Here is a 111,773-nt window from a genome sequence, read left to right as displayed (position 1 = left end):
CAGGGCCACATGTGCTCTTGCAGAATAGTAGGCATCCCACATTTTCTGGGTGGGTAATGTCTCATGGTTACAGAGAAACTTTGTTTTGAACATTACAGCATGTCAATTGCTGTGGGAGTGTATTCTTTTGCAGAAAATCTGTGTTTAGATCTTATCTCAGTTTTTCCTCTGAATTTCACACATACAATGCAGTGTATGCCTGCTTAGATATCCAGTTCAAATTAAACAGTCACAAAGAAACTAAAGTCTTCTTTAACTGGTCTTCATGTCATTGCGGTTGCTAAATAAAAAATAACAGCAGATAATACTCAAACAGAAAGCATGTTTCAGTGTGACTCACTTCACCTGCGGCCCAAGCAACATCTTGTCACCATCTCTCTGAGATGGCGAAGAGATGTGGAAGAAAAGTAACCAGTCCAGACAAAACCAAAAATTCTGAATATCCTGTAGTATAGATCAAAGAAAAGAGTGCAGAAGGTTGATTAAGGGTATATAACTAATCACTATTCTAACTGGATATGTATGACATTACTAATACTTGCAATACTCATTTACAACAATGGAAAACCCCTTAAAATAATAAAGAAAGGGAACCAGATTTTTGTCTTGACCTCATATTGAAAACATTATTGTGCCCCACAGAAAGTCAGCGCAACAGCCAGCCCATCTCTAGTAAACTTGTGTTAAGACATCATTCTGTAACATTGCGTGGAAGCCTGGAACAGTGCCTCTGGACTGGCAAACTCAGATAGTGGTTCCTTTTTGAAGCAGAGGGCGTGTTCCAACTTCAGAGAACACAGACCCCTCTGGGGAGGTCATTGCCAAGGTCCTCGAGAGGACAATCTGTTCATTAGTTGAAACTCCAACTCAGGAGGCGCATTGAGGTTTCTGTCCTGGTTGTGGAAACCGTAACCAGGCCCTTATCCTCTCCAGTATATTCAAGGATGTGTGGGCGTTTACTCACCTATTCTATGTTTTGTGGACCTGGAGAAGGCATTCATTGGCATCCCTTAGGGCACAGGTGTCGAACTCCAGGCCTCGAGGGCCGGTGTCCTGCATGTTTTAGACGCGTCCTTGATCCAACACAGCTGATTTAAATGGCTAAATTATCACCTCAACATGTCTTGCTTGTTTTAATCAATTTTAAATCATGCTTTTTATTTGTTCTTGTTTCTAATGTCTCTGTAAAGCACTTTGAATCACCCTGTTGTTGAATTGTGCTATACAAATAAACTTGCCTTGCCTTGCCTTGAAGTTCTCCAGAAGCCTGGTAATGAACTAATAATTTGATTCAGGTGTGTTGAAACGGGGTGATATCTAAAACCTGCGGGACACCAGCCCTCGAGGCCTGGAGTTCGACACCCCTGCCTTAGGGTGTCCTGTTGGGGTTGCCTCAGGAGTATGGGGTATTGGGCCTGTTGTTCCGGGCCATTCAGTCCCTGTACAACAGCAATGAGAGCTTGGCTCACAATGCCAGTTTCCAGTGGCTGTTGCCCTTTGTCACTAATTCTTTTGTGGAAAGAATTACTATGCACAGCTGAGGGGCCTGCAGTGGCAGATTTGATGGTCTTGGGATCTCATCTGCTGGCAGATGACGTGGTTTTGCTGGCTAAATCAAGTCATGACCTCCAGCTTGCACTAGAGTGGTTTGCAACCTACTTTGAAGTGGCAGGAATGAAAATGAGCAACTTTTAAGTCTGAGGCCATGGTTCTTAGCCAGAAAAAAAATGTCTTGTTCATATGTGAAGTAAAGCGGGACTGGGAGACTGACCTATTGACTGATGTGGCGTCTTCATTGTTGTGCATGTTGGGTGTGGTAAAGAGACAGCTAAGCTTGAAAGTGATCTGGTCAAGAGCTTTTTCCAAAGGGTAGCCAAATTCACACGAAGAGAGAGGGTGGGGAGATGCTTGGAATAGAGCTGCTATTCTTCCACATTGAAAGGAGCCAGTTGTGGTTGTTCACCACACATCTGACTGGGATGCCTTCTGGCATGCCTCCTGAGTGAGGTGTTTTGTGCATGTCCAATTTGGAGGAGGGCCTGGGGCAGACTAAAGACTTGCTGAATAGATAATATTTCTCAGCTTGCTTGGGGAACTCTTTGGTACCAGGGAGAAGATGATCCTGGCATCTCTTCTTAGACTGGTGCCCCTATGATCCGTACCTGAATAAAGGGCTTAGGATGGAGGATCATAATGATGAATGAATGGATAATGTTAAGGTAGTAGCGTAGGATTTTTTTTAAACTGAAAAGATAAAACGCAAACAGATCAAAAGAAATATGCATTTACAATCTTGGGAAACGGGGATGCTTGACTGAGTGCAGTGTTTGTAATACCAGTTCATTGAGCCTGTGGGAAAAGATCTGCCTCCAGAAGGCAAGGGGGAAAAAATTCAGTTGTGTTTGTTTCCACAATAAGCCAATTTAAGTGTGTCATGGGTGAACACGCCCTCACACTCTGGCTTTTCTCATGTTTTAACTTTACACAGAAGCGCACATAGACTTGTATTTTGTTTTAACCCTCATACAAAACAACTTGATTATAGACCACCAAGAAGGCAAACCAAGAATAATATTGAAATGATTAAAAGGGAATTCTGATGTTATGTTTTGACATTAGTAGATATATTTATTGTAAAATCAAGGCCAAATATTTAAAACCTTAAAAATGATCACTTACTGTAAAATTTTCTGAATAGGATCAAGAAGCTTTGATACGGATAGGTAATTTTTAGAACAGAATACAATGATATTATACTTTGCAGCTTTTCTGGCCAGTCCATGACATGGCAGTCCAACAGCTGCTACAACCAACGATAGACTGCAAAGGAAGGATGCACGTTATAAATTTGAAAAGTGACGCCTTTGTGGAAGTTGCTTAAACCTGCATTCTTTTCTGTGAACATCCAATGGTAACTCCCCCTTTTGGAAAAGCCCAGGTCTATAGAAGTCAATGGACGCTCAGACGTCTGTTTGGGGGATTTCTATTTTCTTTTAAAACAATATTATGTGCTATTCATGGTCCTCATTAAAGGGTGGCTACCTGACAGAGCAGGTAGCTTACCAATAGAGACGACTGATTCCTGTCTCCAGCTAAAGTATCCTTTGGGACGATACATAATTCAGAGTTCTCCCAGATGCATCCATGTAAGTGAGAGGCATAGATAAAGGTGATGTATGAATCTGTGTGAGATTGGGTGAATGAACCTTATAGAGTGCTCAGCTGAGCTACTGGTAAATGGGCTGGTACTTATAAAGACAGGCCCTGTCTTAGAGTGGGCCTATCTATTGACAAATCACTATTGTATAAATGTGCTGTGTCATTCAATTTATTAGATTCCCACCATTCTTGTGACATCTGGTTTAAGCCAGTTAGCTCTACATCTTTAACTGGTTGTATCCTAATCAGAAGAAACTATAGGAAACCTTCCAGATAGGCCAAAATTATATGTACAAGAGAAAGCAAAGTACATAGTCGTAAAAACTAAGTCTATGTACATACACTCCATGATTCAGCAGCTTGTAAAACCACGTTTAGCAGCAATAACTTGAATTGTTTTCTGTATGACTTTATTAGTTTCTCATATCCCCATAAGGAACTTCTTTTTTTTTTTTTTTTAACGGCATCAGTGCAAATGGTCACCCCTCCACCACTGCACTTGACAGTTGGTGTGAGGTGTTTGTGGTGACACATTCTTTCTGCTTTTCAGACATGCCACTCTGCATTCTGGCCAGACATCTCCATTTTAGACTCGTTTGTCCCAGAAGTCTTGTGGTTGGTTCGTATGAAACTTTGCAAACCTAAGCCATGCTGCTATATTCTTCTGCTATATTCTTCTTTTAGAGAGAACCGCTTTCTTTCTGGCTACACTTCCTTGGGGTGAATTTATTGGGACATTCACTCCTAGGAAGATTGTGGTATTGTGTAAATATACAATGCTTCTGACCAGCTAACTGATCAAACTGCTTTTACAGAGGTGGTCACAATATACTCTACAACTTTGGAAATTTAATTTGTTGCCCAGGATTAGGTGAAAAAAACAACAACAGTCGTTTAAAATGGCAACGCACATATTTGGTGTGACAGGAACTGTGGCGGTGTTTCAAAAGTGGCTAAAAGTACCAAACCTTGAATATTTGTGCCCCTGGAACAATAAAGCAAGATGGTCATCTTTTCTAGCTTAATAAACTGCCGTTTTATGACAGAATGTCAACCACTGGAACAGACACAGCTCAGTTTTAATATTAACTTCTTTATGACTGTGTTTTGAGGAAGTTATGTTTAAAAGTTAAAGTCCTCTTTATCTTTATCTTTGACTGAGTGCTATCAGACCCTGTCAGCTCAGAAAGAAGCAACCATCCTTCCTTTTTCCAATTCAAGGTCTCCAGCACCCACAAGTTCCATGGATTTCAGTGCCCTCACCAGTCACCATATATGCAGAACGTCGTTGAGATAAATGCGCATCGACCTTTTGCACCCTGTTATCACATTTCTGCTGAGTTAAGCTAATTGTGTGCTAGCCCTTCCTCCAAATTTAACAGTCACATATGACAGTTTTCAAGTTGAAGAACTGAAACCTCTTTAGAAAATGTAAGGTCACAGGGAAATACATTTAGTTTTGAGTAAAGAAAAACGGACTAATTTAGGGCTGTCCTTACTTAATGGAAGTCTTTCTGTTTGTTTCTCTGAATTATGAACAGAAATTAATTCATTGGAACTTTGGTTAGTTTTCTGACACACTGGGCGAACGCTTCTTCCATAGCAGGAGATCCTGACATGACAAAACTGCACTTCCCCATCCTATAACGTCTATTTACTTCTACACTTGATGTAACTAGTAGTTACATCAGTTCCTCTGCTTAAACAGAGTTTGCACGGACATAGAAATTATGTAAGTCTAAACAGGAAATTTCTCACTCAGCACACTAAAGATGGGCAGAGTTCATCTTGGTTCATCTTGTTAAATAGAGAACTGTTTCCACAAGAGGAAGTGATCATATTCATCCCACTGAGGCTTAAGCATTTTCACTGACATAGGCTACCACTTCCAAACATGCAGAGCAGTGAAAAGGATACCCTTTACCATCTATTAATAGAACATGGGTACTTCTGAGCAAAGCACCAAAAACCAAACGAAACATGCAACAGAGAAGTCACCCCAGCTTTCGCCCAAACTTCTGCTTTTGCTTCCTGTGTGTGTTCATGAAAATGCGCTTTATTTCCCTGTCTTTTAATGCTTGATTGCTTTTAATATATCTGCATAATGTCCCACACTGTGAAGCGTGGCAGATGAACAGCGTATATTATGGGTTTCCTTATCACATTGCAACTTTAATTTTATGTGTACTTCTTACAGGTTAGTTCCCATGGCTCGGTTATAGTGAATTTTGGTCACACCATAGATTGTAAATAAAAGATGGACCTAGTCAACATAATGTTAGCCTGTTGGCCTCTGTTTTTGCTGTTGTCATCTTGACATTTTCTAATTGGACTTTGACTAAGAAACTGTGGGACAGTAACTAGTAACATCACAATTTAGGCCTGCTATAAAGCATACTCTGCTATATCATCCTTTTTTAATCTAGTAACAACCCTAATCTAAAACATTTACACAGTTGTATTCAGTACAACTATAAGCTAGCAGCTGAGATCATGAAAGTGTTTCCTGAGGTCACAGAGGGTCCTCAGAAAGAATGCAGCAGTTTCACTTGGAAGCCACGCCCATCAACTATATTTTGTATAGTTTATGATTTTTTGTTAATAAGCGAATGTGCATTTGATGAGCGTTTACAGGTACCTGCAAGCATTTTTGTGGCTCACTAAGCTAATTACAGCCTCAGAGAGTTGCTATGGGGGTTGACGCTTTGGATGAATAAAGTAAACTTTGAAATGTGTGAAATGCCTGCATTAATCTCAAAGATGGTTTGCTGTAACAATCTCTTCTTATGCACATAAGAGCTGTGAAACTGGACTTTGTACTAAATTACTTTGTTTCTACTCCTACTTATTAGGTGTTATATAAGTGCAATCATACTGCACACATCCAACATGTTTTAATGCGTTTTTATGCACTTCCTAATCTCTGGTTCCAGGGATTCTGCTTCAACGCTTGTATTCTGCATTAAGACTCATGCACTGGGTTAACTTGAACCCATTGTTCATAACGCTAAGTGGAATTTTGTACCGTGAACCACTGTTAAGAGTGTTCAGGTAAATTTCGTCTCCATGTGATTAAATCCAGCGTTGATGACCAGAGGACTCCATTCATGAGGCTTCCCCTGGCGCGACATAGAGGGCTGGGCGAACTGAAAACAGTGGGTGTGACCAAAAATACGAAAATGTATTACACTGCAAGTCTGGCAGACACTTCAGTATGAATGGTGGAGCTAGAGCGGACAAGTTTGTTTCAGCAATTAAGAAAGTTAGTGAGAGGTGAGAGAAAGATGGAAAGCGCTGAAGTGCGTTGCTGTGTGTTAGAGGATGACTTTTACACCGTACTGCAAAAGTCTGAAAGTGAAAGAAAATGTGTCAGGTCATATTGGTGCAAAAGCGCGCCTCGCAAATGTTGGCTGAATTTAAAAAAGAAACAGAAGTGCAACGTTTGCGCCTGACCGCCAGTGATGTGGGGGTAAGTCTGTCAGTTCATATTATTTTATGAATTACACGCATATAAATCAAATAAATTCACCACTTCACAGCTGTGCTCCCTTCAAAGCCCAAACGAGGAAGCAGATTATGACTTTGATGGAACTTTGCATTCACTAAAGCTGATTTTCTTTTTGCAGATTCACTGCAGTATTTCAGTACTTTTTGCACAGACCTAGACACATTAGAGATGCTATCCGTTTTAAGAGGTTCAGGGAGGTTTGAGGGCCGTGCAACGCTCACTCATGCGTAATGGGCGGTTTGCACAAAGATAAAAGGAAGTATGCGGTGTCAGACAGAGATAGTAACCCGGCCTTCCTCTTCCTTTTTGTATTTTTTAAAAACGTTATTGAATGACTGGACCTGAAACGGTTTTCTTGCCAGGGCTGCACCCTGTCCGCATTTTTTGTGTGTTCCGTATCCAAGCGCGTCACGCGAGCTGCGCCCGGTTATTATTATCGTGCGAAACCTGCAAAGAAAAAAAAAAATCCATGTGACTTATGTGAACTCCGCCGATCCTTTTTATAGCTCGGTCTTATCAGTGTGTGGTTGGCGAGCGTCACCTCCTGGAAAAAAGCAAACCAGAGCGCAGTGAGCGTCTCTTCATTATGAAGCCAAAACTGCCGTAGCGAAGGAAGCAACTGGGAGAGGTGCGTTCAGGTGCTGTCGGAAACGAGTAAAGCTATTCGGATTTGAAAACCTGAGAACACCTACTTTACCCCTACCAGAATGAATAAATAAATACACAGAATATAAGAAGTAATTTTGCAGTTCTAAATGATTAAAAAGACAGCTCTGACATACAAGTATTTTGTGCTTCACCATCAAAATAATTATAATAATCCGACCAATGTAGGATTTTTTTTTTTTTTTAAACAAAACGACACTTTTATTATATGCAGTTATTTATTTTACTTGTATATGCTCTCCGTGACTCTGATGGATCTTGTGTTTAGGTCATCCCAAAAATAAAAATCAAGTGGGAAAACGACCCTACTTCTCCATTTACGACCTCTGTAAACATTTTCCAATTGATTTAATGCTCTTGATTGCTGGTTCCTCATTTATTTCCTAATACAGCATGATGTTAATTTTATGGTCTACCTTAAAACAATCTTGACCACAAGAGGTACACTAACACTAAATGGTGGCTCTTTCCATTTTTTCTTTTTTTATTATAGGGTTATTGAGGTTGTTTGAAATCAAATACTTACTTTATGTCATTTTTCATGTGGTCTGAACACACTTATTTCCAAAAACCTCTGGCCAGGGACCTCATAATTAATAGCTGAGCAGAAGTTATTGTATAAAAAAACAAGATCAGTCTCATATTTGTGGTTATTTTGATGCTCTTTTTTGCATCTTTGCTTTCAAATTAGGTAGGGTTAATTTGTGTTTTGCTCTTAAAGGGGGCGCTCCAGTGACAGCTTAAACAAATTTAACATAAGCAATTTGTTGGCTGAAATTTCACCACATGTTCTGCATTGATGTGAAATTGGAACAAATATTTTCCAAGCTTTGTTTTTTCCCTTCTCTCGCTTTTCTCATATTTCCACTTGATTTTCCTTCATATTCAGCTTACAGAGCTAAAGAAACAGCACTCAAGCTTTCTACTAACTTTCTTTTTCAGATTTTCTTTTGGCAGTTATCCTAGCACCCCCTCGTTTCTCTGCTTTTTGGACTCATTAAGAGTAAAGATGTAGACTACCTCTGGTGTAAAGCGTGTGTGAGTTTCATAATGAGTGACATGGGGTTTCCCTGTCCCTATTTTCTTCATTCATGTGGCTGGAGTCAGAGAAGTATAGAGTTGCCATCCCGGATATGAGCTGAATATTGAGTGAGTGCGTTTGAAGGAGAGAGAGGAAGGGAAACTGCACATTTGTGAGAGTGAGCATGAAAACGTATGTGTGTATGTGTGTGAGAGGCAGACAATAGGAGGAAGCCTATTTGAATATTTTATTTATACCTTTATTTAAAGACCCTTGTTCTTTGACATTATGTATTATGATCGGTGTGTTTGTTCAGCACTCTTTGTAACAAACACAATCATGAATTTCTTTTTTGTGTTGCCTAGTGACCTGCTGTATTGTAGAAACTTCCTCTTGTCACTTGCACCATTTTGCATCCACAGTACCTAAATTGGAAGCTTAGCAGGAGGAAGTAGCAGAGCTCAAACTTGTGCACTTCATATATTCAAGTCAAAAACTGAGACAAATTTGAAAGATTATATTTAAAACACACACACAAAAAATGTGTTCCTGTAATAGCGATAATTTAAAGTCATGTCATTATTTATCTGCTGATGTTGTAATACTGAATGCTGAGCAAGTCAAAGGGCTGTAGGGGAAGCAGGTTTCTCAAGATGTGAAGAATAGAGCTTGTGCACCTCTCTCACCTCTGTGCGAGAAATTCTGCAACTCAGCAAGTGGTCACGTACTTTTAATTACAATTCTCACAACAGCAGCCACAGTGGTTTTCAATGAAGTAAAGAGTCTCTACAGTATATTTTACTGTGAATCTGTTCACAATGTGACAAAGAAAAGTGTGACTTGATGCGATAAACTTTCTTTTGCCCTCTAGGAATTACTGAATCACAGAGAAGTCACATTGTTGTGTTCATAATGACAAGAAAGGCCTCTCTTGTGTATAGCTGTGTTGTGAGTAGGTAAGCATGGAAATGAAGTCAAAGCAGGAACTGACTGATTACAGGTTGCTATGTGTGTGCTCTGCCTTCATCTAGACAAATTAGGGGAAATATAAATGCAAAGTTGCTATAGAAACACAGGCAAAAGTAGAGAAAGGCAAGAGTTGAAGTTGTGAGGGTCATTTAAGTTCAACTACATTCTTAAAGGCAGGTGAGATTCAGCTGAATTTAAAATCTGTTTGTGTGTTGAAGGAAAATACAGAACCAAGAAAGAGACGGGATCCAAATGACTGATGCAAAGTGAAACCCTACTGAAAGCCACAGGCGGGCAAATCAGTCTAACCCATGTTCATGCTGAGACTTCTTTTCAACAGCATCATAATTCATTGAGGTCAAAACCAGAAGAATTCAAAGAATCCACCACACAGTAGGTTCTAAAAAAAAGAATGTTAAAAATAAGATTGTGTAGTGAACTGCGTGTCATTCAGCCATCCATCCTGGACATGTTGCCAGTTTATTGTTCAGTCAACACACCAAGAAAGACACTCATTCACATTCACATTCATAACTGCGGCCAATTTAGAATCACCAACTAACCTAGCATACATGCTTTGGAGCATGAGATGAAACTGGAGTGCCCTGAGGCACAGGGAGAACAATCAGCTGCACAGAAAGGCCTCAACTGGTGGATTCATACCCAGGACGGCAAGAAGGAAAAAACAAACAAACACAGACACTAAGTCTCGATCTGTTTTTTTTTTGTTTTGTTTTCATTTTAATCCATGAATTCATTTTTGGTCACTTTAGGGCCGCGGAAAGAAGCTTAAATAGCAACTTTGAAACTGTTGCAAGAATTCAGTAGACAAATTTACATTTCTAGCAGATACAGAATAAATTAATAAGATAAGATTTATGCTTCTGTGTCCAACTCTAAGAAGAATGTATTCACACTTGGGAAAATCGAAACAGTGAGCTGGAGCACTCTGACATACTCTGTAGAGATGAGGAGAACTGAAGAATCTGGTAAAAATTTTCCTTAGATTTGGTACTAGCACCTTTATGCATTGACCAGCTTACTGAGATTAGAGCATCGTAGCATACGAGCAAAACATCCACATGTACGACTCGGTTCACTTCAGGAGCTGTTACCCTCGCCTGTACTGGGTTGCGGCTAGGTTGCTTCACTTCTTTGAGCATGCAGTCAGCAGAGGACTGTAAAGGCTACTTCTGCTCTTCATGTTGCATTGAGAGATGCAAACCACAGATGGCTCATTCAAATGAAAGTAAACCATGTGTCTATTTGTGCACCGACCAAAAGCAAATGAGTAGGCAGCTTTTACATCACACACCGCAGACATACTGAAATTTCACTCGAGTCATCTTGCTGTCACATGTGTAATTTTTACTGGCTCCTAAGTGAGCCTGAATAATTGTGTCTCATTACTCGGGTTAGAAATGAAAGGACTTTAAATTTCACATAGATTAATATTACAAAAAACAAACACTTGTTAACCTGTATTTATTAGGTATTATTTATATTAGGAGGGAAAGATTAGATTCCACACAAGTCTGTATTCTGTAATTGTCCGTGTCATTCAAAAATCTTGTACTTATACTTATTATTTTAAAGCTCTCACTTCAGCTGTAGTAGTATCTTGTTCCTCTTCTTTTACCACCTTCGGTCTTGATGAAACCTTCTCACAACCGCAGTGGATCGATTCACAGATGTAAAGCGGCTTTTCTTGACACTTTAACAGTGGATTTTCCCTCAGCAGCCACTTTCATTTCCAGCTGTAGCAGTTTCAGTGAAGAGTTTTAGGGTCTCAAAATGGTCTAAAAGGCGCCGTATGACATTTTGGATTTTTTTTTTTTAAACTTCCTAAAAATTACAGTGGAATATACCAGCCTCATGTCTGTACATATCATAATGACTAAGTGGCGTGGAACGGCTAGGTTCCTGCTGCCCAAATTTAGTTACAGTCAAGCAGTAGAGAATCTCCAGGGTGTATTTGTCAGAAATTTAAAACCACAAAAATTACAAAGATGCAGCGTTTTGATATTAACCACCAAGATTTAGAGAGGCCTGTTACTGCGACGACCATGGTAGGTGATTATCAACCATTGCACAACTGCCTGTGCGGTCACAAAATTTGTATCTGCGATGGAATTTTGTTGGATTCATTACTAAATACGGAGTGAGGAAGTGCTGCAGGCTTGGAAAAACCACCCGTACTGTAGGTTTTTACTCATGTTTATTCAGAAACATGAACATTTATAAAAATCACATTTCTGTAAATACAAGCAGGGACAGTGTGGAACAAAAATGTTAACGTGACACAAGCTGAGATGTTAGGGTGGTGGCTGAGTAGCTAATGTTACTACCATATGCAGTATAAAACATGGACGTAGCTTCTGGGTCGGAAAAATAAAGCCGATACGGCAGTTTATCTGGAGGCCACTAGTTGGCGATAGCTGTAGATCTTCTTGGCCTATAGAAGTCTACAAGAAAACAACTTTCTGATTTGACCTCTGTAAAGGCGTTCCTGTTGATGGTTATGTTTATGGGCTCATTTTGTGTCATACTGAATAACAAACAAACAAACAAACCAAAGAAGAAACAAAAGTTAAAGTCTGTTTTGTTTCGAAATACTACATATCAATGTGAAGGATCAACTTGTGATTGACAACTCGTTAGCCAAAGAGCGTGAGTTTTTTCATAGACACAGTAGCCTCTCTGCGACACAATTAATTTTCAGCTTTATTTATATGGCACCAATTCACAACAACAGTCAACTCAAGGTGCTTTATATTGTACGGTAAAGACGTGATAATATTAGAAAGCCCAACAGTCACACATCCCCCTATGAGCAAATACTTTGGGACAGTGGGAAGGAAAAACTCCCTTTAAACAGGAACTAACTCCATTTCAGGGTAGCCACCTATCATGACTGGTGATATTTTTTTTCTTTTTTCATCCAAGATGGTGAGGGTGGACATTCTCATCTTGCTAGCTTATGCTAGTTTAATCAGAATCAGGATACTTTATTGATCCCTAGGGGAAATTATTTTTGTTACAGTGCTCCAGTATAAAAACTAACAAAGACAGACAATACACTAAGTAAGAAATAGATACAATATATACATGACTTATATACATATAAGTCACTATTGATAAATAGCTGAGTAAGAAGAAGGGCGTGTGCAAAAAGGGTGTAGCTATTACAGTATACAGTGTGTTAAGCCAAATCTTTAAGGGCCTTCTCTAAATCGGAAGTCTTTTCTCTCTTCATCTGAAAAAGGCGATTACATTATTTCCATATTGCGTTGTCATTCTATTGTAATCTCTTTGAATGCAAACAGGTACTTCCATACCTGCGGCTCACTGCCTTATCAATGAATTGGAGCTGCACCAATTGCAATCTTCCATGTGTAGTTTTTGCTGTGCTTGTGAGTGTCCTTCTTTGGCATGTGAAGATTGAAGATAGGACACCTGTAGGTGTGCTAGCTGCACCTGTTAGTCCTGGAAGAACAGCAGGCCTGGCACATATGGAGTCTACCTGTAAACCCAACCACAAAAATCCCAAATATCATTGGATTTTCACAATCAAAAGATATCAAAAGCATTAGCTCTGGTGACAAACATAGGACTGAATCCCGCCCACCACCCCCTAACTCCCTTGTTGCAGGTACCAGGTTTATCAACTTCTTCTTCTTTAATGCTGGATGTTCTTTTTGAAATAGTAGCAAGAAAGTTAATAAAGTTAAACAAAAAAAGTTATGTCTTTACTTTTCTGTACAATAAGAAAGCTATGCAAATGTGTTTGAGCACTGATGAAGTAGATGAATTTAAAGATACAGAATAACAAACATTTTTTTTCTTTCAAATGAAATGAAATGTGCTAAAAGCTCTCAGAGCTGTTTGGCACCAGATTTTCAAGTCTGCAGCATCAGTGATTCTTGCTATGCTGTGAAGAGGCTGGCTGAGACGATACTTGAGTCTTCTGTGTCATTGGAGTCTCTTTTTACTTTAAGCCTTTGTACCTGGTAATTGTGTGAATTTTGTTCTTCACCACAGCCTGGTAATGCAAACACATTCGCAGTCACTCACGTAAGTCACAGCCATGGGACAGCAGCACTTCCTCTTCTGTCACCATCAAGCCTCGATTTTGACATAAGGCCTCAGGCGGCCTAAAACACTCTTATCTCTCTCATCTCAGCTTTTCAGGAACTAAAAAAGAAGCCTTGTTTGCAGCTTGATGGGAGTTGTTTTGCACATTTCTGATTAACCAATGGGCTTTGACCATGTGAGATGTTGAAAAAGAACACCTTTTTAAACAAGGATATCCACAAATTTTGTTTCATGGAAAATTCTCATGATGCGAACGAGATATCCTGCCTTGGAGAGCTTAAAATAAAGCTTTTCTTTATCCACTGATTCACGTGTAAAAGTGTTAAGACTTTTGTGAAGGTGTTTGTGCACACTGTGAGTGAGTGGGTGCACTGTATGTGCATACCTGTTGCTCCTGTGGCCAGATTTAACCTTTTATCCTTTCTTAGCTAAAAGTGAAAGTACAGTTGCTTTGGAGACAGCCTAACATGTGAGCAGCAGTTCTGTCTTATTCTGTCCAATCTTACAAACTCAGAACCTGAAATATATTCTTTGATAGTTGCCTTACTTTACCTCTAAGCAGGGTGGGTAGGCTGTTTTCATTCCTTTCTGTTTCTCAGAAAGTTTCAGATATGGCTGCACAGAGCTTCCCCCGTGCAGAAATCACACTGTGATTTTGTCACTGAGTGGCAGCTAGAATTTCAACCAGTAGTTTATGTTTTTTATGGCTTTTTTGGGGGGGATTAGTGTCAAGCATTTCAAGATATTATATTGTATTGTATTGATTACACAGAAGAAATCTCTCGCAGAGCATTCAAAGGGCCAGGGTTGTGTTAAGTTGATGTTTCTGGAAGTATGCACAGTAGTTATAAAAGAAGGACTTTGCAGGTTTTAGTGGAAGCAGGGAAAAGAAAAAAAGAGCAGAAGGAAGCAGAATGCAACGTATGCAGTTTTTTAACATTTATTAATAGTTTGATATTGACACTGAAATGTTGAGTCTGATTGTTTAACTAATTTTAGGGAAGACCGAGCAATGCGTGTGAAGGGTGCATGCTTCTAGACCTGCAGTTCTGTATAATAGCTGGACCACCTGTAACTTTTAAACTTAATGTTTTCATCCTGCCTGAGAATCTGCAGTAACTTTAGCCCTAGCAACAGAATTCATTTGCATATCTTAACAGGAAACACTCCCATGTCTGATATCAGCACTTGTACTTAGAAGCAAATTCTCTTCCTCAACTAAGAATTGTTCTTGTAAGAGTGGTCTCTCAAACCCATAGTAGGCAGGTATTTTTGGTTGGCCACGCTAGTTTACAGTTACAGGGTTTCCAGTAAGCTGCTGCTCTATGAAGCTGAGAAGATGGAGAATGTGTGACAGTTCTTGGGTAGTCGGCACTGAGGGTTTAACTGTCTCACACTGTGCAACTTATTGATAACTAACCGTTGCCACAAGTGCACTGTTCACTACTACTGTGGTGTTTTTAGTCAGAGCTACTGGTTTCCAGTAAAGAACTGCACCTAGTGGCTTTACAGGAGAGGAAGTGGTAGTGGCAGAGCCTGAACGTGCATTCAGAAAAAGGATGAAAACAGTCTTCACTTGTCGGTTACTTATCTTTTCATGCAAAATTTTTGCAGAATGTGCATTTACATATTTGTCTTTTATTTCATTGAGCTGATGATACTGCAGATTCCTGAAATGTGAACGGAGTGAAAAAGGGTCAAAGGTCAAAGCCATAGCACTGCAATGAAGAGGACACGTGCATGTGCACTTGCTGACTTACTTCTCGTGCGTCATGCTTAAAAACTGAGGTGGTATACTGTATTTATACTGTATTTGTTTGTTGGTGGTTTGTGTTGAAGTGCTTGAAGATTGTTTTTAACAGTAAACCTGATAGTTTTACGATTTAGACACTAGGAAGTGTCTACAGCACACGACGTTTTACTTTTTGAATGGAGGTGGAGCGTTGAATCAAGAGTTATACACAGAGTTATATCGCCACCTAGTGGAAAAGCACTGACATGACACCCAACATATAAATCAGCTTACTGTCTGTACACTGTAGTTCTCGGGGTTTTCGGGATGTTAATATGCGAATATTTATATAGTTTATATAGAAATATTAAGAAAGACACATTTCCAGCATTCTGTTTAATGCCGGGAAGTGGCTAATGAAAATTAAAAATGTACACACCATCAAATTGTGAACATAATAAGTTTGCTAAAACAGAAGTGATTTTATTGTTGTACACTAGCTCATTTTTCACACCAAAATTTAAAAAAAAAGAAAAAAAAACATTAAAAATAATCATCATCTTTTCTGAGCCTTCAGGGTCTGTCAAACCTTCATCTTTAGGCATACAACTACACCACCACTCTGTCTCCACCTGCTGGTAGAGTTGGAGGCAAACAGCATTCTTTAATTTATGTGTTTTACTGCTGTTTACTAACTTGCAGTCTTTTAAGGAAATATGTATTCAGCACTTCTACCTCAATATTTCACTGATTTCAACTTAATACTTAGGAATTGCCGACCTGTCCAGGGTGTACCCCGCCTCTCGCCCTGTGGTAGCTGGAATAGCCTCCAGTCCCTCTGTGACAAACAGAAGAGAATGGATGGACAGGTAGTAAGAAGACACTCAGTCTAACTGACAACAACCCTGAGACATGGCAGAATTGACCGAATTTTGGATAAGATAAGATAACCTTTATTAGTCCCACGCGTAGGAAATTTGTTGGGTTAAGGCTGCCGACCTTTGCCAATGCCATCTTACCCTTCCGACCATACATACATTACAACATCATATGGGGAAGACTGGTCAGAGAGGTATAACAATGGAAAATGCACAACATGAGGAAAGACGAGGAGAAAAAATAACTCCCCCCAGACTGAGCTCCAACAGGGAGATCAGTTTGAGAACAGAAAAAAAACACACCTCAGCACATGAATCCGCACATCTCACTACATAGAAGACATAAGCTTCGAAGGCGTTTGGAGGGGGTGGGTGAGTGTAGGTCTGTGTCAGTGCACATGCATATGTGTGTGCGTGAGTGTGTGTGTGTTCCGTGTTCAGCCGAGAGAAAGTGTCCCTTCACCCGGTTAGGCAAAAGTCAACATTCTTCGGTCGACGCGGGTAACCTTGAAGGAGGAGGGACAAAGTCACAACACAGTCTTGTTATCTAATGTAGAATTGTTATTCCCGTCAGCTTTTGCCTTGAGCATCCAGCTGGCGCCAGGGAGGCCGCATGAGATGAACATAGTAGCTGTTTTGGTTAGTGCGAACAAACTGCATCCAGTTTTACAGTTGGTCTAATGTCTGTCACTGGTCACCAGGTTCTTATCTGATGTTGCAGGTTATTTACGAGCCGTGCAGCAAGAACAGAGAAAGCCTGGTGACCTTTAATTTTTTTTTACACCAGAGGGGGCACTGTGGGCTCCAACGACAGCAAGAGTATGAAACCGTGACTAACATAGAAATCTTGGTTTATGACACATCTAACAACACATTGCACAACACCTTATTTCTTTGCCTTTATCACACAGTTTCATGTTTACTCCAGAACCCGCTTGTAAAGGCCCACTTCATTAGTTACACCTTCCTAATGCTACGTTGGAAACCATTTACCTGAAATCTTCGTGGCATGGATTCATCAAAATGCTGGAAATATTCCTCTGAGATTTTGGTTTATATTAACATGATGAAATTACACACTTGCTGCAGATTTGTCATCTGTACATCCATAATGCAGATCTCTTGTGCCACCACATCCCAGAGGTGAGTTTAAGGTGATTTGAGTTTTGTGTCATGGTATGTTATCCTGCTGGAGTCAGCTGTCAGGAGAGGGTACACTGTGATTACTTAAGAGATGGACATGGTCAGCAACATTACTCAAGTAGGCTGTGGTGTTTAAATGATGCCCAATTGGTACTAAGGGGGTCCAATTTTTCCAAAATTCCAAATTCTTACCCTGCAATCTAAATGCCACAGTACAAACCAAGACTCATCAGGTCAGGTAACATTTTTCCAGTCTCCTATTGTCCAATTTTGGTGAGACTATGTGAATTGTAGCATCAGTTTTCAGTTCTTAGCTAACAGGAGAATCACCTGCAGTGGTGTTCTGCTTCTGACGAGTATCTGCTTCAAGGTACTGTTGCCTTCTTTTTGACTCAAAGCAGTCAGGCCATTCTCTTCTGAACTCTGCCATCAACTGTGCATTTTCACCCAGAGAACTGCTGCACTCTGGATACTTTCAGACTACTCACTGTAAACCCAGAGATGGTTGTGTGGGAAAATGAGTTTCTGAAACCAGCCTGTCTAGCATCAACAACTGTGTGACTTTTAAAGTCACTTAAATCACATTTCTTCCCCATTCTGATATTTCATTTGAACTTCAGCAGGTCATCTTGACCATGTCTACATGGCTAGATGCACAGCGTGGCTGATTAGAATTTTTTGTTAATGAGCAATTTAATAGGTGTACATAATGAAGTGGCTGGTGAGTGTATATATCCATGCCATATTGAAGCTGCTATTAATTTCTTTTTAATAATTCTATATTTAATATCTGCAAAGAGGCATTGTCAGTTTGTAATTACTGTTAATTGTGAATATCTCACAAACAACTACAGTTTACACACATGAAATACCAGAGACAGAAATGACTTGTAGATCCTAGTTAATGTGGGGTTAGTATCAGCAGAGGGCAGTGTTTTCCACATCATCCCAATCAACTGAGCATCTGTGTGTTGGACTTCAGGCGGGGTGGATTTGTGCCCTCCAGCACAGCAACCCTGCGTTCTTTGAAGCTCTGGTATCTCCAGAGGTTACACACTGAAACCACACCCCCTGGGGGATGAAGAGACTGAGTGGTTGGCGAGTGTCAGCTGGAGGTATTGATTGGCATACTTAAAGGCAACAATAGAGGAGAGCAGTGAGAAACAGTCGTGTTCTGGTTCACACAGTGGATCGGGTCAATTGAGGGAGCTGTGACGATGTGTTAGACTAATTCCATGTGTGTGTGTGGATATGTGTGGATCCTTTTTAATGAATATTTATTGAGCTGCAGTTGAAGTTTGCATTGGATAAAGAGGCAACTGCACCTCTTTACTTCTCCATTCATTTCTTAATATAGTCTGTAAAGGAAACCGACCTCTACCTAAACAAAAAAGTGACAAACTCTCCTTATATGCAGGACTATAATCTATATGTAACTTCCATTCACATGAAATCGATTCCCACAGTACTACACTTCACACAGAAATAGAATAAACAATAGTAAATAGTAAACTGGGATGCCTTTACTTGTTCTCCTAAATCTTCTGGGATGTTTTTGTCTCGACCGTTCTGAATGTACCATAAATTGTGTATAACACTTTTGAATACCCAGGCCTCAATTCTTTCAGTATCTGCAAACTACTGTAGCTTACAAACTCCCAAAACTAGACTGAAATGCTATTATTGCTGCAATTTTTTCTAACTAGCAAAGATCATGAAGCATCTGTGTGTTGTTTTTATAATTAGACTTACAACCAGACTTTCAAGAAGACACGGGAAAGTGATTTTAAGCCTGACATGGGATGAAAAGACTGTGACAGATATGTAGGAACATGTAAAACAATATCAAAGGCAACCTACTCAACTTTTTATGGTCCTGTGACAACACTCAGGACTTCTGGACTGCCTGGAATATTTGAAAAACCAAAAAGCAGTTTCAGAATAGGATGAACTGTTTCACAAAGGTTATGCATTTAGACATATTTCCATTGAAAACAGCATTATACTAGGCATAGCCTTTAGCAAAAAGGAGTCATTCGATAACCTTTTCACATTTCTTATAGATGGATAAAAATAGGGCTGTCTATAATAAACAACAAATAAACAACACAGTTAACATTACAAATGCCACAGGCACCTTATATGATGAGGTAGTAACAGTGGCAAAAAAACTGTAAAAGTAAGACTGACAGCGCATAAGAGAGAAATGTAAATTGCATTAACAAATAACAAGTACACTATAAATCCTAGAAAAGCAGCTGCATGAAGATCCCAAACACAAAAATATGTTTGGGATCTTATCCCTGGCAAGTGTGCATCACCTATCACAGTATGAAGAGTATAGAGAACAGTAGGAAGGGTTTCCTGAAGCGTTCTTTGTGAGGTTGAGTCCGTCTGAGGGAGAGGAAGTGGTGTGGAAGTGTGGAGTGGAGAGGGTGTGATGGGTTGTCCACGATGGAGAGCAGTTTGTTCATTGACCTCATGTACCTCACTGACTCAAAATGCCATCAAATTCTGAGTAATGATGCTTCCGGGCTTCTCTGGAAGCTGATGATGCCCACCCCCAGCAGACAACAGCAAAATAAATGACACTGGCAACCACAGACTGGCAGAAGATCTTATGTTTCTATGCAGCACTTGGGTGGAGCCATTATATTCTTGGGTTTTATATCTGATAGCCTCTAGTGACCACAATAACGTTTTCACATCTGATGCAATTTGTCTCTTTTTTTTTTCTTCTTCTTTGGCACGTACATTAACTCGCTTCTTCACTGTGATCTTGCCAAAGCTCTTTTTGGCTCTTTTCATAGACTAAATTTGACAAAATTTCACACAGATACATCAAAATGAAAAAAAAAATGAGTGAATTTTTTATGTCCAAATTGTCAAAAGTCAAATGTTGAAACTGCACCGGAAGGCACTTTCAAACTGTGTGAAACTCTCATTGGAAATAACATGAACTGAAGCAGACAGCAGCTGTGGCTGTTCTTAGAAAGCAGGAATTTAAAAAATCGTGTTAAGTCTGCAGACACAAAAATGCTTAATTGTCCTAAATTTTAAAATTAAGTCTAAACTAACTATAATTTTTGGCACTTACCTAAGGAGAAGAATACAGTAGGGATTTGGGGGCAAATGCTTCAACAAAGTGACTAGTTGAATTACAGGTGGCAGAAGTTATAAGTACATTCATCATGGGGGTGCATGTCATGGTAACTTTGGACTAAGTGTGTCTAATCTTCTTAACAGTGTTAATTTTGACAGCAAATTTAGATCTAGTTTAAAAAAAGTTTGTTCTGTAAAAGTTTGTGTTTTTAACGGTGAAAGTTGTGCCACGCAGTTTTCAAAGTGTTTTTTTTTTTTAACGTCAAATCCAAAATGTGTGCGTATGTCCCAGGCGTTGATATTTGAAACGTGAAAACGCATCACGAGATGCAGGGATACTGGGAGCAGGTTGAAGCCCTCCCACCCCACCCAACACCATACTGTTTGTCAGGGGCAGCTGATATGTGTGCATCTAGGGTCTGATTGGATCTGACAGATTAAATTGTCAGTACATTTCATCTTTGTTATTGTCCTTGTGCATTAAATTTGATTTCGTTATCATCTTGTTTTCGTCAGGGCGAAAATGACGGTCAGTGACGAAAACATAACAAAAATCATTGGTCACCAAAATGAACCAATTCTGACCACACCTGTACTTTAAAACATTTCCATTTTTGACTCCATGTCACTAGTTTTCATTGTCATGTGTCTATTGCATACAGTAAAGTAGTCTAAGATCAGAGGTGGCACATTTTCTTCACATGCATGCTATTGTATCTAATTTTAACATTTCAAAACAAATTACGTTCTAATTGCCATTAATTAGAAAGATATCACTTTATATAAAGGAGCAGCTTCTGTTTACGTATAACTTTCCACACTGTGGCAGGCGGAGGAGTCTGGATTTAGTTTATGTTTTGGTTTGACTGGGCGGTGATTTGGAGACACAGCCTGTCTTAGAGTCTTATTTTGGAGACAAATGTGAAAGTCAGACACAGAGTGACCTGGAAACTTTGGCTTTCATTTGTTTCCAGTCAGAAAATGGAACGTAGATGACGCCTCCAGTGTTGTCTGGATGGCTTGTACTCATACCTTTGAGTGAGAACAGAAAGTGAATAGGCCTATAGCCAGATGTTGATGAAACATTATAGTGTGGTCTTTTGCTTCTTTCCTTTGACGTGGGCTACCTTTAATGACCAATAATTGTCCACAATTTTAACTGAAGAGTTACACTTGGTAAGTCCCAGTTCCTAAATAACTTACCTAATTTGTAATTGTTATTTGTTTATGATTTTTTTTCTTGCTAAACTGATAAAATCTGTAAGTTTATAGTAGTACATACATTAATCAGCTGCCAAATGTTAAACGTCTGGGACATGTCAAGTATTAGATAAATGTGTTTAAATGAGTTTTTATGGGACTGAGTCACTAATGGACCTGTGATATAGACACAGACATAGCCTTGGTGGTCTCACTCAGAGCAGACACATTTTCTTTGTCTCACTGCCACAGATGCTCAATCCATTGGACCACACACACACACACGCACACACACACACACACACACACACGCACACACACACACACAACATCCAGGGATATGCACATTACTTCCCACAATCACATGCAAAATCTTAGGATGCAGACATTGGGACTCCACATTGACTCCCTTACAGACAAATAGTCTGCAGTGTTTGTGAGGGAATTGTGCCTCCTAACACTTCTATGCCTGTTCATATGTCTTTGAATGCTAATCAGGAGCACTAAGACCACCTGGAAACTAATAGTGGGGTTGAGTCATAGCCCTCTTCCCTCTGAGTCATAACCCTGGACTGGCCCAGTCTGAATAAGCAGGAGATGAGACCAAAGGCTGGGGGTGAGATTGTGGGAATTGTATAAGGAGAGAAAATTAAAGGGAGACAGGGAATTAATTTATTTATTATTTTAAATTAAACATAAATCCAAGGCAATCACATGTTTTTGTCTTGGTGGTCATTTTTGAGGCTCTCGTGGGTCTGTGTTGCTAAATTCACATATTCTTAAATTGCTGAGATCATTGTCATACTGGAGGTTTGGTCCACTTACAACAGTGAATTGTTGCTGCGCTTTTAGCAGTCAGTCTGGCAGTAAGTATTTTGCTTGCACAAGGAACATCCGTCCATAAATCCATCCGTCCATAAATCCATCCGTCCATAAATCCATCCATTAAAACTGGAGTTCTGTGATGTGCAAGCTTTTTTCCTTATATGATAAGATTTCTACTTGACATAATGCACGTTTAACTTCATGTGACTAATGTGCGTAGGTGTAACAGTGATTTACTGTATTTCTTAGTGATGGTGAAAGCTAAAAGAATCGGTATGCCTTACCCAAGGAGTCCCATAAAATCTGAATTTTAAACAAACAAAACAAGTGACTACCATACTGATACATAGTGTTTATTTGATTCTGTTCATACTTATGATAAATGAACGCAGCGTGACAGTAACAGAAAAAGTGAGATACAGTAAATGGCTGTGTGGGTGCTGGATTATTCCCACTTGTAAAATCTCTGAGTCCTTCTGCCTAACAGTGTTTCCATGCAAAACATTACCAGACAAATTGTTCCACTTACGTCAGCGCTGCCACTGCAGCGACCAATAATGGCAAATTCATGGTTTAGAGGACAGAGGAGGGAGTGTTTTTTTTGACAAGATGGAAAAGTATTGGCAGAGAGATGACGTGATGGAAATCCTAAGGTGAGATCAAATATCTTTTTTTCACATAGTTTAAGTAAGTGCAACAACATTTCAACTTTTATTGGCTCTTAAAGGCCAAGTCAAATAGAAAGTGCCATTAAAGGGATCCCATTAGGTTTTTCTGTTAAGGAAAGCCATTGTTACAGTAGTGGATGGTCGTATTACACACAGCCACATGAATATTAATGTATGTGCAAAGCTCAGGCTCTAAACACTCCGTTTTTTCTATTCTTTACTCTCTGTGATGTCACAGAAAGTGGATATCTTTTATTTGGCCATCTCACGCACACAGCTCTGGCTGTTGGCACAGAAGCACCACCAACTTGTGGTTCAAACCTCAAGTGCCAGGAGCATCCAGTCAGAAGAAATCTGACTTCTCCAACTTCATCTTCAGCCTCATGAGCAGGTCTCACTGTTGGTTATTGCTCCACGTACCACTGAGCATTAAACGCATCCCCAATATTCAACAGATTTTTTTTCACATGCTACCTGCACTCCTTAAAGTTAAGCTGTCGTGTGAATTTTTAAATACTTTATACAAACATACTTCAGTTTGTAGTGTTAGTGGTTGTTTTAGCAACATTAAAAAAGCTGACTAGGTGGGAAAAAAACTGGAGTATAAGTGTGTGGCACCAGTTTAAAGGTTGTTTACTAACATTTAAGATATACTATTAAGGGTTTTTTAGATTAAAAAATGTGTTAGGATAGCAACCTTTCATTTAAATAGGAGTTGGTGACGCAGTTAATGTACTGCTGTCAAGAGAACACAGAGAATGACATCCTACCTTTTTTTTAGATCAATTAATTGTTCTTATACGGTTAAGGCAGCTAAATATTTATACATATAGGGTTAAAGCAACTAAACACTTGGTCAGTAAACCGCTAACAATCAAGATTTCATCCTGCTTTAGATTTATGAGAAGGCAAGTAATGCAACAGCCATCAAAACTGAAAATTACAGTGTTACACAGTCATGTTTGCACAAGATGCAATCTGCAATACTGGTTTCATGCATTTCAGGCCCACCAAGCCACTGATAAAAATGAAGATAAAATGCCTTGAACATTCAGAAATACTACAACAGCAACGCAGTCAAAAAGCCCATCTGAGCATATAAACAGCATAGGTCATAATTTGGTTGTAAATTTCACTATGGGCTATTTGAAAGGCACAACACTGGTGCCTTTTAAAGGAAAGAAAATGGGAAAAGATGGATTTGTGTTCTATTTCACTGTCTCAGATTTGTTTAGGAAAGTCATGGGACATTTCAACTGATCAAGCCAGAGATTGGGAGCTTTTCAGGTACTGGAAAACAGGCCTATTCACTGGTGGATTGGAAGAGTTTGTTTGCTAATTACTCCAAATCAGCAAAGTATAATAATGTTAAAGGTGTCAGTACACAGCTACAACATAAACTGTAGACAAAGATGACAGTACCATACTATATGTCTTCAGGTAATAATTCGTAAAGACTTGCTTTTTTTAACTATAACATTCAAAGAGTAGCAGGAAATGTGAAAAAACCCCCATTGTCTTTATGGTATGGTAGAATGTTTAGTGCCATATCCCAGCTCTACAACACATATTTGATTCCCACACGGACACTAAAGATAGACTGCCATGCTATTCATTCTGATAATATGTGTAATGGCTCCTTGACTCATCTATAGACTCAATCTCCCACAATCCTCCCACAATGAGCACTCTGCTGAGCCAGCATTTCTCAACGTCTTACTTTCTCTCTTGATTTCTGTGCATGTACTCAGCAGAGCTACGTGGCAGTCAAGTAAACAGGCTTGTTTTTCTGTTTTGGAACACCTAAGCTAATTTCTTGGTAACTGTTTTATTAAAACTGTTGAAAACAACCTAATTAAAAAAAAAAAAAAAAAAAAAAAATTATATATATATATATATATATATATATATGTGTGTAAAATTTATTTTTAATCCTTATTCTGTGTGTACGTGTGTTTGTGTGTTTGTGTGCTGTACTGTGACGTCTTGAACTTTCTTGATAAAGCAGATAAAGTTTCAGTTTCTGTGGATTTTTGTTTTCTTTGCATGTTTATCTGTGGCAGCTGTTCATATTGACTGCCTGGTTATTTCTTTTTTTTAAATCCACCATTTTCAGAGTGAATTTTACCCCAGAGACAGTTGGCACGTAGGGAAAGTCTTTCTCTGTAAGTTTAATGATGATCACATTATTTGGAGTTTGTTAGAAAGTCATAGCTCATTGCACGTCTTTGTTAACTCAGAGGAGTCTGTAGATTTTTACAGGGTAATGGCTTCCCAGCTTCTTCTGGGTTGTGAGATTATTTGGTATGGCAAGGTTTAAGAGTGGTTCCCAATTAGTTGATCTACTTTTATTCATACTAGAATGCCTTGTTAATTTGAAATGGCTTGAATTCTTGGTCAAGTTTATTTGTAAAGCACTTTTACCAAGGCTGACCAAAGTGCTTCACAGGCAGCCAGTATAAAATGATATTAATATTAATGACAAGAATGATAACTATACGATATCAAGGCTTAGCTTAGCTTAGCTTAGCTTGAATTAAAGGCCAGAGGCAGAATGGAGTCTTGAGCAAAGACTTAAAAACAGAAACAGTTCTATTATCAAATGGTAAGGTATTCCAACGACACGGGGCAACAACTTAAAAAGCTCGGACACCTCGGTTTTTAAGTCTAGATCTTAGAATATTGAGGATCAGCTGATTACCATACCTCATGGCTCTTACAGGAGTGTGTTCATTAATAAGCCAATCAAGAGAAACGATCAATAAACCTTAATATTAATCCTAAAATTAGCAAGGAGCTAATGAGTGCAGCTAAAACTAGCGTAATATGTTCATGTTTTCCCGTCCCAGTTAAACGTCAAAGAGCGTTTTCTACTAGCTGAAGCTAACGAAGTGATGACTGTGGTAAACCTACATAGAAAGGATTACAATAATCTAGTCATGTCATGATAAGAGCATGTATAACTCTGTCAAAGTCATTATAAGAAAGGTGATACTTTGATTTTCTGTTGGGCTCCACATGGTTTCTGTTTGGATAGCTTACATTATGTATTTTGCTGACTTCTCAAATGAAACAATAGCCAGTCAGGTAGCAACTGGTGGGCTTATTTTACTTTAAGTCACAAAAATGATGACTGATTTCCACTTATGCTGACACACACTGCCCATTTAACCTCACATGACTCATTTCTTCAGCTGCCTTTGTAAATGTGATTTACAGTGGCATGGCAGAAAGTCAAGGGGTTGGCAATTTGGGGAAATCTGTAGGGTGCTTACTCGGGTTACGGCTTTCCCAGTTCATATATTTGAAATGTTATTTGATGACCAATCCTTAAAGCGCTATAAACATGGTTTTAACACTTTATTGTTCTTCTAGTAAGCCTAACTTCAAAAACCAGTTCATGCCCCCACATTTATAGGTATGGACACAAAATAAACAGATCTAAACACAGAGCAGCACGAGCATAAGCATATTCTTTTTTCTTCGTCTATTTTCCACATAAAAATGATATTATTTCAGTTTACGTTCACTCTTTTATTTTCCCTGGTCATTCACACCCCACTTGCAGTGGCTTTATTCCCCACTAATTGGACGTGATATACACTTTTACACACACTGTCTTAATTTAAGATTATTAGCATTGTACATACATCAGCACTGTTGTATTAAGCACTAACAAGATGAAGTTGACATGTAGCCTAGCTTTTAGCTAAATGCTACATGGCTATATGGTCTTAGGCCTTACGACTGTAGCACGTTTCGCTCATCAATTGAAATGGGAGTACTGAGATGATATGGTTGTGTTGCTTCATTTGTAATAAACAGAATACGATTCAAGTTTCACAGAGCAGCTAAGTTTCCTATCTCCCTTTTAATAAACTGCCGTAACTGAAGCATGTGCTAATGCATGCCGAATGGTCTTCTACCAGAGATTACCATATAGAGCCTGCATTGTAGCGGTAATGCTGCAAAACTGTCATATCCTGTTCATCAGCAATATACAGTAATTAACCAGCCTGAACTACAGTAGCATCCGGTGTAATGTTCTGCTACTGCCAGTATGACTATGCACAATTTGCATGAGACATCATGCCCAAGTCTATACTTGTCTCTGTCTATGGGTATATAATAGGGGTATGTGTGAGTGTGTGTGTGTGTGTGTGTGTAAGTGTGTTGGGAAAAGTGTGGGAACTGCAGAGGAGGAAACGTGTATTTACGAAGTTGGCTCAAAGTTCCCATGAATTCCTCTGGATAGGAGATGGAGCTGGACGTGGGGGGTTGTATTACAATAACCCCAGAGGCAAACTGATTCATAATGTCAGTGCAAACTGTAATGGAGTATGTCAGGCGAAAAGTTACTGTAGATGCGTAGATGGATATAAAAAACAAAGAATTAGCAATAGGGTGATACACTTTCAGAATGATCCAGTAATTTTTTCCCACTTTATATGTTGTATTAATGCTCTGTTAATATGTATTAATGCCAGGCAAGGTGACAAGTTTCTAAATGTCACCAAAAGTGCTGGTCAAGATAAAAATGCAAATGCTTAAGGGCTCTGATAAATAAAACACATTCACGTGAAATAAAGCCATTTCCTTAAAAGCAATGATGGAGGATTTAAAAGAAATCACACCAAGTGGCTTAAAGCTTGTGCCCAGCCTTGTTTGTTTCCTCTGAGGTTATTGCTATTGTGATTCATCGGTCATTACAGTTCATCAGACTTATTGTCCTAAAGTTGCACTTTCACCATCAGTCTTATTCCCAGTTTTGACCTCAGAGATCTACCGAGTTTCACTTGTGCAATTATATATAGCTTGTACATTGATGCTGCACTTGCAGACACTTCCTAAATCACAAGTGGTTTAAGGATTTAAGGATTAAACATTTTTGAGAAATGCTCTAATCTTGTCACCTTGTCGAACCTGAAGAAAAAGCCTATAAATAACTTTGAAGTTAACAAGTTTTACATGTTTATAAGACATAAAAATATGGTTGTTGGTGGCTACATACACTCACTGGCCGCTTAATTAGTTACACATTGCTACTACTGAATTTGATCACTTTTTGCCTTCAGGATTACCTTAATTCTTCCTGGCATAGATTCAAAAAGGTGCTGGAGACATTGATCTGAGATTTTAGTCCATATTGACATCATACCCTCACACAGTTTCTGCAGATTGTTCAGCTTCACATGCATGATGCAGATCTTCTTTTCTGCCACAGTCCAAATATGCTCTATCAGAATGAGATCTGGAGACTGTGGAGGCCATTTGAGTCTAGTGAACTCATGATCATACTCAGGAAACCAGTTTGAGATGATTGGTATACCCTTTATGATCACAGCATAACCACAGATGGGTATGCTGTGATCATAAAGGAACAGACATTCATGTTGGTTGTGGCATTTAATGATGTTCAGTTTGTACTAAAGAGGCCAAAGTGTGCCAGTAAAATATCCCTACACCATTACCCCATCACCATCAGCCCAAACCACTGATACAGGCATGCTTTCATGCAAATTGTACCCCCAGTGTTCTGTTTTTAGCTGACAGTTGTGGCACCAGGTGGTGTCTTCTGTTGCTGTATACTGCATACTTTTGTAATGAGTGGTTATTTGAGTTACTGTTGCCTTCCTGTCAGTTCAAAGCAGTCTGGCCATTCTCCTCTGACCTCTGACATCAACAAGACATATTTGCTCAGAGAACTGTGGGAACTGGATATTTTTTCCTTTTCAGACACTTCTCTCTAAATCCTAGAGATGGTTGTTCAGGAAAATCTCGGTAGACCAGTTTTCTAGAAATACAAACGTTTAAAAAAAGTGTAGGGTTGAAAATTGGAATTTTCAAGTATTTCAGTTAGTGTCCTATAAAGGGTTAACGGTGTTCTAAACCAAAAGTACAAATTATAGCATGTTAGGCAACCTGTTGTGCATAAGATAATTATCTAGTGTAATCAGGAAATTGTTCCTTTGTAGAACAGTTTGGTAGAACTTTGTTTACTAGAGACCCAATTAGTTACTTTTTTACAATTCTCCTTAAGAACACAGCAAGATTCTTTGTGGTTAATAAGTGAGGTTTAGAGTTGTCAGTGGGCTTTTGTCCTGCTACAGTACTTTCAGTCTTTAGGCAAAGCTACACTAAACATGTGCTCAGTCTAGTGCTACCTTTAAAGCTAGCCTGTGTAGTAAAGCCTGCTGGTCAGAACAAGTAATGGTGTACAATCTACTGAAGTTGGGAAGATTGTATTTTATTGCCAGCAAATCTATCAGTTCATTAAAAAAATGTCATTCTTTTATGAAAAAGTTATAGACCTAGTTTTGAACTGGTGGATATCAGACCAATAAGTTTCAAACATGCAATTGTTGAGCTATTTCTTTAACTAAGGCACTTAGCCTGGTTTCTCCAGCCCTTTAGCTTGTGGGTGTGAAGGAAAGCAACTCCCCCAACACATGAAAGCTAAGAGACCATGCCCCTGGGAATTCTGGGAAAAGGGAAAACTGTCTGGTTGTTGTGCCATTTTCTCATGACACACACTGTGGGGTCGGCTCATGACATGCCTTCTCAGGCTTTTTCCTAAATACACATACACATGTTTGCACTTTAAGGCTTGTGAGGACTCTCAGTGAGAAAAGGAATTACAAAGCACATTGGAGAAACTTCAGTTATAACAACTAAATTCCTAACCCCCACCTGAACCCTTGGACAGCACACTGAAGGTCTGTCTCAGTGTGCTGTCTCAGAGTTAGGACAAGCGTAAACAGCCTCAGTTTCAGTGGTTTTTTGTTTTTGATTTAAATTAGTTCTCACAAAGATGGACAGACACACTCTTTTCCTGCTTTAAAGGAAAAGAGTTTGAAGTGGAAAGTAGATAGATGGCAGGTTAAGTGTGTGTGTGTGTGTGTGTGTGTGTGTGTGTGTGTACCCAGAAGTTGGCCAGTCATTAGTAGAGCTCTGTGCGTTGGAGGAAGTGGTGGTTACTGATGACTCAGCCGAGCCATGCATTTCATTCTTTCTCTCTCCAGTCTCTCTGTGCTCTCTCCTCCCTCTGTCATTTGCTTTGCTCTTTACATTCTATTCATTCTTCTTTTCTATTCTGGATCTTTATTTTCTATTTTACTCTCACCCTTTCTGTCTCTGTCCACCACCTTTTCTCTCTTCCCCCTGATTCATCTTGACCTTTGGAGACATCTCTGAGTGTGTATTTTTGTGTGTATGTGTGTGTGTGTGTGTGTGTGTGTGTGTGTGTGTGTGTGTGTGTGTGTGTGTGTGTGTGAGAGAGTGTGCATGTGCTGTGTGTCTGCCTTACTAGGATATTCAGCAATGTGAGTGGGAAGATAACTGGCTTCCTTCAGAGTGATTAAAACATTCCTTCTTCTTTTTCCTCTCTCTTTTTCTTTCTCTACCCTTTTAGTTCTCATTGACTTTCTGATGAAGATGAGGATGAGGAGAGACAAACTGGTAAGTAAACCTCAAGCTGGACATTAGCTTTGTTTTTTTTAGCACTGACTGATGTTTATCAGACTTAGAAGAAACACAGTTCTAGGAAACTCTCTTCTTTCATATTTTAATCTGTGTGCCGCTCGGTAGTAATTTCTGCAGATGTTGTAGAAAAGCTTTGCTTCTTTAAGACATTTGGTAAAATAGATCAAAGTAAAGGAAAGATCACACATTGTGTATTTATAAAAGTAGAGAAAATACAATCTTATAGAGCAGGAAGGAATCAGGTACTAGCCTGAAGATGTTACAAATGTTTCGGAACCTTATGAATTTGATTGCGGGGCCATTTGAGTTCGTTTTATCCCTCTTAAGTAAAGAAAAAGACGTTAATAAGCTGCTTTTTTAAAAATAGAGCACACGGAGTGATTTTCCTACAGCACAAAATAGCACAGAATGCAAAACACAGGTTCGCCTTTTGCTGAGATGGGTTAAAAATAGGAAACGTAATGAAAAATCGGACAGTGGAGAATGAAAGAGATGGTAAATAGCACTGTGAAGAAAAATGTTTTGAGTTAGTTGGCAGTCGGACAGGTTGTGGCAGATATTGGCTATATTCGGCACTTGGCATGTACAGTAACTCTAAACTTAGTCATTTAATCATATTGTGACGCACTGACCGCACCTCTAAAGGGCTAAAGTGAAAGTGGCGGTATTATATCTCCTGGTGATATTGAAGCAGCTGTCTGCAGATGGAACAAGGGGATCAAAGAGTTCCAGATCAGGAGCACGTTAATCACTTTGATCAGTCTGTGTACAAGAATGAGTATTTTAGTGACGTTAGAGGGAGTTTCACAGTCTGCACTGACGCAAAGATCTGTAAGCTGTGTAAAGTCATGCTTATGAGGAGGAAAATGAAAAACACAAACATTATGCTGCGCTCCAGATTCACATTTTGAATGAACAGAAAGGCCTTTTTGAGTAGGCTAGCTAGAAGTGAGGGCTTTATTGCCTCACAGGTTGCAGCGTTATTATAACGTGCCAGACATACAGTGAGGCATAGATTGCAAAAGTAAATAAATAAATAAAAGTAATTAGACTATCAATTGGTAAATAAAGGCTGGAAGATTACTAGAAGGTTATTTTCATCAAGCGCTAACTGAGCATTGCTTTGCTGTTTGATCTGCAGTGACAGAAACAACAAACATATACACACCAAATGTTGAATTGTATCTGTTTATCTGACCAAAATCACAAAATTGAGCTATATCAGCTGTAGTTCATGTTAATGCTGCATTCAGTGGCAAATGGAAACTTGCATATTTAAATTCTTGAGTGAGAAAAATGGACGAATATAAAGCTAAACTGGGTAAGCTACTGGAGAACTAGCTACTGGGATTCGAGCTGGTACTCTGTGTGGTACATTGCTTCCAAAAAAGTGAGAGATTTGTTCATGATCTAATTCAGCTTTGCACCACACAGCCTTTACCCCAGTTTGCCATTTTCGTGACAGGTGACGTTTAAATTATTTATCTAGCAGGTATAGCAAATGGAGCTCAGCTCTTTGGTGTAGATTAAGTCAGCTATAAAAATGTAGAGATTCATATTTTACTTTGTCTATTTAATCTATTAGCAGCAGTGATATTTTTAGCCACTTCTTTGTTTGAGTCACCAACTTAATGGTTCTAACCCACTAAGACACCTAAAATCATGTTTTCACACGGAGTAGCATTTTTTGCAATGAAAGTTGAATAAATAAGGAAGGTTTTAGACAAAATGGCTCAAACTGCATCAGTAAAAAGGGTCATTTTATCCAGAATAAATGTGAGTTGCATTTATCATTGTAGCTGCGGGCACAGTCTCGCATGTCGTGAAAAACGTGATAGCTGGACAGTGAGCATTTCTAGCTTTGTGCTTGCTAAAAATCTTTCAGCTCTGGAACGTGAAGCCAGTGTGCAAGTGCCTTAAACTTTCATGGTTTCCAATGATCAGCAAGGGGCGACTCTTCCTTTTGCAAGTAGAGGCCCAGTTTAATAGATTTTAACGGGAAGATAACCCTCAGCGCCCTCAATCTATGATGCCAGTAAACACTAGCCTTATGAGTTTAGGGTTTCAGTTGTTAATTCCAAGGTGTAATTGAGACAACATGATGTTCATTTTGTAAATGATGGCTTTCATTTGTCCAAAGGACGTTAAAGTACAGTATGCTTTAGGGTGGGCTTCGCTTGTAATCGATGGATCGCTTCAGTATGAGTTTCCCTCAGTTTCTTAGTCAGATTCACTGCTTTTGTCACATACAAATAACAAAATAGCAACAACAAAAATGCTCAGCTTAAAGTTTCTTACTGCATTTTTCATTAACCAATGATTGATGTGATAGTGTCAAAGTCAATATTTTACATAACGTTCTACAAAAGCCTTTTTTCAAACTTATTAACTACATAGATGTGTATTTTTGTACAAAGTTGTCACTTGGACAAATGCAGACAGTTGCTCTATGTTTCTGTCCAGTAATATGCTGAGACAGAAACACAGGAGACATGCTGAGTCTTGTTCGCGTATACAGCCTGTGGATGTCGTGACATGGCTCAAAACCTCTGAGATATGCAGCTGGAGAATTTATTGCCAGTGTTCAGTTCCTTGTGGCTCATTGGACATGGAAAGTATAATTTGGGCTCAAGAAGTTACAAACCTGTCATTTGTGTCCCATGCACAAAAACATTCAGGCTGAAAACAGGAGTCGAACGACTAATTAAAACATGATAAAGTGAACAGCTGTGCAAGCTAAACAAAATGCCCGGAGGTAGTTAGGTCACATGGGGTTATTTAATCAGACAAATATTATGGGAGTGTGTTAATGTGGACTTCTGGGAAGCCTTACATCTGCCTCATGTTTAGGCTTAAATCATCATTTAAGATGAAAGATTTCCCTTTTTACATGTAAATCCCTTTTAAACTGTTAACATGCCAAAAATGCATCAGCAGTGCCATTTCTCTACTCACACTGGAATGATGTATTTGACCTTGAGCTTCATTAAGTTCTAACTGTTAGGCCATGCTTGGTCTGCACAATACTAATCATGCTTTATGAAGCACTTTGGGCTGTATGAAATTAAGGTCAAAATATGTACATAGAAACACAACTCTTTCACTCTCTTTCTTGCTCTCTGCTCTTTCAAACACTCCTTTCGGTCCACGCACTTTTCGTAATGTTTGATAAGTGGTATCAGTTTCCATGTATTGTCAGATGGCACACTCACTCACACACGACACATACACACAATGCACTCACACCCACCTATGCCAGCCCTGTTCCGCCAAGGCTCCCCCCGTTTACGGTAAATGTATGTTTTTGTCACCTGTGGGCCAGAATGAAGTGATGCAGTTAGTTTTGGTATCGTGTCCGTGGCCATGCATCTCCACCGCCAAGAGAGACTGAGAGCAGTGCAGCGTGGGTAGGCGTGGGAGTGCTGTGACAGAGATGACTCAGCTCTCTGTTGCCGGGTAGAGAAACGCCAAACACACTCCCACTCCCATACATTTAAAATGGACTGTTTTTAAGGTAGTTGTCATTCATGCCTCATCCTTTGGTAAACACCCATCTAAACCGTTCATCAGTCATGTGAAGGAGTCCTCTGAAATACATTGTTCACTTCACATTAATTAATTAGCTGCCTTGCATATTTCTGTTGGTGGAAACAGCCTCTTGCGCAGCTAGCTCTTAATATTTAAGATCCACTAACAATCTAATCCTAACTTTAAAAATGTTTGTTGCAAAATGAAAAAATACAAATAGTAACAGATGGTGAGAGCAGACTGCGCTGAGAGCGGTAAGCTTTTTATATAAAGTTAATTATATGACAGGTTATTTGGAGAATATAGTTGGGATAAGGTTGAGATCACTTTTTTTCTCCATACCTCTGTTTTTTTTTTCTGAACGTGCACCCTAACTCTGAAGTGTGGTATAATAAATGCAGTCCTTAATCCGTGCAGAGCATAATTCGGCCTGTGATTTGGTTAGACAGCTCATAACATGCATTTGAAAAAAGTTTGGTGAATCTTATAGAGGGATTACATTTTTTACGGCACGCTGTGAAGTGTTTTTGAAGTCTTTTTGTCTAAGTCTAACTTAGTAGACAAGGATGTGTGCTGATACAATTTACTTTATCAGAAAATTCCCACTCTGAACATTAGCCGTGAAGCACTTAGCATATCTTCTTCTTTTTTGAATTTTGTTGATTTAATTACTGCAGCTTAAGTGACACTCATAGTGATTATTAAAATGGTAAAGGTACAGTTAGGGATAAGCTCAAATTTAGCTTCACCCACTAAAAATACGAGTTTTAAGAGTTTTCAGTTGGGCTTAAAATGTTACACATCAAAGCACCTTGAGATGCATACATAGGGACTTCATAAAGACAGCTGCAGATATTTTTTTTCAACTTACTTGACAGGGTTACAATTATTTATTTAAAGGTTTGCCTTTGACAGATAAGAGCAGCTATAGAAGAAGTGAGAACCTGCTATGTGTCATCCAGAAAATTAAAGTAGAAACCGAAGAACAGAAAATGACTCTGCATCACGTCTCCCTCGACAGTGATCCGCTGTGTTCTCAGTCTGAGAATACGCCGTATTTAAATGTTTGATAGTATTTCACTCACATGCCCATGAATACATATATTAAAACTGATTTGTCAATATACTGCAAGTTAGATAAAGGACTGTTAATACTGTCCTGATGTAACCGATTAATCAATTGGGTTCCCAACTTGGTCTGTGCCCAGTAATATTTTCCCATAAAAAAAATAAAAATTTTCAGTTTACTTCTCTTTCCTTAAAAATTAAGAGAATTTGTTTGAAAGTAGAAGACGACAGAACGAGTGACTTTTTTTAAAATTGGCTCCAACGATCAGGAATAACTTTAGTACGTGAGCTGCACAATAAATCCTAATTCTACTATTTACAGTATGCTTAGGGTTTATTTACTATTCAAAATGTTTTATCTAGTTTAAATATTTCAGCCATGCTGTTTTTACTCTGATAGGCATGAAAAGGCCCAAAGCTGCAGAAGACTGTATATGAAATCAGAGTAGTTTTGACTCAGGTTCACTAGAAACTAGTGAGTCGAATATATTTTTATCTCGTACGTGCTTTACAGTAAATCCAGAAAATGAGAACAGACCAAAACAAGTGACTATATAAAGATGATGAAAAAACAACATAAGCAAGAACTAGCAAAATGCTTTTGTATGCATGTGTGCAAGTGTGTGCATGTAAGTTTAGTATTGGTTTGAATCAAACAGGTTTTGTTTTGTCTTAACATGAAACTATGACATTGTCCTTAAAAAACCTTTCATTGTAGAAATTCATGAGTCAGTATTGTACACTCTTTCAGTCATGGGGTCAAGGTGCCACATGACTTGTGGACTTAGTAGAAATAAGTATTGTGTTACAGTTAAACTAGTGTGACAATAGATTAATGATTTTCTGTAGAACTGAGCCTCCCACATGTTTGTTTTTATTTCACATGAAAATCTAACTGCTGAGCTCCAGAAAGTCTCCTAAAAAAAAAAGTCAAGTGACTTTTGATGTGTGTGTGTGTGTGTGTGTGTGTGGGTGCGCGCGCGCGCGTGTGCACGTGGTATCGCATGGGCGTGTGCGCTGTAGGCCAGGTTCTGAGTGAGATTTCTGTGTCCCTAAATGACGATAAACCCTTCACAACAGTCAGGATAAGGGTGTGTGAGTCAGATGTCAGGCTTGAGATCAATAAATGTTAAAACTGAATATCCTGTCAAGGTGAAAACAGTAGTAGGTCACTAGTTCGTGGGCGTGTGTGTTCTGTTGCACCTTTACTCATCATGAATTACGCTTCAAGATACAGTAAATGACTAAGAACGGCACAAACATCACTCTGCTCATTACTCAGGGTTGTAAGAGACAAATGACAAAGAAGTTTTCAGAAGCTCATATTCTACGGTTAGCTGTCTCATTTGTAGGCTTTTATTCTTGGTAACTCTCAGAGAAAAATGACTGTCCTGTTAGAAACGCCACTTGGTGAAATATGGAGGTTACAGGGTTCAAATGATCCTTTAAAATGAACTCGCCTCAGTTTGAAATTGCTTTGTGTTACCTTTTGATGCTATACTATGGCCACATTCAGTTAAAGAAGTCAGGACAGTTACTGTAAATAAAGTACAAGTGCTGTCAGCCTCTAGTGGTGTTTCTTGTCTGTGCTTCATTTTTCCATTTTAACAACAGTGCATTTCTCGTTTATAAGTTCATGTTTTTTAAAGTCATCTGCCTTCTGTATAGAAAGAAAAATGCAAAGCTATGAAAAAAATTGATCATGCTTTCAACCAAATGTAAAATAAAAGATATTGAATACTGTAGCTGCAAGGATTGATCTACTAATTTTTTCTCAATCTGCCGTTTTAATAGGATCAAATCTCCGTTTTGTCAGAACTATCAAACATTATGCAGGTTTAGGTTCTGTGTAGCAATTTGTCATAGATGATGGTAAACTAACTAAAATACTTTTATATAAAATGTAATGGGACAGAATTATTTAGAAAAAGAGCTTATGCTCAAGAACTGAGAGGCAAACCAAAGTGTTTAATATATCTTTAATGCTCCGAGGTTGTGCAAAACATTACAGATGGCTTCCTTTTAAATAAAAATGATGATTAGTTAATGAAAATCATTGTATATCAGGAGGGATTAACCTTAATAAATATATGCAAGTTGCATTGGAAAATTAGGGCATAATGACATCATATAGGACATTGTAATTACAAGCAGAATAGGAGCGCTTTATTGGTCGTTATAAAGTGGTAATTAATAAATTATTCTGTATGACTGTTTTCTGCAATGACAAGATTATTAACTATAAGGGATTTGTGTCAATAACCTCTTAATTAAAGATGCAAAAGAGGTACTTTTGTTTTTGTTATATAGGAATAAATCAATACAATAATACATTATTCTTGTAGTAAAATCACCTTATGACATTCATACTGAGCAAAGTATATTAAGATTGTATTTCACAAACAAAATCGTATTTGTTAACTATCAGTAATGAATGTATTATTCAGGGAAAACTATTAGTATACTTAAAAAATACTTGGAGAATATTGTCATGCAGTTTAAGTTATTAGTTACTGCTTTATAATCATGAATAAAGAGCCTGTAAAATGACAATAGCTGGTTAACAGTGCATTTGTATACCTATAAAGAGTTTGCAGTATTTTACTTGAATTCAGAAAGTGTGCGTATCTGTTTCGTTTTTTGGTACCAAACTAAAGAAACTATAACTTTGCCGCCTCCAAAGTCGCCCTCTCATTCCCCGGTTAAACCACACGGTTTCGACTTCGTGTCAGGTTACCTGGTTTAAATGTGAGATGACTGTTTTTGGCTCTTTCTATTCTTCTTCGTGATCTGTAAACCAAACAGAGTTATGCCAGGGCGAAGAACAGGACATGTAGAGAGAACAGCCGTGTGGGAAACAAATTTCCCCTTGTGGGACTAATAAAGGTATAAAGGTATATCATTGTTAAGTCTTTGTTCTGGGAATCAATATCAGAAACAACTGTACTGGTTATAGGATACAAATCATCTCCCCCCATGGAAACAGTTGTTTATAAAAGCTATATATAGAGGGATCAACAGCATAGTCAGTGTTTTATGGTGCAACATGGCTAATGTTTCTGAATGCACCTGACTCCAAAGCAGCCTGCAGGTCTTCACTTTGCAAAAAATGCATATAAAATAATACATTTTTATATTTGTTTATATCCTCATGAGAACTGGGGAAAAGAGGATCTTCCCCTTGAACTTTTTTTGTGATTTCCTTCCTCTTTGGAGATAAAAGAGGCCACCCAAACAAATGAGATATCAATAGAAAGCCCAGGTTGTTCTATTATTTGTACATCTGTACTTAATAGGGGAGCTCAAATAAGTCAAAAGAGACATACATATATTTATATATGTATATTTACTTTCATTGCTACATGATCAATGAATGTTTTCTCAGTTCAGCAGCACACCTTAAAGGTAAACACTTGCCACTGTGATGGACTTGCGACCTGTCCTCTCACCCTGTGACAGATGACATAGGCTCCAGCCCCCCTGCAGCCTTGAAACGGATAAGTTGAAGAGGACGGATCCATGGATGGATGGACTTTTGTTTTTCCTTCTTCTTCTAATATTCTAATAATAATGATAATAATAATAATAAGTAGTAGTAGTGGTGGTGGTGTGAGTGTTAGCATTATTACAACCTTTCCAGGTAGACAAAGAAAAGCAAAGAAGCAGAGGAGATCTTAGACTAGAGGCCAGAGTTGACCTGTTTTATTTTCTGCTAAATCTCCTTCTGTTTAAATAAAGAATAAAACATAAAAAATAAAAACAGGACTATTTTGCAAAACAAACGCCAACACAAATCTTAAACAGAAACTTGGATTGTCAAGTTAATCCCAGATCTGAACGTAGTAGGCAGGACTGGGGCTCAGTGCAAGCTTTAATGCTGATTGCACTGGCAATAAACATAAATCCCAAATCCAAAAAGCCAGTGGAGAAGAAATTCAAAAATCAGAGAATACTAAGAATTTTAAAGGACTAACAAAGACAGAGGGGGACTTGATTCTAGGTGATTGACAACTAAGGACAACTCCACAAATGACAAGAGGAGACTGAGACAATAAATACAAGAGATAATGAGGGAAGAGGAAAGGGATAGGGAAGACAGCTGAAACTAATCATGGAAGACAAAACAAGAGACTAAACATAAAAGACTACCAAAATAAAACAGGAAATGACTCAGTAACTCAACGCCTTGACAAAGACTCTTAACATACAACTTCACATAGTAAGATATGAGGGGAAGGCTAAGAAAATGAAACTATACCAAATAAACTTAAAGCAGAAAACTAATTGGACACCATTAACTTAGACAACAAACTAAGTTCACACTTGCTTGCAGCAAGAAGGGTTTTGACCCAGTGGCTGGGTTTTGTGTACCTGTGCGAGTCCTCTCCACACACTCCAGCTTTAGTCTAAAGACATGCATGTTGGGTTACTTGATAATTCTAAATTGTCCTTAGGTGTAAATTTGAGCATGAGTGGTTGTCTGTTTCTGTGTGGCTCTGTAATAAACTGGCAGCTTGTCCACAGTATTCCCTGCCTTTCACTCTGATGTCTAGGATGGGCTACTATACTTCTGCAAACCTCAAGTGGAAAAGTGGGGAAAAAAAATGAATGCATGAATGAATTCCTCATTGAATAAGTTAGCTTCCATCCATCCATTCTCTTTCACTTATCCAAATTGGGGGGGTGGGGGGTGGCTGGAGCCTATCACAGCTGTCTTAGGTCAAGAGCAGGGTACACCGTGGACAGGCTGCCAGTCACACAAGCATTCATAAAAGTTCTGGAAAGCTAATATAGTTTATTTTCTCTGCTTGTCTTTAAAAACATTTTTAACTCATTTGACAGGTTATAGCATAACTGCACATTGCAGTTATGTTTAGTTACATTTGTTTCAATATATAAGCTTGTTAAGTATCCATTTAAATCTAGAGAGTATTTTAATATTCCATTTGCTCTGGTCAAACTTCATCAGTGCATTAGATTTGTTGTGGTTTTAGCCTGTGCTGATCAGCTTTTCAGGAAACACTGTTTCCCCCCTTCGTCACTGCCTCAGTAAGTCACCATATGCGGACTTTACCTGGTCGGAGTAGATCTCACTGCAGGGGTGTTTCAGAAACTGAAACCTAGGTGACTGTCAGTAAGATGAGGTCATGCTACACTCGCTAAATGTCAATGTGTGTGTGAGTGTGAAAGCCAGAAAAAGGGAAGAGGCGATAAATTGGTGTAGTTTATTTTTTCAACCACTAGAGGGAGACTCCTTCCCACTGAAAAAAGCCAAGTCTCTCTTCTTTGTTTTTCTTCTTCTGCAGTTCTCGCATATGCATTCGCCTAAAATACATTTCAGGCAAATTAAAACACTGTTTTCGACGCTTTAAAAAAATATATATATGAAAAATTCGATTAAATATCAGCCTAACATCCGACCAGGGGCTGTTTCACAACATTAATACCAAATTTGCGTGACAGATGGTCCAGGCTATTGTCACATCTTAGAAAAAAGTTTATCCACCTTTTCTCGGACAGTATGTCGTAGTTTTCATCCAGTTTTTCCCGATTAACTTCTGGGTAGTTGTGGCGGTCAGTGGTGAGTTTAAACTTGGGGGGAAAATAGATATATATGAGTTTTATTCTATGTTTCTTTCCTGTTGTTATATTTTCTAAAGGAAACAACCCTGTGTTGCTTTTGACATCTTTCATTCCTCCTATAATTGTGTTTAATCAAAATCATATAGTCGACATCACCTGTTAATATTGAGCAGTTCTGCTGTGAAATTATTTACAACAGACTTCCTCTTGTGTCCGGTCTTAGCCCACAGAATTCGCATTAAAATGCGGTCATTTTGTACTTTTTTCCTTCCAAGATTTCAACACCAGCAAATGTCAAAAATCAAATTTGCCAAAATAAAATACTGCGATTCTTCCCCGTGACCTATGTGTTACACACACACACCCTGGTTTTAAATTTATCGTCGTAATGAAATTTTCTGCATGTTACCTTTGCGTGCCTTTTCCCCTCCAAGAAAAATGTGTTTACCACGATGAAACTTTAAATAATAAAAGAATGACTTCGTTATAAGTCCTACTGTAAAAGTCTCGAAGATTTTATGAAAGACGGGAGCAGAGTATGCAGTTAAATGTTTAATGATAAGTAGGCGCATGAAGAGTCGATTCAGTTTCAGTAAGCTGCATTTGCAGGAATGGATTTTATTCCTCGGTGTGATAAATAATTCGACATGGAAATGTGATTTTTCTTTGAACGTGTGCATGTGTAACTCAGCCTTATTTTCTTGATTGATTACTTGAGATGCCTCGATCGTCTCTGGGCTCTTCGGACTTTGGTTTCTGCGGAGAGAGTCGATGGCCTGCAAAACTCAAAACATGTCCGGTGTGCTTCTGCTTTGAGGCGCAGAACAATTATTCACCTAAAGGGAAATAAAGGGACAAAGGCGTGGACGAAATGAAATGTAAATGTGACCCCCGTTTGGTCACTTCACGTCTTGTCTTACTTCTCTTTGATTCGTAAAGGAAGACATAGTGGGTGTCTGGGGTTTCGACGCGTCCCTGCTTTTAACACCATATTTTCCACCGACTCTATGAAAGTGTTATGTTATCAGACTGCTTAGTGTTTTCTCATAACAGCCCATTACTGAACTTGGAATATTAAAATGACGCATAAAAAGATCGACCGAAGCTGATGTTATACGTCTATAAAATACAAAGGAGTTCCGGTGATCTGCCACTGCGTTCATATTGTCCGTGCTCGAAAATAAAACGGCACTCAAGACATCTTTCATAATCAAAAATGGCTTCATAGTGACGAAAAAAATCAAGATCGTCACGTGAATATAATGTAACAATACATTGAGGTATATTTCTCTTTGCAAATATGCACTAAAATTCCCACGTCAGTTTAGTGTACCGGCATACATTCACCCTGTAAACAACAAAAACAACAAGAACCAATTATCAAAAGGTCACAGCCTGATAAGCTTCCTGTGTGATGTGAAGGCAGACATTTGACATTTTGGGTTTGTTTTTCCTTCTCTCACTTTCTTACACACAGAAGGAAATTAAGTTACATTCAGATGCGTAGGAATTCACGATGAATCTGTTTTAAAAACATAGAGGCTACATGCAAAATACAAAAGGGGTGTAAATAAAAGTTGCTTTAAATATTTAGCTTTTGCAATGGATATTTTATTCAATTTCTTGGAATGTGTAGCATTTATAGCTAGTAACTGTAGTCTTTCATCTTCATTTAATTTTAAACCTGACAAAAGCACTAAAAATAAGTGAAATAGTTTCTGTCTTGCAGCATAAATACTTAGAAAAAATATCAATCTTTTGTACAATTTATCTCGATTAATTATGAAATTCTGTGCAAAACACACAGACATGAATCCTTGCATTTTTTTTCTGTAAGCTTAATTTTGAGCTTTGAAAGACAAAATTCATGAAAGGAAAGAAATGGACAAGACTAAAGACAAAAGAGCTTTAAGTAAATTTCAGTTATTTAACATCCGAGTCATGCTTCTGCACAGAATCAGAAAAATACGACAGGAAAATTCAAAACCAGATTTGAAGCAGCTTAAACAAGCACCCAACTGTGAAATCAACTTCAGAGTTTGAATTTCATTTTCTTTGAACTTTGAATATATAAAGTTTCAGATCTTTATTCTCGCGTGAGTGTGTTTGTGTGTTTCTGAGTCACCTGCGGTTGTGAGGAAGATAATATTCACCCCACTGATGTCTCTCACTTTAAGTCAGCGTAAAATGGATATTAGAAATGTTAAAGGTTGAATGGTAGCTCTGTGCAGGGCATACGTTTGAGGCGTTTCACGTGGGTGTAGGATTTGGACCGTGTTTACTTGTATTTCACGTTGTAGCTTTGCTTTTGCTTAGGAAACCGAGCTTTAAGCTGCTATAACTGTGAACCACACAAAATAATAGTAAAGGGTGTACTGAAAAATAGAAAATAATTGAACTACCCCAGGAAACAAACTGATAGTTTGGCAATAATTTTAGGGGAACATTATTTTATGCCTTGCTCCTGCAAAAGATATTTCCATTTTGTCCCCTTGCACTGCTTTAAAATGAGAACACTTACAGTTTAAAGATTAACACCCCAGTCAGTACAATTTAAATGGATAAAAACATGTATGTTATATGAAATGTATAAATTGCTATTGGTGTTATGTTGAAATTAGATTTTATTCAGACTTGGATACGCTGGATTTTTGTTATAAAATGTGTTCAATATTTTGCTCATTGTAAATTGCTGTCACTGCTTTACTGCCCTTGCTAATTTTACTTTAAAATAAAATATTTCTTCTTACTTGTTTACATTGAATTTTCACCACTTTTTACCCGAACACTCGTCTGGTTTCTCAATGTGAATTTACGGTTTTCTGAGTATGGACAGTTCTGCACCAGCAAGTGCAAGAACCAAGACTGTTAATGTTTAAGTCCAGATCTAGGAGTCTTGATCCTCATTTCACTTATCTTGTACTTAGACACCGATTGTTGTGGATTTGTGGTTTCCAGTGTTTGTGTGTTAAAACAGGCCAGCATGGCTGAGACTGCTGAAGTGACTAGTGCGACTTTGTTAGTCAAATGTTAATTAAAGCAGTGTTCCTGTTGCTGTGAGGATGCAATAACAAAAATGAGACATATTACTTCACTTATTTCTTTATGTAAGATCTAAGAACTCTGAATAATTTTCTGAGTTGGCTTATATGTATTAATTTTTTAATAGAATTATTCAAATTAAGTAAAATGTACTTGCTTTAGTACATTTAATTAAATTCATGTGACTTTTTTATGTTGTTTTACATCGTGATTTAGGGAAAGCACACTGACAGTAAACTAGTTAATAAATGTTTCCTTCTTAGGTTTAATTTGGTTTTCGCTGAAACTATAATTGAGGCAATGTTGCTTTAAAGGTCTCAATTTTTGTAGTGGAAAAAAGATCAACTAAAAATTGCAGCTATAGTTGTTTGTCCTCCTTCGTTGTGCAAGACGTTCTCTGTGACTTTGATATTTGTAGTAACCACCTTAACACTTGACTAAGCTGCATTTTAGACCAAAGAATAGCTTTTTCAAGGTTGTGTGTGGCAGAAGCACTCTTGTGCAAACACATTCAAGGTGATCACCGAAGTGCTTCCTCCTTCATCAGATGACTGTATCGACAGACTGCAGGCTTTTTATCTCTGCACAGTGAAGATTTTTTAAAAAAAATCTTTGACTCAGAGGACTTTTTATTTACAAAAGTGCTCTGAGTGAATTAATTGCATGCTTTTTTTTTTTGGTTTGGTTGGGTTTTTTTGTTCTATTTTTTCCACCCTCTCTCTCCTTGAACACAATTGTCTTGAGCGAATCCTTCTATAGATGAAGGGGGAAAAGGACTCGAATTCCCACATGTATCAAATAAAACTGCACAATGGTGCATTTTTTCAAATCGTATTCATCTGATCTGGGGCGATACCTTCTGCAAAATATGTGGGCATCAAAGCACCATGTGTTATACTCTTCTGGTTTCGAGCTGCTGTGCGTTAATGATAATACAACTGCCTGTTTTTGTCAAAGCGATTGTTGACTTTCAAGCATTTCCTAATAACTTAATGAAATAATTTAAAGGAGGACTTCTAGCTTTGAGGTTATTTTACTGTCCATTTTCAATTAAGAAGTGATAGTTTTGTAGTTTTTAAAAAAAAAAGAAATTGTATTTTATTGTTTTTTGTTTGTTTGTTTACCCCTGTTGTACCCCGTTTAGTTATACATTGCCTGTCTATACAGGGATAAAGGACTCAACTGTCTGCATCCCTGATTTTGCTTTGATAACTGTTTTCCTGTTGTTGAACAGAAACACATTCTCTGTAGTTTCATTAAAATTGTACTGATATGAAATTAAATGCACCACTTCACTCTGCAGGTGCTGACCCTCCATCTGATTTATACTTAGCAAAAGATGTAATTGCTGTTCCTATTTAGGAAGTGAAAGTCTTTAGGATCTATTTACTTTAATTGGAAAGATTTGCAGCAGTTTCTGTCACAGAAAATATGAGAAATTATTCATTTTAATTAAAAAGTTTACAATCAGAAAAGAAGAAAAACCAAAAAGTGAATAGTTTGAACTAAGGTTCTCCTAGTCAGCTTTTCATTTAATACACATATATTTGATTTAATACAATAAAACAGCATGCATGCAGTCTTAGGGACCAAACAAATATAAACAAGCTATTAAGCCTCTGACTGTTTTACACTACTGATGCAGCAAAGAAAAAGGCAGAGAATTTATTTCCTCATGCGTTTGGTTGAGTTGGATAAAAGCATGTTGCAAAGCAAATATTGTTTCTCAGTCACAGAACTCTAAGCAAATCCTGTTTATTAATCTTTCCAGTGCTTGGAAACTTGAATATGGCTGTGTTTGTAGTTTAGCATTTCAATATACAGCTTCAGTTTTTAAAACATATATATTTGAGAGGACAATTTAAGGTAAAATCATGAATCAAAATTAAACTAAATGCTATTAGTTTGGCTATATTGAAGAGAAGATTGGAGCTGAAGTAATGTTTGTCCAGTGTACATGCTCAGGTTATGTAAGGCCAATGTTGAATCAATAACAGCATTAAAAACACATCACTGATCCAGTATTTACCTCTGTCAGAGATGTCCTAAAATAACTGGATCACCTAGTGTTGTTGATTGCCAAAGGACAGTTTAATGTAAAGGTCTTATTTAAATTAGAGCCTATTGTAATAAAACTTTTAGCACAGTTTCTATTTTTATAGAAGGATTCATTGTTTTTTTTGTTTTTTTTTGTTTTTTTTAGTGTGCAGCAGTCGGTGTGCACTAAAACCTAATGTTTGTGTCCACCTAAGCTTCATAAGGAAATCAGACAGGGATCCTGCAGTGAGGCAAGGCGAGCTAGGGAAATGAGAGATCATTATCATTTAAGTCATCCTGTCCCTCATACACCTACACAACCAGAGCTGCTAACACCCTCGCACATCGCATGCAGGTTCACAAAAATCTCACAAGCTTACATTCTCACTTTGTCTCTTTCACATTTAGCACTGAATCCATCATCATGGCTTTCTACATTGACATTTTATCGTAATGTTTGCGAAGACTATAAAAGTTTGGCACAGTGAAAACCTCATGAGTCACCTTGATATATTATGAACCTGCTGTGTGTGCATAAGAGTTTTTTTGTTTTTGGCACTTGTATAAAATGATAGTCTCTGCTTCCAGGTGTCCGTGGATCATATAATTCTTAACTCCAAATTAATTACTGCAAAATGTCCGTCTTAAAGTCACTATTAAATCCTTCAATTAATTTAAATGTTACAGATAGCACAGATTTTTTTGGGGGAGTCTTGGGAAAGAATAGGACAGGGATTAGGGTGTTGATGACACATGGGTCTTTTTCGAGGTTTCCATTAAGTGTTACTGATTTAGGCGAGATAACCTCAGGTAACGCCCCTTCTGCTGGTTGCAGCCTGCCATTGGGGGGTAAAAATGACACCTTTTAGATATTTAGACAGCTAACAGTCAACTATTGTTCCAGAAAGGAAAGTGAAACTTTCCTTTTTGTGTTATGTCCCAACATGTTCCTTTCAATTCAGAAAGTATTATCTTAACTATCAGTGACTCTCTGATTTTGGGATCTTGGTGATAAAACTAGTTACCAAAGGCCACGGATTTCATGTCTAGTTGCTTTGACCAACCTGGTCAACCAAACTGAACCGTCCACTGCTGGCTAAGGAAACCGGCCAGATTGACCAGTTTGACTGTTATTCCCAAAACAGGGTTACTGACTTTGGTGGTCTCTGCACTGTGAGAACACGTAGATCATTCATTATTGACTTTACCGTAGAACTAGCCTCCTTCTGTGCAGTAACATATACAATAATTGTGGTAGTACACTCAATATGTTTAAGTCTGACAGATTTTTGTCTCAAGAAATGTTAGATTTAATGAATAAATATGGGGTTCTGTTTCTCCCTGCCATAACTGTAAAGAGAAACCTCTGAAAGAGCATGCAGACTTTAACCTTGGGGCATAAAATTGTAATCCTTAATTTTATGGTCTTGTAAATTTTAATGTAAACCTGTAATTTGGCTCCAATTGCATAGAAAATGGATATATATATAATAGATTAAGACTTTTATTGGTGATTTTCAGGGGAATTTCCCTTACAAAGAGGCCTCATTTAAATAGAATAGAAAAAAAAATAGCTTACTTAAATTTCGGTTGACACCCACCAGAAATGAGCCAACAAGGCAACAACAACGATCCACTAATTGGCGAGGGTGGTTCTTCACAGAGTTTTCTTCAGCTGTAACCACATACAGTAGTGGATGTTTTCCTTTTTTGTGCAGTATATTCAGTAAAATTAACCACCTGGCTCAAAATGTCACTTTTCTCTCTGCAATTTGATGCATTTCCTGATGTTCCACACATTGTTAGCATGGCATTTAGAGCAGATGAGGGTGACCTTTGAACGTTAACATCGAGAGAAAAACTCATTTGAATCTTGCACACAGCTGTAAATAGCAGGTACATCATCCTGTTATATATCTAAAAATATGCAGAATTCTGCAGGAGTGTGTGTGACTTCACATTATATATTAATCATTGTGCACACAATGATGGAACAAATGATGAGAAATCTGTTGTACCTGATGCACTCCAAGTGAATGAGGTAGATTCTTTCTTTTAACTTTTAATTTTACTATTTTGTTTCTTTGATTTGTTGAAATGTAAAAAGAAAATATCCAGATGCTACTGTGTGCCGTTGCATACTAGTTCTATATACTGGCTTGTCAATCTATTGGCACAATATTTGGACCAGAGCTGAAGCCTAGTTTTAGTAGTTTTGTTTAAAAACGCTTTTACAGTTAAGAAGCGATTAGGGGTAATTGTGTAATGTTCTTTAAAGTGATTAATTACAACTGGTATAAAAATCCACAGAAAAAGAGATGTGGGGAAAGATGAAAGAAACTGAAAAAAAATAAGCCAGATGAAGTGTGGAGAGTTCAGGTGAGGGGAGTGCGTGGGCTTTATTTGGTGCCACAGATGGTACACACATATACAGAAAATGTTAAATGTCATCATGACATCTCCTTGAATAGTAAAGCCTTGTCTGAAACCCACAAACCTTTTCTCAGTTTTGTTTTTCAGAAGTTGTCAAAAAAAAAAAAAACGCCTTGGTTCACCTTGACACTGACTAAAATGTTTTGCGCCAAGAATTGTTCACATTCCTGGAACACATGAAGAATCATCGCCACAACTCACCTGTTTATTTATCAGAAACAGTTGGTTTGTGATGGATTCCCCTTTCACAGCCTGCTTGTTCCTGTCTACCAGTCACACTGCGCGGTGCAAGGAAATGATCTGCTAATTTGAGGTAGAGAGAAATCATGTGCCGAGCGATCACAGGCGACCTGCTTACTGTCTGCCCTTATCTGATCTGCCTCTCACTGATCTAAAGCCGTGTCATCATTAAAGCAGAACTCTGCCTCATATGCCTGAACTGGACTTTCCCAGTATTTTCAATCCTTTATCACATCTGACTACAACCATTTCAGATGCAAGGAAACTGCATTTTTCTTCTCTGGTGACGTGCTGACCTGACTGGGTGTAGCTCTACAGCAAGGTGTCAAAAAAGCATCTAAGCATCTGTGTTTTAAGTATTTATGCAACCTAAGAAATCTTTTTTCTTGTTCTTGTTTTCTGGAAGGGAATTATTGGAGGTTTTTGGAAAAACACTATTTCATAGTGTGCAAGTTGGCTGCTAGTGCAATGGACCTGTAGTACACAACTGGCAAATATTGACCATGGCATTAGTTCAAGCAGGCCACAAAGTAGAGTTCTTACAATTGGAGCTTACTTACATACAATCTCACAAAGTGTGTAAGTAAGCTGCAATCCCAGCAGATATGCTGATCTGGCCCACGTCAGCTTAAGATTTGCCAATAGGTAACTGGGAGTGTGTAGCCAGTTGTCTCATATATAGTGTGCCATTTTAGCAACCCACAGTTTCTGTGCTTGTGCAAGTCACTTTGCAACCCACCCCCACCCAAACTCCTTTTCTTTCTGTGTTTAATTTAATCAGTGTCATGTGTGTTGCCACCATTCTGAGCTGTGCTGATTCTAGTTGCTCTCCACCTCCAGCTTTCATGCATGCGTATGAAAGGGTGGGAAGGTAGAAAATAGCACAGGTAGAAATAAGATATTTTCTTTTGGGTATAGAAATACCCATTTGGGTGCGTCAAGAAATGGTGATACCATGACATGAGAGTAAAAGCAACTTCAAACATGTATTAAAAAAGGTTCAAGTGGATGTTAAAATGTGATTGCATCACACTTGTAGCGAAAAGCATGTAAGTGAGACAGTAGCACAGATGATGCTGTTAGCAGTAGCACAAGTCCATAAAATGATATTAATTTTCTCAAACTTTGCCAACCATTAATTTCTTACTGCAGCCAAAAGGGACTGTTCTTCTGTCTTCTGTAAAGACAGACGAGGGTGTCATCGGAAAAAAATAAAATACGTCTACCTCTCTCTCTCTCTACATATATATATATATATATATATATATATATATATATATATATATATATATCTTCGATTCATTAAAGATGCCGAACAAACCGTGCGTAAGAAGCTTTAACAAACCTGCTTGCACCTGTGGCCTATAAATCACAGAAAAACTTGATGGTGGCCTATAGCCTCAGAGCAAAATAGAAAGGCAGTCTCTCACAAGATTAAAGCCAGGCAGCAGGTATTACTTGGCTGACTCAATAGTGTGTTGATGAATGAAGCCAAACGTGCAGCTCGGGAGTGTGTTGAAGCCGCGGTAAAAAAGGTGGGGAAAAAAAGAAGAGACTATAAAATTCACCACAGGATCAAAACATAATGTAATGTTAATTGTACCCACCACTTACAATAGCAAAATACGGTAAAGATCTAATCACGTGTAAAGATTCTAATGGAGGGCTACAGTCTGGCAGAGAAGACACTTACTATACAATAAATCAGTCTTTTTCTTACTAAGTCAGCCAATTATTCATGTCTGAAAGTTACTACAAAGCCACCACTGTTTGCTTTTTAGGTTGGTTTTCAAGTAAGGCTAGAATGAGCAAACTCCCCTGCCTTTAAGGCTGAAGAAACTCTTTCAAAAGCCTACTGATTAAAGCCAGACCTGCCTAGCGCTCAGCAGTTTTCATCTGAATAAACTGGTTTGTTGGACAAGGGTCCAACATATCATTATACTGTCATTAGATAAATTGACATTCACTTAGTGATCTCAAAGCTTTAGTAAGAAACACTTTGCAAAGTTGGTTGTGTCAATTTTAAGCCTGCAAGAAAGATGAAAGGTGAAAGATGGCCACAAAAAAGTCCATGCTCCTCACAAGGAGCTTTTGTCCAAGAAAAAAATTCTCATTATTTTTTGATGCCATCCACATTCACTTTTGTATGTTTGCACAATGAAGCATTATATTCACAAAATGCTTCAGGCTGGTTTGGCATCATTTCACAATCATTAGTTTATCTACATTTACTAGTCAGATAAGTTTTCCTCAAAAAAGGATGTTGTGAAACGATGACTCAACATGTCATAGCGAGGGTGGGTTTACTGCTGACAGGAAAACTACCTGTCTATTAATAAATGTCTCACAATGACTTGTCTTGTACATAACGTCTGAGTAGTCATTGTCTTACTTTTCCTCCACATCTGAGATAATTGCTCCTCATAGCGTTAAGTGGATCATTTTATTTTAATGGTCAGATTAAAAGCTAGCAAAGTTTTTGATGTGACAGCTGACAGGCTGACCCATGTGAAAAATAGCTTGTTAGTATTTCCCAACTACTATAAGCTGTGAATTGCCAAATCACTGGGGTACACCCTCACTACTCGAATGGGAAAAAATAGAGTGTGTTTGATACAAAAGTGCAAAATCATGCAGCTGATTGTGACAAATTTTCATGGTTCTCATTTTGCATGAGTACGAGAAACATTTGCATTTGTTTTAGTTGATTCATTTGTTGCTAATGTCTAATTGTAATTCCCTGGTGAGTAACTCCACTACTAAGATGCTGGCTGTTTTTGCTTTATGCACTTGCTCTTGAAACCATAATTGCAGGTGACATTTTTTGGCTCTGTTACAGTAACTGGTTTTCTATCTGCTTTACCTTAGATAATGTATCACCCAGAAGATAAGACAGGTGGAATTTAAGCATGGATGCACGAAAAACCTGAGCTATCTATAAATGTTTGAGTCCAAGTTTAGCCGTGCTATCTTACTTAAAGCTGATGTTGCTGTTACCCAACACCATGTTGACAAAAAAAAGTTTTAAGGCTTGCACTGAAAGGTTGAGAAGCTCTTCTGTAGGAATATCAAAACCTCTAAAGTGCACTGATGTGTCAGTATCGCTTTGAACTCATTCTCAGTTGTCAGATAAAATGAAGCAAATGTAAGATTGTTTTTTCAGTTCTGACAGCTCGACTACGTTTCTTGGACTGCCGCAGTTGTATTACAACCACAGAAAACTGTCAATGGGCTATGTCATATTTGCAAATTGTAGGAAACCAGCAAATCACACGAAATCTGACTAAATATGTATTAACACATAAACATGCAACAAAAATAAGCTTAACACGGTGTTTTTTTTGTTTTGTTTGCTTGTGTCCTTAAAATCTATTTGACAAAATCTTCATTGTAGTCAGATTTTCTCCTCAAGCTTTTAGATTAACTTTAAATTATTCTTAGAACTCAACTTAAATGTTTGGCCTGTTAAGTAACATTGTTATGGTGACAGAGTCTGTCACTTGTTTTACTGTATGGGCTTCATACTGAATAGAGACAGATAAGCAAAACATTTTTAAAAGACTAGTCACTGTCTTATCAACATTAGGTCCCAACCATTGTTTGTTTGTGTGTGACTCTGTGTGCGTGAGACCTTTCCCACTTGTGGTTGCCTTCTCTCCTAGACCGTAGGAGGCCTGCAGTCTTTCACATCAGGACAGCTAGACGTCTGCATGCCACCAACACACAGAGACACACTTGTGTGTACACACACACACACACACACACACACACACACACACACACACACACACACACACTGTTCTGTGATGTACAGACTGATAAACAGACAAGAGGAGAAAAAAAAGTTGATGTAAGGGCACACTATAAGTCAAATAGTCAGTTTACCTCCCACCTGCCCAGATAAAATCAGCTTGTTATTGTTAAAAGATGCAGCAACATGTTTAAAGTGTAAATACTGAAGGGATGTTTGAGGGGGGGAAAACCTGCTGTGCACAGATTTAATGTTTCTGCAGTAGCAGTTTTGTAGATGATGTAGCATTTTGCATTTTTATACATAAATTTGCTTAAAGTCCTAATGTGGTGTACAGAGAGGCAGGTAGACTACCATAAAGGAGACACATGCAAGTTATATATGTTTAAAAAAGCCCCCACACACTCAAACAAAACAACAATACATAAACCCACATAAAGTGTCACTGGTTTGATTCTTGCAAAGGCTTTAAACTACATTGCCTGGGCTCCGTACTACCTTTGATCTAAACACTTTATTATTTATTACTATAATTATCAGGATGCTGGCTTGTTGTTTTTAGTTGTTTTTTTTAAGCATGGTTGCATTTCTATCCCTGTGTGGAAGAGTAGTTAAATATGAAGCAAAGGTGGGAAAATTTATGGGTCTCAAAATTAATATAATTTATCTTGTACAATGTACTCATCAAAATTCTTGGCAAGCCATCAAATAGATTGAGAGAAAATCTGTACTTGATCTTTTTACATTAAATGTAGATTGCTTCCACTTTCTGGCTTGTCAGATTTGTTGCTGACCATGTTTTGTAACTTCTATAATAGAAAACATCTGGTTGTTTGGTTTTTGTCCTTAAAAATACAAATGTAGCTTAGTTAAAAGTAGACAGAGGGTTCTGGAGATGGGAGAGACCTGAGTGTAGTTAATCAGTTCCTGATTGTTTGTGAGCGCTGAGTCAGAGAATTTCTTGAGATGAAATTCTGCACTTTGAGCAAAGAGTTCTTGGCAATGATGTTGTGGGAGATTTAATAGAGTTGGGTATATTAGGCTCTCGCACCTTATGAAATTTGTTATAACTCTAAATAAACTAAGGAGAATTAAACAGACCGGCCTCATTGTTTCAGAACATTTAAACTTTGCATTTAGGAAGAGAGTGGGAGTCAGTGGTGCACAAGACTTTAGGCTTCATTGCACTTGGAAACAGCAGGTAGTTTTGTTTTCTCTTGGATTTTTTTTAATTCTTTGCATTTTAATGAAATACATGGTGAATTTTAGGTTTCACTAAGGATTGTATCACTTGTCATATGTCAAAACTAAGTTTGTAAGTAAGAAAGAACAAAGTTTTGTTATAAAACACATTTTAAGCGTTTGTTTGATTGACCAACCATCCTAAACCGCTGATTAGTCAATTTTCATATTCTTAAGACAAAGCAAAGAAGCACATTTACACAGCATCTAATGTTAGATGCTCAGATAATTCTTTTTTTTCCCGTCACTGTCATATGATTGATTAAATATGACAGGAAGTTAGATTTCTCAAATTCTTGCTAGGATGGAGTATGCCTCAGCTGATAGTGGCAGACGTGACCCATGTTTGACGTCAGCCTTACGTGCCAGTCAGACAGGTGGGTTTGGTTACTCCAGACGGCTACTGGTTTATCTACTCCGGCAGTCTGCAGACAGGCAGTTGTTGGTTTATCTACTCAAAAGACCAAAGCTTAAAGTGCAGATTGTTTTGCATCACTAAAACTACCAGAAAGATGTTTAATTGCTCTACTGAAAGACACGAGACATTGTTTTGTTTCCTGCAGTGGTCAGAGTTCATTACTGAACAATAATTTGTGAGTCTTTCTGATTACATATGAGTCCTTACATGCTAACTAAACACTTCAGTTAGACTGAGTTTAAACGCATGAATCTACACAAAGCTGATTTAAAACCAATGAATAGATATGAAGTCTTAAAAACATCCAGTCAACTATGCATGTGATCCATTTAATGGACGTGTGTCTTTTCTCTAAAGGTGTCCGTTTCAGCTTTCTCTCATGAACTGGCAACAGCGTAGAACAAAACAGGATATTACTTATTGTGCCGATCACATGGTCAGCAGACATTTGAATGGAGTTTTGCTATGCTTGTTATGTCCCATTGTTGCTTGTTGCTGGGGAGCACTTCCCAGTAGAATGACCAGTGACGTGTTAAACTGCTCGTTCAGAGTTCAGCAAGCAGGTGCTTAAACGTACAGGTTGTCAGGCATTTCTTGTGTGGCCCGTTCAAAGGTTGCTGCATCACACTGAAAGTTCAGCATCTTTGAAAACCCCAGTATGCTATGTAAAATTCTTTATTCATATTTGCACACATGATAGTGGTTTAATAAACTTGCGTCGACTTTCCCTGATTCACTTCCCCTCAATGTGGGATACTTAAGTGACCTTCCATAACTCAAACAGATATCTGTGTTAGTCATCAGCATGATAGTAAGAGACTGAATGTCAAGGGAGACACAGTCCATTGTAATCACTCATCATTTTGTCGGCACAGTCAAAATTAATTAAAAAAAAAACACCCGAAAAGAAGTCTTCAGCTTCGTGGGTTTCTTTCTTGTGAATTATTTTAAGTAGTCAATCATCATGCTCAGTGGAGCAGAGGACCCTGAACACAGCATATGGGCTCTTAAAGTGCAAGGGAAGGGCGTTTAATTCTGAATCTTCTGCTGCCAGCAGACCACCTGGTTGCTAGTTACTCGATTATAGAGTGTAGTGGGGAATTATTAGTCAGCACAGCTGCAGCACAAAGCAAATAAATGCAATGTGTTTCCCTTGATTCGTACATTTATTCTTACATTTTGCACTCACTATACTGTGTCTGAAATTAATCTGGCTTATTTTATAAATCCATTTAACTGCTTTATGTGGTGTTGTTCATGCTAGCTCTAGCGTGGCTCATGGGAACCGTTCAAAAGAACAGAGACATTATTAATGTTATTAACAACTGTGCTAAAGTAAAACATGAATAATTATCTAAATATGTCCCGCTGCTGCTATGTTTTCCCTGCAGGAGAGGTTACAGATGTTGGCAAATGCTTTAATATAAAATATGCAATTGTGCCTGCAATTATATTATTGTTTTATAAACCATTTTACACTTGAATACTATTGGAGAATGCTAATGGAGACTTACAGGAGGCCTGAGGTGTTGCTAAAATCGGGGGGGGGGTTCACGAGTTTTGTTGTCACGTCTGTGTGGAACAGTTCAGCGAATAATTTTAGGTACGTCACATTTTGACAGTCATTCATACATTTATTCAGTCATTGGTAGTTGCCCGGGTCAACCTCAGACCATCTGTGTTTAAACATACAGAGCACACGCGCTCATAGTGGTAGTTTTTGAGCCGGGGGAGAGTTTTACTCATTCACTTTCTCCACATAGTTTTTCCGAGCTTGACTTTCTCTACGTCGTATTTTACGCCAGCTGCAGGCAGGCAGGTTGTGTTATTAGTCACAGTGAGTAAAATTCAAACCGCTTGATTTAATCCCTTAATACCAGACTTCACTGCGAGCGAATTTAAAGAATGAATTGGTATCGTTCAAAACGAACAGGGTAACAAACGCAGTTTATTAATATAGAAATAATGTAGCCTATATGTTCATGCAGCAGGATGTTTGTTCTTGAAACAGTTAGTGTGGAGGTGTGTGAGGCCTAGTCATAGGGTTTTTCTCCTCACCACTTCACAGTACTTTCAGCAGATGGCGGTGTGTCGTTTTGACATCTCATTTCAAAATGGAGATGGCTGTTTTGAGGCCATAGCTCTCCCAGGCTCTGTTCTGTGTGCAACCTCCCACATCCCTGCTCTGTCAACTGAGAGATAGGTATACACGCACCACAATGTAACCCACGTGTCTTTCTGTGTTACTTTTTTCTTGTTTTTTTTCCCTCTTTCATACCGTTTTATTTTCTTTCACTTTTCTCATGTTTCTGGTTTAAAGAAACATGATGTGTGCAAACACTCTTTGCACACCAAAGGGTGAAAAGTAGATTTTTCTCTTTTCCTCCGCCTGCAGTGAAACTGAATCAAAAAGAGAACTACTTTGATCGGTGAGGCATTAAAGGTGACATGATTCAGACTGAACCCACGTTTTAGAAACTAATGCTTCATAGTGAAATGTAAAGTATGACTAGTAAATGTGTTGCAGAATTTATGACAAACCTTTTTTTTTCTTTAATAGATAGATCAAAAGCTTCCCACATTTCTTTTGAATATAATTTTACCTGTTTCAAATTGTTAAGTCACCAGTCTTTTTTACTTTCGTTTTTGTTTCTCATTTTTTTCTGTGTATCATGGCAGGCTAAAATATCAGTGACACTCGAATGTAGGGAAGTAAAGTTCCTAGAGGCAAAAATGCATTTTTGCTCAATTTAATTTGTTTATTTAAAGGCAGAAATTATTAGATTGCTCTTATTTATGGAAGCTCTTTATTTTGGTCACAACTCCCTTTCTGCTTCTTTTTTGTATTTTTTTTCTCGTATACTTTTCCCCTCTTTCAAAACATCTGCGACAGAGAGAGAGAGGAAAAGCAGATTTCAGCGACTGTTGTCTCATCCTCGCAGCTTCCTTTTGAGTTTTTGAAACACACACCGCGCCTGATCGCTTCAAAGCTTAGCCTCAACGTCTTCTCTTTTGCTCTCTGACTAATTTTGATAGTAAATGATGCAGCGTAAAGCTGGTCTGTCTCTCCTTTATATTTTTAGGCGACGTAGTCATGCTGGATTATGTCATGTTTATCAGGTGTCTTTTGTGAAATAGGTCGGGGGGATGATCGTCTCCAGCAATAGCTATTTACATCGCACGAAGGCAAACTTGGTCTCTGCTGTCTGGGGAAAAATTGTCCACCTCAAATCTGATTTGACTGTGTGTTCACGGTTTTAGTCTGACGCTAGAAAATTGTAGTCGAAGGCTGGCTGCTCTTTTTGTCATAGGCCCCTGAATGCTACTCCGTGTCCCTGAGTGTGAAAGGCAAGTTAAATTGTCAATGTTGTTGTACAAGAGTATGCTAAGTAATTATATAAATCTGGACGTGAGCACAGCGTGTGGTTTATTTGCTTCATGTTTGTGTTTTTTAATAAATAAAACGACCAGTAATAGTGAAACTCTGAATCAGAATGAGATTACTTTGATCGATGATTCTTTAAAGGTGACATATAAACTCTTGAACTGTGGGTGGAGTGGTGTTAAATGTTGGCAAACGGTTTCTTTTTTTTGTTAGGTCCAAACTACATTTATGAAAGTGTGTCTCCACTGAGGGATGTTTCATCTGTCACTAGGAAACAAAGGGTTCATGTGCTGAAACAGTCAGTATTTTATCGAGTGTTTATGTAACTATTAAATTCCAGTTTTGACATTTAAATTATTGGTTATGAACAAATTGAACAATATAAATTATACAATATGAGCACTGCCACGCTCTTATCTCTAAAATGATAGGTCATATTGAAAGTGAAGCAGATATTGAGACACTAACATGACCTTTTATTTATGTCGAATATGTTTTTCGAGTATATCTATGTCAGTTTCAAAATGGTCAAAACTAACATGTGAGCCGTAACCTGTGACTGATTGTGAGTTAATTGGTGTCACACTTGTTTTCTTCTTATAAATAAATCCATAAGTCATTCTGAAACTATGATGCTTTGGAGTGATAATATTACCAGAGCATCAGGGGAAATTTGCCTTGTGAATGTTCGGTTCGCTGCCTGCCCACTCAGTTTCGACTGGAAACAAAAAAAAAAATCTTTTAACCTTTTCAGCAACAACAAATGCATGCTTAAAAAAAGAAGAGAAAAAGAAAAAAAAGAGTGAAAATGAGGGAGGCTGAATATTGTCAGTTGTGTTTAGCTTCTTTTTTTTTTTTTTTTGGACTGTTGACAATCAGATCAGTAAAAATCCTGCTGGTGATGATCCAGCAGAATTATGACTCGTGCCAGAGTCAGTTTGACTCACTATTTTTCACCTTTCTCTTTGTGTTTTTCCCCATTTTTAAATATATTTTTTATTACACGTCTCATGTCACCCATGTCTGATTATTTCTTTCTGGTTTATGACTGAGACAAGTAGTTTCAAAATGAGACCGTTTTATGGCACGTTCTGCACATACAATTTTGATCATATTTAATTTTACTGGCGACCCAGTTGTTAACTGCAGTTTCATTGGAACAACAATTCAGAATTTTTTGTCCCTCTAGAGTAGTTTAAGTTTGAATTGACTGCTCGTGCTGGTTATATTCGCCTGTGCTGATTACTCAAATGCAGAAAAAAACATTTTAATCATTTTATGAAAATTTGTTTTATATTTATCATAAATATCCACCTTTTCCTTATAACCCTTTTGTGCTTAAATTGATCTTTCAGTATTGTGATGTAGTTTTTAAGATGGAAAAAAAAATATTTGACAACTGTCAGGTTGTTGATTACTTCTGAGTTAGTTGTTCCTTTTGCTGACTTTAATCTCTTATCTTAATTATAACCTTAATCATTTGCTGCAGAGTTTGCTGCAGGGAGTTTTCTTATAGTGCTCCCACACAGTGGTTAGTTAAAGATATTAAATGTCAGAGTCTGTATGAAAAGTTTCTCTGGTCTAAAATGAGACAATAAGTAAATATAAACATGTTTATGGTTTCAGACAAGCAGTGTTGCATGCTCAGTGTCCGTGGGTGGCATCACTTTGTTGCCATCAGTAACTGTTTGACTAATCAGTCGCTAATTTGTTCCGTGTATGTGTTGTGTGTGTGAGTGTGTGTGTCTGTTTGCACAGCTACCATATGTATTGATCTCTGTGCACACATGATCGGTAGACATACACCGATTAGTGCATATCTGAGGTCGTATACATTAGCAGTGAATATTTACGTGTATGTGCACAGTACACTCCTCCTTTGTTAATATATCTGCAGATCTGTGTTTATACTGATTGTGTGTTTGTGGCTGCTTTTCTTTTTTGTTTGTTTTTTTTTGTTTTTTTGTGGAGGGTGGGGGATGGGACTGGGGTCTCTGAATTAGTGTTCACCAGCTCTCTGGTATTTATTATGACTTTTTAAATACAGTGTGTGTGTGTTTTGTTTTGTATACACAGTAATTTCTCTAATTCTTTTGTCTTTTTATGTCTCTTAGTATCTGTCCTTGCCAAGATTAATATACATTTGCATCTGTGTGTGAAGTAATTGTTGTAATTGAATGCACTTAAAATCTGTACTAATTATTTCTAACTACATATTGTATAAAACTACATATTTGCACCGTGACTGGGCAAATATGTAGTTTTATTTCTGACAGCATGTGTAGTTGTTTTTGTTTATGTCAACATAGTGTGTGCATAGCTGTGTGTATATATTTTTTTCTATTTTCTGCATGTTTGTCTGTTTTCATTGCTCAGTGCACATATAATACTGAAGGGTGTGTGAGTGCATCCACACATTTTTGTTTTGTGCCATTGTAAAGCTACGTGCAGTATTTGTGCATATTTGTTGTACAACATACTTAGAAGCACATACATCTATATGTGTTTCTAAGTATGCATGCGCCTTCATATAAAGGCAGTTATCTATGTTAATATGCCACTGTGTGTTGCTCTAAGCATGTGCTTCAGATTTTTTCAGTGTTTATATTTTTAGCCTGCACATATGGTGTGCGCATATTATCATGTCTGTCTATATGTGCACTACATGTGCGTACATTACAACTTATGTAAAATTAGTACTCCTGCTATACCTAAGACATTGATGTGCTGTTGCAAGTGTGTGTGTGTGTGTGTGTGTGTGTGTACTTTTTACAAACTGTTAACATAAAAATGAAAATCATAACAGCAACAACAGCAGACAATAGTAGGCGTCCTGTGTATATGCATTTGTGAATGTGTATGTTGGCTGATTGTAGAGCAGCTGTGTTTGTGTTAATTTAACAGGTTTTGTAGCTTTCTCAATATGTTTGCATGTACAGTATAGTAAGTAACTATACTAATAATAATTATACTGTGGTCTATGTGGACATACGACAGTTTTTTTTTGTTATGTTAGGTGCCCATGTTTTTGTCCGTGTGTGTTTATATGTGGAACTTGCTATCATCCACAAGTTTCTAGAGTACATGATTTTAGGAAAATATAATGATAACATGTGTTACTTCTGGCTTTTTGCAGATAAGGATTAATAATATTTTAATAGAAAGGCCTGCAGAAAGTAATGAAGACAACAAACACACTAAAATCAGTGGATTTGAACACAGTTCTTAACATTACAAACTGTGTCAGTACACCTGGCAACAAAATAATATTTTTATTAGACTTTCAATGCTGTTAAAGGATTATCAGTCTGTAACACGTGTCAAATGATGTTCAGCCCTCCAGTAGAGTTCCAAATAGTCGGTAAATCCATTGAAGCTCTTGTAGCAGGATCTGGTGGTTCAACATTACTTCCTGACTAATTTTAATTTGTCTCTTTGTCATGCAGGACTGTCCATGAGGTCTGGGGTCAGCTTACTTACACATCTTTTAGGTCAGTTGATCCTTTACTCTGTGTGAGTATTAATGCATGTGTGAGTATTAGCAGTTTCAATGTGTACAGTGGCCTGTGTGTGTGGGCTGCAGAGTGCACGTATATATTTGCATGCACGTGGACGTGTGAAAGGGTTTGTTCCCTCTTCTCGCTGCTCATCATTTGGCCCAGCTGACATTTAAACATTCAAATCAGAGACTGTTTATCGTTGTTTGAGGGCCATGAGAAGATTTCATGTTTTGTTTTAGATAATCACTAGAGTCGCTTTATGTAAAGACTCGGTCTCTTACTGTAAGATCTACTTAAGAGATGCTGACGTCAAACAAAGGCTTCACATCTGCCAGAACTTTTCAGGAACTAAGAGAGGCTTGTTTTTAGCTTCACCACCATGTTGTTGAGTCTTTTTTTTTTTTTTAAACTATCAAACTCATGTTTTTTATAGCTCTTTAAAGTTACTTCATGTTGTGTATGTGTGGTTTTTATTATGATTTTTTATTTCTTTTTGTTCTATTTGGGTCCTGCAGAGGCAAGGTCCTCTTAACTGCACATGCAAGACTATCTCGCAAATACCTTTGAATTAGAAACGTATTTCAGATTTCTGCTTTTACTTTTCATATACATTTTGTTGCAAGAGGAGGGATTTGATGAGGCTGATGAGGAGGAAATTGTATCTGTGTCAACAAAACACAAGACTTACACAATATTTTGAAAATGGCATTTTCAACACTTTTTTGATATTGTATTTCCTATAATATGCAAGGATGCTGGCTGTCAGCATTTTATATGAAGACCTTGTTAGAGCTGCGTTATTTAGATGCTCTTTGTGAGGGCTTTGAAAGTTTTGTGTGTGATAAAATAAACATTTTTATTTTTATATCAACGTTTTATGACCAAAATATGCCGCAGATCGCTGAGTCTTAAGGCATCAACACTTCACATCCTGAGGTAAACACTATGACAAAGGCCTGTGTTGATATATTAAACAATGATATCTATTCAGCTATTGCCAATTTCAGCTGGCTGAAATTGACTTTGCCAGTTATTATGAATAAGTCAAATGTTCTTTCACTTTGATGAAGTAGTCTGCACAACTGCCACTTGTTTTTAAAAAATGACTATATGAAGGATATAAAAAATTCACATACAATATTATCTGTTTCCAAGCCCTTATTGTGTAATCTGTATAGGTGTGTCTTTGGGCAAGTTCAGCCTCTTGAAACTGAAATTCAAATGACACTCTCAGATAGTTATCTTTTCATGTTTGGATTTCACCTCCTGTTCACAATATAACAAACATCTACATGACACTCTTGCAGTTTCAAGTTATCAGTGGTATACTTCAGGCTGGCTGTACTGATACTGATTATAGCAGCATGATCTAGTTTTGTTTGTCAGAGTACCATAGTACCATTTTCACTACGGCTGTGTTTACGTTGGGTTCATTGGGTTGTAGCACTATGATATCTGTATCATTTGAATAGTGGGTGTCAACGTTTTTTAGTATTTCAAAGCCCTTACACCATCCTAACTGACACACGGCACCTGTATGACCCACTTGTCTGTAAGTGCAGACCATTAAACCTAAAAGAAATCTTGGGACCCAGCAATGATGTATAGGAACTGCAGAGTTTGTTTTTTTAATCAAATTGCATCCTATTCAGCTTTTTTTTTAGGACTTTTAACTATTCTCTAGAGCGTGCAACCATGTTCCCTTTTTTTTTAAAAAAAAAAAATGCTTAATGCTTTTACAATGAACACTATAAATGTAGGAACAATTACCTGCACCTTCATTCTGGTAAAGTAAATAGCTGTCATAGTAAAATCAATACTTATTTCACTTCTATTTTCCTTAACCTCCTAAGACTCGAACTCTTCCATGGCATGCACTTTTAATTTCTCTTTGATATTTGGGCATATTGGGACCCGATGAATGTAAAAACAAAGAATTACCAGTTTTTTGTTTCTGAGAAAAATGAGATCCACATATGAAGTTATTTGTTTAAAATTTTGATAGAGCAGTGGCAGTATAATGTCCTCGTGAGTGGATATCAGACCATTGTAGAGCAAAAGTTAGTATTTTGGTCTTGACAATCCAAAATGGGATGTCCACATACGTGGACGCCAGGTCCTAGGAGGTTAAATAAGTGTTTTATGTGTGTATCACTAACAGCTAAATGCAAACCACCAGTAACTACCTCAGTGTTCATTACCCATCACCATAGTATCATTTTTATTAAGGAATTCATTATATTAGTTACTAGCTGACGTACTGATCATTTCTCTACAGTAATATGAATCAAAGGGCATTTGCTGACGTACCATATATTGAGCTATAAAAATAGATCAGCATTCACTATCACTTCTACTCTCGGCTTCAGTCCTCTGTAACTCTAAACCAGCTCTCTGAGTCCACAGTTCCGTGAAGATAATGTTGGCAGCAAATCTGCAGGTAGGGAGCTAAGGTGCAAACAAAAACATTAGCAGCAGAAAGTTTGGAACCACTGTGCTCTTTGAAGTTTTGTTGTGGAAAGTTAAAGATTCCCTTGAATATTAGTCCCAACTTTGGCTTATTCTCAGTGGCTCATCATTGCGTGCTGTTATCGCCATGAAAGGCTTTAGTTCTAGGAACCACTTTGCTATTGTCAACATAGTCGGTGACCTGCATAGGAACCTCAGATAAATGTAAATATGCCACAGTACAGCATATACTGAGAACTGAAACGTATTGATTCTGGATTTTCCCTGTGGTCCGCTGCCTGAGTCACTCACTGATATTAAACCTCTCACTTCCTTTTTGAAGCCGCTTTGTTTACCAGCCAACATGCTATTTTTACAGGAGGCCTCTGTTTGCTCACAGAATCGGTTTACCATTGAAAACAATGTGTTCTCTTAAGTGCGTATTTTGTTTAGAACAGCACAAATATCATTGTAACCTCTCATCTTATACTAGAAGTGCATCAGTGGAAAGACGTACTTGAAGCAGTAATTAAGGCTGGAAACTCTACTTCATCCCGGGCCACTCTGTTAGCACAAAAACAACCAAACAAACAAAATTGAGGCAGGTAATGCTCACAAAAAAATTCAGTTTGGCTATATTGCTTCAGAATCTATAGAAAATGAGAAAAACAAAACAATAATAATCAGTCAGTAATTAATTAACATTTAATTCAACACGTGAGTGAACAAGAAAAGTTAGTTGCCATAACTATTTGAAAGTAGGTCAATAGAAGCATTACTGAAGTAATTATGATTTTATGTGTGTTTATAAAGTTATCAGTAACTCATTTGGAGTTAAAATGATTATTCACAATACAATCATTTGTTAGCAACACCCTTAGTAGTGAGGTGCAATGTATTTGTCCACTATGTACATATGCCAGGAATGTTATTCCAATTAGTAAATAGAAAATATATGGGACTGACTGGAAGGTATTTATGGGTGTATTTGTCCTGTGGATACTGTGGCAAGAGCACAGAGTTTATCTCGGTGTGTTCTGAGACTCATTCCTGCTTGTTTTATTACCGCTGTTCACAGCGGGACAAAATGACCCTCGAGCTACGGGGAAATGTCCCAGTGGGCAGTCAGCCACTGCTTGTTACCATCTACAACTAACAGTTTTCTGAGTAAATAGTTCTAAATGCAAGTGAAACCAGACATTACATATTTTTTCAGATGTTGATGGCTATACCCAAGTACCATCATGCACTGTGTGTCATTTTAAAAGTCAAACTTCCAGAAAAAAAGGATGTGCTGCATTTTTGGTCAAGACAGAGGTCACTGGTAACATGAATCATTCAGCAGTTCTCTCTTCATGGAAAGGAAGCATTAGTATTAGATACACTTTAAAAACACAGTCTTAAAAACATTTTTTAATAATTAGATTTCAGTTCAGTTAGATTTATTTAGTGCGAAATTCACAACTATAGTCGCCTCAAGCCTAAAGATTGAGGAGAATCTCCAGGAATCAGGTGATTCCCCTATGCGCAAGCACTTGCCCACAATGGGAAAAAAGAGCTCTTTTAACGGGAAGAGGCCTCTTGCAGAACCAAGCTCAGGGAGTGGCGGCCATCTGCTGTAACTTGTTGGGGGGTGAAGGGGAAAGAAGAGAGAAAAAGGAGGGCATAGAGAGATCACAAAAAACACTCTGGGGAAAAACACAAACAAGGATTAACAAACGGTGTGATAAATGTTAAATGATAGAGTCGATAAATGTTAGTGCTACCTTGACAAACTAAAAAAAGGAATGATGAGATAATGCTAACTACTGCACTTTTGAACATTTTAATGAAGCTAATTAAATTTAAGGAGAAACTCTGAGGCCTTTTTCAAATTTATTCATTTTGCCTACATGTTTATTTCACCTCTGACTCAACTATGGACCAAGAAATTATTACAAACCACTGGTAGCTTTCTGTAGTGAAATATTAGAAGGGTCTTCTGCATTTGATTAGATATTTTCACAATACTCGACCTGTACTGGTTCAAAAATGAGCTCTCATCTTCTTCTTTCAGCTACTCTTTTTAGGGGTCTTTGATTTGGCAAAGATTTGATCCTGGATGCCCTTCCTGACAAAACTCTCCCCATTTGTCCAGGCTTGGGATCGATACTAGGGATACACTGACTTGAGGTCCCCCTGTGGCTGGCTTATTTTAACAGCAAAAATATTATATTTAAATTTGACCTGGGAGCTAAAAGTGAAATATTGTTGATACGTTTACTGTAAGTCTTGTGATTACAAAGCAAAGCAATGAAAAGGATCATGTCTGATGCCTCTCATTCACTTCTGTGAAATCAGGATGAATTCCCACCTTTCTGCTTTTTGGCTTAAAATAGCTGTTATTATGTACATTCGATTTGCTCAGCATTTCACTGATATCTGCTTTGGATCCACCATTCTACACTATAGTGGAAGGTGTTTGTGCCGTTGACAAAAAAACACCTCCGGCCAACTCTGGTCGAGTTCACAAATTTCTTGGAGACCGGGTTAGATCTCCGTGATGGTATTATCCACCAAAACAGGTTTGACAAGATGAGCATTACTGTTATGCTTGCAAAAAATTTGTTTGTGAAAGGTCAGTGAAAGACTTTGATCGTACAGATCTGCAGATTGTGCTTAGTGACTCATTTAGCTGCATAGTGAATGCCACCAATTATGGTTCATTATCCTGGATAACATTTTTACTGATGGTTGACTAAGTGTCTTTTTGATGTGGGGGAGTTAAAACTTAAAATTCAGAAGTTTATAATCAGCTAATGTGTCGATTATTTATCCTATCCTTTATTTTTCATTCTATAAAGCATCAGATAATATTTGGAAAGACTTTCATGAGCTGGTATCTTGTAGTTATAACTATTTTCACCTCTGTTTATTATTGTAATTGCAGCTTCAGATCAATGGGAGTTGGTTTATTGTTTTAAAGAGATACTGGTGGAGGTATAGCATACAAATGTGGAGCAGCTGAACTCGCCAAGCTCAGAGCCTTTTGGAAATTTGAAGTTTTTATATTTGTTGAGTGTTCCAATCTGGTGTGCTAACTTTAGCTACTGCTTTGCCTGCATATAAAAATGATCTGCTCATGTTAGAGTAGGAGGGCATGAGAACTCTTCACATTTGGTGTGAGGGCTGGACAGGAGTCCTCTTGGGTGCAGTTGACATCGTTAAACCACAATGTGTTGTTTTTCTGTTACTTTCGGTGTTAAATGTGGACTATTTAAGCTGTGGGTGTGGACGATTTGAAGGGCTGAAAGGGGTCTCAGTATGTAAGCTAATAAGTAATGGAATATTTTTTCTGCATCATGAGTTACATTTTTTACAATGTGTGCTGGTGATGAGTAAAGCACACATTGTAAAAAGTTTATTCCTCTATTGACTTCATTTTTTTAAATTTAGCACCAAATCACAACAACAGTCGCCTCAAGGCACTTTATATTGTAAGTTAGACCCTACAATAATACATACAGAGAAAAACCCAATAATCATATGAGCCCCTATGAGCAAGCACTTTGGCGATCGTGGGAAGGAAAAACTCCCTTTTAACAGGAAGAAACCTCCGGCAGAACCAGGCTCAGTGTTAAACTGTATATAGAACACTATTAGCAGCGATTCAGCTGATGATCTTGAAAGGAAAACTAATAATGCAGATTAGATATTTAAAGCTTTATTTTGGGGCATTTAGCCTTTATTTTGGACAGGGCAGACAGGAAAAAGTGGGAGAAGGAGAGCAGAGGAATGTAACGCAAGAAATAGTCCAGGGCAGAATTGAATCCAGGCCCCTGCATTAGTCTTTGAGCATATGGGTTACCTGCTCAAACCTCTCTGCTATCCCATTACCCCATAGATTACATTTTATTCATTTTTTGTCAATTGTCATCTGTAAATAGACAGCTTAGCTTTGTAAATAATAGCATGCTTGTTTCTACAGTCATGGCCTTCCAGCACTGAAAACACAGATGTTTCATCCCTGTAAATATGATTTAGTCCAACTTTTTTGGGTCAGATTTTCTGCAAAAGCATCAAATAAAAACCTCAGTGGTCCTGTGAATTCAGAATAAGGAGTCAGATTTGCTGAGGGTGTACTGCTGCAGTGTAGCTAGAGGAGCTCTGGTGTGTGTGAGTGTGTGTAAAAAAACAAATTAAAAAAAATCCTAACAACCACTCATCATCTAGTGTTCTGCGTATTCTGCAACTGGTCATTTTAAATCTCTAAGTACAAAAAGAATTCATCAGTGATTCAGTGCAGTATTTCTGCTATGAATTCTCGAGGGAAAACTGTGTCCTACTGTTGAAAATTTCAACACGTAAGGCCAAAACAAAGGAGGAACAGGATACAAAAGGATATAAATAGCGCTCCAAAGTTTTTAAATAATTCCTTTATAAATGAAAGATAGGAAGATATGAATATTAAAAGTTGACCGCCCACATCTGAGCTTCTTTCACCTTCTCTTTGTCTCTCACACATAAGCAGGCTTCATGTTTAGTTAAAACACACCCACACAAAAAGGGCTTTTTGCATCTGTCTGCTGTGTGTGGGATGACTTTTCAGACATGGTCTCATGTGTCAAACAATGCACTGACATGTGAATGGTGAGAAACTAAGTCAGAAGACTGTTGGCACAAAATGTTAAACTCGGGTTCCTATCACTTTCTCTCTGACCCATGTAGGAAGGTTAAGTGGTTAGAGATTGTTGTTTGTTTTAAATGAAAAAAACCTTTGTGTGATTTGGTGTGTGAGTTACTGGAATATCTCTAAAACCTGTGTACTATTTTCAGAGAAAGTCAGGTAGTCGGATCCAAGTGTACGTGGTTTTCTGGAAATTATTTTTTATAAAGATTTTATACGTATATTTTTTTCGGTACTCTGTCATCAGTTACTGCACCCATCACCCATGTACAGTGTTATTGGAACATGCATACTTCACCTAATTATGAAACGATGTGTACTCATCCGGCATCTTTCAGTGGTTAAAATGTGAGAGACGATAAATTCCAGCAGTGAAGGCATCCTGGCGTCACTCCAGAAAATTTTAATTGCGCATAGCAATGAAGACAGCGTCATTTCAGTTTTCCGTGAGAAATTTGCACGTAAATAATGGGTGCTTTGCACATGACAAATGCACGTGGCTCTTTCTGTACGGAAACTGTGTTTCTGAATTAAAACTGTGCCGTGTGTGTGCGTATACCTCCGCATAAACTTTGCACCATTCATACAGAGACGTTTATGAGTCAGCTGAAAGGACTGTGATATCATATTGCACCCTACAAAACGATAACATCAAAGAATTTGGGCAACATATTATTTAAGCTTTAACAGACATTTTTATAGTAATATTTTAAATGTTGCAAAATAAATCACGTTGTAAACACGTAACAGACTAGATATTTTTTTATAACAATTCTGCTAGTATGATTGTATAATTGTGCATAATGGTGGTATATTGGCTTCTTGGATGGTTTAGTGTTGCTATGGTATATTACCAATGCTAGATTAAGGACAAAACTGACCTAGTTTTTGTCCAGACAATTATATTCGGTGTATTTACATTAAAAAGCATATGTGTCACAGCAAATGCACACTTTAGAAGAAAACCTAGCGGCACTGAGATTCCAGAATTCCTAAGAACTTGGAAAAAACAAATGAGAAAACTAATTAACTAATTAAGACATTTGTTTTATATTTAAACATCATTAAAAATGAAACATACTGATGTCTTTGTCTTACAGTTTGAGACTCTTTAGATAATATATCTGCTTGTTTTGAAAGCCGTGTTTCCAGGACTCAATTCTTTGAGGTGATATGCTAAAGTGGGGATTTTTTTTATTTTGCAGGTCTAAGACGCAGGATTGAGAAACAGTTTCACCGCAGGACTATCAGACTGGTTTCCACCACATTCACCCATCCTGACAAGCGGTGGGGAAACCACCCCAGCAAAGCTCATCTGGTAGGAGTGCACACATTTGTAAACTACTGTACTTGGCAGTCTGATTAGTGCCTTGTTGAAGATATCAAATATGTTTATCTGATTTTAATCCTTCGCTATTCTTACTGTGTGTCGGCAGTGCATATTACACACATGGATTATATAGTTGCGAGTGTAGTCAAACATGGGAAACCCCTGACCCGAAGTTAAAGTGATTTATACACCTACCTGACACCTGACATTACCCTATTTTGTCGAAGTCTGCTCATCTCCAGCTCGCAGTTGCAGACAATGAGAGCACTAGAGCTAGGAGTAATTTCATTTCATCTCACCAGTTCTGTGATATTGTTATATTTTGCCTAAATTAGTAAAAGCTGTAGTTCATTAGTCATTTAGGGTATCAAAAGTCCTCCAACAATGTCTCTCAGTTTCTGTATGCAGATTACAGCAGGGCAATGCAGTGATTCCTTCTGTGTGTGCTTTTGAGCAACACCAAACCTTATCTCTAGTGCCTGCTGATATTCTATTTCAACAAACTCCTGCATAGAGTTTAAAATAGCGCAAATACAGTGTGGAGCCTGTGCGCCTTCTTCAAGACTGGCTGAAAAAAATTATAGTACGACCAACATAAATCTGCTTTCTTCACACTAAGCAAAGGGACAAAACACATCCAGTACTGTGTATAATATGAAAAATTAAATGTATGGAGAAACATTAAAGAAATGATGTTACTACATCTGTATTTTAGTCAATTCTACGTTGCTGGTGGACTGTTAGTGGGACTGCAGCAGCTCAGATTAATTAACTAAAGTGGACTCTGTTCATTCATCAGCGTGTTAATGGTCAATATTGTAAACGTCAAGGTGTCAGATGGAGGGACAAAAAAAATGCAACTCTCACGAGGGGAAGCTCATACTGTAAAGTATGTGTGTAAAATACATCTAAATGTGCGTTTTCATAGAGACTATCTGGAAACCGAGGCAGTCTCTGTGACATATAAACAGAATAAATATGAAACTGGTAATAATTTTAAGGAATATTTCCAAAAAAGGTGAAGGTTGAATCGGAAAAAAAAGAGCAGCAAGTAAGAAAAACTACAAATTTATTTGAGATCGTATAACAAGTTTCTTTGTAGTGCCAAATGTAAGTAAACCTATTTGTCAAAGAAAGGGAAAAAATGTCTTTCTGGAACTCCCATAAACATAACTGATTATAAAACTGTGATTATTTGTGCTGGATTACTGTGATTTGACCCACCAGCCACAACACGTTTGCACCTTTATCACAGTAATTTTAAGTGTGATTAAGTGGGGAGTGTGTGACAATAGCAGCTCATTTTTTCCTGACAGTTTGTTGGAAGGATTGCAAGAATAACATATCAAGTATAAGAAGCTTGCTTGTAGATTTTAATCTCATGTCTCTTACAAAGACTGTTGGCAAAACTGCTAAATCGGTTACTGCAGTCAAAAACAAATGGAAAAATAGATAATCACATCTGAAAATGAATAAAGGGCACTTTACATATTAAGGTAAAGATCTAGAGAGAAGTCCAGTTTTGTGACCATGAGATAAATGTCCTTAGTTTTGCAAACCATTCCATGATAGCTGGATAACTTTCTGTTGGATGGAGACCCTGCCTTGTGCTCACTTCACTCACCTTGGATCATAAAGACAGAAATACAAGACAAGGAAGGAAATATAAACAAGATTGCTTTGCAGCTACGTCAAGTAGTAATTAGGCTGTCGTATTTGGGGGAACAGTGTTATTGTGTCCAAAGTTATAGTATAACATAAGTTTAACTGTACTGTTAATCGGAGGTCTAACAATGGAAAATAGGTGCCAGACATGGTGCAGCTGTACAATAATTGTCTTCCCTGAATATTTATGTGAAATAGCCTGTAAATGATGTTACATTCTGTTAACATAATTTGCATTATTTTAACAGATTTAATTCAACTGCACAGTTGTAGTGAGATCAGCATTAAGTTAGAAATGTTGCTTTAGTCACAATAGTTAGAATAAAGTACACTACACAGAGACCAGTCCCTGGGGTTTGGTCAGTATTGTGTTTTTAATTCTTTTAAATGAAAAGTGAAAATTGAATGCAGACCTGCAAAGCCTTACTCTGACAGCCACATAATTTAATTAGCCAACTCTCTTCAGGGTGAGTGCGTGAGAGCAAGTGTAGTATGATGGTTTCCAGTCTTCACTCTTCCACACGCACAGATGTGCAAACATGGCTGTGTTTGCATCACTTAAGAGGACACTGGCACACTTCCTGGAGACTCGCCCCAACCATAACCACTACTTACCTTAAACCAAGCCTTCTCCCTGAAATTAATTTACATCTACAGGAGACTTATTTTTCCTTACTAATAGTTAGCAGAGTCCCTACATTGTGATTGTGTAAACTGATTTTATGACTCTACAAAATGACTAATGCAAGTATACATGCACCCAATAAGCAAAAAAGTAGCAGATGTTATAGATTTTCCCTCTTGTGCAAAACAGCCTCTATTCCTTCACTTGTTTTGACAGCTGTGTGCATGTGTGTATGTGTGTGTGTGTGTGCATGACCATATCACAATTTGTGGTAAATGTCCCAACTCTCTCGTTCTGGTCTCTGGCTGAGCCATTTATCTCCACATCCATCTCTCAAGTCAGCAAGCAACTCCTTTTTCTGTAAAAATGTAAGCGGAAAGCAAGTCCAGTGGAAAATAAATCACTCACTCCTGCTCTATTAGCAGAGTACTTATAGACTCACATAGACATACAGTAATTAAGCGATTGCATTATTTTTGTAGTTTCAACTGGAAAATTATGAAATAAGACATTTACAGTCACTATGCACAAGTGCACAGTCTCATTGCAGTATCTCACTAGCCCTTTGTGTAGATATTAAAATATACTTATTAGCTAAAACAAAATGTGACTGACTCTCAGCACTTAAGAAACATATTGTGAAATAAAACCAGGACTAGTTTAATGCAAATAAAATCATAGAAATTATGTTTTTTTGTTATGTTTTCAATCAATACAAAATAAAAGTGAACATCAAGGACTGTGCTCATGTGTGTGTTGTAAATCAACCAAGCAAACAGGCTTTTTTTTGACAGGATTGTTGTTTTCAAAGCTTTGAGCTGTGTTAAATGTTATGTGGTTTCTCTGCACTGTTGTAGGCGGCTTTTGCGTCATTTGATCACAAGGGATCAGTAAGCCAACTTAAAATGTTGATTTGTTTTGCTGCATGCTCTATGACGATGGGCATCTCTGAGCTCTGAAAGCTTGCTTCATTGCTAGTTTGAATATTAATAGTAGTTTTTCTTCATGTGCTTTCCAGTGTTTGCATATATATACCTTACTTTATTAACTGCCTATGGTGTGTGTTCTTAGCCAAATTAGACACATTTATTGGGAAGTAAAATTGAGAGATACGGACAAAAAAGGAAAACAATTTGCCAGAGAGGACTGACAGGAGGATAACTTATCCACTGCACAAGTTCCTTGTTTTCACCTTTGATCTCCAGCCAATTCATACATCTGGTGCTAAGTACTCTGAAACCTGCTTATCGCTGATGCAGGTTTCCAATTTATCAAAAGTGACAATAAGAGAGCTGCTTCATCTCCTTCCACCGATAATGAATAGAGTGATTTAACTGAGAAATCCCATGGTATAACCTTTGATCTTTAACCAGTAAGCAATTTGTGTTAACACTCACAGGCTGCACATAATAAATTAAAAGTGAACATCAGTTAGCTTCAGTTGCCCAACCTTCAATCCAAATCTGAAAGTGCAAGAAAATCCCTTCTTCCTTTAGTGTGTCAGCCCTCACAGAAAAAACACAGTATATTTGTTACACCGTAAACACCTAGCTGTCATAGCAGTACTGCAGATGGTGCTGCATATTGGAAAATTATGTGGATTCCTCTTTGCAACATTATGTCCTTGCATCATTTTGTTTTTTGTTTTTTGTTTACAGTTTCTGGACCCTGACTCTTTCTGACTTTAACAAAAAAAAAAGTCTAAATAGAACTTATCATTTACATTGACAGTATGCAGCCAGTTATGGCCACCAGTGAATGTCGGCCGTGTCTTGGGAGGCAGATGGGACTGTATGCTAATGAGAAGGTTAGTGCTGAAGTGTCCTTGGGCAAAATACTGAACCCCAAAATTGCCCCTACATCTGTCTGAGTGTAGGTAAGCATGATAAGTGCTTAAAGGAAACCACTCCCTATATTGAGAGATACAACGGATGTTACTTTTCTTTCATGAAATATATCAAAACCTAATGAGGTTAGAATTAGAACAATTACGCTTGTCTGTCTGGAACAGCTCTTTTAAAAAACAGCCCCAGAAATGGAATCGCTCAGGAGCTCTCATGACACATTTTTTTTTATGTTGCATTTCTGGATTTAGAGCATGTGTCCCTAGATTTCTGTTCTCATCTTGTATTTGATCTGTTTTTGGGGCCAGTGATTTTTTTTTTCTTCCTTTCACAGGATTTATTTATTTATTTATTTATTTTTGTTATTTCTTTGCAGTTTACTTCTCTTTGGCTATCTTGGTTTAAAAGCAAAGACTAAATTAGTACAGATACATTTCTTTTTATCTTCCAAGATCATGACTAATAGGCAGAGAAAAGCTGTTGCACTTCAGTTCTCACTGTAAATGGAACTTAGTCTTCATATGCAACAAAACTGCACAAATTTCCTGCTCTTTTTGTCTTTACAAAAACACAAAAAAAGCTTTAAGCTTTGCTAAAATTCATCTTCCTTGAAAGAGAGAGAGCTACAGCTCCATACAAGGTGCATGGAAAAGAGCACAAAGTCTGAAGAGGTTAAAGCTCCAGCAGTGTTTTTAATAAAAGAACAGCTTCAGTGCATTTCGGCTTAATTGAGCACTGACATTGTTCTTTAAAAGTAAAATAACTTGTATTCTAAGAAAATTCTGTCATGGCTCCTGGGTCATTGACTCAGTATTTTGAGATTGTTCTCTTATTTCAGTTAAGATTTTTCTTATCTATGATATCCAGTGTGCTTATAATTATGTTTGGATTTTGTGCTTGAGTTCTAGTTTCCTGAATAGAATAGAATAGAATAGAATAATCCTTTAATTGTCCCACAAGGGGAAATTTGGTGTATCAGCAGCAAAAACACACATATACAAACAGAACAGGACACAGAATAGAAACACAATGTTTACATATTCACATCATGGACAATAGTTACCAAAGTTTGAGTTGATGTTTTTTTTTTATTAGCATTCTGCTTTGGGTAATTTGGTATAGTGTCTTGTTATTTTTCGTAGCCTTCCCTCAGTGTAGGAGTTCTAATGTTTCATTGTTTCCTTATTTTGCCAGTCCCTCATCTTCAGTTTTGTGGTTCCTTGTCTTGTTAGTTAGATTCTCTTCACCTGTGCCTCATTTTCCACAGCCGTGTCCTCTCCTCAGATACTTTGTGTGTTTTTAAGCCTTCAGTTTTCCTCAGTTCCTTGTCGTGTTCTCCTACATGCTCTGTGCGCCTTTCTTCTGTGGTTTCCCTTTTGACTCCAAGGTTGCACTTCTAGCTCCAGCTTAGTTTTGTTTTGCATTTCCTTGAGTCCCAGTCTCATGAGTTTACCTTTACTCTGCATACTGGGTACTAAATCTGCCTAACGCACAGCATATCGTGATAAATTCAATCTGCTGTCACATCAATAACAAACACACAAAAGGCATCAATTTAAAGATACAAATTCTTAATTTAAAAGGAGTGCCTTTGGTTGTTATCGCATCAAAAAAAAGTGTCAAGATGAATACTAAACTTAATTTTCTTAATGATTCATTTGGCAATCTGTCAAAACCGAAACCTTTCATATTTAAAAGTTAGAAAGCACAGCGATGATGCCATTAAATGAACTGATTAATATTTATTTATTTATTCATACAGAGATGCGATAATGTTAAATATCTTAACACATTCAGTTTTATTTTGATAAATGCACTCGGTAGGAGCTAAATGCAGATCCACTAAAGCAAACAGGGAAGACAAAGCACCCACTCATCCATCAGACTGGTTAATCTAGTCCTGTACCTTCAGTAAATTATTCATCAAACTTGTGTTTTTGTCCTGAGAGAAAAGAATCACTGGAGTGAACGGGCACTCCCGTTGTATACCGCTTTCTTCAAAAAGTTGTTTACTTTTGAGGAGAAGCAGATTGTGGTTAAAGTGCTGCGAGTGTGAGCAGTTTGAGCTCTGGGGCTATTGTACAAATTAGTAAGGGTATTTATATAATGGATATAAAACACTATGTTTTTTCTCAGTGTTCTGAGATCCGACCTTATGCAGCTATGCTTTTGACAATAATCTCAAACCCTAAAAATGCAGCTTAAGCTGCATGCTGAAATGTCTTTCACAGCAATACCGAGTCTGAAACTAAGTGGGCCTCCACTTTAAAAGGGCAACAGACTAATTTATCTCCTTAGCTCTTAGCAGAATGATTAACAGCATCACCAAAGCAAAAAAATTTCTAGCCGTCCGGCCTGTAATAGGTGCAGTGTGAGGAGAAAGGGTGGGTTATAAATGGAAGACTGTAATTTATCTTGTTGCACGTCTTACAAAGTCTTTAATCACAGTGTTCACCTATGGTACTTTAAGATGGCTAAAGACATTCATCCTCAGGAGGAGATCCTGTCAGTTAGGGGACAACTGTAGAGATTTGTCTTAATAATGTGGTTGTGTACACTTTGTATACTGTGTCTGTTTTATATTGTGCAAACTTACATAAGAGAGCTCAGTTTCCGGGGATTTTAGCTGTGTCGTTTCTCCCAAAACTAATTTTAAATAAAAGCCAAGAGCAGAACATTTATAGTTGTGTAAAATGCTAGTGGCAGCTGCTCTTTAAACATAGTGTGCAGAGACGAGCAGGAAATACAAATTATTACATTATTTGTGAAAAAAAAAAACCCCAGGTTATTTTAGAAATTCCTTGCTGCAAGTGGATCTGTATTAGAAAACATGTATTGCTGAAATAAGACATAAATTAACAAAAATAGTAAAAATAATAAATGAACTGGAGACTGGAAACATGAATGACGAGTCTTAATGATCAGCATGTTGTGTTAAAAAGTAACCTCAATCAAACGGAAAACATATGGTTCATCCTCAGTTAAAACACTTGCAACTAAGCATAAGGTTTCCAAAAAATTCATCTGCTAAAGGCCTTAAGCGTAAATGTCTGCTAACAGCTTTCATCTTTTTCCATCTTTTCCACTGATCCACAAAGCTAGGGTTCCTATTGTCTGTTGTGTAGCCAAAACTGTAAGGCTCTTTCTTCAGACAGAGCCACAGAAACACTTTGTTTTAGTCTGTTTAGACTGTGCAGACAGGGTCCATTGTGACTTAGCACAGCAACCGTCATCCTAATAATTAGCCTTAAAACTAAATCTGATATGGTAAATTCTGTTTAAGCAAGTACAAGTTTCAAAAACTTTAACCTTGACCCCACATGCATTAAACTTTGTTTTTAATTATGAAAAAGTACTTATTATTTTAACAACTCCAAAGTTAGAGCGTGACATTCAATGGAAAGTAAATAATGTCAGGCCTGTAATATTTTACTGACTATAATTTAACTGTATTTCTTGGCAGAGATTATACTTGTATGCTCAATGGGGTGTTATAAGATTGTGTAACAGAAGAAATAACCACCAATTTATAATTGGTTAATGCCTTTGACTTAGAAGCTCACAGTGAGCGTTCACTTTTTCAGCCCTGCACTGGAAGTAATTACTTATTGTCTTCAGTAAAAAACTGCAACTGTAGAAGTACAAGTTTAAGAGTAGTTACTACAGAACTCCAAAGAGTTCACAAGCTTTTTCTTGAAACTGTTATCATCTTACAACAGTTTATGGTGCAGACTGTTTCCTCTATATTGAGGTTCTTTTGAACCAATAGTTTATGCAACAGTTTTTCTTTTTAGACGTCTAGGCTAATAACTTAGATCTCACCTGCTTCAGAGCTGGTAAGGCTTGTGAGAAGTCTCAGATAAATTAAGGATGAACAAGATAATCTGTTAGATTAAATGGTCAGGGTAAAGGTAGCTATCCAAACTTTTCTCCAGGTTCCAATTATTAGTGGAATACACACACGCACAAGCTACTGTAGCATGGTACATATTCACCTATAAGCAGATTGCCAACGTATTATGCCTAGTAGTCTGGACAAACTGGTGTAAACAAGAAAATGAATAGATGATGGGAGGATATCTTTGAAAAGTGAGTGTCTTTTTAATTATTTTCATGTCCAAACCTAACTTCTCTAATTGCTGTGGCTTTGTCTGTGGAAAAAGGAAGGGAAAAGAAACGACATACACCAATAAGTTTAATAAGAGTGGAGAATCATCTCTGGATTGTGAATTACATTGTATTTTTAGTCATGATCACAGCCCAATTTTTCCTTTGTTTTGATCATCGTTGCCGTGTGTGTGTGTGTGTGTGTGTGTGTGTGTGTGTGTGTGTGTGTGTGTGTGTGTGTGTGTGTGTGTGTGTGTGTGGAGCCAAAGTGGGAAGCTACAGAGATGTTGGACAATTTGACACAGATGTTTCTGTGAATTTATAAACACTAGGTTGTAGTAAAGAAATAACATCCACTACATTTGCAGTCCAGTTGTTTTTTTTGTCTAGACTTGTGTTTGTGTTTGCAAAGGCGGTACTTATCTACTCTAAGTGCACAGAAGCTCACTTTTCCTAAAGTTTGAAAAAGTTAAGTCTCCTAACTTTGCTAATGACTACATATGAACAGTTGAGAACCGAAACATTTTAGAGATCAAATTGTGCGGTAGCCTACGTTTCAGTGGCATAATTTAGCTTTATACATAGCTCATAAAATGATACATTTCATAAACTTTTGTGAACTCTACAGACATGTCTAAAGATTAAAAACCTACAAACTTTAAACTGTAGCTGTATACTTTCTGATAAAGAACTTTGCATGTCTTTATGCTGTTCAGTTCTAGTATCTAAAAAGGAAATATGAGCTGAGCGTCACTCCCAACGTTTCAGATACAGTCACAGTTTACTGCACTGGGCTTGGAATCAATTTTTAGCATGCAGGGCAGGAGTAGTTGCTTTCAAGTATATTTTTGGGTGAAAAATTTTGAATAGGTGTATATTAGATCTTTTTATAGTTTTGTAATTGAAATTAATTTTAGCATTATAGTAGGTTAATATGCTAAAACAACAGTCTACAGAATATTGCCAAAGGATATGTGTCATAAAGCGCAGACTGAACAGAATCAGAAACGGAGCAGCCCTGGGTTCCTCGGCGGCAGATATTCAGATACCTTCCAGTTCTCTCCCTTACTTCCTACTACTACTTCCTTATGTGGCTCAAACACTGATAAGTCTCCTTATGAGGCCTCGCGATGCTATGCGTCAATAGCCCATGAGGAAAGCCTGAGGGTGCAGGTGCTCTGTCTGCCACTGTGTTCAGAGCTGTATGTGGATTACTCTTGTGTAATATCATCACACGCACACACAAGCACACCGTTCGCCTGAGACGGATTCTATTCACTCGAATTTGAAACGCTCCGTGTGAGATAAATGCAACATTTCTAAAATATGTGGGCAATCGCTGTGACCAAGATTCTTGTGCTTGACACAATGAGATACCTTCCTTTCGTGTTTTATGTACACCTTTTAACAAAATACACTGATTAACTAAAGAATATGGAGTAAACATACTCATCAAATATTCAACATAAATCTAACTAGTTCTAATGATTAAATGTGGTCAGAAAACAAAATGAAATGGCAAGTAAAACTTAAACTGGTTTGTAATTTTCCTCCTGCTGTTGAGTCGCAAATTGAAGAGATGAATCAGCCACCACTCTGGTTAAAAGGGAGTAGGCTTCTGCGTTCAGATGTTGGAGACACTTACAGCTTTGATATGAATTTGATTTGAATGTCAGCCTGATACATACATTACTATGCACCAACCTTCATCAGTAATGCAGTGTGTAGTAGCCCGAGAAAGAGCTCAGAGTTATAAAAAAAGATGCTGCTATTTAAGCAGTCCTGTGAATTGTTTGATGAAGTTCTTTTCACAACAACAGTTGTGAAGTGGTAGTAAATAAATCTAGTAGCGCTTTATAAATAGATTGATTTTTGATGAGTTTAAAAATGTTGTCAGTGTGGTATCAGTTGAGAGGGAGACATGCCCTCATCTCCTAGGATTTGTAAGTCTAACTAAGACATTTGATCCTTCAAAGGAAAATTTCCAAAGGCTTTTAGAAAATAATCAGACGTTGAGCATGAACATAACTGAAAATGTGTAATTGTAATTGAACTCAGCAAATGCAGCTCAGGTTGTGCTGCATATAACGAGAATGCACGCGTGGTGCCAACTACAACAAGTGCTGTAGCTAACTTATAAGGGTTCATTCTAAAACATTTATTTTTGATGTTGGAAAACGTATTGTGATTGTGTTGCATTGTGTGCTTTTCTAACTGCAGTACTAATGATGCCTAATAATATCAGATGACCGCTTAATGCAGCGTCTCCTTATGTTTTAACAGTTTCTTTATGTCTTTTCCTACACTTCATCATTTCCATGTTTTCCATGTCTTGCCCTGCATCCTAACAATATTTTTCTCTGGGTTTGTTCCAGTTGAGATGTTGCTGAGGCACTTTGTGGTTATGACCTCATCATCATGAGATGGAAAGGCTGGTGACTGCAGGCAGCTACAGAAGAGGTGGTGCTGTGTTGTGGTTTGCAGCTGCTGGTTCTTGGCAAAATAAATTGCACTGTGGAGATGCCTCAGGGAATTATTTGCTCAAAGGTTGAAAGGATGAACAAAAAAAGGAATTCAAGAGGTATTTGTGATTCAGACTGTGTTTGTCTGTAGTTGTGACTTAGATGTATCTCAGATCAAATTTCGTAATCGATGGAGAAACTGTTTTTAAAAAAATATTTATTTATTATTTTTAATCAGAAATATCTTTTTACACCAGCGATTAAGTTCCACAGTTTAAGGACTAACTGGTCTGGTTGACTGACACTGCTGAGTAACACTACAGTGTTTTAAAACCATTAACAGGCTGCCATTGATGGGGCGAGTGGGCTTCATGGCTATTGTCACACATTACAACCACGTAGTAAAATTTTAAAAAGTCGTTATTGCTGAGAACATGTCATTCATCAGAAATGTGCACACATTTTACATGACAGGAACTGTTTTTTCCCCACTTCTCCTGAAATATACTACATCAGGAAAAAATGGTTTTTACCCTAAAATTCCCATGTTTTGAGCAGGGTTTTGAAAATTTTTTCCACTAATCCGTCCTGAGTCATAGGTATGACTTCAGCAATGTTAGGGAACTTCTTTAGATGGTGTTAAAGAGCTTAACAGGCGCCTCCTTTCAGGAATGTAATGACTCCGCTTCTGTTTGGAGAAACCCCAGACCTAAAGAGCTCCTCTTTTCTGTGTTTTAAGAGAAAGACATACTCCTCTCTTTTCTACTTTTTAAATGTATCCATACTCTGGCATTCATAGGAATTGGCATTAACACGAGTGGATAGAAACTACGTGAAAAATGAGTCATGCCTAGAAAACCCTGACCCTAGAAAATGTTGATATACACTAATTTATTCCCTTAACTATATAAAGATTGGTGCCTGAATTTTTTTTTCTGCATGTGTACGATTTGTAACATGTAACATTTCCATTCTACAACATGAAGTGGGAAGACTACATGTAGTCTTGTACCTACAATCGTGAATTTCAAGGCCTGATGTGGATGCTTGTCTCACCTACTTTTTCCCTGTACTTGTTTTGCTCTAACATTACCATTAAATTAATAAACTAATTATCTAGCCTATGGAATTGATACATTTGGCTGTTAATTATTAAAAAAGAAGCATACACTATTTTTATGGGCCAATCAATAATCTAAAAGAAGCTTTGACAAATCAACACTTTTAATAGTCAATTAATAGTCAATATATGACCCCACACCCCTGCACACACACACACACACACGCACACACACACACATAGAAAAAAAACCCATGAAAACATGACTTGGTTTAGTTTGACCTCTGTTACATTGAGGCAGTGATATTTGAGTGCTGAGCAGGAAGCAGGTTCTCATAGCCGTGTCTTTTTCCCCATGTTGAAAATGATGGCACAGAATGTAAGATTGTAATGTATGAAGTACCAAGGAAATTTTGCTATGAAATAAAAAAATTTAATAAAATGCAGTTTTTCTTAAGAGTCATGGAGTTTTCAGGTATCATGTTTAGGAAATGCTTCAGTGAAGTGACACTTTTTAAAGCAAGTGGGTGACTGATCGGTGAACTGAGGAGTTTAATGTGGCATGGACATTCAGGTTCAGGTGTAATTTCTCGCACAATATGCCGATCAGTATGGTACATACAAAAGAGTGGACAGGAAAAGAGCTCAGTTTGTTCATATGGGTAATGCAGACAAAAAAAAATACATTTGCAGTGTGTGTGTGTGTGTGTTTGTGTATTGTAAAAGGAACCGTGTAAACTTAAAAGAGGGACAAAGACCAAAGAAGGAAGAGTGCATGTGAAAAAGAGAAAGACAAAGTGGTGAGAGAGGGCGTATATCTTTAGCTGCCTATAAAGCTCTGCGTGCTCATTTTAGGCAGAAGTGAATCCTGGCTGTAAGAAATGATGACAATACACTAATAAAGCATCTCAAACTGAGGAACTTGTCTGTTGTGTTTGTTGGTACACTTTAAGGAGCCACAGTTCACATTTCAATAAAAGATGTTCACATTGTGTACATTTGGTTTAGTTCATTCAGTTCACATTCCTTTTTCAATTTGTTTTAACTGGACTGGCAAGTATAACTGGAAAGGAAAGAATAACTGAGATGTTTACTACAAATCGGGTATCTCTTTCCTGATCTATTAAAATATTTATGATGACAAAGCTTCAAATGGATAGGTGGCACACGTTAATGTGAATATCAGTGTTATTCAGGGAGTGTTGCTTCCTCTTGGCTAGGACATAGAGTGCAATTGTTGATAGCTTCAAATGTAAACCGTGTTCTCACACTTTTAGATGGACACTTTGGCTCCCAAATATAGACTTTTTCTTTTTTTACAGCATTGGCACTTAGATCAATTGAACTACAAGTGACATGATTATCTCAATTCTTTTCCTGGACCATGAACTGACTTGTGAAAATAAACAAATAAAGTGTTGTTTTTGTTTTTGTACAGATTATTTTACAGATAGATTATGACGATCATTTTCGTTATTATTATTATTATTAGCTATTTTTGTCATCACCACCACCTGTGCTTATAGATAGATGTAAACCACCACCTCCTGTGCTGATTTTTAATGTTAAAAACACAAGTATTTAATAAAAACTATAAAAATGAGGTGGGATGTCGGACATGCCAAAACAATCACACAACAGTTTTACCATTACCAGTGGCTAATATGATTAGTTTGAGCCAAATATGCATCCATAAACTTTCGAAATCTCAGTATAAAGCATTATTTCCTGAAAAATCTTTCAGCTATCTCCTCTGGAGTCCTGGAAAAACTCACACCTGAGTGCCCCTTTATTTTATAGTGTTCATTTGCTCTTCAGTGTTCTTCAAAGCTGTTGAGATCATACAAAACTGCTTAAAAGGTCAGATCACTAAATGGTTTGAAGGTACTTCACCTCAGTAGTTCAAAGGTCATTTAGCTCAGTGATGTGTAGCTAACATCTGCCTGCTACTTATTTCACTTCAAGTTTTTACAAGGTGCTAATTGTGTGCAACCAGTACTATTCTAAATGTATGAGAATGGCATCATGTCATTTCCGTAGCTACAGCTTTAAATCACCAGAGGCAACAGCAGCTGTGACACATGCACACTGACGTTTAGGTACATTAAGCAGTAATGATACATGTAATTTTAGATTCAACACAACTTCTACTTAATATGCATACATAAAATCTATATTGGACAAATGACCACAGATACTTATTTAGAAAATACAAATTAAATTAAGCTCTGTATAACATGAGAACTTTCTTAAGAACAGAAGTAATCCAGTGATAGTTGTCAGTTGGTGGTGATGATGGTTTGTCAGCAGTTTACACTATTGGTGTGGGGGGGAAAGGCAGTGGAGATTTCTTGAATAAGTTTAGTCTGAAACAGATACACCTCTTATGAGTAAAAGTTTCAATTTGAATCTATCATTAATCAAATTCACTGGTTTCACAAATGGGAGGTTCATTTTTTTAAGCTGAGGTTGGATAAGGTCACAGATATGCATAAACAGGCACTGGTTGCTGATTCTACACATGTCAGAGGGTGTCTTCTGTGTTTCTTTGAAACTGTTCTTTTGATTTCAACAAAGTTACTAATTTGTCAATTCCAATAACAGTTTCAGTAATCATCACATTCAACCTCTTAGCTTGCAGACTCTAAGAAAATGCAGTGTTGTACAGTACTTTGTTTCCAGTATACTAAGATTGAAAAAAACAAATGTTAATAAATGAGTCCACAAATTGGACAGCTTATTGCTGTGCATCCTTGCAGAGCAAAGAGCAGACTGGAAAGTTTGGTGTGTCTGTGGCTTTGGTTTGATCAGTTGATCTAAACAGAGATTAGATGTGACAGACAACAATAGTAACTAAAAAGGACTGGCTGTAATACTGATGTTTTGATCAGGTCATGTGCAGTGATGCACACAAGATACACCAACAGATGGATGAATGCCAGTACACAGTGTCAGTTTATCCCATTCATCTGCCTATAAATGCTTTATCTTGACTGGGAGACAATCATCGGGAATAAATGGGAGACGAAACAAGGCTGGTGTATCTAAAGGAAATGTGGCTGCATGGTTACAAATGTTATTGACTATAAAATCATTTTATTTGGACAAGGGAGTGAAAACTAGTGAAAGCTCTAGCATTGTTTTTAAGGCTCCAAGTAAGTATAGAAACCCAGTCTTTCAGATTTTAAGGCAGATTTTTTTCTCTACTTCAAAATTTCTCTCTCTAGTATCTCATAAGGTTGTTAATTTTGTCCCTACATGTTTTATGCTTGGATGTAACTTTGAGCTGCCAATGAGCTGACCAGTTTTGACGTTAATGTGTCAAGATGACAAAGATTTCATCACATTACACTGAACCCGACTGCAGTGTTGATCACAAGGACAGTGTTACATAAATAAAGAAAACGAATAATCTGTCAAGTTGTTTTACACACAGTCATGACAACAAACTAAAGAAACACACACAAAATTATAAAACGTGGCTAAAGACTGAAAACTGCATAGTAAATGGAAGGATTTGTATTTGTGTACTTTTTTGGGGTTCCTTTTACTAAGGTGTGTTTAGTGTGTTTTCTTTTGGCTTAGATTAGATTTGGATAAGATTTCCATGTACTGAATGTTAAAAAACTATATGACAGCTCATCTGTCTGTGTGTTCCTCACTCATTGTACTGCCTTAGGCCTCTGTGCGGCACTTACTGAGAATACGCCCAGACATGTCCAAGAACAAAATTACCACAGGCACATGCACACATGCGCACACTGCAGAGATACAAGCACGCGCGTGCGTACACACACACACTTAGGTGCAACACATACACACACAGAGCCATGGACTGTGGTTAAACCAGCTGCTCAGCTGGTTTACAGCCCAGATAAGGCAGTCCAATCCCACTCTCACACCATGGATTCACTTACTAGTAAACTCAACAACAACCGCTGACCTCAAACAGCCAGTTAGAAAAATCCTAAATGTACAAGCTGCCCTCTTTAATGTGCTGTTCTATCCAAAGTACAAATGAAATGGCAATGACACATTTGTAGTCATATCTAATTATACTCCTGGTTTGGGAACTGTTTACTGAAGACAGGAAATATTCACGAGACCCATTTGTACTTGGCTGCTTTATTATTACATTTTTTTTGAGACAATTTTGCAATATTGATGACAAAGAAAATGTTTCCCTGTAAATCCATCTACATATCATCTTTACCATCAGGAAATTGAAAAGATAAAATAAGAAAGATCAGGGGAATCAGGTGCAGTTCTTTGATCTGATGTTAATTCAACAAAATGCAGCAAACTAACACTCCTTCATAAACTCAGATACTGAATCTGGAGTACATCCCCTTATTGTTTCCCCCGCCCTTGACAGTGGGGTTTTCCATGGTAGCAAATATTCTTATCTATGAAGAAATAGTCATCCTCAGCAGGATATAGGACAACCTCCAGAATTTATGGGCTTGTTATGAACCGCCTTCATAACACGTAATAAATTAGGTAATCATGTAACTGCATATGTAGGCCAGTATATTAATGAAGCAAACAGCTTAACACAGTAATTTGTGATACTAGAGTTACCAGTGTCATCATGAATGTGAAAACAGTCTCAGCCAATAATACAAATGCAGTCACTTTTTCATTAGGTCTTTTCGCCATATATATGAATATAATTATTTGCAGTATAGCCTAAAACTGCATAAATTAATCATCTTATGTAGCACTAATGACCTCTCTGCCCTTCTGCATGTGTTAAGAATGCATCAGGCATGAAAAGCAGCAGCAAGACATCTGTAACAACAGATAGCAGAACATAAGAGAACATTAAACATGCAGTTACTAGCTCATCTGTACTGTCAAAAGAAAAAAAATCTGTACTCTGGTTAGAGCTGCCAACTACATGTAACTCTAGATAAATCATGTAAAAGGGAAGTACCATAATAAGAAAAGGAGAAATAACTTTAAAAAGTGGAACGTATATATTAATATATATATATATACACATATACCTATAAGCTAATGTTTTTTTTGACAATAAGAAAGAGAAAGCAAGCAAAGCCAAAGGGTGCTTCCACAGAAATCTTTTTATAGAATATTGTTAAATTTACCCACATTAAATATGAGGAAACGTTGCTTGGGAAAAATAAATATGGTGTGTTTTATTATGTTATATATGCTTATATTTTACTGATAAATGACCTCTTTGGGTTGTGCCAATCATGTCTATAATGTCTCAGAACTAAATGCAGAAGTAGGACATTTGAGTACCAGCAACCCTTTTATGGAGGAAGTCATGGTGGCTAAACATCAAAATGTCAAACATTTTGTATATTTCTAGTAATTTAATTTAATTTCTTAACTATGATCAACATCGGAGCTGCAGAGATGATTCATGCGATGGCTGATTTGATAGATAAATGTGAAAATGTGCAGCTTTTCTTAGTCTCACATTGTAGTAAATGCTTTTTGGATTTTTATTGTTTATAATTGATTGTTTTCAAATAAGAAAATCAATTAACCAAAATACTATACTTCCTCCTAATAACTATGTGAGCTTTTCAAAGTTGAATCTATCTATCGCAGAAGATGAGAAACACTCACTTTCCTGTGCTTCCAAAATACAGCCTGAGTGTCAGTGGTGCCAACAATTTATTTGGTTTGTGGGGGAACGGAGAGAAAAGAAAGTGTACTGCTGTACGTTTAAGTCATCTACAGTTCATATCATATTATAAAACAGCAGGGCACAATGAGACCATTTCAAATCTTTTGAGTTTTCATACACTGACTTTGATAACAGACTACAGTTGGTGTCAAGGAATCCAACAGCCACCTCACTAATGGTTAAAAAATATAAAACAGCTAAACCAACATAAAACACCAACAAACAAATCATAAATACTATATTAAAGTGGATTTTACAGCTTTTAGCTATGTGCTGGTTCCTTAAAGCAGGACTTGGTCATCAAAATGTTGAAAATCTGCTCTAGAAAAACAAACAGAAACAATATCTGATCGACCTGTCCAGGGTGTACCCTGCCTCTCGCCCTATGACAGCTGGGATGGGCTCCAGCGCCCCCCGCGACCCTGAAAAGGATAAGCGGAAGCGAATGGATGGATGGACAATATCTGATCTGACTTCAGTGTTGGCAGACAACACAACCTGCCCTGTCATAGCTATCACTTAAACTATGAGAAATCACTGTACATTGTTGACTTTTATATTTTTTGCTAAATGTGGTAAAGGTTGGGCTCCAGTCACACAGTCCTGGAGCAAGTTGGTGACCTCCTGGACACCACTAGTCTTTAAGAAAAAATATGCATAACTGGATATCTTCAGCGAGTGGTTGCTAAAGTCCCAATCATGCAGGCACAGAGACTGGTCACTAACCCCTTGGCAACAACAGGTGGAGTATGAAAACTGTGTGTTTCCCAACCAGTTGAAGATGGGAGTCACCAGGCACCATACCTCTGTGCACCAGGTGCACAGAGGTATGGTACTGCATTGAAAACCTCCTTGCAGTTGGTTTGCTTGCAAACAGATTGCTGCAGTCACCTGTCATTTGCATGGATGGTGTCAACCTCTCTGCTAAAAATTGCTAACTACTTAAGTGTGGCACAAAACCAGAAATTTGCCTTCAAAATAAAAGTTGTACCTTTTGAACCATGTTGATTGCAATGGTAAGGCAAACTTTGGATTTGACGGTCAACATTGTTAATTTTGTGTTTGTGGTGCAGTTTCTCTTAGGTTTACTTCTGTTCTGCAAGTAGTTGGCAAGTGTTTGCAGACAAATCAGTATCTTCTTTGCAGCCAATTTTATTTAGCAACAGTTAGCAGCCTCCAGCATGCCATGGTGTTCATAAAACAAACCAGCAGACACTGTGCTTGGCAAACAGTATTGATGATTCGGGTAAGTTTCAGTCATTTACTAAATGACAAGGTTCTGATGCATTCATGGTCATCTTTCCGAAGAAGCATATTTGCAGTGTGATGCTTTTCTTTTTGTTCTTTTTTTTTTTTTAAGCAACTAGGACATGAGTAAAACTAGCCAGTCAGAGTCAGCTGAAGGAAGGAGTGATGCTAAAGAAGGGTTTACTCACAATCATGGGTATATAAAATGAGATCTACAACATGATGTGAAAGGAACCTTAAACTATGTTTTGAAAGGTTCAGAATAAGATTTATACTCTGATATAAGTTTACGTTGTGACAAAAATGTATACAGTTAAAATTTATACAGAAAAATTATATTTAAAAGACACATATTTGGACTAATTGACATTCTATCACATTCTACAAACTGACTTTGGGGTGGTGCATGTTATTCCAAAACAAATCTGCAACTGTAACTCTGTGAGGTCTGGTTTTCTATAATTTGGCTAAAATGTTTGCCAGTATTTGACCTATTATTACCAAAGTAGTACTCTTTTTGTTGTTGTTGTTGTTGGTGGGGTTTTTTTTGTTTTTATTTACATAATTTGTCTGTCTAAAACAAAATATTTGCAGTAGGGTTGAAGTATGATGGAGACCTTTCAGGCTTAAATGTCATCAGCTAAGACACCAAAGACAGAAGGAGGAAGAAGACAGGAAGGAAGGAAGGCGTTTTTGCAGACTTTAAGACAGGGATGGAAAGATTCATGTGAGAAATATTTTTGATTTAGTTTCTCTTTCTGTTTGGCTCAGTTTTCTGAAACTCCTGCCTAGCTGACACATCGTCTGGCCTCGATCCCACAGCTCAAGGAAGGCAACACAGCAGATGAATTTGTTCTGAGCAATCATTTCAAGTGCTGTCACACTTAACAGTACAGTAAATAAAGACTCGTGATTTCATTCAGCAACAACATTTAATGGAAAAACCAAGGGCTTTCAGGTGCTTCATTCGTGGTTGCACAGTTAAGTATATTTAAGGGTAAATGGAGTGGAGTTAGTTTAGCTTAGGACACTACTTTATTCTACAATGTAATCCTCTCGAAGTTCTCCTTTCTGTAGAAAAGCCAGACTAAGGATCAGGAGTATTTTATATCAAACATCCACTTCCACTGTCACAAGACAAACTTGTGCCATTTTCTACAACTTCCTTATGCAAATAAATTGCAACAGCAAATGTGTTTCAAGGGAAGCATAGTGCAATCAGTTTCTGATTAATAAGATAAAAATTACAATATTTGGCAAGTCCACCACCAAAAACTTTCCATTTGCAGTGATTACAGCTTTATTAAACCTTTTTTAAGCACGCACAGCATTTCATTTTAAATTTAGGTAAAGATTGTGACTCCCGACATGACACACGTTTTTGCTTATTACTAGCCACAGATGGGACTGAGTCACACACTTTGTACACCCTATCATCCAGCCTAACCTTATGCAAACTCTACTACGGTTCAAAAGTGTAGTGTTTCAATTATTGACAAGTTTATTCTGAATAGCAATGTAATTTCTCAAGTCATTTTCCCACATGCACTGTAGTCCTGAAGTCTTCTCAACACTTTTGTGATGCATCTGCATTTGACAAGGATCTGACACAATCATCAGATACAACCAGGGCTAGCCCATGTGGCATCTAATTGGCATTTCTTAGCAAAAACAGCAGTCTGAAGAATTTGCATTATTATGCACATTATGTGTCCTGCCTACTGCACACTATCCAGCTAGCACTCTTATCAAAACCAAATGTAATATTTCCAGAAGAGAGACCATCTCTCACCATGTGCTCCAGTACATGTGAAAGAGAACAACTCTGGACAATATCCCAATGTCCTTTTATGCATGAAAATAATGCTAACATGAGATTAGAAAATACAAAACTTTTCCTAACCTTCATACTTAATCATGCTTAGAAACTATGTAGAGTACAGTTCAACTATGAGTAGATATTGTATTGAAACAGTAGACATTATAAGGCAACATGTTAATATTTTTGCAATACATATATTTCAGATACATTTAGGATTAACATGTTATGACCCGTCAATAACAATATGTTCTCATCATGATCAGTAATAAACACAATCAAAGCAAAATAATGTTGCAAAAGGGACTTTTTACTTTGGACACCACAAAGAGAAATACATGCAAGTTGTAACAAAATAGAACTGCCATTTAAAGGTGAATTACTGTGTAATGTGTCAGAAACAAGTCATTCGTTTTATAAAGTAGTTGTCAACTAATCAAGCCTTATCTCTGAAGACATTCTTTTTTTCCCTTGTCATTGTTGACGCTAGTAGTTCAGTGAAATATGTTTATCAAAGAGGAAGAGCTGAGGCATAGCTCTAACCACTGGCACTCCATATGGCATCTTTGCCTGAAAGGAAAACTGGATTTGGTCAGAAGGGTTTGTAATGCCGCCCACAGTTTACAGTTTTACTTAAACATTTTATTTTATTTTATTTTTCCTCTGTAATGAAGTTACAGCTCCAAATGATAGCTGGTTTACAAGCAAAAGTGGCTGCTGAATCATAAGGGAAAGCTTTTGAAATGTGTTCAGAGAGCTCACTCAGCATAAACAGAAATGCATCTCATGCATCTGTGACTAATAAAGAGTTCATATTTCATATTTCGTGACCACTTTCGTTAACTGTCAAGGTTAAAATGTGTAAAGCTGGAACTCTGCGTAGCGCTCAATGGTCACACTAATTTGAAACAAAGTGATTAGAATACAGTCCCGACATGTGAAACCACACACAGATACACACATACAAATGTGACACAATGTGCTATTTTGAAAGTTGTTGAGTAGGTAAGATTTGCATCAGTGGTGTGGGGCATATGGTGTGGCCATTGCAAACGTTAAATGTCAGATCTATTTTTGTTAGTTTGTTGCTTTGCACTCTGTGTTTTTGTGATATCAAAGTCAAATGAGAAAAGATGAAAACGTGTCTACATTTACAACATCTAAATTTTAAAAAAAGGAATTTAGTGAATTATGATCTGTCTAAAAATTGTTTACTCACTTGGAACAAAACGAGACACAAACTAGTGCTTTCCTATCATGAAAAAGACATGCGGTCACTGGTTTTCTTCTGTTCAAAGTAAAGAAAATGTTTTTTCCCTTGCATTTTGCAAAAATAACCATTGGCATAAAAAGTCTTTTGCAACCCACATACACATGAAAATGAAGACTCTGGTTAAAATGGTGTAGAGGAGGAGGCATGAAGACACACACGTATACATCCCCCAATATGGTGTAGTAAGGCTGCTGGTGAGTTTAGGGAAGGTGCTGACTTTCTTTTCTTTTTGTTTTTTAACAAACCGGACATCAGGCGGACATGTTGAAATCTGAAACTGCACAGTCATACTCACACTGATGTAGTCATGTGTGATGTCATCCGGAAGTGTAGCAATTCCTTTTTCGTGTCAGGGATATAAGATGAGAAGTGCTTTCTGTACCTGTCCTTATTTATTTAGTGGCTATTACATGTATTTACATTCCAAACCATGCCCTGCAGTTAAAAACTTCAGCAAGGACTAGATAAATTTTGTTTGTTAAAGGGCTGTGTCAAAAGTCCATATTGAAATAGTTTATTGTTTTCAGTCTGATTTTGTATTTTGTAGTAGCCTTCAGTAATTAAGGTTTAACAAATCATCTTTGGGCATTTGGAGAATTTTGCACATATGAAAACCACTTAGGGCACCCATGAAGAAGTTTCAAGTCAAATAAAAAATCAGAACCAGGAAAACTAACATGCAAGAATGAGCTATAAAAAGAGCCCAAATCCTTTAAGCAACAAAACCTGTAACAAGGGACAGAAAAAAGTGTGATATATAACAACAGATGTGCTTTTGAAAACTTCAAGTGCACAGTCAGAAGAGCTATGACTGGGCAAGAGGTGCTCATTATAAAGGGGGCATATGCAGGTTTCTTGAATTTATGGGCTCCTGCGATGACTATTCACTGCAAAGCTGGCAAGGATAAAGAAATGAGAGAGAGCAGGTGGCATGGAGCACTTTACCCCTGGATCATATGTTATAGTAAAGGATAGTAAACTATACTCAGGATAGTAAACTGAGTATAGTAAACTCACTGCATTTGCAAAAACAGACACTTGCTAGATGAGCATTGAATTTAACAAGACCTCTAAAGCTGGGCACCAAAACATTAGCAGGAAATCCTTTGTAACCTAGAAGTATTTATGTGCTCTATAAGCTAAATAAAATTAAAATTGGTAAGCTAGGAAATTTGCTCTCATACTATTTTTGTTTTTAGCAAAACACAGATTGATCTGAGATCTTCTGCCATCTTTTTGCCAGTTAAAAGATGCATCAGGATTTAGCATTCATTTGTTTGAGTACATAGGGCACATAGGGAGACTCAAAAGGTGGTTTTAGAGTCAGGGTTACAATTTAGTTATGTTAGGGTTATGCTTTCATTTTTGGTGGTTAGGGTAGGCAGCTAGGGAAAGCATTATGTCAGTTAGATGTCCCCACAAGTATATGGAAACACGACAGTGTGTGTGTTTGTGTTTATAATTTAATGATGTTTTATATTCCTCTGTAACCTGGAGTAGTTTAGAGCAGGGGTGGTCAATTCATTTTCCCAAAGGGCCACATGAAAAAACTTGGACTGTTGTTGGAGACCACACCAATAAACTTATAAAGAGCTAAAATTAATATTGAGCAGAATTTAGTGAACTTGTTGGTCTAGGCCTCTACAAAAGTCCCAGTTTCTCATTTATCCCCATGGTAAAATTCATTGCCCACCCCTGGTTTATAGGCTGAATGTGGGAACAATGGCTATCATTAGAAAATTTACAAGATTTTCTCTTTAGCAAATCTGAATTTAAAAAGCCTCTCTCTGCCCTGCTCTCTTTCCGTAAATAAATCTGCAAAATCTCTTCTGTGTTTGTATATCTGTACAAGAATTGCTATTCAGTGTGTAGAAGATGAACTGCTGGGTTGGCAGTGTGAGAAGGATGAGTCATTGTGACTAAATAGAATGAACACCTCCAGGTCAAAACGCCTACCTCAAAGGCAGGATGCTCCTGCTGAAAGAGGCCATAGTGCCATCAGGGAATACCACTGCCATTCAAGGCTGTGGAACAGTGTTTAGATAGGTGGTACATTACAAATGAACATTCACATGAATGCCAAGACCATTATCAACCTTTCAGTGGACAATACAATCCACCATGACATAATTTCAAAGAGCATGGCATAAATATATCGCTACTTGTTGAGCTGCTTTTCAAAAGGAAAAAATAAGGTTAAACAGGGATGGAGGGAATGTGTTGTTAAAAACAGTTTTATGGTAGGTATATTATTTTATTAATACAAATTTTTCTTTATCATAATTTTATTACTATATTATTATGACATATACCTATAGGCATAATCTGATTCTAATGTGTTTTCAGATTCAGGTGCCTACTTTAGATGCTTTCAGCGATGGCAACATCAAGCTTCAGAGTGCAAATGCACAGTGCTGTGAAAAGTATTTACCCCCTTACGGATTTCTTTAAAAAAATAAATAAATAAAATTAACAAGGGAGACTAAGCAAACGTGGGGATGATGCTATAATGAGCAGAGAAAAACAGGGGGCTTAAATATACACAGGTTAATGAGAGGATGGGAAACAGGACCTGGAACTAATACAGACTAACAGGACAGGGAAAGCAAAACTGAACATGCTGAACACAGGCGACTCACAAAATAAAACAGGAAGTACAAATAACCACGGAGACAAAGACTATGACGGGCTTGACAATGGGACCGGAGGAACAATGCTGACTGGGGAGACAGAAAGGGAACAACAAAGGTGGAGACAAGACTCAAACAAACATGATGACAAGGCTGACAAAACAAGGACCGTGGAACACAGAGGAAACAGAACCAAAGGACCAGATGACAAAACCAAGACCAGAAACTAAAAATATTAGACAAAGCAGAAAAACAACTAAAAGAGCCAGAACCAAGAATATACACGAAATCTCAAATAAACCAGAATCCAAAGACAAACACTGGGTACTGTAACAAAGATAACCTCAGTAAATACAACATGCATTTTTTTAATACGGAGCCCCGCAAGGGACATGGGAGAAAAAAAAATTAAGACGGACTTTTGCGAGATCTCGCAAAACAAGATCTCGCAAAACAAACTCGGGATCTCGCAAAACTTTTAGCCGCATTCTTCGGAGGCCGCCAGCTCAAAGCCAACCGGGAGGTCGATGCACGATAGTAGGTCTCAACCTCCCGTTAGCTTCGAGATGGTGGGTGTCAGATCTCCGAAAACGTCGGAGCACTTTTGCAAATATGTGATGTCTTGTAAACCGAGCAGATATTTGACGTTTACACAACTACATTCACGCCTCAAAATATCTTAAAAGTTTATTTTGTGACCCAGAAAGAGTAATATTATACGGAGCCCCGCAGGGGACATGGGAGAAAAAAAAAATTAAGACAGACTTTTGCGAGATCTCGCAAAACTAACTCGGGATCTCGCAAAACTTTTGCGAGATCTCGCAAAAGTTTTAGCCGCATTCTTCCCGTTAACTCGAAGCTAACGGGAGGTCGAGACCTACTACAGCCGGGAGGAACACCGCTTTCCCGGCACATCGTGCCTCGACCTCCCGGTCGGCTTCGAGCCGGCGTCCGAAGAATGCGGCTAAAAGTTTTGCGAGATCTCGCAAAACTTTTGCGAGATCCCGAGTTTGTTTTGCGAGATCTCGCAAAACTTTTGCGAGATCTCGCAAAAGTCCGTCTTAATTTTTTTTTTCTCCCATGTCCCCTGCGGGGCTCCGTAATATTACAACTAAGTAGCTGCCGCCATTGTTGGAATTCAACTTTTGCAAGATCTTGCAAAACTTTTGCGAGATCCCGAGTTTGTTTTGCGAGATCTCGCAAAAGTTCATCGTAATTTTTTTTCTCCCATGTCCCTTGTGGGGCTCCGTATTTTAATGATGATTCATTAAGGGAAAAATCTATCAAACTTACAGGTGTGAACAGCCTGATTGGATATGAGTCTGGTCTTTGACTAGGCCACTCCATTATTTATTTATTTATTTCTGAGCCATTCAGAGGTGGACTTGCTGGTGTATTTTCTTATCATTGTCCTGCTGCATAAGCCAAGTATGGTTGAGCTTCAAGGCATGAACTGATGATTGGACATTCTCCTTTAGGATTTTCAGGTAGAGAGCAGAATTCATGGTTCCATCAGTTACAGCAAGTCATCCAGGTCATAAACCAGCAAAGCATTATACTATCACCACCATATTTGACTGTTGGTACGATATTCTTTTTGTGAAATGCTGTTAGTTTTATGTCAGATATAATGCAACTCCAAGTGTCTCATTTGTCCACAGAAAAACTTCCCAAAAATCTTGAGACCCATCAAGGTATATTTTAGCAAATGTCAAATTAATCCTTTTGTTTCTTTTGGTCAGCAGTGGTTTCACCTTTTAACTTTCTCATGGATACACTGACCTTAACTAAGGCAAGTAAGACCTACTGCTCTTTAGATGCTGTTTAGAATTCTTTAGTGACCTATTAGATGAGATGTGCTCTTGGAGTAATGTTGGTAAGCCAGCCACTCTTGGGAAAGTTCACCAATTCCAGGTTTTTGCCATTTATGGATAATGGCTCTTACTGCGATTTACTGGTGTCCCAAAACCTTAGATAGTAACCCTTTCCAGACTAATAGATGTCAATGACATGTTGTCCAGCTGTTTCATTAGATCGTAGCATGCTGCATTGTTTTTTGAGATCTTTTAGCCTGTGGATAGTGAAACTGAAATCAGCTTCTCAAAAAAACATATGATGACTCAAAGTTAAATCATGTTTTAACAAGGGGTAAATTAGTTTTTCACACTTGGCCAGACAGGTTTGGATATGTTTTTCCTCTTAATTTAAAAACTGATTTTTATTTTTATTTTTGTTTGATCATGTAATTGTGACAAATATGCAAAAATAAAAAGTGCCAGAGAGCTTCTATAGGACTGGACCACAATGACCATATTGTGTCCACAAGCACAATTTTGGGTGCTCATAAAATTGGGCAAGGCTGGCTTTTAGACTTTATATTATGAACTTTATTTCATCTGCAACTTAAACTTTGTCAAGAAATGTAGTCAGGTGACTATGTGTGTATGAAGCCATTAAGAAATAAAAATTTTCCCTTAATTTGGGTGTCTTTATGTTTCTTTTTAAGCAGGTTTACCTCCCTCTAAAAACTAGTAAGCTTAATTTGGGAGTAGTTTTTTTTTTTTTTATTCTATTACAAATTGAAAACTAATATTTGAAAACCAAATATATCCCTGCATTTATTTGTTGTAGACTTGAAGTAAAAGCAAGAAAGTCTTTCACCTCTATTTTTTTTCCTGGATGGATAAAACATTATCTAATTATCAGATTGGAAATCAAGATGTGACTATATGTGCCAAAGAATCACTTTCCAACCTCTTCACTTTTATTCAGCTTGCACATGCAGTGGGTATGCTTACTTCACTCTGAGCATGGTCACAAAATCTCAGCTCTGTTTATATAGCTCTACAAGAATAGCCAAACCAATCACAAACAGAGACAGGTATTTTGAATCCCCCAATCAGCAGCCACATTAATGCTAGGGAGATGAGTCACAGTGAATAAATAAAAGTAGACAGCTGACTGGTGAGAAGTATCTGAATCACCAGGCAACAGTGTCTCATTGGTGGACATGACAACCAATGACAAGTGTGAATGTTTATGTTCCTGAGAAACACCATAGAAAAGAAGAAAATGAATGACTGTGTCATAGTTAATGAAAGGAGAGCAGTTTTAACTTTAGCTATTAACTAATAAGCTGTATACTGACTATTTTCAAGAGTCTTACAGTTGTTACAGTCTGAATACAGAAATGAAATATGATTTGTAATTTCATCCAGTGACAAAGGATTACTTTTGTACATTATAATAAAGCTATCTTACCATTCCTGTTTATTTTAATGTTTTAAATGTTTTTCCTGTTTTCTTCACATTTCTTCTTACGTGTTCTGTCACCTTAACTGAATGTTGACTTAGAGAAAAAACTACTAGATGCAGTTCAAACTTCAAAATAGTCAATGCAAATCAAACAGTAGCTTTAGCTTTGTCAGGCAACCACAATATCAACCAAAGTGTTTTCCATCAATGCTCACACATTTTTGTAAGAGCAGCTTTCTGCACTCCCTTCATCCCCAACCAGTCATAGTGGATGGCTGCGTCTCACTTAGCCTGGTTCAGCTAAAGGTTTCTTCCGGTAAAAGGGAGTTTTATCTTCCCACTGTCACCAACTACTTGCTCACAGAAAGTTGTGTGCTTGTTGGGGTTTCTTTCTAACACTGTAGGATCTTTAACTTAGAATATAAAGTGCTGCAGGTTTTCCTCTCTCTCCCTGTGTGCCACTAGAGGAACACAGATTGAAAGTCCAAATAAATGTCCAATAAAAAAAGAGTAGGTATATTGAAGTTTACCAATTGTTAAATATCGTGCTACACTGACTATTTTGATACAAAAACAGTGCAGATAAAAAGTAAGCAAAACAAATTTCAGCTGCTGCCTGAACACAATATATTGTGAGTTTATAGGAACTCGCAGTGCAGGAATACAGTATATGGGTAAGACATTAAATATTGGACCACTACATGATACCAGGAAAATATGGTACAAAAATGATACAATGAAGCATCCACTTCATCTTTGTTATCTTAAGCATTCTTGCCTCATATATTAAAGTTGTTCGGGCAAATTTTGACATGAATCTGCCTTTGTTGACGACTCTATGAGCATCATGTCAATAAATAACAAAATCACTGAGAAGTAAAATGTACACAAAGACTGTAAAATTGACTGAACAATGACAACAATCTTATTTATTTTGGTTCATAATCTACCATAAAATGTCCACCATTAAACAGTGATAAACAGTTTATGTGGTTCTAAATATTCTGCGGCTTCATACAGGGATTCCCCTGCACCCACACACACAGCTGCAAGTGTAAGGATCTATGCAAACCTCGTGTTTTGTTTTAAACTACTTGATGGGTATAGTTTATTTTACTCGAGACTCGTCATTTATCACTTGTGGAGGAATTTATTTACCTAAAAATAAATAATAGAAAATATTGTTCCATGGTGTTTTGTTAAGAGGATTTTTATTAGGCAGCAAAAACGGCGTAAGGGCGTGCTTCTGTCAGTCCTTTGTGTTTGAGGTCTTGCCTTGGTGGAACAAAAGATAACATCTATACTCACTCCAGAGTCAGTGGAAAATGCTACAAAATGCTCAGCAGGAATGTTCTGTGTTAATATCTCGGGAATTTTCAGCTCTAAACATATCCTGATAAACATTTCACTATAGAGTGCTTACAGACAAAACAAATAACCAAGACAAAGTAGAGTGTAGGCATGCATCACATTAGTTTGCTTACCTTTGTGACAAAACCACAAAAATTACTGCTTCATGTATTTGTTGAAGTGATATTTTTAATTTTTTAAACACTGGTGTAGCTTTATATGATTTGTAGTTCAATAATATTATTTTTTTAACTAGTCCTCTGTGCAGCTCCTCAACTCAAGCTCTTGGATCACAGGAATAACCTCATAATTTGAATCATTGGCCCTGCCTGATATAAGCATTCCCCATTGTAACATAGAAGTAGTTTTGCTCCCCCCACATTCCTACTGTAAAATTGTCATAATGATATCTAATGCTATCTATTGTGTCTTAAAGGCTCCTTTGGTTTTTGTTTGTTTTGCAGAGGTTATGGGTTGGGTAAATGAAACTGAAAGTCTTCACAACTGTCTGTCATTCAATAGTAGGAAGCTCAGTGACAACATCCATTGGCATTACGATTCAGTTTTCATTTCTGTTCAATTCCATTTATATAGCACCAAATGACAACAACAGCTGCCTCAAGACACATTATATTGTAAGATAAAAGACCCTACAATAATAATAAAAAAAAGCTTTTCCAATTAAACCTGGTGTTGTTATTTTAACCAGCTCATGCATAAGTAATTTTGTTCAGTGATAGTATGAAGCTCTCCATTTAGAATGTGAAAGAAGCCACGATTTTGTCAGATTTCAAAGTTTAGCCCAGTCTTTGGATTGGCAGTTTCTATTCTCACTATAAGTAGAAAAGTAAGCAAGGAAAATCATGTGATGTGTCATAGACAGTATCACATTCAATACAGTAATGTGATTATGAGGAGAAATTTTAGGGGAAATTCAGTGCAGAGGGCAGAGAAAGTAAGAGGTTCTTTCTTTCTTTCTTTTTTTTTACTTTAAGGTACATTCAGTTGAGTGCATACAGGTTTATGCATGCTTCTGTGCAGGTGGGTTTTTTATTGTTGTTTGAATGAGAATCAGAGCTAGCTTTGCTGCCAGGTACTTTCATATGGGACAAGAGTTCAACTTTTAAAAAAAATAAAATAATGAAGCACAATGCTTTCATTCATTAGGTATCAGTGATAACAACTTCGGGAAAGCTTGATATTTACTTTCTTTGCAGAGGTATTTTTCTCTGCCAGATACTTTCAGCTCAAGAACCATTCACCTCTACAAATAAAAAATACTTAATTTGTGCTTTTCTAAAAAAAAAAATTGTCATCCCTCTGTGTGTCTTGGTATTAAACCTTTGACTAAGCTCTGCTTTATAAGAGGGTGACTGCATTCATGAAACTCGGATGTCAAGTTCAGATTGCACCCAATTAAATTAATAGACTTCTAATGTAAGTCAGGCTAATGACTACTATAAAATTACCATTCTGAGTCATCATTTCTCCAAGGAGGCTGCTGCTGTAAGTGCTGGTATTTTTGGTAGTCTAGTTGAGAGAAACCATTTTACAGAATGCAATGCTAAGTATCTAAAAGGAATCTTGTACACTAACCGGCCACTTCATTAGGTACACTAGTTCAACTACTTGCAAATGTCTAATTGACCAATCGCGTGGCAGCAGCTCTATGCACACAGACATGGGCTAGAAGGCTGTTTAGACTGAGGATCAGAAAGGGACAGAAAGACATTTAAGTGACTTTTACTATAGCATGGTTTTTAGCTGCTCCGAGTTATGAGCTTTGTGCTAATAGGAAGGCAATAATAAGGACATCTCTGAATGTACAGCAAGTGAAACCTTGAAGCAGATGGGCTCAAGGAGCAGAAGACAACACTGGGTACCACTCCTGCCAACTAAAAACAGGAAACTGAGGATATAATTCACACAGGCTCATCAAAATTGGACAACAGACGACTGAAAACTAATAAGATAAGATAAGATTACCTTTATTTGTCCCACAGGTGGGAAATTGGTTTTGTTACAGCAAAAGTGCAAAGTTATGTAGCAGAAATTAGAAAACACTGGAATGCAATAAAATAAAATAAAATACTATATACAATAGAATAAAATAGAATAGAATAATATATACAATAGAATAAAATAGAGATACAAATGCTATATACAACTGAGTAAGAAAATACAAAAGTACAACTTCATCAGAAGAAGAATTGTACAAGAATTGCACATATAGCAGTCTTATTGCACGTGTGAGGGTTTGATCAGCTGCAAAAGTCTTTGTTGTGGATTGCCTGGTCTAAAGGATCCAATCTAAATTCTAGAAGAATTTTTGCTGTGACATTTGGATGGTAAGGTCAGAATTTGGTATAAACAATATTAAAGCATGGGACCATTCTGCCTTGTATCAACTGCTCAGGCTGCAGGCTGATCCTTCAACGTTTGGCTAATTCCAATAGAATAACCAACATTGTCACTAAGGTCAACATGATGGTGAGTTCAGAGTACTCCAAAGTCCTCCACAGTCACTGAATCTCAATCCTACAGAGCATCTTTGGAATGTAGTGGGACTGGAGATTCCCATCATGGGGGTGGGAGCTGACAAACTTGCAGAAATTGCATGATGATGTCATGTCAGTATGGACCAAAATCTCAAAAATATTTCTAGCGCCTTGTTGAATCTATGCCACAAATAAGTAAAGCATTCCTGAAGGCAGAAGGGGGTCCATCCTCGAACTAACAAAGTATTCTTGATGAATTGTCTGGTGTTTATTTTATGACTCTATATTTTTAAAGCCAGACTGTGAAGACACAGTACACACTATGTCAAATTAAACTCCTCTAAAATCCTAAAAATGGTGTTAACTGCACACAAGAAGTGAAGTGAAAATTCCCATGAAAGAATGCACTACAGAAGAAGTATGAGTCATAGCTTTATACACTCTGATGCTAGCATGAGCCATTGAGCTTAGCAGAAGGAAAAAGCTAAGAATTTAAAATCAGATATTTTTATTTAAAGTCATATAATTCCATAACTCTGAGGCAGGCTCTATGCTATGCTATGGTGGCAAATCTGGGTCAACTGCTGTGTATGCTGGTGAGATAATAAGTCTTCCCACATGCTACCTCATACAGCTAATTTCTCCGTTTCATTACATTGCCATGCCTCTGTAATGTGCTCTGGAATGCAGGTGCAGGTCTATATATATACACAATTATTTTTTGTTTTGTTTTACTTTGTCATATAACATTTGTCTGAATATTGTGAGTTAGATCTTACTCAAAGACCTTGTGAAAGTCAGAGAAGGGAAGTTTTTCAAGAACCAGCTACACCAGCTTGCACTCTCAGAAGAGATCAGATTAACCTCAGGCTGTGAGACACAATCCTCTCTGATTGGTTCCTTGAGAACAAAAAAGGCGGAGCTTTCTGTGTGGTGTGATTACCAGTAAGTGAGGACCCATCCATATGGAAAGTACCTGGAGATTTCAGACAGGACAGGAGTAAACACGGGGTCAAGTGTAGTCAACTCTGTGTTTCTACATGCATTACTGATGTTGTGAGGACATAAATTTGTCAGGCTTATGTTTTGTCACTGACTTCTTTTGTGGGACAAAATGCAAGTCATTTTTTGTTTGTTTTGTTTGTTTATTTTTAACCATATAAATCATTGTATTTCAGGCTAATTTCTTGGGTTAAGATTAGGTTAAGGGTTAAGGGTTTTTTATATTAATGTCCTCTGAAGTGAGGGGACCATCACTATTAAAAGAAATCTCACTGATTTGAACAGAAGATAGCAGGATTCAAATTGACTAATATTCATACTCAAGCCATTCTGAATATTTGTTTTTTATTGTGAATAGAGTCTAACAAAAATCAACAGATGTGCATTTTGCATGACACACTATGTAAATCCCCAGCACACACACAGAAATGCCACCCCAAATACAGTTACACACAATTATTATTTTTAGTACACAAGGAAGTTGAGAGCTTTTTTCATCATAAGTTCATAGACCTATTCGGGGAAATAGGGCAATGGACAGACACAAACAAATAAGCTGCCCTCATATTAGTGCAGCTATACATTGTTTGTTTTACCTCACTGACATCCTCTCTTCTGTCACCATCCAGTAGGTACTTAAATGCAGCCGACTGATCAAAACAGTTTCAAATGTCAACATCATGTCTACCAGAAAAGCAAAGTGAAATGTTTTCATTTCACTTTACAAAGTAAAACAATGCAGCTAAAGTTTATATATAATATTGGCTGCTGCACATAAAAATCATAGCGTTAAAAAAAATAAGACAGGAGCACAAGATCAACTCCACCTCAACAACTAAAAGTTAAAAATGGGGATATAATTAATCCAGTTCAAAAATAATGCAGAAATTATTAATCTGATAAATAATAGTGACATTAGAACATGCAGTGAAAACCAAATGTACCTGCTGTATAAATATTTAAACAGTATAAGTGTGCTTTAACTATATTTACGTGTACATTTATGACATATTTCAGTTTTAACTTGTTGAAATAGTAGCCACCTCATAAACAAGGAGCCTTAACATTAAGTTTTGTTCTCGGGAGCTGTCATCCTAAATATAAACACTTTCATAGGAGTGTCTAGACAATGACGCTACGTTCAAGCACTGAATTTACTAAAGGAAATCGGAGACTGACGAAATATCAATAAGAAAATATTTCTAAGAAAAGATATGCTGTAGTTAGATTAAAAATTATCTGTTCATTTTTACAGCTACCGAAGCTGCGACGGTTCAGCTGTCAGTGAATATGAGGCAATTATAGGGACGTGCACATTCCTGGACTGTAACAACATACTTCACTTTTCTGCATCGCAACCACCATGGTATAGAAATATAGAACAGGAAAAACTCTGGTTGCCAGCACTATTATGTTACAGATGTTTCTCTCTATTGTTTGTATGTCACCTTTTTTTTTCTCAGACAAGTATCGACACGTTTACAGAAGCCTAATTACATTTTACCAGTTTGTAGCTGACTGTAAGTCATGAGCAAAATTCTGATGTATGTTTACTGCACTTTACAGTGTGATAAACGCAACTTCCTCTTTTGGAATATCTTAGTTTCCATTTCTGGGAAACCAAGGTATCTTTTTGGGCACAGTCAGGCATAAGGAAATACACAATATGTTTTTTCACTATAGAGTTTAAATGTCAGATGTCAGTTCAGTGTGCATTTTATACAATTTATAAATATTATCACCCACGACAGACATTTAGTAAAGTAGAAAACATATTGTAATGTTTTAATGGCAGAAGGCAGAATTGTTACTGGGAGATTAGAAGCATTTTTTTATTTTATTTAAAGACCAGATTTTAATATGTCCAACATGGAATCTTGATTTATTTGAGGTGGTTAGAATCAGACACTCAAATGACTTGATGAAGAATGTTCTGGCCTGTGCTTAAATCTTTATTCTATGGCGCCTTCATTTGTAGTAACTTTGAATTAAAAAAAAAAAAATCACTGACTGTATTAGATTTTTTTTTTTTTTTTTAAGAAAAAATAGGAAGCAAATAGTGGTCTCATTGTACAATGTTCTACAACCAACCACCAAGACCTTGTCTATCTGTGGATTGCAGTGCTGTACAACATCATTTCCTCTTTTGCTTTCAAAGTTGTACCTACACCTGCAAATTACTTCAAAATGTTTCTCATACGCAGGAAACTAATCTCTGAGCATCTGATTTCCAATAAATTTGACAGGGAAGTTTCCAGAGGTTCATATTAGTGCAGGGTATAATCCTGCATATACTATGAGTCAGCATATTTATAAAAGTATTTCCAATCTAAGTGAACTATCTGAGCCATTTATTCTGTTCTAACGAAAATTTATTATTTCACTTCCACAAAGTAGGATATTTCATCACATTTAGTAATAGCTGGGTTTTACCAGCACGCCATTTTATCACTAACGGTATTTGATGACTAAGTCTTCCGACACACAGCAGAGTTGTGACAAGTGCACCAAACCCTGTTTAGAGAACCATTGGCATCTCTTTAATTTGCAGAGATTTTCAGGTAAATTTTCAGCTTACTTTTGTGCATTTTTAAAAACAGCAGAAAACAATATAACGCAACAGAGAGCAACCTGACACGATGCAAAAACACAGAAACAAAACAACACAACAACAATGACATGCAACACAATGCAACACAGAACCTCAAAGAAGCACCACATATCTAAAATAAAAATAAAAAGGCCCTAAATGAACACCTTAACAAGAACGTTGCACAAGCCTTTCAACTTTTCACTTTAGTCAGGTGAAGCTCCTCACATTATTTTCCCCGGAGTTCAGCCATTCCAGGATTGTGAGGCTGTTTAGTTGCCTGGGGTAATGTACTAGCTTTGATACCTTTGTTTTTGAAGATGTGAAACCTTTTGATTCTGAAACCTGTGGTAGAGTTTCTGCAACAGGCAGCACCTGAGTTTTTATCCCTAAGTGGGGTTTAAAGGGTTTTTTGCCAGCTTCACGGAGATTAGATGTGTTTGTGTTTGCTTTAGAGGTATACACTGAGTCAAATGGCTGATGAAATATTACAGTGTGGTGTAATGAGGCACATGACAGGAGGGGAGGAAATCCTGTGATGGAAAACCAGAACATGTGTTGCAGTTCAACTAGAGCTTCACACATGCATGTAGACTGTTAATCTTTCCCACTGTTTACATTTCAAAGTGCTCAGTAAAGCATCCCTATATGCTCATTTACCCAGAACACTCCATATCACAATGACTTTTACAGAAACTTGACAGAATTTATTTTATTTTACACAGTTAAATTTTAATAATTACATTTTAAAAGCAGTTTCATATAAACTGCTAAGTGCACATTAGCTGGATATGATTGTGCAGCTCTCCTTCATTAAATGGTAAATAACTAACTCTGCATACTTTAGCTTTTTTGGATTAATGGAGTTGGTCCCTAGGCATTGCACAGTGGCCGTCCATTGTATGATACCAATCCTTGGAATAGATTAACTGCAGAGAATGAGTTCCTCCTCCCAAAATAAGCCAAAAATGTGGAAGTTTTGCAGGATCATTGTCAAAATCACCAAACTCTAATGGAAAAATCCCAGAATTTAAAACTATCAGGGTTAACTTAAAAAAAAAAGCATCACTACCTTGGCTACATTCAGTATCATGTTTTTTATGAAATATGCTGCTCTTACTCTATCAGTTACTGTGCAGCCTGACATTATTTCCATGTAAGTAATTGAATCCATCTTTTAGCCAAGTTTAATTCTCTGTCTAGATCCTAAAACATAATAAAATTTGAAACAAAATCTGATAAAGTAACGATGTAAAGTTGTGTAGTTTTTCTTAAACTAAAGGCTTGTTACAGCTCTTTTGTTAGTGTGATATCAGGAGACAGAGAAACACTGAATTCTGCTGTGAGTCACTGAATGACGTGTTTGCTCTGCTAACTGCCAGCGATTATATGTTGTGCGAGACAAACCTGTCATTAACCTCAGGGCACAGCAGCATGGGCTGAGCAACAAACTCCTCCTGAGCAAAGTTAAAATGGTTAAAAATAGGCACGTTGTTTTCTCAGGATTTGGTGAGAAAACTGAATGACTTCTTGACATTTTGCAAATTCACACATTCACATTTGTCACACTTACATGTCACATCAGAGACAAAAGCTTACTACCCAAAATACTACACACAAAAAGTATAAAAAAAAAAAAGAACATTGGAGTCCAAGGTGTAGCTGGAAATCCAACCTTATAGCTATGATTCTTTTGTGCATATAAATGTGTGAAAACTGTACATGTCAGTCATTAGTCCAAGTCCCCTGCACAGGAAGCATTTGTAATGCGTCCCATTGGCAAGTAAAAGCAGTTTTGCACAGACTGATATGGCGTGAGAGCAAATAGTGATGCAAAACAATTGTAGTGGTAAGTAAAACTATAATCTTACCAAAGTGCAAATTTCCTGTTTGTTTCTGTCAAAAAAGAAGGATTCCACATTCACAAAAGTATTCCTCTTTCATAAAAAGTAAGGGAAGTGGGGGACTTTTTGGCAGTAATAAGATCCAAATCAAGGACCCCATACAAGTACAAAGGAGACTAAAAGTGCAACAAATGGAAAATAAATAGTGTTGTTTCTTCTTCCGAAAAGTGTTATATGAGAATGGTGCTGCACCGACAGTAGTTTTTAGCAAAATATTGCAAATACTGAACTACAGACATGCAAGTATACCTATTGTTGGCCTTTTAAACCCACTCGCGTGCGTCACAAACTTCACAGTAAAGCAGAAATGAAATTACAATAATCTCTAAATGGCTTAGTCACACTCAGGTAGCTGCAGACTTTGGGCCTGTGTGAGGGCCTCTGTCTAGCATTTCCTATATTAGAGGAGCAGGGGTTTGTGGGATGTTGGAGCTGTAAACAGGAAGTTAAAAATGAGCAAGAGAGCCAGTACAGGAAGTGCATCTGTCAGAAAGAATTTATCATTTCCAATAACTCACTTCAGTTTGTTACCTGTTACAGTAAGTAACAAATATAGCGACATAAACAATACCTACTATTAGACTCTGAAGAAAATGTCCTTTCTCTTGTGCCTTGTCACACAGGTCTCTGTGTTTGTCACGCATAGAGGGCAAATCTGATAAATGCAGATTTAGTCTCCCAGCCACAACTAATGATAGAAATTTTGTAATTCTTTATTTATCCATATAAAGTGTCAGTGACACTCCCTAAACACACACACACACACACACACACATATATGTATATGTGTGTGTGCGCCTGCGTGTGTTATGCAAACAAATATAGTAGTCAACTTGCATATATTTCAGTGGATATATAAATGGTATGATGAGTGCTTTGAGTCATTTAGTGTTTGTTTTTCCTGTAAACTTTACCCTTGAAAACATCAAATTCACAACATGAGTTCATCATTCCCATCATTCAATATTTTCTAAGTCCAAAGTCCACAGAATTTTCTTTAATATGCACAGACATTTATATCAGCCTTGCAGGTTTTAGTAGACATAGATTACCATAATAGCTATTACACAATATACTGTACTTGGCACTGAATACAAACAAGCTGCAGTAATCATGGTTGTTATATATAGAACAGCATGAAATTGTCTCTGCCGTGGTCTTTTTTTTTTATTCACTTTTTAATTTTCTTCTTTTTCTGTACAAAGTGGTATATTACTTATTCACTTCACCTTTAAGTTCAACTGAAATGTACAGCTGCAGGACAATTCAAATGTCTTCTGGAGAAAAATTTATGGTTAATAAAGGCAAAGATTGAGCTCTGTGGCCATAATGACAAGTGGTATGTTTGGAGGGGTAAAGGTTAGCAATCTAAGCACAGCACAAAAGAATCCATACAGGTGAAAACACTGCATGCAAATGTAGCAAAACAAAGCACAAAGGACTAAGTGTCTCTACCACAGTAATTAACACAACCATATGAAAGTTGAGAATATGAGAATGGCGAGCAGGAATGGATATTCTGCTGGTAATGAGGCGATAAGCCACAGGTGTTTGTGCTGACAGGCACTCAGACGGAGAAGGGCGTGGCTCTCCTGTGACTCATACATGAAACAAAAGGAAAACAAGTGACAAAAGGAAAGGGAAAATGGGGGAAACAGGGGGAGAGGTTATGACTAGAGGCATGCTATTTATTAGTCCAAAATGGATTAATAAAATGTTGGTCATATTTGTACAATCTGTACATCTCTTTTCATTTGGAAGCCTTATATTTGCTTTATTCTATTGAATTTACCATAAATCTATGAATTATGCTTGACTCTTTATTTATTTTGATTTGTATTTATATATTCATGTATTTTCATGTATTTGTTTTTTTTTTTAAAGTTTGAGTGCTGCAGAAGTCCTAAAGAGATTTCCTGCTGCACAACATTAACCTAAGCAAGAAGAACTGTGAACGCTACACTGAAAGACCCTGCATGGAATCAAACCCAGAACCTGCTTGATAGGAAGCAACAGTGGAAACCATTAATCTTTCTGTTGTTGAGCTCCCAGCAGGCCATGATCTAAATACTGAAAATCAATTCACTTTGTAGGCCAGATATTTGTTTTATTAAGTATTTGTTGTCATGTCTGTGAAGATTCTCAGTGATCCAGGTCATCGTAGTCTAAGGAGCTTGGAATGAAAAGCGTCTGGACTTCTTTAAGTTGGTTGAAGACGTTTCACCTCTCATCTTCAGTTCACTTCGGATGAGAGGTGAAACATCTTCAAGCAACTTAAAGAAGTCCAGACGCTTATAGACTATTTGTTGTAATGATCTCCACAAAAGCAATAATTATATAAAATAATAAAATAACAATAGTCACAATGTTATAATAACATGTTTGAAGTATGTTTGGTATTTAATGTGGGCTGATTAAAAAACCAAAAAGAGTATAATTGCAAATTAACATGAAAAAACAAGAAGACCCCCTCCACCCTATTAAATGGGTTTAACATACCCAGGGTATCTTTCTTATTTGCGTACCCTGACATCAGCAATCAGTATATGCAGTCACATGAAGCTGACAATGAACTTGATAAGATAACCCAGGTTTTCACAATCCAGCAACGAGTCTGTTCATATAAAAGGGGTGGTACCGGCAGCATTTGACCAAAGTCAATTAACAGTAAGTATACTGACAACAGAGCTGCTCATTTTTTAAAACTTTTTACAAAGAGATTAAAATAAAATATGGGGAAAACATGAATGCCAAACATAATATACAGTCTGAAAGACAGACAGAGCACTGCTATGAGTGCCCTTAACAAGTAAAGCATTAGTTTATTATTAAAAGTACTGTATGAATGTGTGAGCACTTTAAGTGCTTTGCTCAGTATGACTGGAAAAGACCTGCTATATTGATAAAGCTTAAACACCATCCCTACAGTGAAGCACGATGGCCACGATGGTGGCAGCATCAGGCTGCTGGGATGTTTTTCAGCAGCAGGATCTTGGAGACTAGTTAGGGTTGAGGGAAAGATGAATGCACCAATGTAAACAAACGTCCTTGATGATTACCTCCTCCAGAGCGCTCTGAACCTTGGACGGGAGAAGGTTCATCTTCCAACAGGGCAATGATACTAAGCACACAGTCAACTTAGCAAAGAAGTGGCTTCGGGACCACTCTGTGAATGTCCTTGAGTGGCCCAGCCAGAGTCCAAACTTGAATCCAATTCTGGATTGATGAGACTCGAGGCTGTAATTGCTGCCAGAGGTGCTTCAACAAAGTATGAAGCAAAGGTTGTGAATACTGATTTATATGTTTTTTTTTTAAATAAATTTTGAAGAATTTCAAACAAACCTGTTTTATGTTTTAGTTTAATACATTTTAGAATAAGCGTATGGGGATCTTGAGAAATTCTGTAAGAAATGAATTGCTGTGAATGCTTTCGGGGTGCACCTTAGATACAGTATAAGGTTTAGCATTGTCTTGCTGAAAAATGCAAGGCCTTCCCTAAAAAGGAGTAATCTGTTTTGCTGTAAAGCCTGTATATACCTTTCAGGATTGTGCCTTTCTGTGATTCCTTTTCAGACGTACAAGCTGCCAGTTGCACTGGTAGTAATGTACCCCATACCATCATATATGAAGGTTCTTAAACTGAGGCCTGATAATAAGCTGGATTGACCCTCTCCTCTTAAGTTTGATGATGATGTCTATGCTTTCCAAAAAGAATTTCAAATTTGATTAATCTGACCAGTTATCCATTTTGCTGTATTATGCTGCTGAGAAGACTGCATTGTTTCTGGATCATGTCAACATATAGCCCTTTCTTTGCATGACGGAGCTTTAACCTATATTTGTGGACACAAACTGTGTTCACAGACACTCATTTCTGGAAGTGTTCCTAAACCCATGTACTGATTTCCATGACAGAATCATGCCTAGTCTTAATGCAGTGGCGCCCGAGGGCCCGAAGATAATGGATATGCATTACTGAATTTTGGTCTCATCCCTTGTGCACAGAGATTTTTCCGAGCTCAAGGGCTCTTTTGATGATATTATGTGCTGTAGATGATGAGATATTCAAATTCAGCTTTTCACTGAGAAACATTAGTCTGTAATTGTTACACTGCAACTGCAATTTGTAGTTTACTTCTGAGAACCTTTGCCAGTCTAAGTTGCTCTGTCATGCTGCTGACCTGCTGTGAGTTAAACAAATTGGTAGAGCAAAGATTCGTCTAGCTGTTACTTTTCCAACCTTTCGTTGCCTCCTTCCCAACTTTTTTGAGGTGTATTGCTGCCAGGACAATTGAAGATGAGCTAATCTTTGCCATTAAATAGTAGGAATTCTTTCTATGTTTTATTGTGGGAAAAAATGTGGGTTAATCTGATTTGTGATTTTTTAAAAAAAAAAGTGATTTTAGTTACATTTTTGACTTTTTTTGGAACAGAATACAATCATGGGCTCTGCACAACTTTGATACAAGGTCAACATTTTCTTGTTTCAGGGTCACATATTAATGCTTATAGAACAGTAAAATTGTTGTTAAATTGTTTGTTGCCAACAGGAAAAAAGTCAAGTAATAAAATTGTCATACTTATCAGGGAAACACAAAGACTTTAGATACTATTGAAAAACCTTGTAGGAACCAGCTATTCATGCTCAGACGTCTGAGGAATCTTCCAGGAGTGGCAATGCTCTTTTCCATAGAACTGGATAGTAAGAATGGGTTTAATAATCTGGAATCTAATCTCCTGAGCAGGTTGGCGACTTACCCCAATATAAAGTGAACCAACAAAAAGCACTCAGTTAACTCTGAAGCAACCTGGATATGGTGAAAGCCTGCTTTATAGTGCAGGCCTGAGAACAAAAAAATGATTGTTTGTCTGGTCTGAAGCAGGCTAACCCTCAATTTCCATGTCTTCCACGAAAAATTCTGCCAGACAAATATCCTCACTTAATCTACTTTAAGCTTTGTACTGTTTTTACTAGTCCCAAGAATGCACAACGGACACAGCAGAAGGGTAAACAACAAGAAACTCAAGGGAGTTGTTACAAAATAAAAACAGGAAACAAAGCACAGCAGAAAATCTAAACCATTACAGTGTTTTGGCTGATTGGCTAGCTAGCTGCAGGCTAGTTGATTTGGTAACTGATATGATCTATTTGGTCTGCCTGTATTTCCATGGGGTTTTTTGTGTCCAGGTTGTGTAGCCTTTGTTTGATTTGGGTGTTTTGATCTGGATCCTGTTTGTGGACTCGCCGGGGCTGCTTTTGGTTTGATTTACTCTGACATGTTTTGTCCTGGGCTGGAGTATGTCAGACTCTTGTAATTAGTCTCATTACCCAGCATTATCACTCATGTGTACCAACTGCATGTTTCTGTTTGCCCTCTTACATGTCACTGTTTTTCTTTGCTGTGGGTTGTTTAAGTTGGTTTTATTTCCTTCACTTGGGTTCACTTGTGGTTTGTCCCTTCTTTAGCTTGGATTTGTGAGTTTGACTCTGGAGTGGCTAGCTTGATTTGCCTCAGTGAATCTGGTGGTACATGCTGGCTTGGACTATTCTAGAGTGGCATATCTGCCTGAGTGAAGCTGATGTAACACTGAGCCAAATAGCTGCAACAGTGTGCCTGACACTGCGCTGCTCACATGTAAAGATGCTTTGATACATGACT

At 37.6% G+C, this 111,773-nt stretch overlaps 1 long non-coding RNA gene across 3 annotated transcripts; it reads left to right on the top strand.

The window, feature by feature from the left end:
* The first annotated feature begins 6,177 nt into the window (after positions 1 to 6,177).
* LOC120714227 lies at positions 6,178 to 81,799 on the top strand. Of its 3 annotated transcripts, none has more exons than XR_005691374.1 (4): positions 6,178 to 6,628; positions 9,542 to 30,424; positions 60,622 to 60,666; positions 68,995 to 81,799. It is a non-coding gene; the product is annotated as an uncharacterized LOC120714227 (long non-coding RNA). The 3 variants fall into 3 exon arrangements; XR_005691376.1 differs by having other exon boundaries at positions 6,307 to 9,716; positions 30,378 to 30,424; XR_005691375.1 differs by having other exon boundaries at positions 6,333 to 6,628; positions 30,378 to 30,424.
* The last annotated feature ends 29,974 nt before the right edge of the window (positions 81,800 to 111,773 follow it).

The sequence above is a fragment of the Simochromis diagramma genome, unplaced genomic scaffold, assembly GCF_900408965.1.
Source record: "Simochromis diagramma unplaced genomic scaffold, fSimDia1.1 OVJJ01000596.1, whole genome shotgun sequence".
In the NCBI taxonomy this organism is placed as follows: domain Eukaryota; kingdom Metazoa; phylum Chordata; class Actinopteri; order Cichliformes; family Cichlidae; genus Simochromis; species Simochromis diagramma.
Note: the sequence above shows the minus strand (reverse complement) of the source record. Positions and strands in the feature narration are given on the sequence as shown.